This window comes from Triturus cristatus, chromosome 3_1 (genome assembly GCF_964204655.1).
Source record: "Triturus cristatus chromosome 3_1, aTriCri1.1, whole genome shotgun sequence".
Lineage (NCBI taxonomy): Eukaryota > Metazoa > Chordata > Amphibia > Caudata > Salamandridae > Triturus > Triturus cristatus.
Window position 1 is genome coordinate 1,002,135,125 of NC_140583.1, and position 144,179 is coordinate 1,002,279,303.

At 46.6% G+C, this 144,179-nt stretch overlaps 2 protein-coding genes across 2 annotated transcripts; one reads left to right on the forward strand and one right to left on the reverse strand.

Annotated features, from left to right (window-relative positions):
* Positions 1–5,834: 5,834 nt before the first annotated feature.
* TIMM8B (translocase of inner mitochondrial membrane 8 homolog B) lies at positions 5,835–43,574 on the reverse strand. The gene is made up of 2 exons (XM_085645702.1): positions 43,313–43,574; positions 5,835–6,381 (listed from the first exon to the last, which is right to left on the reverse strand). The coding sequence occupies exons 1-2, from the start codon at positions 43,427–43,429 to the stop codon at positions 6,214–6,216; spliced, it is 285 nt and encodes a 94-aa protein (XP_085501828.1). The 5' UTR covers positions 43,430–43,574; the 3' UTR covers positions 5,835–6,213.
* A 47-nt stretch (positions 43,575–43,621) lies between these two features.
* Positions 43,622–117,734, forward strand: SDHD (succinate dehydrogenase complex subunit D). The gene is made up of 4 exons (XM_085645701.1): positions 43,622–43,934; positions 62,208–62,318; positions 86,298–86,442; positions 111,898–117,734. Exons 1-4 carry the CDS (start codon positions 43,892–43,894, stop codon positions 112,061–112,063), a joined length of 465 nt encoding a protein of 154 aa, XP_085501827.1. The 5' UTR covers positions 43,622–43,891; the 3' UTR covers positions 112,064–117,734.
* Positions 117,735–144,179: the final 26,445 nt, after the last annotated feature.

Consider the following 144,179-nt stretch of genomic DNA (forward strand, 5'->3'; position numbering starts at 1 on the left):
TAAATGCACATCCGTTCTGACTACACTGTTTTGGCCATTTGTCTGCGTTTGACCTTGGTATTGTGTGAACAAGACACTTGTCCTAGAATGAAGATGCATCAGGTGTTTTATCATTGTCTGAAGGATTGGACTTTCACACGGAAAGAGAAGAAATGATGACATTTGAGGAAACGATGAGGATTCTGAAGAACTGGAGAAAATGGAGACGGGCCTCATGGACTTTGTGAATACAATCTTGCCAGAGGAAGGGCAGTGGATGCCCAGCTACTACCCTTGCAGAGCCACAAGTGCTACTCACTGTCCACAGCCGCTGCAGCCTTCTGCAACATCCAAGAGTTAAAGCTCCCAGGGACTCTTGCACCACAACTTCTGCAGTAGCGTGTAGGACTGATCACAGGGCTTAAAGGATAATGTTTTTATTTAAAGTTGTGGCCTGTGTCCACCCCCTGCATCTACCTCCCATGGCCTTTGCCTACTCAACCCACACTACCACTGTGACTCCGGTGCTGCAGGGGTACTTGGCCCAGTTGCTCCAGACCCATAGCACTTCAGGCCCTGGTACACCAGTAGTAAAAGGCCTTAAAAGCCTCCTACCCCCCCCCCAATTGGCTGTGCCCAGTAGCTCCTGCTTGCCCATGGCCCTCTGCAAGGGGTTGTGACAATTACCAACAATTCATAACATTTGACCCATACGTCTGTAGCCCTTCATTTTTTCTGTTATATAGCATTATATTGCTGCTCTTCTTCCAATTATCACTTCATGCAGCTCGATCATTCCATGTGATTACGGCCTATTATATCTTCTTTATGAAGGCCTGCCTAATTGTGCGACTAATTGAAACACAGTTGACTGTTCCTAGGATTTAGCGGGGCAGCATGGAAAGGAGTAAAAGAGACCAGGATTGCTGGTCCCACTTTCTAGTTTAATACCCAAAAACATCCACACACACACACACACATTAAAAAAGGTACATTATTGTAATTTTTACATAGTTTAATTTCAAGTGCACGTTCATGCCAATTTATAACAAGCATTGGCATAGCCAATAGGTCTCGCCTTTGGGACCTTAAAAGTGTTTAGTTATCCAGCACAATATCCTTGGTGCAACAACATCAAGTGTTGCATGGCTAAACACATAGAAGGTCCCAAAGGCGACAACTATTGGCTATGCCAATGCTTGCTTTGAGTGAGTGGCTCGTGCAGGTATGCCACTGTGAGGTAGAGATGCTAAGAGTGCTTTTACAGGAGCCCTTGTGACATTGTACCTCTTCAAAATGTATCCTGGGTCTGGTGTAATACTTCAAGCCCTTATTCCTATCTTCTTGCACCCAATGCATCCTTAAATGTCCCATGTACAGCTGGGGTTGACACTCCTATTACCCCTGCCCTCCAGTGACACTTTACCTGTCACGGTTGGTGGTGGTGGAGGTGGATGTGGTGGTGGACGTGGTGGTGGCGGACGTGGTGGCGGACGTGGTGGTGGTGGCAGACGTGGTGGTGGATGTGATGGTGGAGGTGGTGGTGGACGTGGCGGTGGTGGACGTGGCGGTGATGGACGTGGCGGTGGACGATGTGGTGGTGGTGGACAACGTGGTGGTGGTGGACGACGACTATTGGGTAGGAGGGTGCTGGCAGAATACGGATGGAGAAGAGTATCTCGAAGGGGGCACATGGGAGAGCAGAAAGAGGCTGAATATTAGATACAATAAAATTTAAAGCGCAATGCTCATTTAATAAATAAATTAAAAAAAACACGTCGTGCCTGCAGTGAGAGTGGCTCACAAAGAAAAGAAAAGTTTGCCTCCAGTGTTCAGTCCGTTTAAGCTCCTTTTATCTAGACGCCCAGTTTGTTCAGGTGCGTGTGCGCTCTGTGAAATCTTGTGTACTGACTTGTCCTGTGAAACCTGGCTGTATTTCTCAGCTGTGTGCCAGTCAGCAGCCTGAATTAACTTAATTTATACCACATGGAGTCTATGTCAATGTCATCTGTCACAAGACAAGACGTTAAATGCATGCAGTCACAAAACTTGGAATCTAGGAGATTTCATGGAACAGCAGAGTCCCAACAGAATAAAACTGAAGTGTGTTCAAGTTATGAACCATCTGTCAGTAATGAAATAAAAGGTTTGGTGAAACAGCGAAACCTTTGACATGTTTCGGATGTGGAAACATTAATAAACTATACAATGCAAACCAAGGTCGTTTTCAGAGGCAGACATGAGCATTGAAAAAACAGCTCTGTTTTAGAATTGCTTTTGTTCTGCTTATCTACGTGAGAGAGAGGGGGAGCAGGAGGTGAGCCCGGGAGTGGTGCGTGCAGTCTGCTCATTTTCAAGCACTGCACTCGTGGCGCGCCCCTGCTCGCTCCCGCAAGGTAGATGCCGCCACAAGCACGAGTGTGTGCTTGAAAATGAGCAGAGCGACGGCTAAAGGCCCTCCTATGCAATGCATGCGCGCTGCTTAGGCGAGACCTAAAAATACAAAAACAATTCTTCCAGTTTTTCACATTACAGAAAAGCAATAGATCAAAGAATGCAGATGCTGGGGGTTCTGGTCATAAAATTACCTACTTTAGATTCAAGTTACACAATCAATGATCTATTATAAAAACCGTTTTATGTGATCACAATAACGATCAAAGTATGATACCTTTGAGGTCAATTAACACAAACCTTGTGCACCCTCTTATAGTTCTTGATGTGAACACTCAAACTTAATTTCCTTTGCGACTACCTGTAAATAAGTACTATGGGAGAATGCCTTTAACATTTCTTTGATTTTAGCATTTATTAAGGTTTATTTTTGTGCATGTTTTGGCTCCTGCTAATTCAGGATTCCCATGGCATTTGCTGTACCTAGTTGGAAGCTAGAGGATGACTATTTACATCTCGCCACACCTGGGTCTTCCCCATGTCGTTTTTGGTGGTCCTGACTCCCCATCATAAAAGCATTATGAATGTCATTCATGGTGAATGTCAAATAACCAATCCTGGAATACTCAACACCTACTAAATTAGTCTTTCCAGTCAAGGGACGTGAGCCTGGTGATCCATGCAGCCTCCACTCATGTAGCGGGTTCCTTCGAGAGCCACACTCATGTAGCATGATGCCCCTCCCAACACCTCTCCTGCGCGCCACACCTCGCCAGGATATAGGACTTAGTCTGCAGCTCTGGGCAGTCTCTGGAGTCAAAATGTCAATTTCTGAAGGCCCGACTCTTATATTTCTGAGCAACACCTAGCTCGTGCGCTAGATCTCTTAGTGCTCGGCACACATCCACTCTGCATCTGGTCTGCTTTCAAATTCTTGAAAACTCCAGAGGGGATAAATGGGTTCTGAGGGATATCATGGTGCAAAATCAATTTGCTGCGTACATTTGCAATTCAAGGAAGATACTGCTATTCCCTCCAGTACTTCATGGTATTTTGAGGCCCAGCGTGCACCTCTAATAATCTGGAAAGGGAGCTCACAGGAGAGCTTTGTGAAAATGTACCTTACTCAGAGTAGGCTAGTTCCACCACAGCAGTTTGCCCTTTCTATCAAAATTCCTATGCACTACCCTTTGGACCTGTGGGCTTTCTGCATCAATTGATCCTTGAAGGGTGCAGAGAAAAGTCTCATTATTTGGGACTGCCAAAAAATAGGAATAGTGTTGATCCATGAGATGTCCTCTGCTTTATTTAGTGCTACTGGAGTTCGATTCGAACCCAATATCTGCATTGCTTTCTGCATATATTTACTTGTCTGAGTGTTCTGTATTCCGCATCAGTGAAAGGTTTACTGTTCTATGCTCTGCTTCACCAATTCCAACTTTGCGAATCCACTTCGTTGACTAGAAATACATATTTATCTTATTTCCTTGTATATGGCCCTCAAATCAGATTTTTATAGTATCAGAAGTACGATTGGCTCCATGCAAGCACTGAAGTAGAAAGTTTAAAATCCAGGAGTGAATCTTCATTGTCTTGCTCTCCTTCACCATGCCAGCCTGAAGGAGCACATAGCCGCCGAGCATGCAGTTATTTACGGATTACTGCTAGCGAATTGCTCAGTTTTCAGTCGATTACCCAGAGGCCACTACCAGAAATCATGTAAAACGGGGCTCTTTTCAGCACCAAAGGAATCATTATCAGAAAGTACATTGAAGTCAGTATCGAAGTCCGCAAACCTCCCGGTGTTTGCTTGTATCCCCTCAAATGACTAATTTGTTAAAAGAACAAAAAAGTGCTGGTGCCCTAGTCAGTAGGCTATTGCTACTTGCACCACTCGTTGCCCATACCAGCGCAGCCAGTGAAAGTACCATCACAACTACTAACCATCACACACTTACGTGACAATTCTGACTACTTCAAACCCCCAAAACTATTTTAAAAAATAGCTTGGGCGGCATATAAGAGTTGTTTTTCGTGTATGTTGAATTGATAAACAACTGTTATGCTGCGCTCTAAATGCTGCCCTCCAAGTTAGACAAACAGCGCCACCATGTGCAGACTGTCTTAAGTGCCGGTGTTGCCAATTAAGTGCAGTGAGGAGCACCGGAAAGCAAAGGTTCAAATTAAGCACTGATCGCTTCCCAACTACAGAGTCAGGTATGTGTCTTGAATTCACATTACTGGAGCGAGAATGCTTCAGCAATTCCATACGTGTTTAGTTCTCAATAAAAGCTAATGGAGGGATATTTTTGTCTCGTAGTAAGTTTTGTCAATACAATTATCTTGAATCCGTATGCATCACGTCAAAATACTGAGATGGCTGCTCAGAAACACGACGTGATGTCAGAGACTACATTTAATAACTCTGGATTTATCTAAAAGGAAAGCAAAAAACTGTCCTGTTTGAAACTGTGTGTGTGGCTGGCACATCCCCAGTCCTGTTTAAAAAGAAAACGGGAACCTCCTTGATAATTTAACATGCATAAAAAAAAAAAGCAGTAATGCTAGAACATTCTGCTCTAATGCGCCCTTGCTTTGCATCTTTTCTGCATTACGGAGATTGAAAGTGGAAGTAAAGAGGTTTTAAAAAGAGTATGCAGTTTGGCCTCTAGACCTTTTAAGCAATAATTTCCCGATCACATGTACTTTTCATCTAAGGTGTGGGAAATGTATATTTATTGAGAGTTGGACATGGCGGTGGCTAGAGCGGGGGGGGGGGGGGGGGTATCTGAGCGCTTTACAGTACATGGGCACAGAGATCAAAGCATTAAAACACAGATTCAAGGTTAACATAGTACATCCAGAGGGAACAAGCATTGGCTGCGCGCACGAGACGCCATATGTGGTGGGGGAGGGGGAGAAGCGGGAGTTGTGTGCACGCGCGGCCAAAGCTTGGAAAACAAGCATTAGCCACGCGACGCAGGCGGAAAAAGTGAAAGCTCCAGATGGCGCCTCGGGCGCTGAAAGCTGCCAGCTGTGTGCGTGGTACGATCGCGTGAACGCAAGCTCTAGGCCGTGTGGCAGCACTTTCAAAACCCGTACACTAAATGTCTCGGCCAGACCAGGGGGCGCTGGATCAGGCAAGACCTAAAAAAGGTTATGTTCACTAAATATCTTTTTCATGCTTCTCCCCACCCCCCTCTTTATTTGCCCTGGAGCGAAACAGTGATTTTTGGTCAGTATTTCTGCCCTCCTTTTTATATAGCATTTTTCCTCTTATTACAATCATACTTTCTGGAGGGCAATCATTCCAAGTCAAAACTGCCTCCGATGTCTTCTGTCTCAAGGCCACTTTTTACAGGTGAGACCAGCTACCTAGAAACGTGTGGAAAACATTCTGAAGGGTCCACGATTGCCACAATGCAACCTAACATGGGCAAGAAAGAAGGCAGTATTCAGGATGGTGGAGAGCAGGAGGATCTTGCTTTAATAAGTTAACACAAGCTTTAGTTCTTTTCTCATAGACTAACCAAATTGCAACAGCTTGAAACATGAAAACCCTGTTTTACAGAAATATGGAATAACAAGGGTGTTGTAAAAACTTTCGAGAGAGCTTTTCAGGAAATCACGCTGCATGACACACGAGGAGCGGACAGAAACAAAAGGTAGCTTTGCTTGTAGATCAGAGGTTTCATTTGGTGTTTATACTTAATTCTTTTGAATTAACAATAACATTTAATATTTAACACTTTGAAGCGAGTAGTTTTGACAGTACGAAGAAAAATAACATTTCTAAAACGGTCTATATTTGTAGCACCGATCTCTTCAATATGTCACGTGTTAATGAGTCCCTTTCTGTACAATTTGGGCAAAGCGATTTGTAATTGAGAGTGTTGTATCAATGAATCGGTCCACACAGTTGTTCAAGCACGTTTCTGTCCTGGAGTCCAACTTCGAGCCTGGTTTCTCTACGCATTTGTCCCAGCAAACATCCATGAAGTTATGAACCTGTATGTAAAAAATAAAAAAATAAAAAACAAAATTACAGTATAAACAATGTTCTAACAGGTAAAGTAGTAGTAGTAGTACTAGGGGAACACTTTAGGAAGTAAAACAATCAATCAGTTTCATCAGTCATGCTATTAATTACAACCAGTGGGAATTTTCACCATTTAAGTCTCAAAACTTAGGTGCCCTAAAATGCGTCTGCACTACTACTTCTTGATGATTTACAGGCTACAACCAGATCCACATGTAATGCACCTTTCTTTCTGTAAAATATGCAGACTGTAAAAAAAAAAAAGTCTCTTCTTCCAAAACACGACTTCTAATGCATTTGGGTTCGACATTCAGGCCTTACTTAGGGTGCTTTCCATGGCTGGTGTTGCATTAGTGCCACTGACCTCTCGAAGGCACATGGACCAAGCTACTAATTAATTCCCAGCGCTGCCAGCCTTTTGTATGAGATTTTGATTTGCAGCCCTTCCCTAAGAAGATATCCCCCATGTGACAGTCTGCCTTGGCTCAAACAGCCTTTGAGATACTTACATGACTTCCCCCGCCCCAATGGCTTTTCTCTTCAGAGAGCGTCAGTCTAACATAATGGAATTTATTGGCATGAAAAGTATTGCTAACCTAAATAAACAGGGCACAAATAATGTTTTCCTAGCACCTGGTGTTATACTGCAACATAAAGACCGATATAAATACTATACATAACAAATGCTTAAGCTTTCATTACACTTTTCCCATAAAAGGTATCTAGACTGAATGTGTGTCCTTTTTTCTAGGTATGTATCAACGAAGACTTTTTTTTTTTTGTCAAAAGTATGTTTATTGGCATTTCGTAAAAAATAGACAATGTCTGCTATACAACAACAGGAGTATCCGTGCCATAGGATACATTACACACTGTCACAAGGAAAAGCAATGCGGAGTATGCATGCCCGGACATCTCTATGCCACTCTGTGAAAATAAAACAAGCTATAGTGACCAGTACAGTTTCAAACAGTCCATAGGCATAGTATGAGACGTATACCAAAATAAGTTCTCACAGTCTGTTTTATCGTGACAAGTTTACACACCACCCTTCCAACCGGGAAGGGACTCCCAAGGGGAAAATAACAGTCCAAATGATGGAACCAAAATTCACCCAAAGCCCTCCCCCACCCACTAACAGGGAATGTGGTGGTGATACTATGTATGAAAGCCAAGTGAACTACTGGGCATAAATGTAGTGTATTGAGTTTGAAAGAAATGCATGTCCCTGATTGACGGAGGCCTCACCGCCAATGGTAGACCCCTAGTAAGGAAGGCGACTAATGGTCCCCACTTATATTCAAAGCTTTTATAATCGTCGCGGAAACTTTCCGCCATTCTTTCCAGACAGAGGAGTTTCCATAGTCACGCATGCCACACAGAGGGAAGGGGCTGTCCTCTTCTTCCAGGCTGCTGTGATCGTCACTTTTGCCGCACCTATATAAGTCCAGATGATAGTCTTGTCGGCCTTGGTCTGGTGTTCTAAGGAGGGATCCCGAATGCCCAGAAGAAGTCCTTACAGGGTAGTCTGTACGGGATATCCCAACAGTGTTTTGATTTGTGCCAAGATTTCCTCCCAAAATGGACGTATAGTGGGACAAGCCCACCATACATTTTGGAAATCACCCAACAGCCCACAACCCCTCCAGCATCTGTCAGTCGTGTGCGGTAAGAATTGCTTGAGTTTAGCGAGGTGGAGGTACCAGTCCATCAGAGTTTTTAAATTTGCTTTCCTAAGCTCTAGGGAGTGATTGAATGTTGATATATCGGACCAGAGTGCCGTCCATTCCCTTTCATGAATATCTCGCTGCAACACCCTCTCCCACAGGGACGTGTATCTCGGCTGAGCCGAGTGTGTGGTGGAGAGCAGATAATTATAGAGGAAAGAGATCACCCCTATCATGGAGCCCACTGTTCTCACATACTTCTATAGCCCTGTTTTCCCCTCGTGGCATTGTCCCATATGTGGGGAGCGAGTGCCCAAAGTCTAAGTTGAAGGTAATGAAAGTGTTCTTCTGGTGGTGAATGCAATTCCCTTCTACAATTATCAAAAGTGAGGATTTCATAGTTGTGGAATAAGTGATCAAGCATGAGGCAGCCTCCCTGTGGTGTACGTGAGAGTAGAATGTGTAAGCTCTAGTCTGTGGGTACAAGGCACGTCAGGCATCCCGAAGACCTAGGTCGTGGAGTCTCCGTTAGGTGCCAGTTTCCGATCTGTGTGAGTGAGTGCTGTTTAAGTCAGATTGCCAAGTGAGATTAAAAGCCCCCATTAAAATCGTTGGCCCTTCTGCAAAGTGATCTATTTTGTCTAGCAAGGAGTTGAGAAAGCTTGTTTGGCCTATATTAGACGCATACATGGCAATAAAGATGCATAGCGTGCCCCGCAGTGTACCCTTACCCCGAACCATCCTGCCCTCATCTGATTGGACATCCAGAGATTGGAATTGGGTCGCAAATGTGAAAGAGGAGTGCCACTCCCCAGTGCTTAGTATGCACTGACGATCTATAGATAAGTGGATACATTTTGTGTTTAAGCCTTAATTCATCAGCTCTCTGGAGATGTGTCTCTTGGAGTGCCACAATGTCAAAGTGGTGGTCTGTGAGGTACTTCCCCGCCTTTTGCCTCTTCTGCGGGGAGTTTAGGCCCCGAACATTCCACGAGACTATGGCAATTACCATCTTACAGAGTGGGACCCTCTCCCCCAGACCCGTCATAGCGTGCCTGTGCTGCAGAAAGCTCGGAAACCTTATTGTCATGTGCGTACTGTAATGGACCTGCATCTGCCATAGTGCCCATATGTAGGAGAGTAGGGTCTGCTATCCTATGGTCACCCCAAATTTTTTGCTTTTTGCTTCACTGGTTTTTGACATATTGAGGCTGTGGGCCTGCTAATCAGACCCCCAGCCTGCTGTTCTCTCTAACTAAATTGACACTATGCACCCTAGGTGCATAGCCAATTGGAAGTAGATCACCCTGTGAGCCCCTGTACCAGTGTACACTAGGTACCCAGGGCATTGGTGTATCTAAGGCCTGCCAGGGGCTGAAGCATGTATTATGCCACCCCAGGCTTGGCCTAACAAATTTGACACAACTGGCTGATCACTCAGCTGGGGTAAGTTGGTGTAACCACCTCTTACTTAGGTGTAGAATACCTATACCTAACCTTAAATGGGACACATGTTAACCTATAAGTCACTCCTATGGCAGGCCTTGACAATCCTGAAGGCAGAGTGCTTGGTTCCATGTGAGATGGTGCTCTGGCATGAGCTGAGCCTGTCTGCAGTGGTCGGAACAACTTCCTTCTACCGTTTCCAGATATCGTCATACCATATACTCTTAAGTGCATTCTGAACCTCGCGGTTAAAAGCTATCTTTGGTTTGGCTTTATCAAAACATGTTGAGTAAGGTGTCATACGAATTGGAATACTAACCCCTCGCCAATTCTGGCGACAGGGTTAGCATTCCACCCTTCTAGAGGGACACGACATGTACAGTACCTGAAACCCGGGTAAAATCAGACATAGCCTCAGCTCCACAAAATGGATGCTGCCACCACAGACACAAGTCTGCCCTCCTGCTGCTGGGAGTCCTTCCAGCTTGGGAGACGTGGACAAAGGGTTTCCTGCCAGGGGAGGTGCGAGCACCACCCCAGACAGGATTTTGTGTATTGGTCAGGTAGGGCTTGAAAGGAATCAGACATGCCTGAGGCTCACAAGGAGCCTCGGTGCTTATGCCAGTTCAAACCGGTCCTGGGGCACACCAGCCCCGGACCTGGGGCGAGCTGGACAAAGGATTGGGGGTGTAACCACCCCCCTTCCTGGTCCCACCCTTAGGGAGGGACCTAGCAGGTAGTCCGGCCCCTAGAATCCACTTAAAGGTAGGAGCTGTGTCCTAAGACTTCAGACATCCTGGAATCAACTTAACCACAAGAAGAAGACGGGAACTTCGACGCTCTGTTGCACAGAGGACTGAAGGAAATCTCCCCTATGGTCAGGGAGTGACCATCTTGCTAACGCAAGCACCAACCAGCTATTCAACGTCTGCTTTGCCGCAGCCTCCTGCCGGAGCCCGAGCCCAGAGCCCGACAAGACCTGGACCTCCAGACCTCTCACCGCCCGATCCACAGTCCCTGCAAAGAAGGAACCCGTGGAGGCACCGAGACACGTGGAGCCAGCCATCTTGGAAGACCGACGACAAGCTGCAAGCGCAACGACAGAGGCTCCCTCCAAGTTGTGCTTTGGGTCCTGAGAAGCCCAACCACCGAGCAGCATCTGCACCAAAGGTGAGCCCTCCAGCATCTCCACGATCTGCGTGGGGCCCCTATGCACTTTGCATCTCGACGCGCCTGCCCGGTCCCTGGCCCGTTGGCTAGTGGCCATTTTGGCGACCTACTTTGAAATCAACGATGCTGGTCTGGTTGCTCCAGACTGGCCCTAGCTGCTCTCCAAAAGAGCAGCCCCTCTGACCTTGCTGGTCAGAACAATCAGCTTTCTTGCACTTCCACGACTCCTGCCTTTGCCAAGGCTTGTTTGCTTCTTTCGAGTCGCCGACAGCGAGAGCCTGCGTGGGACAGCTCGTGACTCGACTCCTGGACGTAGTCGACCTTCAGGGACCACGTGGCTGCGGAGACAAGCTACACCTAACCACGTGTTTGCACCCGACATCGCCTGGTACCCACCTGGTGCCACGCCGGTCACTGGCTAGTGACTGTGAACACTGTCCCCTCTGCTTTCAGGTCTTCTACAACTCCGATCCACTCTTGGATCCACCGCATCTCTTCTGGACCGACCGCCTGCAGCATCTTTGTCATCAGGCTCCATTGAATCGATAGAAGAAACCAGACGCACTTCGAGACCTATGCACCCGCTTCCTGTGGGTGAGGTAAAGGCGGCACTCCGGTGCCCAAGTGTAGAGAAACATCTCTAGTGTCTGTGTTTTGAATCTTGAGATCGTAGTCCACCCAGAAGATCCTTTCTGCAGTAACTTTTTAACTTTTACGCACCCATTGAAAACCTATGGGAGCCCGCGTGTGACTTTCCTCACTGCATACGCGACCCGTGGACCTCCTGGTCACTAACTGAAGTTAGCTCCTTGTAGGCCCAGCGATTCTAGAGGCCCTAGGACTTTTCCCTTTCCTGTTCGTGGTACTTATACCACTATTTTAGTATATGGTTTGAGTGGCCACCAGGGCCCATCCATATAAAGTGCAACTTCTGTATATTATAACGTTGTCTTGTTTAACGATTTGTGCTCCTGTGCTCATAAAGAGTCTAGGGGATACTTTGAGAAATAAATACAGATATATTTTGAATATATATCTGTGTGGTGTCCTTTCATTGGTATAAAGGGGGGTTACATTTGGTAAAACAGCCTGCTTAACACGCTTTAACGAGTTTAGCCTCAAAGACTGCTTAGCCTACGCTACCACTAGAGCAGCTAGTCCGAAAAGGTTGACTTACAACCACACCATAAGGGTTGCTTGGCATGGTACAAGGTGGTCACTTTAACTAGTGAACATCATATACCAGGCCAACTTCTCACACCATACATCGAGAATGTAAAAAATGCCACCATCAATCCCCCAACCCACCCCCAACCTGAAAGAAAGAAGAAAAAATAACCAACTCCCAACAACATCAACAAAAACAGATGTCGAGAAGATGGTACCCCGACCATACGTGAAATCACCTACTCGGATGGGTTGGTGGATGGAGTGACCAGAGTTCCCATCCACACCCGGTTCGTGGGGGCCTCTCAGTAGCTTAGGTTGCCGACTGCATCAGTCTCAGCTTCTGGGCAGCGGCGGAATTACCCAGTCCTGTAACCTTCCCGGAGAGGTAAATCTGCCTATAACCCACATTGCTTTGATAGGCCTCCCTAGACAGAGGACCAGAGATCACAGCTCGTGCAGGTGTGTGAGAGCAGGAGACTTGATCTAGTCCTCACTTATAGTTTCCTCGTGAGGGAGTGGACCATTTTGCCGAAGAAGAGCAGTTGCGGCTAGTCCCTTGTGAGGTGCCCGCTGCGGCTTTAGGTTCAGAGGCAGGGAGACCTAATAGGTTCAGACCTTTTTTAAGATCGGTTATGTGACGCTGTTTTATTATTGAATTCGAAGCTCAGACCAAAGGGATAAGTCCAACGATACCTAATTTTGTCATCCTGGAGTTTGGACGTGAGGGGCCGGAACTGCTGCCGCATCGCTAACGTTATGGGTGCCACATCTTGATAGATGCTACAGGTGTGCCTATGGAAGGAGATCGAGTTCTTTTTCCTAGCAGCTGATAGGACCGCCTCCTTCACCTTGTAGGAGTGGAATTTCACGAGCACATCTCTCGTGCGTCTATGTTCTCCGGCTGTTGGACCTCCGACCCTGTGCGCCCTCTCAAGCTTAATTTTAAGAACCTGTGGGCTGACTATTTCCGCAAAAAGGCCCTCCAGGAAGGCTTCTAAATCGGGCCCTTCTGCTCCCTTCTCCAGGTCACGGACCCGCAGGTTGTCTCTCCGTGCCCGGTTTTCCAGGTCCTCCGTTTTCAGTTGGGTTTGATGCAGTTGTTCCTCTAGAGCACGCACTGTGTCCTGTATGTTGGAGGTGCATTTGTCTCCCTCCTGGTTCTGTTCTTCCAACCAGTCGAACCCCAACAGAGTCCACATCCCGTTGCGTTCATTGAGGTCGCTTTTCAATAGGTCGATGGAGTCCTTAATATCTTGGCTAAGTTCCTTTTGTAGCTCCGCTTTGAAGTCGCGTAGGGAGAACATAAGGTCCTCTTTGGTGAGGGCCATGGCGTCAGTGCTGTCGTCGCGGCCTGTTGATAGGCATTTCTCCGCTGGGGCAAAGAAACGGGAGACCCCGGACATGGCTTTGGTCACCGTTTTCTTAGGCGGCATAGAGGCATTATGCGAGGCCTACGACAACCACGCGGCCGCCGCGTCAGAGTTCTGCTTCGTGGTCCCCCCTCAGGCGATCTCTATGTGCTTTCCGCGGCTCACCGCTCTTTGCTTCTCCGCTCTTCCGTTGATCTCCAGGGACTCCGAACGCTCCTCCCCCCACCGATGCGGGATCCGGGGATGCTCAGCTCTTCAAAACAGGGACCCAGGCTTCACATCTCCGGGCTGCAGGCACAGCTCCGCGCATCACCAGTCTCCACCACCATCAGACATGGCCATTAAGAGCGTCACCTCCTCCAGGCGGCCACCACCAGCCCAGGCTGCTCCACAGTGCTGTCACTCCCCCTTTCCCTGAAGTCCGTGGCAAGAGTGTGAGCGCTTCAGAGGATTCTTCGCTGGCAACACAGTCTCCACGGGCGAGTGCGACCGCTAAAATCGAGTGGACACGAGCTGGCCTCTCAAGCGCTAGACGGTGAACCAGGGCTCTTACAAGGTCTCCAAAGCCGTGCGTAGGCTCAAGGGTAAGCCTCAGGCGGCTCTCAGTGCAAGCTTTGCATGGACTCGAACACGTCCGTCGTACGCCATTTTAGAATCAGGCAGCAGCCATCACACCCTCACCGAGTGCGCTTGGGTGTCGTGGACTGCATGTACTGTGTAAGCGCAATCTTCCTTGCCCCTTTCAGCCTGTGAGGCAGCGTGCCCGGTGGAGCTGCTGAGTTAAACTCCTCATGCATCCAAGTACCACCCACATTCAGCCTACCTCAGCTGGCGGGCCACACCGGACGGTCAGTCTGAGCACTGCAGGCGTTAATTAGCTGCGCCTCCGTTCTCTTGCCTTGCACGGTGTTGCGTGATGGGGACCCGCTCCCACGCCAACTCCGGTCGTGCTGCAACCACTGAAAAAAAGGGGCGCCGATCCCACCGTGCGCCGCACCAGGTCGTAAGATGGCGGCCGCAGGCGCGAGCGGACCCAAGGGCGAGCCCGCGTCTCATCACAGCTGCCTCATGTCGGAGACTTGTCCTTCGTTCTGGGACTCCGCGGACGCCCTAGATGTGGGACCGTCTCCCTCCTCTCATTGCCGCTGCTCCGCTGCCGTTTTGCGGCTGGAATCTCCCCTAAACACTGGCGCGGACCGGATTACGTCCGATCAGCCATCTTGCCCGGCCACACCCCCCAGCGAAGACCTTTTGATATTACCTAAAATATACATATAATACTCTACATTATACAGCCTCTCTGCCAGCCCTTGCCGTCCATTGGCCTGTTACTGTTGTGTCGGTCAAATTTTTCTGCCGCCTGCTAACACATTTAGTATGGGGCGAATAAAATGATTGCAGTCACTCGCGGTCAAATCAGCCAGTGTCCATTCTACTATATCAGAAAAATAAGTTCCCTTACCTCAAGAGGCTGCTGTGGAAAAGTGTGCCTTTTGAAACCAAATAATGTTTGCTTTTGGCGATTTTTTTTTCATGTTGGGGATGGTCCAAACATCTTCCCAAATAATGAATGATTACAAAAAGCAATGACAAAAAAAAAAAGAACCCAAGCACTGCAAAACCAAAAGGATGGCAGTCAGTGCTTGACATAGTGGCTGTGCCAATACTGGTTTCACACAAAAGGGGGGATAAGAAAGTACCCAAGGTTTGTCAATTCCACTGGAGAGAACTGAGAAAATAGCCCAAATATATCAAAATGGTGCATCTTGTTTTGGAAAAACGTGCTGTGCAATAAAGTAGGTTTTCGTTTCAAGAACAGCATCAACAAAAGGTTTGCTGTGTCAAGATCAACCTCTTTCTAGCTTTTGGAGCGCTGGGAGAGTGGTTAAGAAAACAAATTAACAGTATATTTTTTTCTTTTGTGGTTTTTGCCTACTTGCAGTTTGCGATTGACACAAGTGTGAATCCATTTGCGAACTCAGAAAACTACACATTTCTCAAAAGGATTAAAATAAATCTAAATTCAGAAAAAAGATTTTTGTGTATGTTTCTCATTGTTTTCCCGAATTAAAGTAAGTAGGAAAAATAGAAATACATAACAAGGTTTTCTTCTTTAACATAAATTAATATGCTGTTATGTCGGTCAGACACTTTCAGTCGCAGGTGTACAAAATGTTTGTTGGCTGTCTGAAATCACTCGATAGCCAGAGGCATTAACTGAGCTGCAGCAAATAATTGTTCATTGTCTACAGACTGCGCATCAATTAAAAAAAAAAAAAAAAAATCAAAAGAATGAACAAGCATTTGCACAGCCAATATGTTTTGCATTTTGAACCTATTTGCCTTGCTAATGCAGTTTGCCCATACTCTGCAGCATAGGCAAGGGGGGGGGGGGGGGGGGATTTGAAGCTTAACTATTACATGTACGTCTACAGAATAACAGAGGTGCCATTTTCATATTTATTTTTTTCTATTTGCCTAATCAATTCATGGGTGCCACTTGGATCATGTGCCAGGAACAAAAACACATGCAAATTGTTTTGGTAACAGTGCCGGAAAGTATGAGTAAGGCATTTATTTTCCTCACAAATAGATATAGAAGCAAGAGGAAAAACATTTTTGGAAAGAGGGGGGTTGGCCTGCATCAAACATTTTATTTGAGACAGCAGTATTTGCAAAATGTTCAAGTCAGTGTTGCTTGAAACTCAGAGTATCATGTGTGTGTCTAAACGAGAGGGAGGGGGAACAAGTCAAACCGGAGCAAGCTAACTACAGGGGGAAGCACTGACGACGGGAAGCATAGACAACGGGGTAAGAACAAAACAAAAAATATATACCTTAATAGGAGTGCAAGCAAATGAAAGACGCCAATAAAGATAACAATCTGTACTTAGTACATGCTCCATCGAAGAACTGAGCAAATGAGGAGGAAGTGACACCTGCACGTGCGGGCCAGTGAGTGAGGAGTCAGGAAATAAGTGACTTTGAAGCCAAACAATAGTAGGAAATGGGTGGGGTCCAAGCTCCTTTTTGAAGTTGTAACTTTTTTTGTCTTTTTTTTTTTTTTTTTAAACAGAGAATAGACTTGCAAGGACAGCACATTTGCTGTCCAGGTGAGACCAAGTGAGGAGTGAAATCTGGGGCACATAGACATTTCAAACGGGGGAAGAACAGCTGGTGGCACTAAGGAACAAGCATTTGCAATGCAACAGGTCTCGCATTTACGCGAGATTTTGCTATTAGCATTGTAAATGGCAATGCTTTTTATTTAGGTTTTGGTTTTTTAAAACATAAATAAGAGACATTATCATTTACAAAGCCAATAGCTTAAACTGGCGTAAATGCGAGACCTATTGCTTTGCAAATGCTTGTTTATTATGTAACACCTCGTCTGGGGTAGTAGGCGCTATATAAATGCAGATTTACATCTATCATGTAACAGTAGAGCAGATCCCCCAAAAAACGCAAAGCCTAGGGTAGAGTGTCCCAGCTGTCCTCTGTTTACCATGTCCCAAACATCAGGGCCTGCTGTTCTTTATTCTGCCTGCCCATGAAGCAAGCACACTGGGTCAAGGAGTACATCAAGAATTGAGAGAATGGCAATCCTGAATTTCAGACTGGAAGCACCTACATTCCCTCTAGTGTCTAAAGGCCATCCACAGAACAGCGGTCCCTGTACCAAAATCTCACCTATCCAATCTGGGGATCACCAGCTGGCTGCCTGGCCTGGGGGAGGTCAGGAGGGGAAGGGTTAACGCCCCCCTCCTCCTGCCAGCGAGGGACCCGGAGGGTAGGGTGGGGGATTAGCTGCCCTCTTTGGGTGCACAATAGGGCCTGGAGGAGGTTGCTGGGAGGGGACGGGATCCTCTTTGAGCGCTTCTCGCAGTAGAGAGTGTGGAGCACCCTGAACGAGACCCGACGCCTCAGACAGCACCCACTGCATCCAGGGGGCACCCTGGGTGCGACGAGAGCGGACACCCACGGGAGGGAGATGTCCAGGAGGAAGCAGCGGAAGCCCCAGCAGGTCATCTCTTGACTGCGAGACCTTCACCTGCTCCGAGAATGGTGAGTTGGGGGCAAAGCGCCGTGGGGGCACAGGAGGGGCGCCATGTGGGGAATGGGGGTGGAGAGGATGGGTGAAACAGCAGTGGAGGTACTGCTTACTATGGAAAAAGCCTTTGACACGCACTCCCCATCTGCCTCCCCACCCCACTAAATAAAATAAACAAGGTTGGAGTCCGCATCAGCTAAACATCCTTTGATTATGGGTACATCACTTAATCTCTACATGGCCAAAAAACATAGCAATTCGACCATGTTTATAGAACTGGTACTCACGTAAAGTGCTCCAATGCCTTAGGGTCGCGTTCGCAGTATGTAAAACTGGAGGAAAAAAAGAAATACGATGAGCAACAGGACGCCAAGAAGACCATCTACTCCTTGAAAGGCGAGGAACCAGGCCGTTTAAAAACATTACTCATTCAGGAGCATGTAAATATAAACCCGCCTTCCTGTGCGCTGATAGGTGAGCAGGCTGGCATTGCCTTCTGATACCTGCCAAGAGGGGATTAATCAGGAGTACGTGCGTGTGGGCCTTGCGACACCCTCCGCTCGCTGATGAGGCCGCGCCCGGCACAATGTTGTTTTACTGGGCCGGAGAAGGCAGCGGTCCCTGGCTCAACTGGGCTCACCCCCTGCGCACCGAGGACGGGCTCCTTAGGCCAGACAAGCCTCTGCCTGCAAGGGCCCAGTACTATGCTGTCGTGAAACCGGAGCTTGTGTGCTTAGCGACCGCTGGACAGAGCAAAACCAGGGGGTGCAGGGGGCTTAGACCCACTGCAGGTCCCCAAGACGCCGGGCCCTGGCGCTCCGAGAGGCCCCCTCCAGCCGGCAGCGGAACAACTCGAGGAGCCCCCTCCTGAGCGGCAGAAGGATGCACGGAGGATAAATGGTGGCCCCGGCGGAACCTCGGCACCTTCCTGCTCCTCCTGCTGCTGGCGCTGACCGAGCCGCTGCGACCAGGTGAGGATGGAGGGGCTGCTGAGAAACCCTGAGGTTGGGCTTTGGGGGGCACTGTGTGGAGGGGTGCATTACGACCCCCATTTCATATTGTATCAGAAGGAGCAGATCGGAAGAGAGATGATAGAGTAGGAGCAGGGGCGGGTTTGGACTCCATTGCCTCTGGTTCAAGCGAAAGGCGTCGCTCACCAGGGCTTGAGGACATCCCGAGCGGAGCGCGCGTGCACATTAAGAAAGTGAAAATGCATGAGCCTTGCGACGACGGAAGGGGGACAGGAGATGTGCACATCGCAAGTTAACTAGCACGTGTTCACGGGCGAGTTCACAATTGCAGTCCGTCCTGCGCGTGCACATCTCCTGTCTCCCTTCCGAAGCAAGTCAGTAACAATAGATCTCGCTAGCGACAGCGCTTTCGTGCTGCGTCGCTAGGCGAGACCTAAAAAGGAAAGGAAGAGAAAAGTGAAGGGTGATTGTGGTTTGAGAAGAATGGTAGAGAGGAACGGCTGATGAGAGAGCAGGAGTGATGGAAAAAGTGTAAAGTGAAGAATGAGATAGAAAACTGACTGGTGAGACTGAGGTGCAATGAAGGACTGTGTTTCAGAGGATGAGAGTAGATAAAACAGCTCAAGAGGAGAAACAGGATTAAAAGTGTGCTTAGCGGGGGGGAGGAGCCTAGCGCGCAACCAAGATGGCTGCGTAGGTGCGAGGCTCCCGAGGACCTCCGCAACCTCCTACGTTTATCCTGTCTTCATCCTGAATCGGTTGAGGGGACTGTGTCGGTGAACCTGAGCCGAGGTGGTACCCGTTTTCTGTTTTTGAATCGGACCCCGGGTGCCGTGATGAGCATCGACTGAAGTTTGCGGCCTGCTCCTCTCCTGACCCCGGACTTGAGTTTGGGGGTGATCCAGTGGAGAAGTGAATAACAACGGCGGGACGAGCCTGGCTAGCCGCGTACCCCACACTTTCACTTTCGCTTTTGAGTCCCCTTGCCGTCATCGCGAGTGGGATCACGGCGCTTCTTTGTGTGGTGGTTGCCTCGCTGGGGGATCCTGCCTGCCTGCGGGGACCTGCTCCGCCTTCCTGAGGTGAGCTCCGGGGTCCTCGGCCTCGATTGCTCGTTCTCCGCTGCATGACTCGTGGGAGTGCGAGATACAAGACGATGGCCACGAAGCAGGATGGAGATCGGCTGAAGGCCAAATCGACCCGGCGTGGCGCCGCACTTCAAGTCAACATCATGGATCGCTACACCCTACCAAAAGGTTCTCCCGGCGGGTCGCATAAGTCTTCCGAGTGCCCTCCGGATGCCCCGGATTTGCCGACGGATCTGACTTTGCAGGACGTCATGGGCGCCATAGCTGAGATGAAGACCTCGGTGGGTCAACAATTCGACACCCTGGCGCACAAACTCGACGCGGTCCTCATCGATGTCAACCTTATTAGAGCAGATCTATCCAAGACAAATGACCGGGTTGACTCTTTGGCCCATACCGCGTCGGGCCTCACGACTGAGGTGGCGGCCCTCCAGACGGAGGTGCGCCGGCTCCGGCAGGCCAGTGCGCTCACGGATCGGCGACTGGAGGACTACGAGAGCAGGGCCCGGAGGAATAACGTTCGCATTATCGGAGTGCCTGAGGGACTGGAGGATTCGGCGGCGGATCTCTTTGTGGAGGATCTGATTTCTACTCATCTCCAGCCCCGAGGACTGAGTAAATTCTTTGCGGTGGAAAGGGCCCATAGAGTTCCTGGCGGCAAGCCGAAGGTCGGAGCTCCCCCGCGGCCTCTCATTGCCCGTATCTTCAACTTTCGGGACAGGGATGCGATTCTACAAGCTTCCAGACTGCGGGGGCCGCTTAAGCTGGAGAACATGGAGGTGAACTTTTATCCTGATTTCACGCAGGCGGTCCAGAAGCAGAGACTGAGTTTCATGGGCGTCAAGCGGCGGCTTCGAGATATGAACATAAAATACGCAATGCTTTTCCTGGCCAGGCTGCGTGTGGAGTCTGATGGTCGCACTCACTTTTTTGACCGTCCTGAGACGGCCGGGGACTGGTTGGACACTTTGTCTGGGGGACATGATCGGGATGGGATGGGGGCAGCGGGAGGAGAGTGCCCACCGGACCGGGTATGAGGTATTGACACTGGGGCTCATTCCTGATGATGCCACTTTTCGGCCAAGCTCAGGGTTCCTTGACTGTTGTGTCTCGTTCCCCCTCCATTGGAGGTTGTGCGGTGTCTCGAGGGGGTTCTCTTTCCTCCTCTAGGGGGTCTTTGTAGTTTAGTTCACATAGGGGCGACAGGCACACTGCAAGTTGGGGGGGCTGTCTGGGCTCATGCAGGGGTGCAGGGAGGAGGGAGTTTTGTTTGGGATGTTGGGTTGGGGTTGGGTATTGTTTGTTTGTACCACAAGGCAGAAGTATTGTTGTGCTATATCTAAAGTGCTCTCTGGGGGGAGACTGATCGGTTTTGGCTGTGATGGGGGGTAGGGGACTGAGACTTCTGTCCTGGAATGTTAATGGATTGGGGGACAGGATAAAACGGGGGGTGGTCCTGCAGTTCTTAAAACGGATTTCACCTGATATTGTATTTCTGCAGGAAACACACCTTATTGGCAATTCCTTTCGTGCCATGAACAGGCGGGGCTATCGACTTGTAGCCCATTCGGGCTTCACCTCTGGTTCGAGGGGTGTGGGCATTATGGTTAAAACCTCGCTCCCGTTGGAGGTTGATGAGGTGCTCCATGATGATAGGGGACGGTATACGGCTCTAGTGGGCAGATTGGAGGGTAGTGATTGTTTTGGTTTCTGTTTATGTCCCGCCGGGGTTGCAGACGACTACTTTCGCTGATTTGGGGCGCCTTCTTCTTGGACTGCCGGAGGGGACTCTAGTGGTTGGGGGGGATTTTAACGCTGTAATTTCCGGAACTGAGGATCGTCACCCACCCAGGGATCTCCCCCGCGCCCAAGCTTGGTTGTCTGGCCTCTTGGATACCCTGGGACTGGTGGATTGTTGGCGGCTGAAACACCCTACGCAGGTACAATACACCTTTCATTCCGGGGCTCATGGCAGTCTTTCGAGGCTTGACTATGTTCTGATGCCAGCAGCACAGGCGGGGAGGGTTGGGGAGGTGCGGCATCTAGCTCGGGGTATTTCCGACCACTCCCTGCTCTTGTTGCACTTTGATATTGTCCCGAGTGGGGAAGGGAGGGTGGTCCCGATAAACCCCTGGTACCTGCGTAACCCCACAATCCGCGCAGATTTGGTTAAATCCCTTGAGCAATATTTTGGAGATAATGTGGGATCTGTGTCGTCTGCTGTTTCTCTGTGGGAGGCGTTCAAGACGGTAATCCGGGGGGAGGCCCTATCCCTCATTTCCCATTCCAGGAGGCGCGAGCTGGAGGAGGTGACCCGTATCGAATCTGAGATAACTGAGTTGGAGGGTGATCTGGATTGTGGTGTCACAGACGACAAACTGCATGCTCTCAGACTCAAACAGGCGGACTACAAGGCCCTAGTCACAGAGGCGGCCAGGGGCCTGAGTAGAGAGCAACAGGGGCGACTGTATGATGTGGGTGATAAGGCTGGTAAACTGATTGCGTGGCTGGATAAAAAGGAGAGAGCGAGTCGAGTTGTCCCGTCGGTTGAGAGACTGGATGGTGTGTGTGTCACTGAGCTGGAGGAAATTGTTGATTGCTTCGCTGAGTATTTTCGCGGGGTGTATTCCCCGGTATCTTCCCGCTCGGAAGAGGATTCCCATGCCCTGCTTAAAGATATTGCGCTGCCTTCCCTTTCAGAGGAGAATAAATTGTTGATGGACGCGGCTCCGACATCTGAGGAGATTGCCCTCGCCATACGTTCGGTCGCCTCTGGCAAGGCCATGGGTCCTAATGGCCTTCCCATCGAATTGTACAAATTGCGGCCGGATACACTGGCTCCGCATCTCCGTGATATGTTCCTCGCGGCCCGTTCGGCGGGTACCCTCCCACTGGACCAGCGTCTTGCCACTATTGTGGTTATTCACAAGGAGGGGAGGCCGCGGGATCGGGTCACGTCTTACAGGCCCATTTCGTTGTTGAATGCGGAGCCGAAAATTCTGGCCAAGGTGCTGGCTAATCGGCTGGTCAGCGTGGTGTGCGATCTGATCCATCAGGACCAGTCCAGCTTTATCCCTCATCGCAACACCGCGCTTAACCTGCGGCGTCTGCATGGGGTGCTCGCGAGGGTCCCGTTCATACGTGAGCCAGCCATTTTGGCGTCCTCGGACGCCACTATGGCGTTCGACACGCTCGAGTGGCCGTATATCTGGCCGACGCTGGCGAAGTTTGGGTTTGGCCCGGGATTCATTGGCTGGGTGAAATTGTTGTATTCCGGACCGCTGGCGCGGGTGGTGGTGAATGGTAGAGTATCGGCTCCTTTTGAATTGGGCAGGGGCACGCGGCAGGGCTGCCCGCTGTCGCCGCTCCTCTTTGCGCTCGCCTTGGAGCCCCTGGCGGAGTGGCTGCGGTGGCACCCTTCGATTCGTGGTCTCCGATGGACTCCTGAGTATGAGGATTGCGTCTCCCTTTACGCGGACGATATTCTTTTGTACCTTGCTTCCCCGCGTGAATCGTTGATTGTGTTAGTGGATGTATTGTGTTCATTTGGCCGCAACTCCGGCCTAGTCATCAATTGGGCTAAATCCTGTGTATATGTCCTCTCAGGGGAGGCTCCTCTCCTTCCGCGGGGTTGTCCTATCCAGGTTGCTCCGCAGGGATTTAAGTATCTGGGTATCTTTATTACCCTGGACTCTGCGGCCCGATATAAACAGAACCTACTCCCCCCCCCCTCCAGCGCCTGAAGGAGGATGTGGCGCGTTGGAGGCGCTTGCCGCTCTCGCCGCTCGGCCGTGCGGCGCTGTTTAAGATGAGGTCGTTGCCACGTTTTTATACGCTTTACAAAACACGATGGACGTCGTCCCGGCTCGCTACTTTCGGGAGGTGGAGGGTCTGCAGCGCCAACTGTTTTGGGATGGGAGGCCGCGTATCGCCCTCGCGAAGCTGACGCTCCCGTGGTATGACGGGGGGGGGTCGCCCTCCCAGACATCAAACGGTATTACTGGGCCTCCCAGCTGGCTGCGATAAACCACGGGCTTTATGGGCCCGCCCTTAACCCGGCTTTTGAAATGGACAAATTGTTGTTGCCGGGTGGCGACTACAATCGTGCGCTCTACTCTAGATCGCTCGACGCACGTTGACGGGTCCTACACGGGTCGCGGTACGGGTGTGGCACGCGGCAAACTTGGCGATGGGGTGGAAGGATCGGTTGACCCGGGCGACGCCATTGTATGCATCTGAGCGATTGGGCTGCTTGTGGACCACGAAAGGCTTTGATAAGTGGGACACGATTGGCATCAGCAGGGTGGGCGATCTCTGGACGAGGGGGGGATTTAAAACGTTTGATGTGCTGCAGATGGAATTCCAGTTGCAGGACAGGGAGTACTTCCGGTATATACAGGTTTGTCACGCGCTGTGCTCTGTATTCCCGGATGTGGCGTCCATCCCGGAGTGCTCCCCTCTGGAAGATAGAGTGCTAGACGGGCATGTACCGGATGGCACTATCTCGTTGATTTATAAAAAGCTCATCAACGATCGCTCGGGACTGCTGACTGACCTTCGTGAGGCATGGGTTGCCGATGGATTGGAGCTGGATGGCGAGGACTGGGTATCTGCGGTGGCCTCCCCGAAAGAGGTGGCCATACCGGCCCGCCTTCGTTTCGTCCAGCTCAAAATACTCCACAGGGTATACGTTACGGGGCCGGGTCTGATGCGTATGGGATATGCCGTGGATGGGATGTGTAAGCGTGGGTGTGGTTTGTTAGGGACCTTCTTCCATACTTTGTGGGAATGCCCGGAGGTGGCGCGGTTCTGGCGTGGTGTGCATGCGGTGTTGCAAGCGGTCACGCATGTGACGCTGTTTCCCGAGGCTAGGAGAGGTCTGTTGAATGTGTGGGAACCGACTGATTACACGGTGCCGCAAACGTGGTGGGTGACACTGGGATATATGGTGGCCAAGCGTGACATAGCGCAATTGTGGGGCTTCCAGAGGTCACCAACGGTTTCGGTATGGAAGGACAACATGGATTGGTGTATGTTTCGGGAGAAGGTAGTGTATGTGGCGAGAGGTAAGCCTGGGAAATGGGTGAAGGTGTGGGGCCCCTGGAACTCCTATCGTGGCGGGATTTGTACCCCGCCACTGACGCCTGACTTGGCAGTGGCCCAGTCTCCCTAGTCTGCTTGTTACCTTGATTCTGTGTCATCATGCCCACTTTGTTTCTGTCCCGGCCCGTCCCCCCCCCATTCCTGTGGATCGGTGGGGTCCTCCCGAGGGGAGCACATAATGCTGCTTAGACTTCTGCTGCCTTGTGGGTTTGTTTGTAGTTTTTCATTAAAAAATGGAACCGCCATTTGGGGGGTCTGGACGGTGTGGCCGCGAACGCTTCCTTCGACTTCTGGGACCTTTACCACTTGCCGCTTGTGTTTTATAACTGTGTTTTATGGTCCCACTGCTTGCTAGCGGCCGGCCTGAAGGTTGTAGGCCCATACTTGTATATCTATTGCATTCTGTAATAAAGGTTTCAAAAAAAAAAAAGTGTGCTTAGCGACAGTGACCAATAAACAGCCTGTTCTTGGGGTCCCATGCAAGAATGTGAAGGGAGGTTATGCAGCAACACATTGCAAATTTTTGGGATGAATTGGGTGGGCGTGACAAACTAATGCGAGTACGGCAAAATAAGGTGCTTGGTTGTAGGATGATTGAAGTCTAGTACAGCAATCATTAAGGAGGCAAGAAAATGAACTTTCAAACATCAACAACAAAAATGCCAGACCTAAAGTCTGATTGGAGAAATAGATTTTAAAGAAAAGTCCTGACAGTTCCATGCAATTTCCACATTAAACTGTTGGTTTGGATATGCAATAAGTATTCGTCATAACATAAGGTTCAAATCAATGTGTAATCTAATTTACTGAGTTTGGTGATGCTATTATATTAATTTCATATGTTTTGGGACATCTGAATACATTTATCTGTCTTCACACTTCTTTCTTTGTCATTATTCATGAGGTTGAGTCCTGTAACATAATAAATGGAAATGGTTACGTCATCCCCCCTAACTATGACGACCTGGGTTCAGAGACTTTGCAAGGTCATGAACAATGCTACCAAAAAAGTCATACGAACACTTTGTTGGCTAACTTAGTAGGGCAACTCTAGCAGGACCAAGGGCAATCTCAAACATTTCCTCAGGGGCCAAAATGCAGAGTCTGGGGTATCACCTGGGCCACATAGATCCGTATGGGCAGTGGGAGCAGGGTGATTCGGTGACGGGCATGGTGGGTAGTTTATTGGACAATTTCTACCACGTGGAGTAAAAAACATGCATGTAATTCACAATGTACTTCTTTAAAATAAACTGTTTGAGAATGCAGCATTTTCCCAATCTTTTGAACAAACGCAGATAGGGTTGAAATGCACCATTCTAAAAGAGGTTCAACTAAATTTATAGAAAATGTGCATCTTTTAGTATAAATCACACATTTTGATGTAAGCATGATCAGCTCAGTCAATTGAAAGTATATTCAACTCAATACTTTGTATTCGGATAAAGGAGTAGCATTCAGATTAGGTACATAATGCATTCTGATTATTAGGTATCACTGGTAATGTCGAAAAATGCCAATTAAATTAATATTCAGACAAATATGGAAAGTAGCTTAGGTATAACTAATTCCTTCATATCACACATGAAAAGATTCAGAGAAGAAGACATGCAGAGTGTTCTCCAGTGTTCAAGAGTTACAGTGCAAGTCTTCCAATTCTGATGCTGCACAAGGACGGTTACTCTGTTTAGAAGGCTTTTTAGTGTTTTTAGAACAGTAAGTGCAAAGGCACACGGGAAAATTATTTTACGAGGTACAGTTTGAGCTAATTATAATATTCATGTCTGCAATTAATTTCCTGCACTCTGGAACTTTTTCAAGAAGTGCAAGTCTCAAGTGGTGATCCAGATGAGCATCAGTTTCTTAGTTTATTTTTAAGAACACCTATTGTTGAAAAGGAACACCGAATACAGATGTTGAGCCAAACATATAGTATTTTCTCTGCCAAGGTAAAAAAGAAGATGGAATTGTTCATAGGGCACACTTTGCCAGAGACCTGGTTCCTCTCCCAAGAACGAGGGCTCAAGCACAGAGCTGTATTGCTTGTTAATCATTTACATCTCAGCTTGTGTCCTTTTCAAACCATGAAATTCAACAGCTTCAAGATTCCTAGCACCAACCATCCACAGATATTCTACAAGCCTGAAAACTCAGAGAAATCGCCACAATGTCCCACAAAATAGCTTTCAGAGAAGCACACAGATTGAGACTAAAAATCTGAGGTTTTTCAGCCCTCTGGGCTGAATACAACTTGGAAAAGTGTGTGAGATCACCATATTCCAGCTGCTGTCAGAACAGATCAAGTTTACTTTCGAAAGAATATATGGAACTCATCATGGAAGATTCAAGTTTGTCTACCTTGAAGTGCCAGATCGAGTGTTGAAATGTGAGAAAATGTCACAAAGAAAATGGAACATGATATATGCAAGTCATACAATTCTGGGAAGGACTGTCCTTGACCAATTAGAATTGTTCAATTTCTGGAAGCAAAGTAATAAACCATTCCAGAACTCTACCTTTACTCAACAACCTTACTTTGGTATGTAACAACAGGTCTGCATATTCAGTTTCTACATCCTGCAGCGATAATTTGAAGTGTGTGTGGTTGGGTGCTTTTTCTTGAATAAAATTAACAATACTTACTACTTGCTTCATAACATGTAGTTGTCCTTGTTTTATTTTTGCTCACAATAATTCCTGATGTATTATGCAATGATAATCAATGAAAGAGGGTGATTAAGTTTATTTTTTAACAGAGATACAAAGCCCCTCGCATGTCCAATCATGGAATGTGCTCCTTCTGTAGTTATACTTACAAGATTGTTAAGTGTTGGTGTGAGAAGTTGGCCTGGTATATGCTATCCACTAGTTATAGTGGGCACACTGTACCAGTCCAAACAACCCTTATTGATGATAGGTTTAACCCCTTCGCCGCGGCGGGAATTCCGCCGCGGCGTGGAGGGGTGCGGGGGGGCAGCGCGGTGGCGCTGTGCTCATGACGGAGCCGCTCCGTCATGAGCCACGGTTGAGCTGTGCTCATGACGGAACGGTTCCGTCATGACTCCGCCCAGTTGCGTTGTCCCCCCGCACAGGCGGGGAAACAGCGCCGCGTGGGCGGAGCGGCCGCCAACGGTCGTGGCATGACGGAACCGTTCCGTCATGAGCACACGGCAACCGTGGCTCATGACGGAACGGTTCCGTCATGAGCGGGGAAGGGGTTAAAGACAACCTTTATCCTAGTGATAACTATGGAGAGCAGCCTTCAGGCTAAGTCTTGAAGGAATGTAAAGCAGCTTGGTTTACCAGATTATAACCTCTTGAATTACTAAATGAAAAGGAGAACCACACAAGGTATATATAAAATATATGTATTTATTTCTAAACACTCACTACTAATCTCTTTATGATATTAGAGTCCAAGATACACAATAATACAGTTCTAAAACGACAGTAAATAGCACAATATACAATGGGCTTTAGGGGCAGACCAAACCATATACTAAGAAAGTGGTAGAAGAACCATGACTTGACTAGACAGTAACCTAGGGCACGTAGAATTGCTGGGTCCCCAAGGAACCGCCCAAGGTAGTGACACAGGAGGTCGCTCAGTGTGAGAACACAGGGGCGAGCCCCGTACTATTCTATGGGAAAGTCATGGTTGGAATTTTAGAAGTTAAGGACACTTAGGAGAGAACTTTGCGCAAACCCCTTTAGACTTGGGGGGGTTCTAGGTCCAGCACCCACGGGAGTACCGGAGTACTCCAGTTACCTCACCCAGGGAAGCCGGGTGTCAAATGGTGTCTGGAATCGTCGATTTCAATGGCGATCTGCTGCAAAGGGCTGCTGTCAGGAAGAAGAAAAGTGTTCGGTGTGATCCACGCCTGGATCGAAGATCAGAAGAACCTGAAAGCAGAGGGGACAGAGTCTGGGTCACTTGCCAGTGACACGATAGACGAATGCCCACCGGTGTCGGGTGATTCAGGTGCGAAGAGGTGAAGCTTGACTCTGCAGCCACAAGGACCAGCAGGCGTCGACGGTGACCAGGAGCTGGATTCGAGCTGTCCCACGAAGGATGTCGAGTGCTACGGTCTCGGTGCTCGGATTGGACCCAACAAGCCTTGGCAACAGCAACCCACGCAGGAAGAGAAAAGATGCTTCGGTGCGGACCAGCAAGGTCCTGGACTCCCCAAGCGATGGAGAGTCAGGGCACGTCTGGAGCAACCAGGGAAGCCCAATTAAATTAAAAGTTGCCTTCACAGGGACCCCCCAGTCGACGGACTAGGGATCGTGCAGGGACCTCGAGAGAAAACACAAAGGGCCAGCTCACGGAACACTCGTGGAGTGTAGGCGGGCAATTTTCGGTGCAATTGCTGCTCAGGGTCAGGGCTGCAAGTAACCCAAAGCTCAGCTGCAGAAGTCGTTGGAAAGCTGATGCTTCTGCAAAGTGACGCGGTGTCCAGGGGTTTGGGTTGCACGGTCGCCACGGGCCTCAGACTTCCTGTGGGCACTGATCGACCTCTAAGGCCACGGAAACCCACCACCTGTGTTGCAAAGTTCTTCGGAGTCCTCAGGAGCTTCAGAGATGCAAACCGGTCAGATGCGTCTTTGGTGCCTGCCTTGCAGGGGAGTAACTCCTTTACTCCAAGGGAGATTCTTCAGTCATCTAGTTCAATGTAGATCGTCGAAGTTCCCGGATTCTGTGTCAGAGTTTCGTCCAGGTGTAATCTAAAGTCCTGTAGCCAGGGGTTCCTATCTTATACCCAAGGAAGGGGTGGGACAAACACCTATGGGAGGGTCAGAAAAGAGGGGTGGCTACACCCATTTCCTTTGTCAAGTTTCGTGCCAGAGTGGGGGCTGGTAGCCCCTGCAACCGGTTTGAGCTGTACTATGCACAGAGACAACAAATGTGCCCCCATTGCAGACTTCAAAGCACTCTTGGAGTGCACCCACCCAGCCACAATACACAAAAGCCTGTCTGAGAGGTGGGGACACCTCCCTGTGACTGCAAACCTATTGTCCAGGCCTCCCCTGCCGGAGTTTCTTCCAGCAGCAGGAGGGCAGACTCGGATGCTGCCAGCCACAGACACATTTTGTGATGCAGGGCTCTGTTAGCTGGTACCGGGTATACCGGTGATGTCATGTCTCTCCCTCTAGAAGGGTGGGATTATACTCCCACACCAGTTACTGCTGTGGGGGTATGATTCCAAGGTGTTGAAACCAAACACGACATGTTTCCATTCAGCCATTCCAAAGTAAGCATTTACCGTTTGGTTATAATACACTTAAGAGTATATGGTTTGGCTGCATCACAAACAACCCCGGAATAAAGGTTCCCAAAGCTGCAGAGGATCTCTGCTCATCCATGGGCACCCTCTCACATGAAACCCAGCACCCTGCCTTCAGGATTGTTAAGGCCTGCCATAGGGGTGACTGATAGGTTTACATGTGCAGTGATATGGAGAGAGATATAGTGAACCTATATCTCAGTAAGGGGTGCATGCACTACCTTACCCAGGCTGCAGTGGCAGACCTGTGGTGTCATTTTGGAAGGCTTCCCAGGGGTTACATAATACATGCTGCAGCCCCTGGTAGGCCTCTGGCGTACCTTTGTCCCTGGGTACATAGTATACCATATACTAGGGACTTGTAAGGGTACCCCAGAATCCGATCTGGAGTGTACCTAAAGTACTGGTAATCAATTTAGTTTGGAAGCAGCTAGGCTGGGGTCCTAGTTAGCAGGGCCACAGCTAGACTAAAGTCGAAAAACAGTGAAACATCAGCAAAAAGTAGGGGGTAACCATAAGAAGCAGATCCTACTCTCCTACTGAGTGACTTACAAACAAAAAAAAAAACTCCAGCTAGCAGATAGACTGTTTAAACATCATTACACCTTCGATATAGAAACCCTACTTAAGATGGCCGCCGAATTAGGTTTTGGCATTTCAGTCCCTCTACTATCGCTGATTCGGTCCCCCGGCTATGACGTTTCTGCAAGGGAATGGTAATCTTAAAAAGCGCCGGTTAGGATGCAGAACCTGTTGTACCGCACTCTGCTTCACGTACAGACCGTCCTAGATTCCACGACGTTTATTTACCGCACACAAGGTAAGCGCGATATCGGAGTTATTGTACTCTGTGATGGCATATTGTTAGGGCACTGTTCGTAGCTACAGATGGCCGTTTGGTGACTTAGGCGCATAGATCGTATACTGCTAGCTGGAGTTTTTTTTTATTTTTATTTTAAATCACTCAGTTGTTACTCAATGATAAACGCGCTTGTTATGATTGATGTGTAAGTGTGGCCCTTTGGAGACAATGCTTCTTTTAAATTTGAATCTGCTTACTATACGATATATCTGGCAATGACGACAATATTATTGAAGGCACACTAAGCGGTTAGAGCTTTCAGCTTTTATCCATTTTGATATATTGAGGTTTACACATTGATAGCTCTTGGATCCTTTTTAGCGGGTGTTTCTATATCACGTGTTAGTTATTTAGTAAGCGCGATATCGGGGTAATCGTATTCTGTGATGGCATATTTTTAGGGCACTAGCCGTAGCTACAGACGCCCACTTGGTGACTCAGGCGCATAGATCGAATACTGCTAGCTGGAGTATTTTATCCATCAATCAGTGGTTACTTAATGATAAACGCGCTTGTTATGATTGATGTGTATGTGTGGCCTTTTTAAGACAAAGCTTCTTAATCTGGCAATGATGACAATATTATTGAAGGCACACTAACCGATTAGATCTTTCAGCTTTTATCCGTTTTGATATATTGGAGGTTTACACATGGATAGCTCTTGGATTCTTTTTAGCGGTTGTTTGTACATCATGCGTTAGTTATTTAGTTCTGATATTTTCTCTCCCAGATCCGCTAATTGTCTCATTCTTGCGTATCCGGACCCTATGAACACTATATGGTTAGGATTGGGACGATCTTGAATCCCTCGTTGGACGGAATTAAAACCACGATTTATGTAGGTATCAGACTCCCTTTGTGGGCACAATATGATTTAGATTTTGGCTATTCTTTCCTTATCACTCATTATTGATCCTATGTATATATTCTCTTTACAGAAGCTTTTATCTGAAAAGACAGAGGTATTTAATGATACCACTCTCACTAGCCAATGACAATCTGGGTCACTTAGGGTGCACACGTGCACATTGCTTATGTATGACACTTCTTGAATTAACACCATTGCATGACAGACTCTATAGCAATGGAATTCACACTGATTATTCATTTGCTTTGCAGCCTTTTTAGCCGCTCCTTTCACCTGTTGAACAAGTTACTTACCTTCGGTAACGATGTATCTGTAAGAAACATTAGTTAGTTAGATTCCTCACCTTAGAATATCCCCAGGCGTCAGACTGGATCCGGAAGATTTTTCGTCAGCAATACCCCTTGCGCGTCGCTAGGCGTCGTCTGCGGCTCCGCGTCCGTCGTTGGCGTCGTGCGCCGTAATGACGTCGGAGTACTTAGACGCCGCCCTCGCGCGCTGACGTCAGTTCTTGTACATAGCTTTCCGCGCCAGGAATGCAGAGCCATGCAAGAGACAGACACTGGTGCCAAAAAAGTCTAGGGGCCTGAAAAGGACAACCTTAACCCTAGAAGTCAGTTCGCAGAACGGGGAGGATGGGAGGGTCGGTGAGGAATCTAACTAACTAATGTTTCTTACAGATACATCGTTACCGAAGGTAAATAACTTGTTCATCTGAAAGAAACACGTTCGTTAGATTCCACACCTTAGAATAGATACCCAAGCAATACCAACCCCGGTGGTGGGTCTGCGAACCAAGATCACACCAGAAAGTCCTGTAGGACAGAACGGCCAAAGAAGCCATCCCTCCGGACTTGGCTGTCTAGGCAATAATGCCTGGCAAACGTGTGTAGCGAAGCCCACGTAGCCGCCTGACAGATGTCCTGCAAAGGGACTCCCCGTCCCAAGGCAGTAGTAGCCGCTGTAGCCCGAGTAGAATGGGCGCGCAGCCCAACAGGAGGGTCCTTTTTCGCCAAGGAGTAACAGATTTTGATGCACAAAATGACCCACCGGGAGATGGTCCGTTTGTGCACAGCTTTTCCCTTCTTAGCACCCACGTATCCAACGAAAAGTTGGTCGTCCACCCGGAACTGTTTGGTGCGGTCCAAATAAAAGGAGAGCGCACATTTTGGGTCCAGACGGTGGAGCCTCTCTTCCTCTTTGGAAGGATGCGGAGGCGGAAAGAAGGTGGGCAAGGTGACAGATTGCCCAAGATGAAAGGGAGTCACCACTTTCGGTAGAAAGGAAGGACGAGGTCGAAGGACAACCTTGTCCGGATGAACAGACAGAAAAGGAGGCTTGGACGATAGAGCCTGGAGCTCACTCACCCGTCTAGCCGAGGTGATGGCTACCAGGAAAGCAGTCTTAAGCGTCAGAAGACGAAGGGGACAATTGTGAAGAGGCTCAAAGGGAGCGCACATCAGAAATGTGAGAACAAGATTCAAGTCCCACTGAGGCATTACGAAAGGAACAGGAGGGAACGTAGAAGTAATGCCTTTAAGAAAGCGTTGAACCACAGGGGACTTGAAAAGAGAAGGCTGATCAGGAAGCCATAAGATGGCAGAGAGGGCAGCAAGATAACCTTTCAAGGTGCCCAGGGCAGAGCCCTGCCGGGCCAAAGAAAGAAGAAAGAGGAGAACCTCAGAAAGAGGGGCGGAAAGGGGATCCACAGCCTTTGCTGTGCACCATGCCACAAATTTGTTCCACCGGCAGGCGTATACCGTCTTTGTGGAGGGACGCCTGGCTGTCAGAATGATATCACAGACTTCAGGAGGCAAGTCAAATGGCATCAACTGCCGCCGCTCAATCTCCACGCATGGAGGTGGAGGCTGGACAGGTTCGGGTGGAGGACCGTCCCCTGCTGCTGCGACAGAAGATCCTCCCGAAGTGGCAGACGTATCGGAGGATCGGTCAACATACTGAGTAGCTCGGGATACCAGTACCTTCGTGCCCAATCCGGAGCCACCAAGATGACTTGGGCCCGGTCGCGCCTGATCTTCTTCAGCACTCTGGGCAGAAGTGGTATACGCGGAAAGGCGTACAACAGACCGCAACTCCACACGCGACGAAAAGCGTCGCCGAGCGAGTGCCGCCTTGGAAATTCCAACGCCCAGAACTGCTGACATTGCGCGTTCTCGTAGGTGGCGAATACATCTAACCAAGGCTCTCCCCACTGCTGAAAGAGACCTTGCACCACCTCGGAGTTCAGACGCCATTCGTGATCCATCATGCACCGGCGGCTGAGTTTGTCTGCTCTGGCGTTCAGAGAGCCCGCCAGATTTTGAACCACCAGGGTGATGCCCTGATGTTCCAGCCATGTCCAGAGGCGCAGAGCCTCTTGACAAAGGGTCCACGACCCCACCCCGCCCTGTTTGTTACAATACCACATGGCGGTGGTGTTGTCCGTGAACACCTGCACGACACTTCCCCGGACAGAGGGAAGGAAGGCTTTCAGTGCAAGTCGAATCGCTCTCAGCTCCAACAAGTGGATGTGGAGGCGAGACTCCGCCGGAGACCAGAGGCCTCTGACCTCCGCCTCTCCCATATGGCCACCCCATCCCAGAAGGGACGCATCCGTCACTACGACATGCTCCGGTAGGGGTAGGGAGAGGCTCTTGCCCGTGACCCAATCGCGGTCCGTGAGCCACCACTGCAACTGCTGTGCAGTGCCCTCCGAGATCAAGACATGGTCGGACAGGTTGCCGTGATGCTGGGCCCACTGAAACTTCAGGTCCCACTGCAGAGCCCGCATGCGCCGCCTGGCGTGATGCACTAGTAGGATGCAGGAGGCCATCAGCCCCAGAAGCCGCAACACTAGCCTGACCGAAACCCAGGATAGAGGCTGAAGGATGGGAATCAGGGTCTGTATATCCCGGACCCGCTGTTCCGGTGGATGAACCCGGAACTGCGCCGAATCGAGAACTGCTCCGATGAAAAGGAGCTTCTGAGAGGGGCTCAGGTGTGACTTCGGCACGTTGATGGAAAACCCCAGCAAATGCAGGAGATCCACCTCCAGACTACGGCGGGAGACGACTGCCTGGGGCGAGCCCGCCTTCAACAACCAGTCGTCGAGATAGGGGGAAGACTGGAACCCCTGATCTGCGCAGATGAGCTGCGACCACCGCCATCACTTTCGTGAACACCCGAGGGGCACTGGCAAGACCGAAGGGAAGCACGGTGAACTGAAAGTGCTCCTGACCCACCGTGAACCGCAGGTAACGCCGGTGGGCCGGCAGGACGGGGATGTGGAAATATGCGTCCTGCAAGTCCAACGCTACCATCCAGTCTCCAGGGTCGAGGGCAGCTAGAACCTGAGCCAAAGTCAACATTTTGAACCGTTCCTTCCGGAGGAAGGCATTGACGTTCCTGAGGTCCAAGATAGGGCGTAGGCCCCCTTTGCCATTCTTGGGAACCAGAAAGTAGTGGGAATAACAACCACGACCTACTTCTGGGCTCGGAACGCGCTCGACGGCCTCTTTGGCCAAGAGGGCCGAAACTTCCTCTCGCAGAAGATTCAAATGATCCTCCGAGATACGGTGGTGCTGCGGTGGTGCTGCGGTGGCATGGCTGGAGGGGTCGTCTCGAAGGGGAGGGAGTAGCCCCGTCGGACGATTTGCAGCACCCACCTGTCCGAAGTGATGGTACGCCAGTGGAGCAGGTAATGGCGAACTCTGCCTCCCACTGGCGATGAATGGGCCTGAAAGCTCGGACTAGGAAGGCTTTGAGGCGGATGCTGCCGGGGTGGATGTGGACTGACCGCGTCGTCCTCCAGAACCGCCTCGGCGGAAACCGCGACCGCGTGCAGGTTGGGTCTGCGGCCGGTGGCTCTGCGGACGTGGGGAGGCACCCCTTCCTTGGCCACGAAAGGGGCGAAAAGCGGAAGCTTGCGGCCACGGGGCCCGAAAGGCCCAAGGACGTGGCCGTAGCCCGGGAGTCCTTAAAGCGAGCCAGCGCACTGTCCGCTTTCTCACCAAAAAGGCGAGCGCCATCAAAGGGCATGTCCATGAGAGAGCTCTGGACATCCCCCGAAAAGGACGTGGACCGCAGCCAGGCGTGACGCCGAAGCGCCACCGTGGTGGAAATCGCCCTACCCAGCGAGTCCGTGGTGTCAAGTCCACACCGGATTGCATGGCGTGCTGCATCCCTCCCATCGGCCAGAGCCTGGGAAAGTCGTGTCCGGGCCTCCTCCAGGCACAGGGGCAGCACGTCCTCCACCGTATCCCACAGAGAGTGGGAGAAACGGTCCAAGAGACAGGCGGTGTTTAAAGACCGCAGGCCTAAACTGAGGGAGGAGAACAGCTTCTTGCCAAACTGTTCCAGTCTCTTGGAATCCCGGTCCGGAGGAGCGGACGGGAAGGAGGTTTGGGAGGTAGAGGCCTGGATAACCAGGCTCTCGGGGGTGGGGTGTTGCGACAGAAAACTGGGGTCGCCCGGAGCAGGGCGGTGGCGCCTGGCAACGTTCCTATCCACAGGAGGAACTGTGGAGGGCTTGGACCAGGTGCCCTGTAGAACGTCAGTGAGGGCCTCATTGAATGGCAGCAGAGGCTCAGTGGAGCTTGCTGCAGACTGAAGCACCTCAGTGAGGATGTTAGTCCTCACAGCCACGGCAGGCAGCTCAAGCCCGAGGGCTTCGGCCGCCTTGCGCAGCACCACGGAAAAAGCAGCACCCTCCTCCGAAGCCACAGTCTGAGGAGAGATGAATCCAGCGTCCGGTGAGGTATCCAGACCACTGGCCTCCCCCAGTTCATCTGCCCAGTCCTGTGACAGTTGAGCCTGAACGGCCATAGGGTCATCGGACCCCTCCCAGTCGCCCCCGTCATCCGATTCCTGGTAAACAGGTGGAATGATCGGAGCCGGACGATAGACATAGTGAGTCTCGAGCGGCGTCGGGCGCCGCATCGGCGTCGGGTCCGGAGATGGGCTGAACCGGGGAACGACGTCGACCGGAGTCGACGTCGGGGGTGGAACCGGAGTCGGCGCCGGAGGCGTGACGAGGTCGACCGGCGTCGACGGGGGCCCAGGCATGGGCCCCTCGGGGACCTGCGGCGTCGGGGCCGGAGCCTCCAACGGCGCAGGGGCCGGAGCCGCAGGCGCGCAAGGTCGCCCAGTCGAGTCCGCGGGGCCCGAAGGCGCGTCGGCGGGCGTCGACGGCGGAGGCTGTTTCCTCATGGCCGAGAGGAAGGCACCGATCTCCGCCGGTGTCGCGTCAGTCCCAGGGACCGGCGGGTATGGGGACGTGCGCGGCGCCTGCGGCTCCCGCAGAGCCGCGGGGGTGGAACCACCCTGACCCTCGGCCGAGTCGCGCGACCGGCGAGGGGAGTCCGAGGAGCGGTGTCGCCTCTTGGACTTCTTAGATCGCTTGGACTTACCCGAAGACTTCGAGCCAGACGAGCGATGACGTCTGTCGCGGCTCCGCGACCGATCCTTGGACCTCCTCCTGGACCGGGATCGAGAAGGGCGCGGAGCCGAGTGTCGGAGCTCGAGAAGCTTACGGGACCGCTCCCGCCTAGCTTTCAAGGTCAGGGCCTGGCAGTCGGAGCACGAGTCCGCATCGTGGTCGAGGCCCAAACAGTAGAGGCACCGGCGGTGGTGATGCCTTGAACCCAGGCATCCTACCGGCACCAGATGTCGATTGACAAGATCAAAAGGGATCAAAATATTTAGTCAAAAAAGAAGACTAAAAGGAGTAGCTCTCCCGGATCGGCGCGGAAAAAAGAATAACTGACGTCAGCGCGCGAGGGCGGCGTCTAAGTACTCCGACTACGTCATTACGGCGCACGACGCCAACGACGGACGCGGAGCCGCAGACGACGCCTAGCGATGCGCAAGGGGTATTGCTGACGAAAAATCTTCCGGATCCAGTCTGACGCCTGGGGATATTCTAAGGTGAGGAATCTAACTAACGTGTTTCTTTCAGATTCCCTCTTTCTAATCATAAATAGATTAATTCTGGTCAAATCTCAATTCACAATCCTCACTGGTCACGTGTGGACACATTTCTGTCTGTTTCTATTTTTATTCTCCATCTCTACTCAGAGCTTTTTAGTCCCATTTGAGATAATCTCCTTTTATTTCTCATATTCTCTTCCTGTGCATGCTGACCTCTCAGACGTTATGCCTTTTGACTTATGTTCTCCCGATGTTGTAAGGGGATACATTGGCGTGTTTGTACATTGCAGACTTGAAAAGGTCGCGAGATATTGCCCTTGTGCGACGAAACACGTGTCGCTGCTACTGTCTAAAGAGATCTTTCAGCCTGGAGATACACAGGAAATAAAGAACAAGAAAACTTACATATGTCCAAGATAATTTATGCTTACTTCTTTACTTTGATTTCTGATCCAAAAGTTATTGTTTTGACGTGTGCTGGGGATTTGCTAAAAGTTTTGAATGTATTTGTTGGCCTTGGTCACAAAGATTTTTGAGGAGGTTAGTGGTTCTCCCCACCCTGCGAGCACCGTCACCCAGATATTACTATCCTGAATAATTAACTAGTGGTATTCTCCTTAGTGGCGCCCCAACACCTACAATGACTAAACATTTGTGCCAAAATGGTCCACCTACCAGAGGCGGGTGTAAAGAGGAGAAATATCTTTATTCCTTCTTGTTACTTCCTCTTTGCATGTGCGCTTCACTCTAGAGCACACTTCTAAAAGACATTTCATATTTCTGTTCCCTCCCTTTGACACAATGCAGCAACTACCTTTCCGCAATGTGTCAAAGTTTAGTAAATCTACCCCAATGTTGCACCATGAACCTACTAGTTCTAGGAGTAAACCAACCTGTCCAAGAGAAGTCACAGTTCACTGAAGTGGGAATAGAGGAGAGCACAGCAACAATACCTGACATACACTTACCCAACCAAGAGTTTACATATATTGAGGTTTGACCTTCCCACCCTGGAAGACCCAACAAAGTATTCTTTCCATAAATCCTCCGACACATTATACATATGAACAAAGAAGGCCTGTTTATTTGAACAAGTTGAACTACCTTGTTAAGTGAACGGCCTGCATTTTATAATAACTTGCCTTTTGTAGAGAACTTCATGCTGCACTCCTGACATTGGAATTCTGGTGGGTTTCTTCACAAACTGAGCCCACTCCTCACTTTTACCACTGCCAGATAATTTTATGTTGCTTATTTTGGTGCTAGGTATATCAACACAGGTATGCAGTTCCTTAGAAAAATTTTTTTTAAGGCAAAACGGTGGAGAGGGAATAGTTGGTCAGTAAGTGTCTACGGCATGGGTACTCACAAACTTTCTCTCGGGGGCCAAATTTACAGTGTGGTTTCTGGCTGAGGGCCACACCGGTGGGGGCGGGGCCAGTGGGGGAGGGGGTGGGGCTAGAGCAAAAAAAAACTATGACCATGAGGTTGAACACAGGCCACTGCAGCGGACGCCTTCATCCACTGAGCCACCAGACCCGGTATGCACACCTATCTATCTATCTATCTATCTGTCTCCCGCCCTATCTATCTATCTCTCACTCTGTCTCCCGCCCTATCTATCTATCTGTCTCCCGCCCTCTCTATCTATCTATCACTCTGTCTCCCGCCCTCTCTATCTATCTATCTATCTATCTCTCACTCTGTCTCCCGCCCTCTCTATCTATCTATCCATCTATCTCTCACTCTGTCTCCCGATCTATCTATCTATCTATCTATCTCTCACTCTGTCTCCCGATCTATCTATCTCTCACTCTGTCTCCCGATCTATCTATCTATCTATCTCTCTATCTCTCTCACTCTGTCTCCCGCCCTCTCTATCTATCTATCTATCTCTCACTCTGTCTCCCGCCCTCTCTATCTATCTATCTGTCTCCCGCCCTCTCTATCTATCTATCTATCTATCTCTCACTCTGTCTCCCGCCCTCTCTATCGATCTATCGATCTATCTATCTATCTATCTATCTCACTCTGTCTCCCGCCCTCTCTATCTATCTATCTATCTATCTCTCACTCTGTCTCCCGCCCTCTCTATCTATCTATCTCTCACTCTGTCTCCCGCCCTCTCTATCTATCTATCTCTCACTCTGTCTCCCGCCCTCTCTATCTATCCATCTATCTATCTCTCACTCTGTCTCCCGCCCTCAGTATCTATCTATCTATCTATCTCTCACTCTGTCTCCCGATCTATCTATCTATCTATCTCTCTCACTCTGTCTCCCGCCCTCTCTACCTATCTATCTATCTATCTATCTGTCTCCCGCCCTCTCTATCTATCTATCTATCTATCTATCTCTCACTCTGTCTCCCGCCCTCTCTACCTATCTATCTATCTATCTATCTGTCTCCCGCCCTCTCTATCTATCTATCTATCTATCTATCTCTCACTCTGTCTCCCGCCCTCTCTATCGATCTATCTATCTATCTATCTATCTATCTCTCACTCTGTCTCCCGCCCTCTCTATCTATCTATCTATCTATCTCTCACTCTGTCTCCCGCCCTCTCTATCGATCTATCTATCTATCTCTCACTCTGTCTCCCGCCCTCTCTATCTATCTCTCTCTCCGTCCATCACTCTGTTTGTCTCCCTTTCTCTCTGTCTCTCTCTCCGTCCATCACTCTGTTTGTCTCCCTTTCTCTCGGTCTCTCTCTCCGTCCATCACTCTGTTTGTCTCCCTTTCTCTCTGTCTCTCTCTCCGTCCATCACTCTGTTTGTCTCCCTTTCTCTCTGTCTCCCTCCCTGTTTGTCTCCCTCTCGCTCCCTTTGTCTCACTCACTGTTTGTCTCCCTCTCGCTCCCTCTGTCTCACTCACTGTTTGTCTCCCTTTCACTCTGTCCCCTCCCTCTCTCTCTCTCCCTCTGTCTCTCTCCCTCTCCCTCTCTCCCTCTGTCTCCCTCCCTCCCTATCCCTCCCTCTGTCTCCGTCTCCCTCCCTCTGTCTCCCTCCCTCCCTCCCTCTGTCTGCCTCCCTTCCTCCCTTTGTCCTCCCTTCCTCCCTCTGTCTCCCTGCCTCTCTCTCCCTCTCTCCCTCCCTTCCTCTCCGTCTCCCTCCCTCTCTCTCTCTCCCTCCCTCTGTCTCACTCACTGTTTGTCTCCCTTTCTTTCTGTCCCCCTCCCTCCCTCTCTCTCTCTCTCCCTCTCCCTCCCTCTCTCCATCTCCCTCCCTCTCTCTATTGCTCTCTCTTTCCCTCTGTCTCCCTCACTCTGTCTCCCTCCCTCCTCCGTTCTCCCTCCGTCTCCCTCCCTCTCCCTCCCTCCCCCTCCCTCTGTCTCCCTCTCTCTCTCCCTCCCTCTCTCTCCCTCCCTCTCTCACTCACTGTTTGTCTCCCTTTCTTTCTGTCCCCCTCCCTCCCTCTCTCTCTCCCTCTCCCTCCCTCTCTCCGTCTCCCTCCCTCTCTCTATTGCTCTCTCTTTCCCTCTGTCTCCCTCACTCTGTCTCCCTCCCTCCTCCGTTCTCCCTCCGTCTCCCTCCCTCTCCCTCCCTCCCTCCCCCTCCCTCTGTCTCCCTCTCTCTCTCCCTCTCTCCCTCCCTTCCTCTCCGTCTCCCTCCCTCTCTCTCCCTCCCTCTGTCTCACTCACTGTTTGTCTCCCTTTCTTTCTGTCCCCCTCTCTCTCTCTCCCTCTCCCTCCCTCTCTCCGTCTCCCTCCCTCTCTCTATTGCTCTCTCTTTCCCTCTGTCTCCCTCACTTTGTCTCCCTCCCTCCTCCGTTCTCCCTCCGTCTCCCTCCCCCTCCCTCCCCCTCCCTCTGTCTCCCTCTCTCTCTCCCTGTCTTCCCCCCTCTCCCTGTCTTCCTCCTCTCCCTGTCTTCCTCCTCTCCCTCCCTCTTCCTCCCTCTGTCGCACTCTGTCTTCCTCCCGCTGTCACCTCACCCCCTGCTCTCACTCCCTGCTGCCCTCCATCACCTCACCCTGCTGTCCTCTGTCCCCTCACCCCGCGCTGAGACTGCTTCCAGGGAACACACACGGCCGCCGCACCCAAGTACTTCACAGGTCTTTTAAAGACCATTCACTTGTTAATGAGACTTTGTTGTATTTCACCTCTTCTTAGCGCCCCTGCATCTCCACTCAATCAGAGGGGAGATGCAGGGGCGCTAAGAAGAGGTGAAATACAACAAAGCCTCATTAACAAGTAAATGGCCTTTAAAAGAATCGCCCGGCCTCACAGCTCCGCGCTGCTGTAACCGTGTAACCGGCGGTGTTCGCTGACAAGCACAGGGCACAGGCACTATGTCTGCAAGGTCCGCGGGCCGCCAAGGAAGGCTTGCCGGGCCGCTGACGGCTCGCGGGCCGTACTATGAGTACCCGTGGTCTAAGGAGATGGACAGGGGTCCATTCAATTTGGAACTGGGGCCCTCACACACCCAGATGGATTGTCATGATAGGGCATGAGCCTCGTCGGGCGGCGCTACAACACCCGACGAGCACCCATGAAGGGAATGTTTATCGGAGATCATTTTTTCCAAAGCTATATGTGAAATGGGGGTGTAGGGCCGGCAAGTGTAGAATGGTGTAGTGAAGTGTGTGTGTGTAAAAATGGTGTTGATAAAATAGACTAAGTAGTTATCTAAAACAAGTTTTAATAGGGGAGTCTACTTGACTGATTAAAAAGAGGGTGGCTAGCAGTAGACACAATGATCTCGGCTAGCTAAAAAAAAAGTCAAAAGGTCAACATGTTTCTTGCTGTGTCTCGGCTAGCTAAAAAAAAAGTCAAAAGGTCAACATGTTTCTTGCTGTGTGTCAGAAACAATCAGATGGCAATTCATCAGGACCAAAAAAGAATTATTGTACGCAGTGGCTGGAATCTGGGCTGGTGTCAAGGATAATCCAATCACAAATAAACCTAGTTGTAGTTTGGCTTTTTACAGTGATTCTAAAAAATAGACCCAATTAGGGTGGCTCTTAAGTCTCAAGTGGGGGCAGAGTAAACGTTCGCTTAGCACGAGAGTCATAGTGATGGATGCACGGGACAACCCACCCAATCTCTACCGCCTCGGGAGTTTATTTTAGTGCAGCAAACATCTTCATTAAAATCTTGTTTTACAAAGGGAAATAGGTCACAAGTTAGCCCAAGTAGGGTTGCCAATTTCTCCAGAGGAAAATACCAGGCAATTTTTTTAAGATTCTGAAAAGGCATGATAGTTAAACAGAACTTTATATGATATTTTAACATGGCTTTGTAGGTGATATTACCAATGTTTTTTACAGGAATAAAGAAATTGGAGCTGGATGGTGGTTGATATGGGGCTGTGGCCCAAAGGTCAGCTGTGAGATAAGGTGCACAGGAGAGGGATGGTAGAAATGTGGATAATCAGGCCTGGAAGTACTTGTGTTGTAGCCTGACCTGTTGGAAGTTGAGGGTTTGCACTTAGGTCCAGACATTGCTCTTACTTTCAAATAACTCTCTACATGCTCTGTATACACACAGAATCGATCTGTTGTATCATGGCGACTGTTTGCAAGTATGATGTAATCTAGGGCTTGTAGGCTACTACAAGAAGTGACAATTTGGGCCCACAGTGGCCCACCCAAATGCACCCTTGGCCCACTCAAATAAAAATTCCTGGAGCCGGACCTGCAAAGAACCCTGGCAATCTTACACGAATTATATACACTTACCAGCTTGGATGTTCCAGAATATCAATTTTTTTTAAATAATGGCCAGTATTGCTTTTCTATGAACGGGGGCTCTTTAACCCGTAGCCCGACACATTACCCTGTGCCACAAAACAGAACTCCCACTCTGGTCCATAACTACAAATTACTGTCAGCTGGAGCCAGCACGTTACCCGTAACACCGGCAGCAGCGCTTAGGGCACGCTTACTGTACACTCACACCTACCCACCAGGACCCCCTCGCTCGCACCTGTGCCGTGAATTGCGCCTTCTGCTGCTCAGCAGCCAGCATGGACTGCAACTCCGCGTTGACCTCTTTGGAGCTGCTGCCCGAAGAAAAGTCCATATTCGGGGAGTACTCGGCCATCGTGCCCAGTGACAACAGCTAATTCAGAAATACGACCTTCACCAGTCTCCGCTACAACCACAAAACGCTCAACTGTACACACCCCTGCTTTTTTTTTTAATGCACGTGCACCGCGGCCATTTTGGAACGGTTAGGATTTGCAAAATATCGGGTGGACGCCGTGTATAGTACGTCACGATGCACGCATCCCAACGATCTTCTCATAATTATTTAAATCGTCATCTTGGATTAGGATATATTTTCCAAGTATGCTTATTTCGCTTCGATGCAGCTTTAACCACTGATCACCAATAGAGCAATGCTGCGAATGCTTGTTTTGCGGTCATGCTGTAGAAAGAGGCGGAGTCCAACGGATGTGATTTCAGCCACCATTAAAGCTCCCTGTCAAACTTTAGGGCATGTCCAGGTCGTTTACTTCCGGGTGGAGGAGGTAACCTTGGTTGTCAGTTCTCTTCTCCCATCATGGCGGCGTTACTGAGATTGAGCTGTTCCATGGGTGCGAAAGGTCAGTGGTTTACGTCGCAGCATGTTTGTGGAAATTACTTTGTAAAGGGGCACAGGGTGTATGTATAGTGTCTGTCACAGTCCGTTGATTCTCAACGCAAGTCTATGAACTCGAGGGGAGTTCCTATTAGCACTCCATCTCAAGCGAAGTTAGCAGACAATCCTAAAAATAATTGCATTTTTATACCGCTTGGTACCCCAGACAAGGCTTTGAAGCGCTTTCGGCGAGAAGCGATTAATGACGACATGGACGATAAATCTGCAATACCATTATACAACAAGCATTGGCATAACCAATAGTCTGGCCTTTGAGACCTTATAAGTATTTAACCATGCAGCACATCATCCTGGGTGCTACAACATCTACTGTTCTTTAACATGTAAGCTTTGACACTAATAGGCACATTATAGCACTGCACTAAGATGTACTTAACGTGTTATTTTTGTACAACTGGTAGTCTGAACTCGCATATCTGGAAGTGCTTTCATACGTGATATTGAAGAAAAGACTGAACTATAAAAGACATATGAGGCATATATTATTAGTAAATCTGTACTTTTAGACTAAGGCATTTTATCCAGTAATGCAGCGTGCAATACACATTCGGTCCCCCTAAGAAGCATCGCAGAACTAAAACCTAACGTCACGTTTAGCAGAGGCTCCAGAGTAGGTAAACAATGGTCTATTTATAAGTAACAAAGTAGAGGGAATGAGGTACGAAATTGACAGTTTTTACACATTCATACAGTGTTAAAATGTAACAATTATATTACAACAGTGCTTACAGTTCATTACCTTAGGCAATAATCCACAAGTTACAACATTCAACACAAGTATATTAATGACCGGGATCTAATCTCAAATTATACCCGTCATCAAGAATGGAAACGAGGTACAGACAATATAGGATATGTTCCAGTTGTAAAAAAACATAACAATAACAATGAAAATGGGTAACAGTAAAACAATATGCAGGGTGTACCATGGCACCTGGTGGTGGGTGGGCAACAATAACTCTGTGCTGGCCTGACATAGTCCAATAAATAAGATGGCTTCTTACAGACTCTAGTTGAAGCACGATTCCTAACACCATCAGGAGATGGCTTCTTACAGACTCTAGTTGAAGCACGATTCCTAACACCATCAGGTGAGCTAGGCTTGACATCATCATTGTTGTCCCCACGACATCCATCCACCCTTCCTTTTACCACTACAACCCTATTTAGGTTCCAAATCCTATGATCCTGTGTTTTTACTGCATTTTTAAACACTTTAATGACACACATAGGTTTCATGAATTTAGAAATAGCATTTCCCATCAATCCAGGACGTTTGATCATGACCACATCACCGACCATAACTTTAGTAGACCTCACACTTTTCCTCTTATCATAATAATTCTTTCTCGAATTACATTTTTCTTCCTCCCTCTTCTGTATCATATCTTTATCACATTCCTTTTCCTTACCCTTCTCCAATTCATATTTGTTGACCCATGTTGGTTCCACATTAGTGTTAGGAACTCTCCCACGAAACAACAAAAAAGGTGTTTTCCCAGTAGTTGAGTGTGGAGACAATCTATATTCTTCTATTTTCTTTAACACCTCATCCTTCCAATTTGAGGACAAAGATTTTGATAAAGCAATCGTTTCTTTGATTACCCTGTTAAATCTCTCCACCATCCCGTTTGCTTCAGGATGATAGAGAGAGCACAACTTGTGAGTAATTCCCTTGGAAGTTAGAAAGTTTTGCATTTCAACCGACACAAATTGCACACCATTGTCCGTCAGTATGGAATTGGGTATACCCTCTTTAGAGAACAGATTCCTCAAGCACCTAATAACGTGTACTGAATCTATGATCGACAAAAAGAAGATCTCAGGCCACCGTGAAAACATATCAATGATCACCAACACAAATGACTGTGATCCATTAGAGTGAATGGGACCCAGAATATCCATTGCAACGTCCTGCCACGGACCCAACGGACGTCTCCTTACCACCATGGGCTGAACCCGTGTGCATTTGGTCTTCTCACTTAAAGAGCATGGTATGCAATCTCTAATTGCCCGTTCCACCTCTATATCCATGCCCGGCCACCAATAAGACATCCTCAAGCGTTCTTTGGACTTAGTTATGCCAGCATGAGAAGAGTGCACTAAATCTATGAGTTCTTTCCTGAGACTAGAAGGAGGTATCAGTCTCGTTCCCCGAAACAAAAGGTTGTTCTCAACCGACAATTCATTACGCACTGTCCAATACTTCCTGGAGTCAGAAGAACCTTGTTTATTACAATTCCAACCCTTTTTAACCAAATCTATAATATCATTCAGAACATCATCCATAGTCATTTCATTTCCCCATCTCTCTTCACTAATGATATTCTGCTCCACTACACACACCCATTCTTTTGAATCTTCCCAATCATCCACCTCTGTCGAGTCCTTAGGGGTGAGGCGTGACAGTACATCCGCAACATTATTTTCAACACCTGGTATATACTTTATGTCAAAATTATATTCCTGCAGGCCTATCACCCATCTAGTAATCCTACTAGACACCAAATCCAGACCTTTTTTACTGAATATTTCTACCAGCGGCTTGTGATCAGTCCTCACCTCAAACTTATTACCCCACAAGAACTTCTTCAACTTTCTTACCGCCCAGTACACTGCGAGAGCTTCTCGCTCTACCACCGAATATCTCGTCTCAGGATCTTTAAGGCTACGTGATAAACACATAACCGTATAGATGCCACCCTCTCCTTGTTGTTGCAAGACAGCACCTAGACCCTTCTCGCTTGCATCTGTAATCAGCACTGGTTTAATCTTGGGATTAAAGCTAGCTAGAGAAGGAGCATCCTTAAGTTTATTCTTAATGTCACTAAACTCACGCTCACATTCTTCCGTCCACTGAAAATCTACCCCCTTCCTTAGTAATTGTCTCATCTTCAATGTACAATTAGCAAAGTTCTTCACAAATTTAGAGTAGTATTCAACAACTCCTAGGAATTTCATAAGCTCACTCTTATTAATGGGAGGACTCATGTCTTGAATAGAATTGACCAGATCTTTCTTAGGCTTCACACCCTCACAAGTTATATTGTGACCTAAATAGTCAATGGAGTTGGACCTAAATTTACATTTTTCAGCTTTTATGGTTAAATTATGTTCAGATATCTTCTTTAAAACTGACCTCAAGCGACTATCATGTTGCTTGTTGTCTTGTCCAAACACTAAAATGTCATCTTGGTATACATAAATACCAGGTAAGCCTTTAAGCATGTTCTCCATGACCCTCTGAAATACCGAGGAGGCCGATACTAACCCAAAGGGCATGCGTATAAATCTGAAAGTTCCAAATGGCGTTATGAACGCAGTGTAATCCCTACACGACTCTTCCAATTCTATTTGGTGGTATGCTGAAGTCAGGTCAATGGTACTAAATACTTTAGCTCCACCCAATAGAGTCAGTAACTCATTAATATTCGGCAAAGGATATTTATCAATTATTACACACTTGTTTAGTTGCCTCAAGTCGATGCAGAGTCTCAGATCCCCATTAGGTTTGCGTGCTGCTACAACCGGGGCCAACCACTCAGTCCCTTCAACCTCCTCAATTATACCTCCCTTTTTCAATTTAACAATCTCTTCCTGCATGTCGTCCCTTACTGAAAGAGGTACATTCCTCACCTTGCAACATACGGGACTAGCATCTTTCTTCAGAAGAATTTTATGTTTGTACCCCTTGAGACAACCCAATTCTTTCCTGAACACACTTGGATAATCTCTTTTAAGACAATCGACCAATTTGTCATTATCATTCTCCACCTCCTCAACAGAGTTCACATCACCCTTCAACCGTATAGGAGGATCCGAATTGGGATCTAAGAAGACTCCAAGATCTCCTTGATGCATCCAACTAATAATGCTGTCACCTTTCTTTGACACGTAAATTTTCCCTGAAATTAATCTCCCTTTATATTCAATAAGCCCTACAAAATAACCATGTAATTTAATGGGCTGTCCGCCATAAGCTAGAGGCTTTATATCCGGTTTTAAAAGATTAATCTTACTTTTTAAATTGCTCATGTAGAATTCACTTGCCACAATGGTGATTTTAGCCCCTGAATCAAATAAGACTCTGGTCTTTTTTCCTTCCACTATAATTTCGTCCATAGGTGAGTTCTTCTTCCTTTCCCCAGTTACCACTTGCTCAACTATCTGACCACATTCATATTCTTCACTATTAACCTCATCATAACTATCATCAGATATGTGGATTTTTTTTACATTTGGTACATTCTTACTGTTACACATATAAGCAAAATGACCTTTCTTTTTACATTTCGGACACATAAAGCCAAGAGCTGGACACTTAGGATTATTTGCCAAATGACCTAATTTCCCACATCTAAAACACTTGCTGTTGGTCCACTGCTGTTGGGCACTTGCCGTTGTCTTTCCTTTTGACGATGAAGCTTCCATGTGAGTTTTATCTTTAACTTTATAGTCTATTTTATTCTTGCTCTTCACTTCTTGAACTTTGCACTCATTTGATGAATCTTTTTTCAAAACAGCGACGCATTTAATAGTGTTCTATTCTTTTAGCAAGAGTGTTGGGATCTCTTCCGGTGTTTTCCTGCCGACTACGCCAGTGTGAAATCCTTCATATAGAAAGCAGGAGTCAGAAGAGTAGGTTGAAATGCAGGTTTATTCCTAGAGATCCCATCCATCTAAACTCCACCCAGCAAATCCAGTTTACATCTGAACACCCAGCATCAGCCTAGAACTCAGTGACATCACAGATGACACTGTTGACATTCTATAGTGAACACGCTACAGCTCAGTGAGGCAATTAGGTATGCCATGCTTATGACATACTACACACCGCTGTGAACAAAAGGGCCTTTCAGAAGGGACCTGATGCTTTAGAATATTCCAGTCATGCTGGCCACCGTTTACAGTAACTCTAAGAATGATTTAATGCAGTTCTTGAAACGGGATTGCTTTTTGTGCCACGTAAATCAGCACAGGATTACACTGCAATTCAATTTTTTTCCCCCTAATACAATCCAACAAATATTGGTTTTTATGCCCTTTTCCAGTTTAGAATATTAATAACCAGTCTACGGGGTCAGGCAAAGCCAGCGAGTTAATAACAAAGCAGGGCATATGCTTCTTAGGGTGTCAGTTATACCATGTATTAGCATTTTATATACACAAACACTGAAGTGTGCTGCTCTTTGCCACACTCACTGGCTACGTGCGATGAAAGAACACCAGGATTTATTCTATATTTTAAATGTACAGAATGGAAAGAAAAATGCGCCCCCCTACTCTATCAAAAAGTTAGAATTCTTGGAAATCGGACCTTTTCAAAAGTTTGTTGAGCGCCTAATTTGGTTTCCAGACCAGAAAATGGGGCCTTTTTAAAACGAAGCAAACACAAGGAGATGCTGGACGGAGCACTTTAAAACAAGCAGTGTGAATTCTCTACAGTGGATGGAAGTGTGAAGGCAGCGGGGATCCTTGGACCGGGGAACTTATTGGGACAATAAAGTTCAGTTTGAAAGCCTTTCCAGGACAATATAGACTAAAGGAAAATGCAGAAAAGCTTTCATTTTGCTCCAAATGTGTGTGTTTCTGCTTTTACCCTCTTCTGTCTGGGAGTGCTTGTTCTATCTTTGTGAATGTGTGCGCATCTGTCACTGGTGGTCGGTTGTTTTTTAGGTCTCGCTGAGTCAGCGCACATGCGCTGCTTGGAGAGACTTTAGTAGGTGAGTTTTCAAAGTGCTGCTGGCTGGCGACAAGCTTGCGTTCATGCGCGAACCACCAGCCTTCAGCGCCATCTGTCATTCCTGGCAGAGTTGACGCGGCAATTGGCGACTCAATCGGAAGTGGCCTCCTGACGAGGGATCTGGCACTTTAAAAAACAAAACAAAAAAAAAACACATTGAAAACTGACTTGATACTACAAATCACGTGTAGGGTTAGAGAACATTTGTTGTTAACAATGTCATTGAGCAAATTTGCGTAATTTTAGGTAGGAGATTATTTTACAGTGAACTGCATGGGGTTCCGTTTCCTAGGATTTATGTATGCTCCCTTATCAAGTTTAAATGTTTACATAAACATTTAGAACTTTACTCAAGTGTTTGCCATCTGATGTATTTGCTAAAAGTAATCACCTTGGGGAGAGGATGTGGTCTAACGGTTAGGGCGGTCGACCTAAAATCTGGGGAACCGGTTTTGAGTCTCGGCAATGATGACGCTCAACATCCTGTGATTATGAGCAAATCACTTCATCTCCCTGTGCCTAACAATACCCGATACCTTCGGGTCAAGTTCGCGCTGTATAAAACTCTGGAAAAAAAAAAATAATAACTCCGTTCCAAAATAAAGGCAAAGAAGCAAATAAATTCAACTTTATTCAGAGCCACCCGTCCGCTCACGGAAAGCAGAAGCAGTTGATTTTCCGTGTGCTATTTTAAGGGCATCTCATTTGTTTCAGTGCCACTCGCAGATCTAAGTCCGGTCATTGAATGCCAATAGGAAGATTATCCGGATGAGCACTTTATCCATGAGAGTTTCAGAAAACAAATGCTGCTGAAAAGGGTAATAATGACAGTTGTGTTAGTGGTGCAACTATCACTACTTTTTTATAGATGGTTTTTTTTTTTTGTTTTTTGTTTTTTGTTTTAAAAATAAATATTTATTTTAATATGCACATTTTTGTGCTCTGTAGTTAAGCATACATTTGTAGATTAGGAAAAAAATACAAACCAACTGGGGATTAGTTTTGGGCATCTGTGGACTTCTTCGTCACTTTGAGTTCATGACCATTCTCGGGTCTTAGTTCACTAATTTGGATTTAATTAGAAGCTCCATTTTCTTTTCATGGAACCAGTGCACCACTAATAAAAAGAGTAGATGTCATATTAGTGAGAAAGCTAAATTCTTTTCCTTTTGCACCCATCTTGTCGAACTAACTGCAAAGTAAGTAGTTCAATTTTTCAAAGTTCAAGTTCATGCCCATTCCTCATGGGTATGTGGAAGGTGGGATTCTCAGTCTTTACTGCCAAGGGGTGCATCGTTGCATCACTGCAAAGTGGCGGGAAAGTGAGGGATGGCTCCGTGCAAAACACCAATAGTGAAATTGAACAGGTGTCTCAAATCTCTTTGCGCAGTCTTTTTTTGTGGGTAGTCTTCAACAGCACCCTCCGACTCTCGTGCATATACATTGATATTGCTGTGTGCAGTGCTGCTCCCCACTTATATAGGCAGCCCCTTGCGGGCATCTGTAGAGAAAGGTACATTGAGAAGTCTGAGACAGGAATAGCAGGTTTGTCTGGATAGGATGCTGCTTACTGTTTCTTCCCTGCCGTCTACCTTTTAGTCTGTACTGGAAGTTTAAAATGACTGCAGCACCCAGTGCTTGCCATCAAGACTCCAGCACACTCATAACATAATTCATGCTTTTCATCTCCTGTGATTTTGCTCTGAGATCCCCTTGCGCTGTAAGTATCACTTGTAGGCCCTGCCACACAGGTGTCCAGAGTTGGTGCGTTAAAGCGGGGTCCATGTAGTTTTTTCGGATACCCGCAAGATCTCTTTGCCTCAACTGAATATTACCCCACAGCTCTGTGGTTATCGGGAATGATTCTAGGCCACATAGACAAAAGTCGAACACCTGTCTTTTTGCATTTTTTGCATTTAGGGTGTTCAAAACATGCTGCTGTTTTTTGTACTTCTGATGTATCCTCTGTCTAGTTTCCTATCTACTCTTGATGCAAGAGGAAGACGTTGCACACACAGGTGTTGGAGAGCACAGACACCTTTAATTTATTTTCATACCGTAAAGCAGAGGTTCTTAACTTGTGGTTCGGGAACTCCTGGCGTTCCATAAAGCCTACTCAGGTGGTCCACAACTACTTAGAAAATTAAATATTAATAAACACTCTAATTTCAGTGCACTTTAGAAAAGTTAACTGGTCACCTTTCAGCTGTTGATTATTTAGATGGTGAACTGGTACTAATGCAGTGGCACTATTATTCAGGTGTTAGGCTGCTACCAATGAGATACACTGCTAACCAGACAGTGTTAATGTCCTCTGGTCATGGACTGGGAAGTGCTATTATCTGTATCACTAAAAGGGTGGAAATAATTGTGCCTTTTTTATTGAAAATCTTTTATTTTGTTATTTGTGCTTAAACCAGACACTGTAGAACAGCATTTATTTTAACAACACAGTGAGCCCATAAAAATCTCCAGGCCTGCTACTTTCTTTTATTCTATTTTTTCTTGTGTAAGAAACCCAACAAAAGTATAAATGGAAGTGAGCACACATGAGACAACCTTGAGGAAAAAGTCCCATCTCAACCTCAAAATATCGAATTTTAGAAATTTGGCCCAATCGGTACCATGCTTGGGGAATTAATAATGTGTAGCTCCCAAGCATCCAAGGGAATAAGAACAAGCATTGGCATAGCCAATAGGTCTCGCCTTTGGGACCTTATAAGTGTTTAGTTATCCAGCACAATATTCTTGGTGCAACAACATCAAGTGCCGCATGGCTCAACACTTAATAGGTCCCAAAGGCGAGACCTATTGCCTATACCAATGCTTGTCTTGTCTGTGCGAGCAGGAGCAGCCAGTATGCTGGAGGAGGGGGGGGCGTGTAGGCGAGGGGGTAGGGGCACCAGGGGTCGTGCCAAAGAGGTTCCATCACAACCTCAAAACCAAGTGGCGAATGTGGAGGGGGTTTGGGAAGCAAATGTCCACCTTGTCACATTTCTCTCCTCCCTTCGCTGTGGGCTGCGGAGGGAGCTCTCTGGTGAACCTTGTCTTGTACTAGGTTCGACTCTGCTGAACCGGGTTATGACTTCCTACAAGACAACATGACAAGTGGGGCTGAACCCCCGCCGGCCCCCCTCCCACACTTGTGCTCTGGTTTCACTGTCCTCCCACCTTTAACCGACAGACTGACACCGCCCTTCTACTCACGCACTCTTTGTTTGACGGAGACAGGAAAATGCAAACCAAGGAAACACCCGGGAGAGCTGTAGCTCTCCTTCACGTGATAGTTAGAGATTATTATAATCGGGATCACATTGACACATCAAACACCGGCTTTTAGCAAGAAGTGAGGTAGCTGAGCCGCTGGACGGATGCAGCTCCCGCCCTCAAAGACTGAAGCTTGTCAGACACACCAAAAGCTGCATTTGATTATCCGGCTCTGGGAAAGAGAGGCACGGCGAGAGAGGAGGAGAGTGGTGCAAACTTCCAAGATATAGATGTGGTAAAATAACTCTGGCGGTTAATGCACTTAATGAGGGATCGTGTGCACTGCTTAACATAGGCACAGGAGGTTTAACAGCCCAGAACACCAGGTCACAGATTTGTAACTGATGTAGATAGCTTAGTGGGTTACTGCTTTGGCTGCAGCTATCCTTGTGTTTCCCAGCTCAGGTCTGCCCATCTGTCCCTCGCGCTCACCAGTGCCTGCACACTGCTCTCCCTTTCATCAGTCCATCTCTCCCTCGTTAATATCTGCCCCTCTCGTTAATATCTGCCCGTCTGTCCCTCGCACTCACCAGTGCCTGCACACTGCTCTCCTTTCCATCAGTCCGTCTCTCCCTCGTTAATATCTGCCCGTCTGTCCCTCGCGCTCACCAGTGCCTGCACATTGCTCTCCTTTCTATTGCCCTCCTCTCTTTCTCCTCAGCTGGTCCCCTCTCCCTCATTAGTCCTAGCTCTCTCTTTTTTCACCCATCTGTCTCCTGCTCCTCTCACTGGGTCGGGTTTTGCTTTCAACAGCCTGTCCTCTCTCCACGCACTTGTCCCTTCTCTCTCTCGTTTTCATTCACCTCCTTCCCCCTCATCTTTTCAGCCGTCTCCTCCTCTCCCTTACTGGCCCCTGGCCCCCTTCCACAAACTCAGCGACTCGGTGGGTTAATGTACCTGCTGGAGCGTGCACAAGGGGAGTGCAGCTATATATAGACAAGGACACACACAGTAAGGCCATTGATGCGTTTGGGTGGAAAGGAGGGAGGGGAAGTGTTGGATGTGGATGGGGATGTTGGGGCTGTTTCGAAAAATAGTGTGAAAAATGTTCATGCCTCTACTTCTATATCTAGAACGAAGAATAGAGAATGTTTAAGGTGTGGTAGCCAATACCATTTAGCCGATTATAAGAAATGTTTTGCGCTGGATCAGCTGTGCAAAAAGTGTGGCCGCAAAGGACATTATGCACGCATGTGTAAATCGTCAAACATTAGACAAGTCTAAGTATAAGGTAAATGTAGTTCAACCAGGTGTAGTTGTTCAACAAACTATTAACCGTGTGTTAGTCTTGGAAGAGGGAACCAACAGTTTGGGTGAAGAATCATTTCAAGACATACGCAGAGTAACTAGACCTACTGCAGAGTTTAATGTGTGTGGAGAAAATGTTACCCTTATGGTGGATTCAGGCTCCATGTTCACGATTATTCCTGAATCTCTTTTCCTCATGGTGTGGAAGGGTGTCACCTTGTTGGATAAGGATATCAATCCGGTAAGTTATCAAGGGGAATCGATTGACATTTTGGGTTACATGTCTGGCTCCATCAAATTTGGTACAAGGAGTACTCAGGGGAAAGTATACGTAGCTAAAGACGGTCCACCAATCATTGGTTGGAGGCATCAGTATGACTTGCACATTATCATCAATCCAAGGTCTCCAAATCAAATAATGGTGGTTGATGATGAAGTGCAAATTGATCACATCTTGCAAGGTGCACACAAGGTTTTTGAAGACAGATTGGGCTGTGTAAAAGGGTATCTTCACAAAATCATTCTTAAACCGAATGCTAGTCCAGTGCAACACAAGTTGAGAAAGGTACCCTTAGCCGTGAGACAGGGGTTGAAGGATCTTCTACAAGATCTATTAAAATCAGGAGTTATTGAACCTGTAGAAGCATCCTCATGGATTTCACCTGTGGTCTTGACACTTAAATCTGATGGCCGTCTCAGATTCTGTATTGACTTACGGTCTCTCAATAAAGACATAGTAATGGACACATTTCCTCTACCTAACATCAATGAATTACTACAATCTGTGGGTGGGGGAAAGTATTTTTCAAAAATTGATTTGAGAAGTGCGTATCATCAGATTAAGTTACACCCAGACTCTATGCCACTCACAGCGTTTATCACCACAGAGGGAACGTTTCAATTTACTCGCATGCCATTTGGTTTAGCCTCGGCTGCAAGTGTTTTTCAGAGGATGATGTCCAATATGTTGAAGGGTTTGATGGGAGTAGTATATTTCCAAGACGACATCTTAGTTTCGGGAAAGACTGTAAGAGAACATAATGCTCTTCTGAGACAAGTTCTTTGGAAATTGGAAGATGCAGGTCTTACAGTCAACAGGGACAAGTGTAAGTTTTTGACGGAGCAGGTTGCGTATCTGGGGTATACTATATCTGACAAGGGATTAGCCCCTAAACGTGACTTGCTGGAGGCAATAAAGGATGCGCCTCCTCCCAAAGACGGGGATCAGCTTAGATCATTTTTGGGCCTTTTCGAGTACTATTCCAAGTTTGTCCGGGGTTTTGCTGATATGTCTGAGCCATTAAGATGTCTTCTCCGTAAGGGTGCAAAGTTTATCTGGAATGTCGAGCAGCAGGAAGCTTTAGTAAACATTAAGCATGGAATTTGTAATGCAAGAATATTAGCTCCCTTTATGCCTAAGAGTAAATCTTTTCTCACTTTGGATGCAAGCCTCACAGGGATTGGTGTGGTATTTTCGCAAAACCAATGTGGTGGGGAGAGAACTATAGCATTTGCATCTAGAACCTTAACTCAAGCTGAAAGAAATTATTCGGTAATTGAGCGTGAGGCACTCGCAGCAGCATGGGGAGTTGAGCACTTTAGGGTGTATCTGTGGGGTTCAAAATTTGTCCTCAGGACGTATCATAAGCCGCTGATAAATTCTATCTGCGGGAGGAGCTGGTAAAGGATCTGCTCGCTTAGCGAGATTGGCTGCAAGGTTGCAAGAGTACTCGTATGAAGTTGAATTCATACAGGGATGGAGGAATTTGCAGGCAGATTGTTTATCTCGAATGTCCTTGGATTGGGAGTTGGTGGACAAGGATTTGGTGAAGAAATCCGAGTCTGAAGAAGCAGTAGCTTTTGTATGTGAAGTAGGGGAGTGCAGTCTCGGAACGTTTTCCAAAGCTCAGTGGACGCATGAAATGGAGAATGACAGAACGTTGTTAGAGGTTATGGCTTTAATCAAGAAAGGGGCTCCTCGTGAGAACATGGTTTCGGTTGGGGCTAGACCTTATTGGAAACTTTTAGATGAACTTTCGATGAGTGGTTCTAACGTACTGATGAGAGGGGATAGATTTGTGCCTCCTGATGGACTGCGTTTGCATATTTTTAAACTAGCTCATGAGGGTCATCTTGGTCAAGGGATGAGCATTAGAAGAGTAAAACAAGAATATTGGTGGCCAGGAATGGACGATCAAATTCGTAGCTGGGTAGAAAGTTGCACACTCTGCAAGGAGAGTGAAAAAAGGCTTAAAGTTGGAAACCAGAAAGTCATGGGGCACATTACTGACCCAGGGAAGGCGTGGCATACAATTTGCTTGGACTTCATTGGTCCTATGTCTGAACTATCGTGGGACATGCGTTTTGCTGTGGTTATCATTGACGTTCATTCAAGATGGCTTGTAGTGAAATTTTTGAAGGATATCACTACTCAGTCGACAATTGGTGTTTTGGGAAAATTGTTTGTGGATGAAGGTGTACCCCACATACTGTTGACGGATAATGGAACGCAATTAACTTCTGGTGAAATGCGCTGTTTCTTGGAAAAGAGTGGTGTTAAACATGTGTGCACTTCCTTATACAATCCCATGGGGAATGGAATGGTTGAGCGGGCGAACAGGTTAGTAAAAGGGACCATCCAGCTTGCGTTGGTAAATGGACAGTCTCCTAGACATCTTGTGGAAGAGATGCTTTGGGCATATCGGGTCACCACGCATAGTGTAACTCATGTTTCTCCGTTCCAAAGCATGAGAGGACGTGTACCAGGGTCTCGGTTAGTTCCAGGTTGGCTCAGGGAGTGGATAGTTTCGGGCGGTGAACATCCTGAAGAGTTTGTTGGCTCAATTTAAAGTGGGAGATTGGGTCAAATTGAAGCATGGTAGAGTCAAAGCGGGGTTAAGCAAATTCTCTAGTCCTTGTAAAGTGATTGGCGTGGGGAATCATTTTGTTGTGGTTGAAGGAGGACAAAAGTGGAACTTGCGCAGAGTAGCTCTATATCAGAGGGGTGGTTCTGTTGTGGAACAACCTCGTGCTGATAAGGGGTGCTCTGGTATGATGTTCATCCCTGAGAAGTCGCCTGATCTTGAACAAGAGGGAAGGGAGAGAGGTTCTGTTTCAGGGTTGCATTCAGATACTCATGGGGTTGAGGATGTTGTAGAAGGGTCTCAATTAAGGTGCAGTGTTAGAACACGCAGGCCACCTTCTTATTTGCAGGATTATGTCACTGTTTAACTCACATTTTCTGTGTGTTCTTTTCCTGTAGTACCAATTGTAGTTTTCTTTTTATTATATTATTAAGGAGGAGGATGTGTTGTAATGTAACGTACCTGTGCATTCAGGTTCTTGGTGCTGTCCTACCTGTTCTGGAGTATTCTGCCATGAGCGTTCTTAGATTGTAAGGCTGACGGCACTCGATTGATGTCAGTTGCTGCTGGATCGTCGAGGTGGTCGGATGCCAGGTTGTGTTCTTCAATAAATCATCTGTTTCTTCATGTGTTCGTGGGATTTCGTTCAAGCAAGCAACTCAACAGGAAGCTTATCGCGGGTTTGGCAAGTACATAGATGGTCTCCGACAAAATACAGTTCAGGAACTGTTTGTATTTCAACAACAAAAAATGCAGATATTTTAAAACTAGTGGAGTGTTGCAAGGTCCCTTAAATCGTGGGGGAAAAAATAAAAATTGGGACAGTGCATTTCGAGACCAACTTGCGCCCGACCAGCTAAAAGAGAGCGACAACTCGGTGGGTTCATGCGCTGCCACGTCAAACCGTATGGTCATGGAATTAATTGATTCATAAACCACTAGCCTTGGGCCGCCTCAAGGCGTTTTCTGCATACGAGGGGGAAGTCGTGGGTAGTGAAAGAGGCAATGGTGCCTTCTGCTCTAGTGGTACTCGGCGTTGTCTTCCAAGCCTCCTAAAATCAGACCGCCACGGGAAATGGTTAATCTCTCAGGCGCCCTTTGCTGTTGGAAATGAGAGAATGTGGTATAACGACCAGAGCTGCCACTTTGGACCTGTGGAACTGAGTTCGAGTCTCTGCATCGGATTAACATCCTGTGATCCTGGGCAAATCACTTAATCGTCCCATTCCTATATATGTGTGTCTTTCTGTAACGTAACTGTGCTCATGTAGAAATTCCAGTTACATATGGTCTCCATTGGACACAGTTGCTTCCTGGCTTTAGGGTGCTTGGGGCAAGCGCTCGACTACTGTGGATGAGTCCCAGTTGTACCTTGGAATTTGTTTGTGGCACATGGTGGTGTCTGTCGGGTTTTAATTCGAAGAGCACAGGCATATGGTCACATGTACATATAAATGCTGCAGCTGAAACCAGTTGTAAATTGTCCGGCCGATTTTTCCTCCAGGGATGCCCCATATTAGACAAACGGAACACAAGCGCCGCCACAGTGGCTTGTGATCTTTTGAGAACACCGTATTGACCGACTAGAGAAATGAGGCAGCACGGTGGGTTGACGTGGCGAGTGGCATGTCACAGATACTAGCAATGGTGAGTTTAGCTCAACCTTTCATCCTCATCAGGGATAGGCTCAGTGATTTGGGCAGCAGTAATAACTGTTGCTCATAGTGCCACAGAGCCATAAGCATGTCTCCTGCCTCCACTGCACTTAAACCAGACCAGGCTCCCAGGGAACGCAGACACGTGCCGCACACGCGGGGGACAAAGCAAGACAGGGCGGAAAACAGCCCCGGATCAGAACTTCTGCTTGGTTTCATTAAAGCTAAAAGGGTATGAGCGTTAAATAGGAGTAGAGAGGGGTAGTTGTTGCTAGTGCTACCCCTAACTTCCTCTTTGGTAGTCCTGGTACTTCTCTACCTACCCCTGCTCCCAGAAATCCCGAAGGCAGCGTCGGGGACAGAAAGTAAACAAACTTCTAGGAATTCTGTTTAAGTTCTCCAAACTCCACACATTTCCCCCTCTAGCCTTTTAGTTTAGGGGGAGTCGGTGGTTGTCAAAGTAGACTTGAAGTCACTTGCGCTAATTTGCTAGAGTAAATTTGCATACCTAGCGCTTTTTTCTGTTTCCTAATTTTGGAATTACAGCCTCGAATAAAGGGCTACTCTGGGGGTCTGGACAGTGCCTAGATGACCACATTTTTTGTTTTCCACTGTAATGGATGTTAAACAATTGTTTCCTTGGTATAGTATCATTACTGGTGCAATTTTAATGTATACTCTCGCCATTCCACTTTTGATGTTATCTACCGTTTAAAGATATATTTCATTTTTTCATTGCCAAGGGGCGCTTGAGTCTCTCATTTTTCTTTCAGAACAATTTTTCTCGGGTGAGTGACCCTCCTGGATGGTGGATGTGTCACGGGTGGATTCAGAGATGTGTGGCTAGAGAGTAAGATGGATGGATGGGGGGACGCATGAAGAAATAGAAGTACTGGGAGAAGGATAGATGTAGAGACCGATGCAAAGAAGAGTGGATGATAGAGAATGATTAATAGAATGGTGGATGGAAGGAAGGATGTATGGATACGTGGTAAGAAGGATGAGTGGCTAGATTAAACAAGCATTGAAAATGCAATAGGTCTCGCCCTGATTAAGTTAAAGCCAATTGCTTTGCTAATGGTATTGTATGGCAAAGCAAATGGCTTTAACTTAATTAAAGGCGAGACCTATTGCATTTTTAATGTTTGTTTTAAGTTGGGAGAACTTCAGCATAATCCTCCATAGCATTTTCTTTACACGAGGTAATTGGGCCAATTTGAGCCTTTTTTTAAAACTAAGTAGTGGAAAAAAGGCCAAATTCAGCAAAGGGGTTATTTTATGTAGATTGCTTATGGTTTTCCCAAATAAGCAAATTATTGAAATTAAAAAAGTGGGTAGGAAATAATAGATAGCAGTTGGTGACGCAGCTTTCATCTGTTAGTTTTAAAAATTGCCCATTGAAGAAGAAAAAAAAATAACATACCATTACATCGGTCATACACTTCTGGTTGCAGCAATATATAACGTATAACATTGATGATTGTTCAAAAACATGGGATAAGCAGTGCCAACAAATGATCTCTAGCTTATGTGTTTTTCCTTGCACATTGCCTTACATTTATTTGAAAGCCAGAAATGGAGACAGATTCGGTAGAAAAAAAAACAAGTGTTCATCAATTCTGTGTTCCCATAGGTCTCCAGATAAAAGCGGTATCCCACTATTGTAGATAAGCTGATCGCCCGGTATAGGAAAGGCAACGTAACATTTTTGCCATGAAAAATGACCCCTTTCGGCGATGTGGGAAGCTGCTAAATTTTACCTTGGCTCAGTTGGCACCTATGGAAACCTACCATATCCAGACATTTCTGAAAACCAGACAACCAGGGGAATCCAGTGTGGTTTAGCTTGCGTGGATTAAGCTACATTTTGTTACCCAGAATCCCCTGAAAACCTCAAGCTTTTTTCTCATATTTGTGTCTCCCCACATTCCTGCGCTTTAAAACGGTACCTCAATTGTGTGGGTGGGCCTGTCACCCACGACCGGAACAGAACAAAAATATTGGTGATGTTTGCATGGTCCCTGGTTTGGTCAATCCTGTTGTGGGCAATAGGCCGACCTACACAAGTAGAGTACAGTTTTTATCGGGAGGTGCACAGGAATGCTGGATGGTAGGAATGTTGTCAATCCTTGCCAATTCTGAAAATTTTCCTCAGAAATATGAGGAACATACATTATTTTTTGCCAAACTTGGACATGGCAAGTGATATGAAATTAGGATTTACTACTTCTCTAGCAGCTGATATGTCTAAACCACGTCCAAAAGAAGCCAAACTTCTTTTCGCTATCTATGACGATAAGGATTCTCTAGGCCCCAGGAAGGCAGAAAGACTTTAGACCTTCAAGGTCTTTAGACCTTGAAGATTGGCCCGATGCCTGGATGGGCCTACCTCACTGGAAAGACTGTGAGGCCTGTTCTGGGATTACAGGACTAGCCTTCCCCATATTTTCTTTTTTCTTTCTGTGCTGTGTAGTGTGGTGTCTGCTGCCTGTGAGGGTGGGGGTGCACATAAGATTGCAGGGCTGTTTCTGAGGTTGTGGCAGGGCACAATGCCTGGAGCTTGTGTGTTTCCTTTTTATATTTTTTTTATTTTACCATTTTTCCTGGCATCTTCCTCATTAAGCCCCCCACCCCTTCCCTGTCAAGAAAAAATCCTTGTCCTGGGGTTGGGCAGGGGCAGTATGGGAGAGCTCCTAGGGCCCTTGTGGGCTGGAATCACGGCCCGATTGCAGAGTGAGCCGCTATTGGTCCTGCTTCCTCCCAGGGAGTGTGGGTGGTAGATTGGAGGTAAACTTTCACATAGTATTTTCAAATCTGGAACTTTGGGTAGTTGTATTTTCAATTACCTGGTATCTATTTTTTTCACAAGGACAATTCATTACAGATGTAAACAGACTGCAATTTTCCAATTTATTTGTGTATTTGCTGTGTGGGTGTGTGAGAGCAGACACTTGCATGCTTACAGTTAGTTACTGTTGCTCCTTATCAGTTTATATTGCATACCACTTGAACCAGTTAGCAACGCTAGCTTTCTTAAATGCAATAAGCATTTGTTGTCCATCTCTTGGACTAAAAATGGTCATCTGAAAACGTTGAACACGCTCTGTTTAAGCACAGCATATTCTCCTAAAACATCCAGAGATCATGAGCTACGTTGGGAATGTTGCACTGCCTAGGTGTTTACCACCCCTAAATGTTTTATATTTACATTTAAATTAGGTTTCCAGAGAAAGTATCTCTTCAAAGTTGCATAGCATATTGAGATGCATTGAATTACATTAAAATCCACCAGGTCTTGACTTCAGGTTTGTGATGCTTTATGACTGAACCACACTGCCAGATGTTAGTTTTCAGTAAAGGCCCGTATAGTCATGTATAGTGAACAGTTTTCCACATTTATAGTGTTTGAATTTTTAAAGTATGTTGTGTCATTTATACAGCTCACCTCTTCAACAAAGCTTTGCTGAGTAGACCTGTCATTGTCTGTGCGGCTCTTCAAGGGCACCCCGCTGTGCTGGCGTCTCAGATCCACGTGTCTCCAGTTCATCACAGTAAGTACAGAGTACAATAGATTTTTTTTTCTTTTTTCAGATCCTTCTTTGTAAACTAAATTTATTTACGAAGTAAATCTACCTAACTTAATTGTGGCAAAGAAAGAACCCATGCATATCTCTGGAAAGCGCACACCCTTGCCTGGAAGTCCCCTTAGCAAGGTGCAGATTTTTCTGAACCCCCCCCCAACTTAGTACACGTTACGATCCTGTGTATGCCCTGATCTTTTTTTGTAAAGTGAATGGCAGACCTTATCTCTGTTGCCTGCTTTGGGAGAGAAGCCTACTGCAGTCTCTTGCATTTAAAATACTTATGCAAGTCCATCTGAGTTGTTTGCCCATCTACAAGAGCAATGCATGATGCAGGTGTGTAGATGTATGTGCGCACACCTACTATGTTATAAAATGCATGTGTAGCTACATCCACAGTAGACTCCATTTGTATCAGGCATACTCTGTATAGAATGCAAGATGAAGGTTTGGAGGGAGAGCCCAGAGGAATATGTATATTGCAAAACTTCCCCCACACCAAGGGATCTCTTTCAGTAGGCTATTTGCTGAAATCAAGAAAGGAGACAGAATATTCATTTGAAGCTAGGGAGTTCCACATGCCCCTTCCGGAACTATTGTTTTCCTCGGAGAGGCTGACCTCCTCAGCTTAACAGGCAAAGTTAAGTGGGGGCAGCCCCCCTTTCCTTAGTGCTCTTGATTTGGGTTGCTTCTGCCAGGAGACTCTCAGCTCCCCCGTCCTTTCTGCTCACAGTAGCCATAAAGCCAGCTGAAACTTTCTGAAACCAGTCACAAATCTTCAATATACAATGACTGTCTGTAACTTGGGTATAAAGTTGATGCAGAAACCTCTGCCAAGATTTCTGGCCAGCATCCTGGGGTCAGAAACCAGCAGCGTCCAGGAGATTCTGGGGTTTAAGTTGTGACTCAATCGGAGCTCAGTAACTCATGACTACAGAGGGACGCCTAAAAAACAATATTCCTTTAATTTTCAGTACAGTAATAGGCAAAAATGTTCATATTTTATTACATGGTTGCCTCAAGGTAGTCAAGTTTAGAATTTCAAGACTTACTCTGGGAATGGTGTGAAGAGAATGAGGCCTCAAAGTGCAAGTCAGTAATTCGGTGTTCAGCCAATGCATTTTCTTTGGATAAGAATAAGTATATTTCTCAAACACTCACTTTAATACAGCACATCAAGTTTCAACTGTAACAAATTTTACTGGCTTTTACTACTATATCTCTGAGGTTGATCGAAGCACATTTGTTGTTCCCGGAGGGGGAGTGTGGAGTGTAGCCTCTTAGAGTTTCCAAGTTTTTCTCTGCTCTTCTATGTTTACCCATTACCTTATTCATTGTCGCACTTTGGGCCAGCTATACAAAGGTTTTTGGTTCACAAACTGCAAATTCGCAGAATCAGGACATTTGGGAGCAAAAATGCCTTTTTCAATGTACAAAGGCCCAATTTGTGATTCGATAAGCAATTACCAAATCGCTAATTGGGTTTGTAATTCGGTATTAGAAAGGGACGTGTTTAGGACGTCCCATCCATCCAAAACCCAGTGGTATGTCTGAATGTTTTGTGACCGAAATGCGGTCGCAAAACATTCGCATTTTATCACCTACTTTAAGTAGGTGGTAACCCATTTGCAAATGTGAAAGGGTCCCCAAGGGACCCCTTCCCTTTTGTGAATGTTTGGAGAACCATTTTTTAAGAGCAGGCCATGTCTCACTGGTCCGTTTTCTTTTGGAAACGCATAACATTTTCCTTTCAGGAATACAGGCTGCAAAATACAATATGTATATTGCTTTATTAAAAAAGCAATCACAGACATCCATGGTGGTCGGCTTACCCCAGCAGGCCACTATCTCTGTGATTTTGGCGATTCCCAATGGGTTGCAAAAAAGAGCTACCTCAAGAATATTAAAGAGGTAGGTCTATTTGCGACCCACTGGTAATTGTAAACTGTGTTAAACACACATTCGTACATGGCTGTTTACGATTTACCAAATACCGAATCGTAAAAATTTGCTAATCGCAAACCATACCCTACATACATCTGGCCCTTAGTTCTTTACTGGTGCAGGCACCACTTGCAGTAGTTGGTAGGGCCATTCAGTTTGATGTGGTGTGCCCGGGCCCTGTTGCCTGATGTGTGGGGGAAACGTGTTGGGCGCCGGAATGAGTTAAGTGGAGCCAGCACCAGTCCATGAGGCTGGTGTAGAGTTGCATTACCTGTGACTCAATGAATCTTGAAATTTAGAGTCTTCCCGTCTATGACACACAACCCTCCACCCTAACAAGCTAGATATCTGCTCCTCATGGTCTTAGTGATTATTTAGTACTGGATGCAAGCCTTTCAGCCATTCTGGTTCTCCTCTGGTACTTTGGTTCTTCTTTGTGGTAAGTGCACATTGTGGTCCGATCTTCTTTAACACCACTTGAGTTTTTGATGCTGTAAATCTGCAGTATAACTTTTGGGACCCTCTTTTCATTTAGGCATACAATTTTACTCCCATTCTGGGGGTACTTTGGGATTCCTGAGCCTCGCCCTCGCAGAGTAGTGCACGTTTCGCCAGTGTAGCAACAGACGTTTCAGCTTCTCGAGCCTTGACTCTTTCACGCCCCCTTTTTCTGAGTAGCACATTCCTTGGACAAGGACACCTCCAGTGCTCCTCTGGAGCAGTTGGTCATCTCTTTCCTTTGCAAGGAGGGGCTGCACAAATCTTGCTTTTAGTCTTAGCTGATGTACCCAATTTTCTGGTCCTGATCCTGGCAATGGATGTTGGCTGTGGATATCCTAACCTTGGAGCAAAGTGATTTTTCTCAATTGCCACCAGTATGGAAACCCTGGATTCGTTGCAGAGAAATTTGGGCACACTGACTGCAAGTCTTTGCTTCATCCTTGTACTATAGTAGAAAATAAGAGTTGAGTACTCCAATAGTTCAGTTTTACCCTTTTGCTTATTCCACTTACACTAGCCCAGTCTAAGTCTTTCCTGCAAGATGTGAGGCAGGAAGGTGAATTGGAGTGGGGAGTCTCCAGGCAGGAAACACCCAAGACAAGAGCACAAGGACCAAGAGAAGAGCCTTTCCAAACACCAGTTGGTCAGTAAAGGCCCCTATGTCTCCTCTCCCTAAAACTCCTCCTGACCCATTAAAATGTTGTCTGGAATTTGCCTGGGGTTGAACCTGCATTTCATATCCTCTGTCTGAGCTTTTTCCCCAAACCTCCATCTTGGGTACCACTTGAATGCAATACATGAAAAAAAAATCCCAGTGTGGCTGGGGTCATACACGTTCCATGTACACATCATTTACACATGTTAAATGGTGCAAATATGCATATGTCCATATGGATGGGTCAAGAATCCATTTTTGCAGGGAACTGACAGACTTCAAACGTTTGACAAAACACATACACCTAAAAATGCAGATGTTTCAGGTATGTATTTGAGGCATTGAATTAGAGACTGATTGTCATGCTGTTGTTCTCCAAGTGACGGTGCAGTAAAAAGTGAAAATTGGTGAGCTTTAACACATAATGGAAAAAGTACAAGGATCGATGAGTATTTACAATATGTGCAAACGGCCAAAACCATTGGAATATAAGATTGAAACAATTATAAACACAATGATTTGAGCATTTAAGTTAGAATATTCAACAATTACTGATGTGGGTAGGCCCATGAAATGTAGACGTTTAGCCCACTACAACAAATCATCTGGGGTCTTCATCCAGGCAAACATTTGGTAGCGCAGGGGGAGAAGCACGAGTGAGACTGCAACAATTGGCAGGGGAAAAGCTATGGAGGCAAATACAGAACGCAGGCGAGGAAGCTCATGGGCGAGAGCAAGCACCCAGAGCACAGAGGAGTATTTTGGGAGCGGTGAGAGAAATACAAGAGGGAGAGAACTGCACACACCTGCTCTCTGAAAAGTACTTAACCAAAAATAAAAATAGTTCATTTAAAGAAGGCAGTTCAAAGACACAAGTCAGTAACGAGCATTTGCAATGCAATCGGTCTCGCATTTGCAAGAGTTTGGCCTATGGCATTGCAAATGACGACGCCTTTTATTTGTGTTTTGAAAACCTGCAAGGGGACCGTAAACACACACTTTGCACTTAATAGTCATTGCTTACGAGAAGCAAGGCTGGCAGTAACTGTGCCTTTTTTATTGCCATCCTTGCTTCATGTAAGCCAGGACTATAAGTACAAAGTCCGTGTTTATGGTCCGCTTGCAGGTTTTCAAAACACATAAATTAAAGGCAGTGTTGTTTACTATACCAACAGCTCAAACTCTCTCTAATGCGAGACCTATTGCATTGAAAATGCTTGTTCCCACGATGGATGGCCGCTGATCACAGAAGGTGAGCGTCACAGAGCTACAGATGGTAAATACCACACCCCATAGATGTCGGCATGACTGAAAAAACATTTGGATGAAAACTATTACTATTAACAGACCCAATAGACCGCTCCCCTAGCCTTGGATTTTGGTTCCCCTTCACTTTGGAATTCGCTTCTGCTCGAGTAAAGCATGACAAACGTAAAATGTAAGGACATAAAGCATTGTAGTATGACTAAACTGCGATCTGTGGCGTAGCTAGATTGCAACAGGCCCTAATACAAACAAAGGAAAATAGGCCGCTATCCCCTTAGTGGGTTGTAAAAGGGCGCAATATTTGATCTTCAGTGGGCATTCCACAGTCTGGGGTCCTGGCCCCACTGCACCTGCTGCATCATTTCTAACCGCCTCCTTCCCCACCCCGCCGCCTCCTCACCCCCTTATTGTGATGTAATTATAAATGGTTCTGGATATTGTTTCACTTTCCTATTTGTTGACAGGATAGATAGCATTGTCTCTCTGATCAGCTATCCTGTCCTGACTTGTGTTTGCAGCCACCCTTTGTCTTGCTCGGTTCCTGCTGTCTCTCGCTCTGCTTTGTAGCCTGGTGCGGAGTACACAGAAGTGTTTACTCCAGTGATTGTTCGTCTGTATTGGCAAACAGGTGGACAGATTGCACAAGAATGAGGGTGTTACCCGCAGACCTCATTCTACGCCGTCTCATTTTAAGCGTCAGTCAGCGGGGCGCCCGCAAATCAAATCCCCACAGGATGGCGGATGAATGACCGAGAGCGTTTCACAAAGGGACGCGCACTAACACCTTCCTTGTAGCTCTTGCTACAGCAGGCTGTTAGTGTGCTAAAGGGCTGTGGGAAGAGTGTGCTAAAGGGCTGTGGGAAGAATATATTACACCTGACCTCCAGTCACAAGATCGTGTTTCCATGTGTATACAGAGTATAGGAAATCTGATATCAAATAACAGTCAGATGTGAATGCGCCGCTCATCAGCAGTGTTTGAAGTCGCGGTTTCTGCATCCCTCATTTCATTTGCTTCTTTTCTGACATGTGAGGACGTGTTCGCTGAACTTCTCTTGCACAAAGAAAGTGATCTGAATGTAAAAATTAACAACTGAAAAGCAATTCTTATCAATAAAACACACCTCTAAAGGCACAAAACGCGCATTATTTTATAAAAAGGATAAAATAAAAGAAATGCTAGTACATAAAATGAAATGGAAGGGGCAGGCAACGTTATATATTACTATTTTTTACATGGCTATTTTGCTTGACTCTCATTTTTCTGATGCATTTAGTGTGACTTTGTATGTGTGAACATATATATATACATGACGTACTTTGTGTGCAAAATATGGAAAACCATGAGTTGTTCTACTAAAACGTTTAATCGAGGCATGTAATAAACATCATCATTTTATTTAGTCCTTCTTTGTGGCAGACACGCTGGTGAAAATGGCAGCAAAATGGCCACATTCAACAAGCCATCGCGCGAATGTAAAAAAATAAGTGCTCACCCACTAATAAAAGGAGACAGTCTCAAGCCGCAAGCAAACGATCCAGTCCGGGTGGGCGGGGCCTAAAGGAGAAAGGGCGGTCACCAAAAATCCTCACTTTCAATCAGAGGCCAGCGTTTACCATAGAGGACAACGCGCGCCAATCGAAAGCATGGGTGGAGCTTCCACTCCACTTCCGAAATCGACTCGGCGACAATAGATCTCGCAGAGCGTGCAGCGCATGTGCTGCGATCTAGGCGAGACCTAAAAAAGAATGACCAAGACTATGCTGAAGAGGAGGGACAAACACAAGTTGGACAAGGATAACCATCAAACAAGAAGCAACTAAATCCAAGTAACAAAGCCTACCAGTGGGCAGGCTCTAAACTCCTCTAAGTTCCTGGTAATCTCACAATGTGTTTCACAAACCAGACCGCACTGTCTGGTAGGCTCCACCTAAAAACTGAGTTTGTGTAGTAGATTTATCTTCATATAATTTTTTTATGTTATTCAAGTCCTTCTGTCCTCTAATAAAACACTGCTTTATTGTGGTTTCACTTATTTATTTGCTCATTACATTTCTTTTTTTCAAAGGTAAAAAATTCATGCAGGCTTTTCCGTTTGCGGAGTGTTTTTCCGATTGTTTATTATTGCAATGTCATGTTTATAGTGATGTGACAATTGTTGGCAAATAGCTGTTCTGTTATTTAACGACCATTATTGGATGCCTGCTAGTGGAGTGCTTTTAAATGGGCAGGTACTGAGTTATATGTACACTTAAAGTTGAAAAGTAGAGTACATGCACTTCTCTGCAGTGGTGCATTACTTTGAACGGTAGAATACCGACAGTTCTCGGTAAGAAGCAGGTATTCTAATGGTGAGTACTAGCAGTTCTATATTTCCATTTCAAGCACTGTGCTAGCACAGTTGCCACCTGTATGGTTCAGAACCAATATTAATATTAGTCTGCCACAATACATTATATTTACTGCAAAAATAGTTATTTTCTTATTACAATTTTTATATAACATGACCTCACCCAAGTGCAATGGAATGCTGAACATGGAACCAAAATCCGGTCTGTTAGCAAAATCTTCATGATATGGCAAGCAAATGAAAGTCTACTCACCTCGTTCCTTCATTGGCTCAATAACAACTGTGGTGGCCTTAAATTTACATTGAGTCACCAAAGGGAATCCATCCCTTTTCTTGACCTCACGATTAAGCATATCGATGGAGTTCTTGTCACAGGTCTTTTCCGCAAACCCACGGAAAGGAACACCCTGTTAAGCTATAAGAGTAGTCACCCCCGTGCCTTAAAAGACTCTCTCCCCTTCTCGCAGTTTTTGAGAATTCGTAGAAATTGTTCTTTAAAAGAGGACTACTTCTATGAAGCCAAAATACTCTCTGCCAAACTATCCACAAGAGGCTACCCCAAAAGACTAATACGGAACTCCATGAAACGTGCTTGGTACTGCCCGCGCGAAACTCTCCTTGAACCCAAACCCAAGTCCGAAACAAACAGACTGGTGTGCGTCACCACCTTCTCCACAGTGTCTAACTCGATCCGTAAAAGTATCCTGAATAACTGGTCAGTTTTGAATGCTGGCAACCTCCACCTGGAACGCCCGCTATTCGCATTCAAGAACAATAAGAATATTAAGGACCACCTTGTTCGTGCAGCCTTACCCATTACTACCAACAAAAAAAGTGCCACCACTCTCAATGATATCTGGTCCCTCCCACCATTGAAAGGGCATGCCAAATGTGGCAATTGTGTGGTCTGTGCATTGACCATTGAGTGTAAAGTCTTTGTTTTTGGCAACATCAGAAATGAACTAAAAACATTCACCAACTGTAATTCCACAAATGTTGTTTATGCAATCTTCTGTCCCTGTAATAAGATTTACATTGGCCAGACTACACAAAAGATTCGTCTACGCATCTCCCAGCATCGCAGTAGAATTAGATGCAAAATCCTCACAGCGCCATTGGTTGAGCATTTTCTAGAAAAGAAACACTCTGAAGATGAAATTCGATGGACAGTCATTGTTGCTGTAAATCTGCCCCCAAGAGGAGGCGATATGATAAAGACACTAAACAGAGAAGAATTAAAATGGATTCTGAAGACTGACAGTTTCAATTCCGGATTAAACAGACACGAGGATTGGTCCACCAGTATTTGATTTGCATATCAGTTTTCTTCGAGTGCCTTGAAAACTTCTGTATAACTCTTCCCAATTCCATGCTTCTTGCTCTATGCTGGGTTACCTTTTTGTCTTACTATTCTCTATTTTTTACTTCTAAATATCACCTAGTACTTTCGCACACAAGAAGTCCTACAGTGTGCAAAAAGACTATTATTTCACTACCTTAAATCACCTCTTTCCCAACCCTTTTCCCATGTCACCATACCTAATATGCCGCACTTCCAATTGTCCTTCCAGTCCCTTCTCTATTCTCATTATTCTGCCAGGGTTATCCCTACCCAATATGGCGTCCTTCCTTCTGTCCTTGTGGTCCTATCTCTATTTTCAATCTTCTGCCAGAGTTATCCAATCAGCGCTTCACTCTTCGCCCTTATCACATGCACCCATCTGCACCAACGGCAGCAGCCGTATCACCGGACCTTGCTCCCGCACTGCCGGATTCCGGAAATCACCCCGCGAACGGTGAGTCCTACCGCACACTCCCAAGCCCTTGACTCTCTCACTCCCGCACCTCCCTTCCTTAACCTCTCCGTTCCCTCCTGCAGCGCATTGCCGCGGATCGGGATAATCCCCTTGAAGCTGTCTCCACCAGTCGCGGACCTTGCCGACTGCTGGCAATTGTTTGTATCCGTCGCGTACTAATTCTGGATTCCCTTATTTCCTGTTCACGGTGAGTGCGATCGCCCCACACATCCTCACGCTTCCCTTCCCCTCCTTTCCTCCTTCTAACCCATGCCTTCCCTCCTGTAGTGTGTTAACGCGGCCTGCAGCGAGCCCCTTCCACACGACCTCCCAAGTCTTGTGGTTGCCTCCTTCTCCATCGTACTTCTAATTCCATCCATCCCTCCTTCATGACCCGGATCGCGGTTTATGCTTTCTCCCGTATGATCCCGGTAAGTTTCGGTTCTCACCCCAGCTTGGTTGTTCCGTGCACGCCGGTACATTAACGGTTTTTAGCACGCACTTGTTGCCAATTCTTCCGTTTTCACTCCTTTATTGATCTTGCATTCGCCGTCTCACTTCGTCACCCTCCCCTTCGTTCACCAGTCTGATATTCATCCAGCTATTCGTATTACTTCACCTTCAGTCCATAGTCTATTGCACTCTCCTACTCGGCATGTTCTATTACGCCTTCTTCCACCCCCCTTTTTTAAGGCAGGTTACCGACCCTTATCACCTTGACAGAATTACGAATTTTCCACCGGTACTGTCCTTCTCATAATTTCTTTTTGTCTATTCTCACTCACCTATTCCCTTGACCTTCGACAGTGATAATTCTGTCCTCTGACAAAAGAAGACTTACAGTGTGCCTAGTCAGAATTTTCCTTGTAATAATTGGTTACTGATTTTAATCATGTGTATTTATTGTTTTTTCTCCTTTTCTCCCTTTTCCCTTCTTCAATTATGTTACTCAGGTTAAATTGTACAGGCCTTATTAATGTTGTCCTGATGATGATCCTAATATTGCGTGTGTAGGATCGAAACGCCGTCGACACTTGTACACACCCTATATGTACCTAACTATACTATGCCTTATACATAAGGGTGCTCTATGTAATGTTTGTTAAGTTTACTTTCCATCCCCTTACAATTGTAACAAACATTTTTTTGCCTGAACCCTGTTTGTTGTTTATGTTTTCTCCATTATTTGTACGGAACGCAGGCTTGTGTCCAACTTTGCGAATTCTCTTTGTAACTGTTGCATAATTACTATATCAGTAAAATTTATGACCACTGTCCGGCTGGACAAGTCTTTAAAAATAAGCACTGATTGGGTCCTTATTGATTCCCTTCTCTATTTTTACTCGCTCCTAGGGACCTTTTGTTGTCTATAGTAACTAGATCTCAAGGCATCGAAAGGGGAGCACGAGTTGTTCAAGTTAAGCCATGTCATCCGGCGCAAACAGAACCGCACAGCGGTTTGTTTTGAAGAGTTATTTTGCCCAATAAGGTTGCCTTTGTGCTGATAGCTCACTGCTTTGCTATCTACATCACCCGCACAAGACCATTTGTTGTCTGAAGAGAGCCCATTGCAGATGCTCCTCACCTTTTAAGGGACTCAGAAGGGGACTGCCTCCCCAACTAGCCTTATCCCAGATATTGATTAATTGTTCTCAATTGTTCACACTACGTTTAGTGGCCCTACCCTCACAGACTGGGCCTCCAATACCTCAGCCAACCCCAGGCAATTTCAGTCCTGGTGAGACCCTTTTATTCTGCCAAGGGTCGAAACATCGTCGACATATGTACAAAGACAGACTGTCTCTAGGAACTGTGATACAATGATTGATTCCCTGTGTCTCTAATTCTACTGAATATAAAAATGCTGTCTTTTGTTATAAAGCAACCAATACAACCAATTGTGAATATGTACACATTGCACTTGACTTTCTAGTCTTTAAATTCGGTTTTGGTTTGTCTTTTTATTTGAGGTATACTTACTCCTCTTTTTTCCTTTGAGAAACACTCACATCTGTTTGTCTAACAAAAATCCTTGTTTAATAAACTCTGTTCAGCTGAACCGTAGTTGTTTATCATTACTGGCTGCTCTGGAATCTTCTTTTCCCTACTCGAGAGTATCATTAATGTAATTACACATATTGTTTAACTGATTCATTCTATACAGAAAGATCTGTGAACAAAAAACTTTTCTAAAAGTGAGTTCCATGTGAATACTTGTCGAGGTTGAGTTGGTTCAAGTTATTCAGCAGCATTTAATTAAAAAATGGTGGCGAGTTATTTACGGAACTAGAAAATTGAGTAAGACCATGAGATGCCTATGATTCTTGTCGGCATATCTAGAGAAAAAAAATAGGATATTTCCATTTAATATTTTAACTCATTTGTACTGTTCCTACTATTCTTTCCCTAAATTCTTCAGCCCTAGGTTGTATAAATGTTCCGAAATATATTATTCTTTTGGGCTGTCCCTCTGAGGCAGCTCAAATGTTTAAAAACGATCCCACATCAATCCAATGCTGCAGATGCACAGTGTGTGAGAGTTTGTTCATTCAAATGGCGGTAACGCACTTCTCTTACCTGTAACTAATCGTACTAACACATCATCCTGAGCTATAATGTGACGTGTGTTGAGCATTTCAACACGGTAATACTGAAGAGGTTTAATTAATTCTTAACCCGTATACTGCGGCGGAAAATCTGCCGCGGTGCGGGCGTTTCCGTGCGCAGGCGGGGCCGCGTCGGCCAACGGACGTTCGCAGCACTACAGAGGTAGTGTTGCGACGGCCGTTGGCCGACGCACGCATGGAAAGGGTTAATTGTCAAAGTCGGGAATGGCAAATGGTACTTGTTGGACTTGGCCCTTTTCGGCTAAAGTTCACTAAACGTTTTGCTTTCCCCCCCCCCTAGACCTTTTTTCTGACATGGTGTTGCCAACATAGATGCTTTGTGCACTTTGCCACTGCTGATCAGTGTCAAAGTGCAAGTGCTCCCTGTGTAAAGTGTAATGGTAATTGGTTGTCCATGATTGGTATGTTTGCCTTACTTGTAAAGTCCCTAGTAAAGTGCACTATGTATGCCAGGGCTAGTAATGCAAATGCTACTAGTGGGCCTGCAGCACGAATTGTGCCACCCACACAAGTAGCCTTAAAGAGAGAACTCAGGCCTGCCACTGCAGTGCCTGCGCACAGGTTGTTAAACTGCCATGTTGTCCTGACAAGTGCACCCAATTGCCAGGCCTTACCCTTCCCTTTCTATGCACATCAGACACCCCATGGTAGGTCTAAGGTACCCCCTGGGCAGGGTGCAGTGTACGTGAAAGGTAGGACATGTACTTAGGTGTGTACCATGTCCTAATAGTGGAATACTCCCCATTTCGTTTTTCACTGTTAAAAGGCCATCTTGCACATAGGACAGAATGGGGAGGCTGTGTAAAATGTTTCCAGCCTATCTTCGCAAAGGCTTAAGATGGAGAGGTGAAGTTTAGTGTGCCTGAACTCGCAATTTAATAATACATCTTTTTGTGAAGTTGGTTTCTGCATTGTGTTTAGAAACCACTCTTTTAGAATTGACTGGGTTTTTGTGCTCTAACGTGTGTGTGTGTGTGTGTGTGTGTGTGTGTGTGTGTCTCTGCCTGGTTGTGGATTCACTGTCTGGATTTGAATGTGATAGGCTCTGGGGATTGTCTTGACCCAAGGAAGGAGGTGAGACAGCAACAGGCTGACCTGCATCTGGAGTGTAGGGGGGAGGAGTAGCCCCTGGAGATGTAGAGACCTGGGCTGCCGTCATAAAACAATGGCTCCATCTCCTGCTGAGTGATCAAGGATCCAGACCCCCACTATCAAAGGAAGAAGGTTTCACTGGCAGGGAGAAACCCAGAACTGGTTTGGAGAGGGGCCATTCCCCCCCCCCCCCCCCCCCCCCCCCCCCCGAACACAAAGACTTCAAAGACATTTAGGGGTATAACTATGAGAGCTGAAACCCCTGGACTTTGGAATGGAACTGAGCAAGACTGAACAGGAATGGAATTGAGCAAGACTCAACAGGAATGGAACTGTTCAAGACTGTAAAGGACTTAAACTACTTCGTGGTCAAGAGGAACCTCTGCCAAGGAAGAAACAGCTGAGGAGACTGAAGGAAAGGACTGCCCCTTGCTGTGTGTTATGGGGCTGGCCTGCAGTTTGCTGATTTAACCAAGGAGAGGCTAAAGGGACTTTGCTGTGTGCTGTGTCCCCCTTCTTGAAAGGACTTTGCTATGTGCTGTGTCCTGAAGTAACTTATCCCCAAGAGCCCGAGGAGAGCTGGCTCCCTGTTATGGAAACTCAGGAACACAAAAGTTTCCACGTGTGTCTCAGCGACGCTGTGTGCGTGTGCTCTTTGCAGCCTGAGACCCTCGTAAGAATTGCCCTGTGATCGTGGGCACCTGGAGTCCAAGCAAGTCTCAGCGACGCTGTGTGCGTGTGCTTTGTGCAGCCTGAGACCTTCTTGAGAATTGCCCTGTGATCGTGGGCACCTCGAGTCCATGCAAGTCTCAGCGACACTGTGCGTGTGCCTCATGCAGCCTGAGACCTTCGTGAGGATTGCCCTGTGATTGTGCACACCCGAAGCTTAAGTGAGTCTGTTATGCCCTGCATAGTATTTTCATATCTTGCAGTTTCCCAGTTCTCCTGCTGTTCAGCCACAGCGTGTGTTTGGAGTAGAATGTTGAGAATGCTGTGATGCATAGAACGTTGGGAGTCTGACTGGGTGAGAGATGACAGTTACAGATGGGCTGAGCAGCAGGCAGGCTGCTCCTGGTGGGGTTTGATACCACAAAGGTGTTTGCTGTGACATGTTACCAAGGACTGACTACTGGGCTAACCTACATTACCTTATCCTGTTACCTGTACTACCTGTTTGATGTACCTGTGAACCATCTTGCTGTACAACTGGAATAAAGGTACTAAAAGATCTTACACGGCTAACAGCGTCTACTTCATGTAAGAGTACAACATATTTTTGGCGACGAGCGAGAGTTGGAGACTTACTCACTGCCCTACATGGCCTTGGAGATGATCTAGGAACAAGAAGAAGAAATTTCTAACAACGCAACAAAAGAAGTAACTCAAGATGACACAAGCAACAAAAGAAAGTGGCACAGCACTCTTCGCAACCCCACCAGTGTCCTGCACTTCGGACAGCCCCAGCAACAGAGTGCTGTACAGTGTGGTTGTGCGTACACCCACAAGATCTGCGCCTAAAAGGAAAGTTAATGTCTTGGAACTATTTGTCTACAAGTACTTAGGCGCAGCAAAGATCAAGACAAACTTGGACTGTTGTTTAGCACCATATTTTGATGATGCCTGGTGTTGGCGCTACTTTGGAGGTGCTTAAAGACTGACTTTCAATTTACAGTTTACTTTGGATACAGCGCAAGTCAAGTCTACATGGGAGGCGGTTTAGATGTGCCTGAAATTACGTTTTGTACATGCCTCATTGATCTACAATCGTGGAGTATTCACACGAAGGAGAGTAAGTGATGTGCACTATCACTTACAAGTTATGGACAAGTACGAGTTTCTCATTGGGAGTAGCTAAGAGCATGGAGCGGCTGGTGAGACTTAGTTTTTTTTCTTTTTATGGTCTTTGGAAGCCGTCCAGAGGCCTTAAGGTCGCGGTGAGTCTCAACCGTTTTTTGCGATTTTCAAAAAAAAATTAAACGTAGCACGAGTTCTGCTTGGCGCGTGAAAGCCTACCTTCACGAAGATGATCGCGGCTTCTTGCGTCTTCTATGACGTCTTCCTGGTCTTGCACTCCTTGTTGTGGACGTTTGGCACACAGAGCGTGCCGTGAGCCACTCGACTCGGCGTGGAAAACGTGCCGCCATTTTGTGACATGAACATTTTCTATTTGACATCCACATATTGCGCCAACCACGTCTAAAGCCAACCACGTCCCTGTCTTTTGGGGCATTAGTCATTAAAGTTTTTTTTGAATGCGTCATTCTGTCTGGACTTCCGTTGCGGGACTAAGCTATTAACGCTGGTGTTAACGTGCGATGTCGCCTCCTGGAATCTTTGGATAACGGGTTTTTTTTTCGTCGTTTGGACATGGATGGCACGAAGTTTTGTTTTCACGTAATTATATTTATGGCAGTCAGAATCTTTAGTAATAGTGTTCTGTCAACTAGATGTTTGGTGCTTATGGTTCTTGTTCAATTACATGCACCTATATCGTATTCAAGCTGCCTTATGTTCTTTTGTGCAAGGTGTTGTGGCAAAGTCAAAATTTGTGCAAGGTGTTGGGGCAATGTCAAAATTGTGTTGTGGAGCTAAGTCAAAATTTTCAACATGTCTTGTTTTTGAACAGTGTTTGGTCCATCAAATTGTTTTCACAATGGATGTATTCCATCTAGTGTACTTGCAAGTTTTATGGAATGTTATTTAGTGTAGTGATATGCCACAGTTTTCGTTTCCCTACATATGGGTTGGACATCTTTTGTCGGGGTGGTTATCACAGGTTTTTCCCTAGTTACAGGGATCGAGTTTGGTGTGTGCTCATCACACAGTATAGTGCCCTTAGGCAAGGGATGCCCTATTAGTGTTATTGGGCAGAGGCTACACGTATGCCTGATTTTGTTAGTGAGTGTAAAGTTGAGGTGTCTAGTCCTCAGTGGTTCAAATTCCACAGGTTGCCCTCTTAGTGTCTTTAATGGGCTGTGTTTACACGTTCCCTTATTTTAGGTATGGGTTTGGTTCTAGTTCCTTCCCATTTAGAGTTATTGGAACCCCTGCTCTGGGGTGGGTATGTGGTCTTGTTACACATTAAGCGGTTCACGCAGCCTTTTTATTGAGGCGAGTTGGTGAGTGAGATTTCTACTCACAGTTCCCATTTTATAGGGATGGTCATGGTCTGGGTACGAGCCCCTTTCCATAGTGCGTTACACGCAGCCTTTACTAAGGTGAGTTTATGGGTATTGTTCCCATTCAAGGTTTACAGATTAGTTTCTTATGGTAACCCGGACGCGGGTCATGTTTTCTTGGTTTCCACCAGTTAACGTTACATTTTACCCTCTCTGGGTTGGTTTAGATTTATGGGTACGGTTCCCCTACACAGGGTGTATCTTTTAGTTATGTGGTCCCATATTCATTGTTATAGTCTTAGACCCTTTCATTAGGGTGGTTTTTAGGGTCATAATCCCGAGTTTTTGTACCTCACAAGAGGAGTGAAGGTTTGCTTTTTGTCATCTTCACAATGTAGGTGAGTTTCCTATGCTAGGAACTTTGCTTTTCATTTGTTCCCTTTCTTTAGGGATTGTACTATAGAGTTGGTATGTGTCGGATGGGTCCCATGCTTTTCAAGGTCATTCCTACTCAGGATGTGCATGCATGGGAGTTAGACTCAAATACAGTGGCAAGGTGGTTACCTTTTGTCTAACGCAATGACACTTTCTCATTTTTGTTTTTGGGAGAGGATGGGTTGTTGTACTCAATTTTTACAATTGTTGTATATTATCCGTTCTCTACTTTGAATGGTTCATTATCTCTCGTGATGTTCTTATTTGCACATCACTGGTTTTGATTCATTCTTTTCTTGGGTAATTTTGCTATGTTTGAGACTTGGCAATATGTGCTTTGTGCGGGTTTGTTCCCCTTTTGCTATACGCTACTTATTGTCTCAATCTATTGTATTCATTTTATTACAAGTGTATTTTCTTTTGTGTATGGCTTGCTCATATTGCATTGTTGCATTTCCATGGTACAAATGTCACTTTTGTTTTTCATTTTAAAAGAAGGGGGATATGTTATGCCCTGCATAGTATTTTCATATCTTGCAGTTTCCCAGTTCTCCTGCTGTTCAGCCACAGCGTGTGTTTGGAGTAGAATGTTGAGAATGCTGTGATGCATAGAACGTTGGGAGTCTGACTGGGTGAGAGATGACAGTTACAGATGGGCTGAGCAGCAGGCAGGCTGCTCCTGGTGGGGTTTGATACCACAAAGGTGTTTGCTGTGACATGTTACCAAGGACTGACTACTGGGCTAACCTACATTACCTTATCCTGTTACCTGTACTACCTGTTTGATGTACCTGTGAGCCATCTTGCTGTACAACTGGAATAAAGGTACTAAAAGATCTTACACGGCTAACAGCGTCTACTTCATGTAAGAGTACAACAGAGTCTCAGCGACGCTGGGTGCGTGTGCCCTGTTGCAGTGTGATCTTCGTTATCGCCATCGGCCCGGACCGGCATCCCCAGAGGAGCTGTGCCGCCGGCCCGAGCCCGCTGTTGCCAGAAGCGGGACCACGAAACAACTCCGTCGGGGGAGGACCCGAGTTCCACTGCCTGGAATCAACCAAGTCCCATCGGAGGCCCAAGTCGCGATAGGAGGAGAGGAGAGCGAGGTCGCAACCCCCCCAAGTAACGTGTGTCGCCGCCTGGGGCGGGGTCCGGGCTCAGAGAGAGACTCTCTTGGTCTCTCCCATTCTTGCAGCGCGAGCCTCTGCCCAAGCTCGTATTGCGGCCCGTACTTGCCGAGGAGTGGCAGTACTGGGGCCGGAGTGTGGAGCTGCACTTTGGTTGACACCATACCCCTGTTGGGGGCATATGTTGGTGGAAGCTGACCGCGAGCCAGTACGAGTGGCAGAGAGACCGTCTAAAGCACCGTGATCGGTGCTGGAGTGCATTACGTATTGCATAGTTTTTTGGGATTACGAACTGCCTGATTGTTGTTTTACGCATTGCATTATTTTGGCATTACGAACTGCTTGATCGTTGCATAACAAACTGCATTATGTTTACATTGCGGCCTGATTCTTACTTTTCGAACTGCATAGCATTGCATTAGGTCTGCATTGGATCATCTAGAATTGCTCATTAATTCCGCCAGAACCTACAAGGGCTGGCTGGCTTAATAACCGGCCAGGAGAGGAGGAGCCTAGCGCGCAACCAAGATGGCCGCGTAGGTGCGAGGCTCCCGAGGACCTCCGCAACCTCCTACGATTATCCTGAAATTATCCTGCCCTGGATGAGGGGACTATGTTGGTGAACCTGAGCTGAGGTGGCACCCGTTTCCCGCTTCCGAATCGGACCTCGGACACCGGAGTGAGCACCGATTGAGGTTTGCGGCCTTCCCCTCGCCGGACCCCGGATTTGCGCTGTGGGGTGATCCAGTGACAAAGTGAACAACAGCGGCAGGCAGGGCCTGGCGACTCGCGTACCCCGCACTTTCGCTTTCACACCCCCTTGTCGTCTCTGCGAGGTTGGGTCGCGGAGCCCTTGGTGTTGGTGTGGCCTTGCTGGGAGACCCTGCCTGCCTGCAGGCTGTGATCCACCCCGCTGCTCTGAGGGGGCCCCCCCCGGAGCTCGTGGCCCTGCTTTCCTGCCCTACACGACGTGTCTGGTGCGACTGGGAGACTGGTGGCCATGGCCACGAAACAAGATGGAGACCGGGCAAAGACCAAATCGACCCGGCGTGGCGCCGTCCATCAGGCCAACAGTATGGACCGCTATACCCTCCAGAAGGGATCTTCCGATGGACCGCGCAAGTCCCCTGAGAGCCCTCCTGATGCCCCAGACCTGCCCGCAGATCTGACTCTGCGAGATGTCATGGGCGCCATTGCCGAGATGAAGGCCTCGGTGGGCCAGCGGTTTGATACACTGGCGCAGAAGATCGACTCGGTCCTCGTGGATGTTGGCCTGGTGAGGGCCGATCTTTCCAAAACCAACGACCGAGTAGATTCTTTGGCCCACACCGCATCGGGCCTAACGACAGATGTGGCGGCCTTGCAAACAGAGGTGCGCCGGCTTAGTCAGGCGAGTGCGCTTATGGATCGACGCCTGGAGGACTCCGAGAGTCGGGCACGGAGGAACAACATCCGCATTATCGGGGTGCCCGAGGGACGCGAGGAGGCGGCGGCGGATCTCTTTGTGGAGGACCTGATTGCTACCCATCTCCAGCCACGGGGGCTGAGCAAACTCTTCGCTGTGGAGAGGGCCCACAGGGTTCCCGGGGGAAGGCCGAAGGTCGGAGCCCCTCCGAGACCTCTCATCGCCCGGATTTTCAATTTTCGGGACAGAGACGCTATCCTGCAAACCTCCAGACTGCATGGACCGGTCAAGCTTGACAATATGGAGGTTAATTTTTATCCTGATTTCACCCCAGCGGTCCAGAAGCAGAGACTGAGCTTCCTAGGCGTCAAACGCCGTCTTCGGGACCTAAACCTCAAATACGCCATGCTCTTCCCAGCCAAGCTGCGAGTGGAGGTGGATGGTCGCACGCACTTCTTTGATCGTCCCGAAGCGGCCGGGGACTGGCTGGATACTCTGCCCGGGGATCGTGATCGGGGGGTGGTGGGGGGGCGGCGGGGGGAGACGGCACGCTGGATCGGGACTGAGGGTCTAATATTGGGCCTCACTCTGGACGAAAATGATGCCACTTTCGATTCTGCGTCAGTTTTTGTAAGTTCCCCTCCTATGGAGGTTGTGTTGGGTCTATTGGGGGTTCTCCCTCCTCCTCTAGGGGGTCTAGTTAGTCTAACTACATATGGGGCGACAGGCACACTGCACGTTGGGGGGGCTGTTCGGGCTCATGCAGGGGTGCAGGGAGGGGGGAGTTCTGTTGGGGTGGGTGGGTAGGGATGGGGTGTTGTTCGTTTTTATCACAAGGCAAACGTATTTTTGTGTTAGTTCTAAAGTGCTCTCCGGGGGACGAATGATGGCTTCTGTATATGATGGGGGGTAGGGAATTAACTTTGTTGTCTTGGAATGTGAATGGACTGGGGGACAGGATCAAACGAGGTGTGGTCCTGCAGTTTTTGAAGCGAATCTCGCCCGATGTAGTCTTTCTGCAGGAGACACACCTCATTGGCAACTCCTTCTGCGCCCTCCTTCTGCGCCATGAATCGGCGTGGCTATCGCCTAGTGGCTCACTCGGGCTTCACGTCTGGCTCAAGGGGTGTGGGCATCATGGTGAAGAACTCGCTCCCGTTGGAGATTGATGAGGTGCTCCACGATGACCGGGGACGTTACACGGTCTTGGTGGGAAGACTGGAGGGCAAAGTGGTTGTCTTTGTGTCAGTATACATCCCACCGGGGCTGCAGTCGACCATCTTTGCGGACCTTGGGCGCCTTCTCCTTGGCCTTCCGGGGGGGCTTTTAGTTGTGGGGGGGTTTTTAATGCGGTGGTATCTGGGACTGTGGATCGTCACCCCCCTAGGGACCTCCCCCGGGCACAGGCGTGGCTACCCGGCCTCTTGGATACATTTGGATTAGTGGACTGCTGGCGTTTAAAACACCCCACGCAGCTGCAGTACACTTTCCACTCGGGAGCCCATGGTAGTCTCTCACGACTAGACTATGTCCTTGTCCCGGCGGCCTATGTTGGGAGGGTGGGAGAGGTGTGCCATTTGCCACGGGGTATTTCGGACCACTCCCCGCTCCTACTGCACTTTGATGTCTTTCCGAGGGGTGAGGGTAGGGTGGTCCCAATCAATCCTTGGTACCTGCGCGACCCCACCATTCGCGCTGAATTGATTAAATCCCTTCAGCGCTATTTTGATGAGAATGTGGGGTCCGTGCCTTCGGCTGTACCGCTATGGGAGGCCTTCAAGACAGTACTCCGAGGGGAGGCCCTATCCCTTATTTCCCACGCCCGGAGGCGCGAGCGGGAGGAGGTGACCCGGATGGAGGCTGAAATAGCCGAGTTGGAGGGTAATTTAGAAGGTGGGGTGACGGATGCCGCATTACATGTCCTCCAACTCAAGCAAGCGGCCTATAGGGCCCTCGTCACGGAGGCGGCCAGGGGCCTCAGTAGAGAGCAACAGGGGCGACTGTATGATGTGGGTGATAAGGCTGGTAAACTTATAGCGTGGTTGGACAAAAAAGAGAGAGCGAATCGTGTGGTCCCGCTGATTGAGAAAACGGATGGTGTGTGTGTAACTGAGCCAGAAGAAATCGTCTCCTGTTTCGCGGATTATTTCCGTGGGGTGTATTCCCCGGTGTCTCCCTGCTCGGAAGAGGATTCCCGTGCCCTGCTCAGTGATATCGCGCTGCCGTCCCTTTCCGGGGATGACAGGGTGTCGTTGGACGCCGCTCCCACCTCCGACGAGATCGCCCTCGCCATACGCTCGGTCGCTTCCGGCAAGGCCATGGGTCCGAATGGTCTCCCTATCGAGTTGTACAAGTTGCGACCGGATACGCTGGCACCCCACCTCCGGGCTATGTTCCTGGCGGCACACTCGGTGGGCTCCCTCCCGCTGGACCAGCGTCTGGCTACAATCGTGGTCATCCACAAGGAGGGGAGACCTCGGGACCGGGTTACATCCTATCGGCCCATTTCGCTACTGAATGCGGAGCCCAAGATTCTCGCCAAGGTACTGGCCAATCGGCTGGTCGGCGTGGTGGGCGATTTGGTTCATCAGGACCAGTCTGGCTTTATTCCCCATCGCAACACAGCCCTTAATCTGCGGCGTTTGCACGGTGTGCTCGCACGTGCCCCGTTCATACGGGAGCCGGCCATTTTGGCGTCTTTAGACGCCACCATGGCGTTTGACACGCTTGAATGGCCATATATCTGGGCGATGCTTGCGAAGTTTGGATTTGGCCCAGGGTTCATCAGTTGGGTCAAATTGCTGTATTCGGGCCCATTGGCGCAGGTGGTGGTGAACGGAAGAGTATCGGCTCCGTTCGAGCTGGGCCGGGGCACACGGCAGGGCTGCCCCTTATCGCCGCTCCTCTTTGCACTTGCCTTGGAGCCCCTGGCGGAGTGGCTGCGGTGGGAGCCTTCCATCCGTGGTCTCCGCTGGACCCCTGAGTATGAGGACCGCGTATCCCTATACGCTGATGACATCCTCTTGTACCTAGCTTCCCCACGTAAATCACTCATAGTACTGGTTGATGTTTTGCATTCATTCGGTCGTAACTCCGGTCTGGTCATCAACTGGGCTAAATCGTGTGTGTATGTTCTCTCCGGGGAGGCTCCTATCCTCCCGCGGGGCTGTCCGATCCAGGTCGCCCCGCAGGGATTTAGGTACCTGGGTGTCTTCATTACTCTGGACCCGGAGGCTCGGTATGATCGGAACTTGCTTTCCCCCCCCCCCCTCCAGCGTTTGAAAGAGGATGTCGCGCGCTGGCGGCGTTTGCCGCTTTCGCCGCTCGGCCGGGCGGCATTGTTTAAAATTATGTCGCTGCCGCGTTTCCTGTACGCGTTGTAGAACACTATGGACCTCGTCCCAGCGAGCTACTTCCGCGAAGTGGAGAGTTTGCAGCGCCGCCTGTTCTGGGACGGGAGGCCACGTATTGCCCTGGCTAAGCTGACGCTCCCATGGTATGACGGGGGGATTGCCCTCCCGGATATTAAACGGTACTATTGGGCCTCCCAGCTAGCTGCGATTAATCAGGGCCTATATGGGCCCGCCTTAAACCCGGCGTTTGAAATGGATAGGATGCTACTTCCAGGTGGTGACCATAATCGAGCGCTCTACTCTAGCGCGCCCGACGCTCGCCTAACGGGCCCCACGCGTGTCATGGTGCGAGTGTGGCACGCGGCCAATGCAGCTATGGGGTGGAAGGACCGTTTGACCCGGGCGTCACCACTATACGCGTCTGAGCGGTTGGGCTCCTTGTGGACCTCGAAGGGCTTTGAGAAGTGGGACTTAATAGGCATTAGCAAAGTGGGGGATTTCTGGACGAGGGGAGGATTTAAAACGTTCGAGATGCTGCAGACGGAATTTCAGTTGCAGGGCAGCGAGTACTTTCGGTATTTGCAGGTCCGGCATGCGCTGGGCTCCGTCTTTCCGGACGTTGCCTCCATCCCGGAGTGTTCCCCCCTGGAGGATAGAGTGCTGGATGGACACGTCCCTGACAGCACGATCTCACTGATCTACAAAAAACTGATCAACGACCGCTCAGACTTGTTGACTGCCCTTCGTGAGGCTTGGGTAGCCGATGGGCTGGAGCTGGACGACGAGGACTGGATCTCCGCGGTGGCCTCCCCGAAAGAGGTGGCCATACCGGCCCGCCTTCGTTTCGTCCAGCTCAAGATACTCCACAGGGTCTACATGACGGGGCCAAAGCTCCTGCGTATGGGCTATGCTGAGGACGGTTTGTGTAAGCGTGGGTGTGGTGCGCTGGGGACTTTTCTGCATATCTTGTGGGAGTGCCCGGAGGTGGAGGGGTTCTGGCGTGGTGTGCATGAGGTGCTGCGAGTGGTCACGCATGTGGCGCTGTTGCCCGAAGCGAGGAGATGCCTGTTGAATGTGTGGGAGCCTACCGATTACTCGGTGCCGCAGACGTGGTGGGTGACTCTGGGGTATATGGTTGCCAAGCGTGATGTTGCCCAACTGTGGGGATCCCAGAGGCCCCCGACTGTCTCGGCCTGGAAGGAACATATGGATTGGTGCATGTTTCGGGAAAAGGTGGTGTATGTGGCGAGAGGTAAGCCTGCGACATGGGTGAAAGTATGGGGCCCCTGGGACGCCTACCGCGGGGGAATCTGTGCTCCACCGTTATTGCCTGATCCGTCGCCGGCCCCGTCCCCTTAGCCAACTCATCCCCCCGGTACCTGGGCATTAGGTGTACCCAGCCCTAGTTCTGATCTCTCCCCCCTCTTGAGATTCCTATGGATGGCTAGGATCCCCCCTCTAGGGGAGCACGTGTTGCTATTTCCGATTGAGGATTGCCTTGTGGGTTTGTTTGTATTTGTTGTTCTTTAAGTTTAAAATGGAACCGTATAGTGGGGTCTGGATAGTGTGGCTCGCAACGATGTTACCTCCTGTGCATGCTCAGCCGCAGCACCATGTGTTTTATAAATGTATATCGTATGCTCCTTTCATTGCTAGCGGCCGGCCGGAAGGTTGTACGCCCATATTTGTATATTTTTGAGTCTTGTAATAAACGGTTTCAAAAAAAAAAAAAAAATAACCGGCCAGGAGGAATATTACAAATACGCATATGTTGGATTTGTCGGGCAGTCTCTTTTTAAATAAAAACTACTTGTTTTTTTAATGAAATTCTTGTGGAGTCCATTTGTGGTGTCGTCATTGGGTTGCTGTGAGCATGGTTGCAAATACTTTATGCACTTGCCTTGAAGATAAGCCTGGCTGCTCGTGCCAAGCTACCGAGGGGGTGAGCAGGGGCTATCTTAAAAGGTGTCCTTCCTTTCCCTGACTTAGAAGCAAGGGTCCCTATTTAGCCGAAGGTACCTACCTCAGCCAACTAGAAAATCCCAGTTCTAACAGTACTCTATTTCCTAACACATTTTTTCAGCTAACTAATTCTTTTTACTGGATGGAGCTGTTTTCGTCACAATTTGTGCTCATATTTGCATAGTTAGCCTTAGCAATGGTGGTCGGTCGCAGATGTAGCGCGTACCTATGCTGAAGATTGAGGGATGAAATGAAGCATGTATTAAAAAAAATATTATTTTAATGTGACCCTGTCCCTTTTTTCCCCGTTATCCAGGTGGCTCCAAGTCCGCGTCCCTGCACTGGACAGCCGAGAGGGCAGTTAGTGTTATCTTGCTGGGCCTGCTCCCTGCAGCCTACCTGTACCCTGGTGCAGCTGTTGATTATTCTTTGGCGGCAGCACTCACTCTCCATGGCCACTGGTAAGTCCGGAGGAACTGACTGTTTCGCTTCTGTGAGCTTTCTTTGGGTCTGTAGATGGTTTGGAGCTCGTGTAGCAGGGTTTTGTTCATTCCGGCGTAGAGGGCGTTGCCGTAGTCCAGTCTGCTGGCTATGAGTGGGTGGGTGACGGTCTTTCTGCATTCGGGGGGGGGGGGGGGGGGGGGGGAATCCACTTGAAGGTTTTGTGGGGGATGCGGAGGGAGTTGAAGCAGGTGGAGGGGACGGTGTTGATCTGGCGGGTCAAAGTGAGAGAGGAGTCTAGAATGATGCCGAGGTTCCGGGTGTAGTCCGTCGGCGTGGGTGGGTTTCCGAGGGCATGGGGCCACTAGGAGCCATCCCACACAGTGAGGTAGGGGCCGAGGACGAGGACCTCTGTCTCCGAGTTAAGTTTAAGGCACCTGTCGCTCATCCAGGCTGCAACGTCTTTCATTCCTTCTTGGAAGCGGAGTCTGGTGTCTTTGGGGTTCTTCGTGAGAGAGAGGATGAGCTGGGTGTCGTCGGTGTAAGATACTGTGCTGAGCCCATGCTGTCTGACGAAGGCGGCGAGGGGGGCCATGTAGATGTTGAGGAGCGTGGGGCTGAGCGAGGATCCTTGGCATACTCCACAGTTGATCTCTGTAAGTTCAGAGAGGAAGATGGGGGTCTGATCCTTTGGGTTCTGCCGGAGATAAAGGAGCGGATCCAGTCAAGTGCGGTTCCTCGAATACCGGCGATGTGGAGTCTAGCTGCAAGAGTGCGGTGTGAGGCGGTGTCGAAGGCTGCAGAGAGGGCTAGAAGGATGAGGGCCGCAGTGTGGCCCTGGTCGAGTAGCATGCAGATGTCATCGGTGGCGGCGAGGAGGGCGGTATTGGTGCTGTGCTTGCGACGAAATACAGACTGGGAGGAGTCGAGGATGGCATTCTCTTCAATGAAGGTGGTCAGCTGGGCGTTGATGAATCTCTCGGTGATTTTGGCTGCAGAGGGAAGGAGAGAGATAGGCAGGTAGTTTTTCAGGTCCGTCTGGTCGGCCAAGGGTTTCTTGAGGAGGGGCTTGATCTCTGCCTGGTTCCAGTCATCTGGGAAGAGGCCAGATTCGAGGGAGGCGTTGATGGTCCGGCCTAGTTCGGGTGCTATGGCGGCGGTGGCTCTGTGGTAGATGTGCAGAGGGCAGGGGTCAGTGGGGGCTCCTGAGAGGGTGTTCTTCATGGTTGTGGCGGTGTCTTCAGTGGTGGCAGGTTTCCAAGTAGTGATGGTCGGCTGGTTGTCTGTGGTGGAGAGGGGGGTGGTGTCCGGAGTCTGTCCGCTGAAGTTGACATAGAGGGCCTTGATTTTCAGGTGGAAGTACGAGCTGAGCTTGTTGCAGAGGTCCTGAGAAGGTGAAACGTCTGTGGCTTCGCTGGGGGTTTGATGAACTGCTGTATGACGTTGAAGAGTTATTTTGCGTTACTTGCTTTGGTTTGGATTTTGTTCTTGTAAAGGTCCGCTTGGTGGTGTAGGAAGGTGGAATCTGACTGCATGGTTACCCCCACTTTTTTCCTGGTGTTTTGCTGGTTTTTGACCAGTCTGACTGGGATCCTGCTAATCAGTTTATCTGCTTCTCCATAAATTGGTTGTGCATGTACTTTAGGTACACTCCAGATTGGATTCTGGGGTACCCTTATCAGTCTCTAGTATATGGTATACTATGTACCCAGGGCATAGGTACCCCAGAGGTCTACCAGGGGCTGCAGCATGTATTATGCCACCCCTGAGAGACCATTCAAACGGACACCACAGGTCTGCTACTGCAGCCTGTGTAAGGTGGTGCATGCACCCCTTACCTAGATATAAGTTCACTATATCTATTCTAAATCACTGCACATATAAACCTATCAGTCACCCCTATGGCAGGCCTTATCAATCCTGAAGGCAGGGTGCTGGGTTTTATGTGAGAAGGTGCCCATGCATGAGCAGAGCCCCTCTGCAGCCTTCTAAACCTATTTTCCAGGGTTGTTTGTGATGTAGCCAACCATATATATTTAAGTGCATTATAACCTCGCTGTAAATGCTAACTTTAAAATGGCTGCATGAAAAATATCGTGTTTGGTGTCAAACACCTTGGAATCGTACCTTCCCGCCAGTAACTGGCGGGGAAGGTATGATTCCACCCTTCTAGAGGGACTTGTGTGAAACACTGGTACACCCGGTACCAGCTTTCTCGACCTGGGTATCACAAAATGGATGCTGCCAGCCACAGACACGAGTCTGCCCTCCTGCTGCTGAGCCAAGCTCGAGGAGGGGGGAAAGCTTCACAATAGGTTTCCTGTCACAGGAAGGTGTGACCACCTCCCAGACAGGATTTAGTGTATTGGGGCTCGGTGGGTGCATTCTGAGAGTGCTTTGAAGTCTGCACTGGGGGCACATTTGGTGTCCCTGTGCATAGTCCAGTTCAAACCGGTTGCAGGAGCCATTTGGTCCTGCTGTGGCGCGAAACTGGACAAAGGACATGGATGTAGCCACCCCTCTGTCCTGACCCTCCCATAGGTGGGTCCCCAGAGTTTGTCCCACCCCTTCCTTGGGTATAAAGTAGGAACCCCGGACTACAGGACTTTAGATTTTACCTGGATTAAACTCTGCTACAGAAACCAAGTACTTCGACGATCTACACTATGCTGGATGACTGAAGAATCTCCCTTGGAGTAAAGGAGTTACTCCCCTGCAAGGCAGGCACCTTTAATGCATCTGACTGGTTTGCATCTCATGAGCTCCTAAGGACTCTGAAGATTTCTGCAACACAGGAGGTGGGTTCCCGAGCGTCCCTGAGGTCGATCAGTTCTCTCAGCAATCGTGAGACCCGTATCCCTCGTGGGGACCGTGCAACCCGAACCCCAGTGCACCGTGTACTTTTGCAGCAGCATATGCGTTTCAGCGATCCCTGAGGCTGTGCTTTGGGCTACTTGTAGTCCTGACCCCAAGCAGTATTTCCACCGAAGATTTCCAGCCTACACTCCACGGGTGTTCCGTGGGCTGCTATTTTGTGAATCAGCCCGAGGTCCCTTCGTGATCCCTGGTCCGTTGGCCTGTGGGTCCTTGTGAAGGTAACTGACTTTCAGTGGGCTTTCATGGTTGCTCCAGACGTTCCCTGACTCTCCGTTGCTTGGAGAGTCCCCAGGACCTTGCTGGTCTTCACCAAAGCTTATTTACTCTGCCCGATTGGGTTGCAGTTGCCAAGGCTTGTTGGTGTTCAATCCGGACACTAACCCCCCAGCACTCGACATCCTTCATGGGACAGCTCACCTCTGGACTTTGGTCGTCGTCGACATCTCCTGGTCCCCGTGGCTGCAGAGTCTAGCATCGCATCATCCCACCTGAAGCACCCGACATCGGTGGGCATTCATCTATCGTGCCTCAGGTCACCCTGAAGTGACCCAGAGTCTGTCCCCTCTGCTTTCAGGTTCTCCTCCCCTCGGATCCAGGCTTGGATCCCACAGGACACTTCATCTTCCAGGCAGCAGCACTTTTTCGCATCACACCATTGAAAACGACGAAGGTTTCCGACACCACTTGACCCCTATGCAACCGGCTCCTCTGGGATAGGTAACACGGGTATCTCGGTACTCTCAAGGGTGCTTGCCTTAGAACCTTCTATGTTCCAAGGGGTTTGCTTAAAGTCCTCTCCGAAGTGTCCTTAATCTTTAAAATTCCAACTGCGACTTTCCCATAGGATTGTACAGAGCTCCCGCCTGTGTGCACACACTGCACCCGTCCTCCGTGGGTCCCCTGTGTCACTACTTTGGGTGGTTCCTTGGGGTCCCAGCGATTCTAAGTGCTCTAGGCACTGTGTCTAGTTAAGTCGTGGTTGTTATACCACTTTCTTAGTATATGGTTCCGTCTCCCCCCTGGAGCCCGCTGTGTATTGTGCTATTTACTGTCGTTCTAGTGATTTTATATTGTGTGCTTTTTGCTCCAATCTCGTAAAGAGGTTAGTAGAGAGTGTTAGTAATAGATACATATATTTTATATATCTCTTGTTTGGTTCTCCCTTCATTTGGTCATTCAGGAGGTTCTGATCTGGTAAAACAAGCTGCTTTAAAATCCTCCGAGACTTAGCCTGAAGGCTGCTCTCCATAGCTACCACTAGGATAGCTTTCAATAAAGGTTGTCTTTAACCTAATCATCAATAAGGGTTGTTTGGACTGGTACAAGGTGCCCACTTTAATTAGTGGACAGCATATACCAGGCCAACTTCTCACAGGTGGCTCTTATGCGCTGGTGGTATTCATTTATGGCATTCCTGCAGTTGTTCTGGTCTTCGGTGGTTTTCCTGTTCCGCCAAAGTTTCTTGTGGCGTCTGCAGGAGCGCCTGGCTTCTTGGAGGTCAGTGGGGAACCAGGCGGCCTTCAGGGGGCGTTGCTTGACAGGGTGGAGGAGGGGTGCGAGCTTGTCTGCGCAGTTAGTGATCCAGCGGTGTAGTTATTTGGCTGCGGAATTGGCGTTGGTGGTGGCGGAGGGGGTCGTGGAGGAGAGTGGTGTTGAGGTGTTCCTCTGTGATCTTGCTCCAGTTCCTCTGTCAACAGGGTGTGGGGTGGGTTTGGGTGCAGTGGTGGAGTTAAAGGTGAAGTGTACGCAGTGGTGGTCTGTCCAGAGGGGCTGCGTGGTGTGGCTAAAGTGGATGTTTGTCCCTCCTGCGAAGATGGGGTCGAGGGTGTGTCCGGCTCTGTGGGTGGGAGTGGTGACAAGCTGCTTCAGTCGGAGGTTGTCAAGGAGGGTGGTGGAGTCGGGGTCGCTGCGGTTGTCGAGGTGGAACTTCAGGTCTCGGATGAGAGTGTAGTCTGTGGAGGCGATGGCGTGGGGTGCGACGAGGTCGGCAATGGTGGTGGCGGAGGAGGCGCGAGGGCTGGGGGATCTGTAGACTAGGGTCCCGCTGGTTCTGGGGTTGGTTCGGATCTGCAAGTGGAGGTGGTCTGTGTTGGAGAGGGGGTCGTTCGTGCTGGAGGTGGAGAATCGGAGGGAGCTCTTGTGTGTGATGGCGAGTCCTCCTCCTGGGCGGTGGGGGTGGGCATTTCTTTGGATCTTGTATCCATCGGGGATGTCGGGGGACGAGGTGGCTTTGGTCCATGTTTTCATGAAGAAGGCAACATCTGGCGAGAGGGTGTTGAGCAGGTCCCAGATCTCCGTGGAGGGAGCGCACGTTGAGGAGGATGCACGTCAGGGCTTTGGTGGTGCGGGAGTCCGGCCTCGGTTCAGCAGTCGTGGGGTGGTTGATGCTGAAGGATTGTCGGCAGTGTCGTCAGGAGAACTGGCCGTGGTTGGTGGTAGGCGTCGATCTATGGCAGTTGTTGTCTTCCGGGGTTGAGAGCGAGGAGGGCAGCTGAGTCATACCTGTGGATTGCAGGAGGACCAGGGTCCCTGGCGCTGGCTGCGGTCGGGTCGCTGAGGGGCGCAGATGGACTTGCCACTGGTGCACCAGCGGCGTGCCCGATGCGCAGTGGCTGCCATTAAGTAGGTGGGGAGGGAAGCGCAGCTGGGAAGCGTGAACCGGCAGGGGGGGAGGGGCCGCTGGGAGCAGCGGCAGGAGGAAGAGCAGAGAGGAGGCAGAAAACAGGCACGAGGGGTACAGAAAAAGTAGGCAGAAAAAGGCACAGAGACAGATATGGACACAGAAGAGACAGAACAAAGAAGAGGCACAGGGACCGAACCAGACTACAGCGGCCAGCAGCCCTGGCGGTGGCACTCAGGAGCGAAGCTGCGGGGGGAGAGCAGGTCCCTGGCCAGGCGGTCAGAGGTCTTGCTCACACTCACTCGCAGCGGCCACCATTAAGTAGGGGAGGGGGAGGGAAGCGCAGCTGGGAGGTGGGTACCGGCAAGGAGGAGGGGCGCAGGTGCAGCAGCGGTGGGAAGGAGAGCAGAGAGGAGGCAGAAACCAGGCACGAGGGGGACAGAAAAAGTAGGCAGAATAAGGCACAGACCAATACAGGCATAAAAGAGACAGAACAACAAAGAGGCACAGAGACAGATCCGGGCACATAAGAGACAGAACAACGAAGAGGCACGGGGACCAAACCAGACTACAGAGGCCAGCAGACCTGAGAGGTGGCACTTGGGATCAGAGCTGCCGGGGGAGAGCACGTCTCTGACCAGGCGGTCTACTTGCCTCTACTTTGGTGTAGGAGAAATATTCTTGACGTTCCATGTTTTTTGCAACATTTATTTGTTGAAAACTTAACAGTACAGTGTCAACCAAAGAGTTAGGAGTACATCGAGGAGTATGTGTTGAAGAAAGCACATTAAGATACAGTGACGTTAAACAAGGTGCAGCACTGGGGTCGCAGTGGAGTACACAGACTGCTAGCATCAACTGCACAAAATATCAGAGACCAGACTGCGGTGGGCAGATGTTGATGACACCCGCATTGTGTAGAGGACGCCTCTTCAACAGTTTGTTGCACTCTCTCGGCAGGCAAAAGAAGCGCTTCGGGGAGATTGGGGAGTGAGGGTAGGGAGGCAAAGTGGGAGGGTGAGTGCATGCAGGAGACATCAGTGGTGTGCATGCCTCCAAAAAGTCGACCAGCCTCCCCTGGTCCACGTGGCCCGTACCCTGCTCCCCCGCGTGGCGCACCTGAACCCCCGTCCCCACTGGGCAGGAAGTCAAGTGATGCCGCAGCACTCGTACTGAAAGGGCTCCATGTGCTTTAAAGATGTGCGACTGGTCATTCAGCCTATAAGTGGGTTTCTCCTGGCCCACCACTCAAAATATAGTTCAGGTAGCCGTATCCGTAAGTGAGGGGAGGTTGGGTTGTCGCCAGGGACGAAGTATACATCTATTCTTCATATTTCAGTCTACCGTAGGCAAAAGCAGATGACTGGATCAACTGAATTCTCTTTTTGTGATTTCCATTCATTAGGTGTTAATTTTAATTTAAGAGCCATTTGTATAGGGAAGCCATGTGCACTGATGCATTTTTTCGCTGGTGCATGATGCGCAGATGTAAAATTATCCATCAGAAGTGACATGGACAATGTAATTTTGTGAAGTTGTTAATTGCTGAGTGAAAGACAATATTTTGAACTTTTTGGCTTTGTTGTTGATGTGAACTGAGCCAGTGGGCCTGTCTATGGTAAAAGTGAATGTGTCAGCAGTATACCTCGCCTTCTATTGGGGTGTGTGAATGGGCTTTAGTGTATGTGGTTTGATGGGTTTTTAGCAGTTAGCAGATTAGGGGGCTGAGTGTGTGCTAGGCGCCTCTCGGTCTCTCTCATGGCTAAAAGCCTGTGTTCCTAACTTTCGAATGAGTGTGAATTTTGCGGGTAGAGTGATGTTTCACAGGGAAATTTCGGCTGCTGAATAGCAATAGCTCGATTTTTAGTTATTTAATTTAATTTTAAAGAAGTTATGTCAAAGTCAATAGGAGCCCTGGACCAGCTCCACCTCAGGACCGTACATCGCCATCCCCATCCCCCAAGGATACAAGATCTCCAGGAAGGACAGCCCAGGAGAAGGAATCGCCATTGTCCACAAATCCAGCCTCTGCCTGAGCACAATTCCCGACGAGCCCACAGAACTGATGGAACACCTTCACTTCAAGAAACTGACCAGCCCCACCGCCACCCACCGAGGAGCCCTCCCTACCAACCCCGCGGACCCTTCGCCAACTTCATCACGAACATCATCTCCCCGCAGGCCATCGCATCTACCAACTACACCCTGCTGGGAGACCTCAACTTCCACCTCGACAACCAACTGGACTCCAACACCACATCCCTCCTGGACAACCTCCACAACATTGGACTCCGCCAGATCGTGACCGAGCCCAAGCACTCAGCAGGACACACCCCCTGCACTACAGGAAACTCCATCACCTTCAGCCATACCACCGAACTCCCATGGACTGACCATCGTTGCGTCCACTTCACCTTCAGAACACCCACCATCCACAGACACCAGCACCTGCTCCCACGAAGAAACTGGACCAAAATCACGACGAACAGCTCACCTCCTCACTCAACAATTCCACCCCAACCATTGTGGAAAACGACGACCCCAACACCGCAGCCCGAACCCTGCATAGATGGATCTCGGACAGCACCAACACCATAGCCCCCCTCAAGAAAAACAACAATACCCACGTGTTGGACTTGGCCCTTCTGGCAGGTTCACCCCTGAACTTTTTGCTTTTTATTGGTGACTTGGTGTGGTGATTTTTGGTTTCTGCGCACTTTCCCTGTGTCCCAGGGTAAAGTGCGTGCACACTCTGAGTGCATGTGGTGAGATAGGCCTGCCCTCCCATAGGAATGCATGGGGAATGTATGTGTCCCTAGTAGTTCCTGATGCGTGGGGTGTGCAGGCCCGAGTTTGGTATGTGCGGACTCGTGGGAGTGAATGCTGCGCGATGATGTGTGCGGCGTGCATGTACCTAGTGTGGAAGTGCCACTTCTAGAAGTGGGCACTTCTGTGTGCAGTGTGTCTGTCGCGTGATTGGCTGGTCGTGTCATGTGACGGGCTAGGGATTCCCCAGAGTCAGGATGAGTCACCCAGTGGTGAATGGGGAGATCAACAGCTAGATGGGTGGGAGGAGTACACCTGGGTCCTGAATAGGACAGGGTTTTCCACACACAATGCTGGCCCCGTCCCCTGCGGTGCGACTGACGACCCTAGCCCTGCCAATGAATAGAGTGAGGGGCTGAGCACATCAAGGGTGCTCCCCAACCAGCTGCGACTGGTTTTCCCCCTCACCCTGAACCCAGAACAAAGGGATTTGGTGTATAAAAAGGGGCTGTGTCTACTTACAAAATGTTCTTGTTCTAACTCGAATCTACCAGGGGCGTGCTGCTGCTGGGGCCCAGGGGAAGGCTTGCCTCCCTGGGCCCTGCCCAGCCCCTGGATGCCCTGGACGCTGAAGGACTTCTGGGACTATTCTTTTTGCCATTGCCCCTTACTTTCTAAAGGCCTCTTTGCTGGGAGATTTTTGCTCCCTTTCTTTATGCCTCCAGGACTTGTGACCTAGCGCCTGAAAAGCGCTATCTTTTCCCCCAGGAAGGAGGAACATGTGGGCCTTGGCAGTGCTGGGCAGCGATCGCCGCCGAGGGAATCCCGACGTAGGGATTCCCCCGTAATGCTGGTCTCGCGGGTGCCCACCCCGCTGCCTTTGCGTTAATTCTATGCAGGTGCCCACCCTGCGTCTTCGTGCTTCAGGAGGGATACGGGTGCCTACCCCGCTTATGGAGTTATGTAAAAATGACGGGTGCCCACCCCGCACTTTGCCCGCCAAAGAGATCACCGCCGCGGCCCGAGCTGCATGTAAAAACGGCCGCCGAGTCCGCGGCCCGCCTGGTTGTGGGCGGGGCCGCGGGACGGAAGCGGAAGTGCCTTCATTGTCCCCGGAGCCTCGCAGGCTCCACCAGAGAAGTCCCGGTCCCGAGATGGGGGACCGGGCGAAGACCGGCGCCTCCAGGGACGGAGCTCTCATGTGGTGAGAGAGCCCCCGCCATGACCGCCAGTGCCGGAAGTCCCGGCCCCAGAAGCGGGACCGGGCAGAGAGAGAGAGAGAGAGAGCCGGTGAGTGAGGCTGCCTAGGGGGAGGGGGCGAGGTGAAGGCACTAGTGCCGGTGCTGAGCGGCCCCGCTTGACAGTGGGCCGCTCCAACATGCCCTCCCCTGTTTGTGTGTGCCAGATGAGGCACATAGTCTGAGCGGCCCCGTCTGCAGTGGGCCGCTCCAACGATTGATGTTTTGAGCCCCAAGGCTCCAACGAGGCGGGCAGGGTCCGTATTGTATTTCTAGAGCCCCGGGTGGCCCTAGCGATGTGGGGACAGAATTGCCTTGAGCCAGAGAGGCTCCAACCCAGCATGGTTTGCCCAGAGCGCACCAGTGCGCCCCACAGTACTTTGGGGCAAGCCCCTTTTTCTATATTGGACCACCATTATTTTAGGAGCCCGTGCGCTCCATGGGGGACATGTCATTTTCGAGCCTAGGTGGCTCCAACGTTGGATATTGTCTCAGGGGCTAGTGAGAGCCCCTGCTTACTCTGTGCCTTCCCCAGCTGCGCAGCACTTAGTGCCAGCTGCAGCGTTTAGGCCCTGCTTTGTCCCCAGCTGCCCAGCAAGTAGTGGGCATCTGCGACGTTTAGGTTCTGGCGCAACCTGGACTCTAATATGCTTTTGGGTGCTAGGAAATGTACGGTGTAGTATGTTTGGCGCACCCTGTGTTCATGCTTTTGGTGCTAGGAAAAGTACTGTATATAGCATGTTTTGCGCACCCTGTGTCTTATACCTCTAAATGTGGTTATTTCTGCCTAGAAGGTTGTTTTACCTGCTTAGGTTGATGGTAGGGAGAATGTACTTCCCTGTGCGATGTGCGCCCCTAGTATAGTTATACCTAGGTGGTTAGGTCTAATGAGTTAGACCAATGAGAATTGCATAATGTGATTTATGCCCCTGTGATAGATGCAGGATAGGTTTTATACCTGATGCTAGTGTGATGACGCTGAGGTCATTATTGCGCCAGTAGAGACTGGTTGTGCTCTACAGTTACTTTGTGTTATGTTCTACATTTACTATTGGTGATTTGTGCTAAGTTCTAAAAGTGCTAATTCCTGACAGTGGTCCATGTGGCCCTGTCCCCTGTATATATAATCCCTTGTAAATTCTGCCCGTGCCTGTTGGCACATTGTAAAGTGTGTGTTTTTATCTAATGTGTTTTGTATAATACAAAGGCTACTTTTATAGAATACCTTGTGTGGAGTTTCCTTTGTGGTGGGCCTTGGGTGTTGTTGCTGGGTGCGCGCGCAAACGCTTTACACATCGCCTCAGAGATAAGCCTGACTGCTCGTGCCAAGCTACCAAGGGGGTGAGCAGGGGTTATCTTTGGCGTGTAACTTCCTTGCCCTGACTAGAGTGGTGGTTTCTGCCTGGCTTTGGCGCAAGCCCTAGCCAACCAGAAATCTCATTTCTAACACCGCGCCAAGTAAGCCAGATGGTTTAACACCGAACTTCGAGAGTCCAGATACACTTGCCGCCACCTCAAAAAGGCCTGGAGGAACACCAAATCCACAGATGCCCACAACAACTTAAGTCGCCACCAACGCTCCCCATCAACTCATCAGAAAAACGAGGAAAAAAGCGCTTAAAGACAGGATCTCCACCCACGTGCACAACAGCAAGAAACTCTTCAGCATCATCAAGGAGTTTGGCCAACCCACCAGCGAGTCTACCGACATCCCTCCCTCAAAAGACCTCTGCGACAAAATCAGCACCCTTTTCCACCACAAAATCAAGAGCATCTACAACAACTTCAACGAAGACGACCAACACATTGAACCCTCACCAACCACCCCGACACCCAGAAACCAGCGATTGACAACTGGACAGCCCTCACCACCGAAGACACACTGAAGGCAATGAAGTCAATCCACTCAGGGTCCCCCACGGACCCCTGCCCCCACCACATCTTGAACAGAGCCACCAACACCATCGCACCCAGGCTCCGCCACACCATCAACTGCTCCCTGGCGACAGCCCCGTTCCCCCGATGACTGGAAACACGCCAAGGTCAACCCCCTCCTAAAGAAACCCTCAGCGGACCCCACCGACCTCAAACTACAGACCCATCTCCCTGCTCCCGTTCCCAGCGAAGTCATCGAGAAAGCCATCAACAGTCAACTCGCCACATTCATTGAAGAACACAACATCCTTGACTCCTCCCAATCCAGCTTCAGAAAAAACCACAGTACCGAAACTGCCCTCCTCGCCGCAACAGACGACATCCGCACCCTACTGGACAAAGGAGAAACAGTAGCCCTCATCCTCCTCCACCTCTCAGCGGCGTTCGACACAGTCCCTCATCGCACCCTAATACGCAGACTCCACGACGCAGGAATCCTGGACAAGGCCCTTGACTGGATCCGCTCCTCCCTCTTCTCCCCCCCCCCCCCACCCCCCTCCTTTCCTCTTAGACCCTACACCTACCACCTGCAGAGTCCCCTAGGGCTCCTCCCTCAGCCTGACGCTCTTCAACGTCTACATGGCTCCACTCGCCCCCATCGTCAGAACCTACGGACTCAACATTGTGTCATATGCAGACTACACCCAACTCTTCCTGTTCCTATCCAACGAGCCCAACACCGCCAGACACAACTTTCGAGAAGGCATGGAAACCGTCACCAAATGGATGAAAAACAGCCTCCTACAACTAAATGCCAACAAAACAGAAACGCTCATCATGGGCCCAAACCCCATCGCCTGGAGTGACACCTGGTGGCCCCTCCGCCCTCGGAAACCCGCCAACCCCCACGAATCATCCTGGACTCCGAGCTCGAAATTAATCACCAGATCAACTCAGTCTGGTCTTCCTGCTTCCACACCCTCCGCCTCCTTCGTAAGACCTTCAAATGGATCCCCCGCGAACACCGAAAGACTGTAACTCATGCCCTGGTCACCAGCAGACTCGACTACGGCAACTCACTCTAGCCGGAATAAACAAAAACCTCACCCGCAAGCTACAGAACATCCAGAACGCCGCCGCTAGACTGGTCCTCAACTTGCCAATACACTGCCACATCTCCCAGTACCTGCGCACACTCCACTGGCTCCCCGTCGAGGTGAGAATCCCCTTCAAGATACTCACCCACACACACAAGGCCCTCCACGGCACCGGACCAGCATACCTAAACAGCTGACTAAAATTCCACGCACCCCAAAGGACCCTACGATCATCCCAGCTCTCCTATGCCGTGGTCCCCGGAACCAGGAAAAACCAGATCGGGAGGACGCTCCTTCTCCTTCTTCACGGCCAAAGCATGGAACGCCCTTCCGCTCCACCTCAGACAGACCACATCGCTCCCCATCTTTGCAAGAAACCTCAAAACCTGGCTCTTCGACAGACCTCTTCCATGATGGAATGGATCCTGCAGTCCCCCGCCACCCCTAGCGCCTTGAGACCCTTACAGGTGAGTAGTCACGCTTTAACAAACCTCTGATTGATTGAGCCCAGCATGCTTCTATTTGACCCCCTAACGTCTTGCACCTAGTAATATATTTGTACCTGTATAGCAATAACCTTAGCATGGGATTCTTAATTTAACATTACACTGCCAAATTAAAGAAAGAAGCAATTATGATAACTTTTAGACACCTGTACAAGCATTAAAAATATATTTTTTTTAAAAGCTGCATCAGCGTTGTTCCAAAAATCAATAAGCACTGGCAAAGCCAATAAGTCTTGCCTATGCAATAGCTATTGGCTTTGTCAATGCCTTTTAGCCATGTTGTACAACCGCATGGCTGGGAGGGAAAAAATCAATGACTCAGCCAGCATTGACCACGAGGAACAGTGATTGGTTTTCTTAGTACTAATTACCATGCAGGTACTTGTACCTTTACCATACAGGTTAGTATTTTTTTTTTAAATAGTTTTTTTATGGTAAGAAAAATAAAGTGATTTTAGTATATAAGGATGAGGTAGGGTGATTTATAGTGTCTAGGGAGGTAAAGGGGATTTTAAGGGTCTGGGGTGGGTACAGGTAAACGAGGGGAAGGGTGAAAACTAATACTGTAAAGTGAGAATGTTTACAGCTTAATCATCAAAAAAGCTACAAGCGGCCAAAATGTATGTTTTGCAAATTGGTCACATGGGACAGAGTTTTGTTATTGTTAGTTGTTTGCATTCAGCTCTTGGAAATATCGGGACACGCGACCTTCAATCCTGATGGATTCAAGATGTCTTGCAAGTCAAAGCAACAACAAAAAAAGCGCTTGCAATGCTGTCTGGCATTTTGAAAGTCGGAGCTATTGGTGTTGTAAATGACAGTTTTTCTGTGATATTTTTTGGTTTCCAAGCATTTAACACTGGTGCTCTGTAACATGAAGCACTGGCAAAGCAAGTAGGTCTGGCCTATCCCTTACGGTGCCTTGATGTTTCCATCCATGCTCCCACTCATTCATCTGTACATTGAATTCTCACTTATCATCCATGCAGGTCAGTCAAATCTAAATTTAACCTCCTTACCAAAGAGCATGAATACTGACTTTTTGAAAAGAGAATAATTCTACAGTCTGTTTTGAGCTATTTATACACTCTGTAATGCAGTCAAGCATTCGTAATCCGGAGTAAAAATATACCGGATATTGGAGTCTTTTTAGTAACAAAGAATGCTCTAATTATTTGGCTCAGATAAATTGTGAGGTCACCCTGGTAACGTGTGTAACTCTTGCATGGATAGGAGACACTGCCCGGACATGGATCGACATCCGCAGCACTGAACAAAAAAATGTGCAGAGCTTGAAATAAGCCTAACAGAAACATGCAATGCACTTTGTGCTTGTAGTCTTAGTAGCACAACTCCAGACTGAAAATCCCAGAATGCAATGCAATTCATTTTAAGTTGTGCCTTCTGCAACTTCACCTCTACTGTAAAAAATACAGCCCTGTAAAGCTGCCAGCATCCCATCATCCAATTATGTCTGTATGTGATTGCACTGGACAAGCACATAATAAAAAAGGTAAACACAACTACAAATCCCACAATGCAGTGTTCCTGGCAAAAAAAACTGAACTGTGTAAATGTAAAACTGTTTAATTTGTTTTCCACTTAGCACATTTTCCTTACAAGGAAACTACATAATAAGATTAGCAAGAGAGTTCTGAGCCGCCTGCAGCTGGAGAAACCACTCTTTACCTTGATATATGGATTCTCTAGTTTACCTTCCGGCCATTGCTGCATTATGTTTTCAAAAACAGAAACCTCCAAAAGCAACTGACTGACGTAGGAAGGAAAATATATGCCCTTGTGCAGCTATTTGTGTGTGAGGCTGCAGTATCTGGTAAATGGGAGTATTGTTTTTTTACACCTATCGGTGTCAGGAATGGAGTAGCTCAGAAAACTCCCTTGGTTACGCGGATACCTCACAAGGAAAGAAACGTGCTGCATTTTGTTTTTGCTGTACAAAGAATAAAAGTTGTGCATTACTGTTATCGGAAGAATAGTTAAACACGTGTTAGAAATTAAAAGCAACTCAACCGCAACTGTAAACCAACAACCGACCTCTGAAGATATTTTAATATAGCCTTATAGCCCGCTGGCTATACCGGCTATTAAAGGCCCGCTCCAGTGTTAAAGGCCCGAGCCGAAGGCTAGGGAATTTAACAAGGGAGCAGGACTTTAATTGCCGGTATAACCCAGCTTCAAAGGGCTATAAGGCTATTAGAACATTCTGCCACTAGAGGGCAGAATGGTCCAACAAATAAAACAAAGGCCTCTCTGAGGTCGAGGGGTTTAAATTCCCCTCTAGGAATGTTGCTTTGCGGGCCTTTATCGGCCGGTAAAAGCATGGAGCACTCCGTTGTCTTCAGTGGAGCTCCCAACATTCCAATGTTCTATAAAGTTTGTATGCAGGCAACTAAGAGCGCAATACATGCAACAGTAATGTAAAGCTCCCAATGGACCATAATCTTAGCGCTTTTAAAACTTAAAAGGCTGGCACTAAATCAGTTCCTTATATATTATTTAAGCGCATGTAAATTAGAAAGCAAAAAAAAACTTTGAAAAAGCAATCGATATTGGGAGAGATTTCACAACCTGCAGAAACCACACGGGTAAAAGATTGCAATGTAGATCGAGGACAAATGCCCACAGGCGAGAAAGCAAACTAGAGCACTAAAGAAGACGAAGCAGTGTTGGGGGCGGGCATGCACTGTTTGGGAGGGGTAAAGTGGTGTGGGGAAGGGCATGGCAGGGGGAGATTAAGAGCGGCACTGAAGTGGACAGCTTTCAGTGCATAAGAGGATTGCTACATAAAAGCAGCACACAGGGTACATACTGACTGCTGGTATCAGCACAGGGCCCTACATGATAAACCGCTAAATTTGAGTAAAAAAACCCATATTCTCACTGCACCTCCCCGCTGTCACTTACTTAGCCTGTTTTCTGTGCTAGCCTAGATCTTCACAAATTCAATCCCCTTTTGTGAGTATTTAAAACCGAAACTTAGGTTTGAGAGTTAAGAATAGCTGTGGTGCTGAAGAAAAAATCACAGCCGCGTGGAAGGGCTGATGTGGTGTGGGGAACAGCACCGGGAGATTAGGAGCAGAACAGCCGACTGTTGGGAACGTGTTTACCTGTCACGAGTTGTCACGAGCGGAGCTTTGTGTTCCAGCTCGTGACTGACTCGTGTTGTGGGGAGGAATGTTGATCTTTAAAACAGGGTGGAAGGTTGGGCATGAGTCTGGCGGGTGAAACGGCATTGTAATCTTGAGCTGGTGATATGCAGACGCGTTGAATAAACCTCCGCGTATTTTCACAATTCTTTGTTCGTGTTTCCTTCATTATGGATTTCCCACTTCCTACACTGACGACGAGCGGGATGCTTAACCACAATTAAGTCCGATCCGGAATATATTTAAATTGGAAGTTACGATTTCATCGGATTTTTTTTTTTTCTTTCTTCAACGAGGAACTTGGGAACTGTGAAAGGAAAACGGAACTCTACTTTTACCTGTATTTGTCAAGGATTCGACCGGCAAGCCTGTCACGGATGAGAATTCGCCATCATTTTCTAGCGTATGAAGGACGCGCGCTGACGTAAGCACAGTGCGTCAATATACGTTGGTGAGATTTGGTTTGTTGGTTTGTTTCCTGGCAACTACCGGAGTCATACATTCAAGGACGGAAGTTAAAGCGAGCGCAGCGCGTCAATATACGTGCATGAGAGTAGCTTCGTTTCTTAGCAACTATTGAGACACACCTTTCTTCAACGAGCCAACGTCATTTTCGGCAAGCACCACGTCATATTAGACGTTTCACCTCCTCGTTTCCTAGCAACTGCAAAAAAGACTCACACTGTGGTTCGCTTATACGGAAAGCAGATTCGAGGGTAATACTTACTACTTCGGTGACACGCACACCGTGTGTCATTCATATTGTTGTAATTCCTGGAACAAAAAATTGTTATTACATGATTTGGTTGTTTATTTTGTGTTGTCCTAACTAATACAGGCACACAACAAGCACAAATATTAATTTATATAGTTGTTTTAACTGTTTTTTCTGTTTTTTTATGTTTTGTTTTATTTTATTATTATATTCGCAATGTCTGGCATTGTTCCTCCTCCATCATTCCTATCTTCTCCAGGTGATCCTCCGATGTCTTGGGAAATATGGGAACCTGTCTTCTTAGCTTATGTTGAAGTGTTAGAGGGTGAGGAATGTGAACCAGAGAGAAAACGTTCGCTTTTGAAACACTGTTTAGGAGGGATTGCTTTGAAAGAATTTAAAAGTCTACCTGCACTGATTAATCCTGGCAACATTAATGTGTATGACTATGCATCTTCACAATTGAATTTACGATATGGAAAAAAAAAAACACATTGTTATGGAAAGATTTATATTTTATTCACGGAAGCAAAAAGATGATGAATCCATTGAAGATTTCGTATCAGCTCTAAGATCTTTAGCCATCACTTGTGATTTTGAGCATATTTGCTATGAACAAGTGTTACGAGATCAAATTTTAATGAGAACTAACAATAAAGTGCAAGAGCGTCTATGGACCACATCAGACATGTCATTAAACAATGCTATTGATATTGCAAAATCAATTGAACATTCAGAAAAATTTGTAAAAGAAATTAGAGGAACTGACAAAAATGATGTATTTAATGTTTCTAAAGACTCCGATAAACAAAGGAAACATTTTCCACAAAAGGCTGACAAGCTGATAAAAGTTGATGGCAAAGCCAAGAGTAAGAAATACGAAAAAAATACTTATCCATTACTTTTGTTACAGATGTGGGAGTGACAGCCATTTAGCTGATTTTAAGAATTGCCATGCCATAGGAAGAGTTTGTACAAAATGTAATAAGAAGGGTCATTTTGGGAAATTTTGCAAAACAATTTCTAGAAAAGTCAATTGCATGTATGATGATTACGAGGATCCAAGAGATGACGATGACCAGGTTGTCAACACTGTCATTAACATGTGTGATGGGGGTGAGAGTACCAAGTTTCCGTCATGTTTCATTACTGTAGGTGACGTTGATTTAGAATTTTTTGTAGATTCGTGTGCTTGGTACACTATTATTTCGCTAAATATTTTTCGAAAAAATTGGCCAACGAAGAGCTTATCTCCACCTGATGTATCTCCGGGTGGATATACCGGACACAAAATTGATCTGGTTGGGTTTTTTTGCACAAATTTAACATTTTCAGGTCGTCACACTTTTGGAAAGATTTATGTAGCAAGATCAGGTTTGTCACTTTTAGGATGGCCTCACCAACACCAATTAGGACTTAAAATTGATCCCAGGGCTAACCCTCCTGTTTATGTAGTAGACTCCTGCAATTTTACTCACAATCAAGATCCTCAGTTAATCAATAAGTTGAAAGGATCTTTTCCCGATGTTTTTAGTGGAGAGTTAGGAAGATACAAAGGGTTTGAACATGTCATCAAGTTGCAAGACAATGTAGTTCCTGTACGACACAGAGTGAGAAATGTTCCTCTCACTTACAGGGGCAAATTGAAGGACATGCTCAAGGAGCAATGTAGTAAGAACATTATTGAGCCTATTGAGTCTTCACCTTGGGTTTCACCCATTGTGATTTCGGTTAAGTCTTCAGGTGAGCTTAGGTTATGTGTGGACCTTCGCAGTGTAAATAATGCAATTTGGGTGGATGCTCATCCTTTACCTAATCTCCATGAGATGGTTTCTACCTTAGCAGGGGCACAAGTGTTTTCTTGCATTGATTTAGCTAGTGCTTATCACCAAGTGGTCCTCTCTGAAGAATCTAAGAATATCACTGCTTTCATTACACCTGAAGGGTTTTTTAGATATTGCCGCATGCCTTTCGGCCTTGCTAGCGCTGCTTCAGTTTTTCAAAGACTTATGAGGGATACTTTGGAGGGATTAGAAGGAGCTATAGCATTTCAAGATGACATTCTTGTATATGGTAAAAACAATGAGGAACATGACTTAAATTTAATAAATGTAATTGCTGCTTTAGCCCAAAAAGGTCTAACTCTCCGTCTTGATAAGTGTAAAATCAAACAAAAAGAAGTAGAATATTTAGGACATACAATTAGTGGAAACGGAATCAAACCTAAACGGAATCATATTGAAAGCATTATAAATGCTCCCACACCTATGTCCAAAGAACAACTTGTAGCTTTTTTGGGTCTCATAGAGTTTTACGCCAAATTCATACCAAATTTCGCCTCTAAAGTAGACCCATTTAGATGTTTATTAAAGAAAAATGCTAAATTTATTTGGACCCCAGATATGTCTAAAGCGTTTCAAGATTTAAAGGAATTCATAGTGAAAGCCCCGTGCCTTAAACCTTTTATCTGTGGTAAGCAATGTATTATCATGGTGGATGCCAGCAGTACCGGGTTAGGTGGCGTTCTTCTACAAAGAGACAATGGTAAAGAGTGGGTTGTAGCTTATGCTTCAAGAGCTTTGAGAGATGCAGAAAAACATTACTCAGTCATAGAGAAAGAACTCTTAGCTTGTGTTTGGGGAGCTGAACATTTTAGAACTTTTTTGTGGGGCACTAAATTCACCATTAAAAGCGATCATAAGCCGCTTATTTACTTAATGGCACCAGGTGGTGGACGTTCTATGTCTGCACGTCTTGCAAGACTTGCTTCAAGATTACAGTCTTTCCAATTTCAAATTGAATATGTTCAGGGTAAAGCCAATGTACATGCTGATTGCATGTCTAGATTAATCTCGCCAACGGCATTCCCAGACGAAATTAAAAATGATGATTGTGAAGTAGCTTTTACCATGGGTGATATGAATTTGGTATTTGGCAAACAAGTCGGTTTGCAAGAAAACATTTGGTCAGAAGAGATGGGAAAAGATTCTGAGTTAATGAATGTCAAGAAATATGTGTTTCAAGGTTGGCCTGAACAGAGGACGTTATCTGGAGATATGATGGCTTTCTCAAAGGTTCAAGAAGAACTAGCAGTTGAAAATGGTTTGGTGTTGAGGGGTGACAAAATTATTCCACCTTTTTCTCTTAGGAATACAATTCTTGGAATTGCTCATGAAGGGCATTTAGGGATTTCATTTACCAGGAGACGTGTCAAGGAATCCTTTTGGTGGCCAAGTATTGATGCATCAGTTGATCATTTTGTACGTTCATGTGTTCATTGCTCCAACAGTGACAAGTCAGCAGTGGCTTTACGTCCAGAACCGCATCCTGTAGAATTTCCGTTTGGCCCTTGGTGTAAACTTGGGTTAGATATCATTGGTCCTTTTAATATTTTACCTAAGCACGAAGCATTTGGAATAGTTCTTATTGACTACTATTCCAAATGGCCGGAAGTTAAGATGGTAAAGGATGTTACCTCCCAGAGTGTCATTGAATTTTTGGATGAAGTCTTTTGTAGGGAAGGCATTCCTCAAGAAATTGTAACTGACAATGGACCACAATTTATTAGCAAGGAAATGGAGGAAGATTTTCTTGTTAAGTGTGGAATTACTCACAATAGAATTTCTGTTTTCCATCCTGAAGCAAATGGTCAAGTGGAGAGATTTAATCTTGTGGTTAAAGAGGCTATTCAATTGTCTGTTAAGGGTAGGTTGAATTGGCGAAATGCTTTGCAATCTATGTTATTAGCATACAGGACTTCTCCAAATTCTGTTACCTTAGTCAGTCCTTTTGAACTTTTAAGAGGGCGTAAACCTAGCACTAATTTAGTTCCTTGGTGGATGAAGAAAAACAGGAATGAGCTTAATGATTTTTTTTAAAGTGGATTATGAAGCGGTGCAACGAAGAGTAGAATCATACAAAGCTAAAATGAAAGATGCGATGGAAAAGAAATTGGGCTCATTAACTAAACAGGTGATTAAGGTAGGGGATTTGGTTCGCATAAAAAAAAAAAAGGGTGTATGCAAAGGTTTGTCTATTTGGTCACATCCAAGGAAAGTAATTGAAACATTTAAGAATGCAGTCAGAATTGACGGTGGTTCTGTCTGGAATCTAAACAGAGTTTCTTTAAGTACAAGTGCGTTATTACTCATCAAGATGACCACACCAGTAATGTATTTCTGGATTTGGAGTATGACAATAACCATGAGGATTTATCTCCTAATAGTTCTGTTTCTGATAATTCAAGGATTGTGCGCACTCGTCGCCTTCCTGCTAAGTACAAAGATTTTGTCATGAATTAGTTTGTAAGTTATTTTAAAGTGTTTTTTTTACTGCTGTTATATTGTTTGTTTTTTGTTTGTTTTCTTTTCTCAAGGGGGGGAAGGTGTGTTGGGAACGTGTTTACCTGTCACGAGTTGTCACGAGCGGAGCTTTGTGTTCCAGCTCGTGACTGATTCGTGTTGTGGGGAGGAATGTTGATCTTTAAAACAGGGTGGAAGGTTGGGCATGAGTCTGGCGGGTGAAACGGCATTGTAATCTTGAGCTGGTGACATGCAGACGCGTTGAATAAACCTCCGCGTATTTTCACAATTCTTTGTTCGTGTTTCCTTCATTATGGATTTCCCACTTCCTACACGGACAGCGGGTGCTAAAGCTTAAAAGCGTTGCCATTTTTCTGAATAAAAAACCGCGACCTTGGAGGGGTGTTGGGGACTGGCATGCACTAGTGTGTGGGAGGGGTGAGGTGGTGTGGGGAACGGCACTTGGAGGTTAAGTGAGGGGCCGAGCTGAAAAATGAAGCGCCATGAAGGTTTCATGGCAGGAACATAAGCAGAGGCAGGGCAGCCAAAAAAGGAGTGCTGTTGAAGTTTGGGAAATAACATGAAGCGTGTGAGCACATGTAAGAGGGCCAGTCCTCATGGGAGGATACAAAAGCCCTTAAGGAGGAACTAGTAAACCTATCCACCAATCAAAAGCAGGCGTTTACAAAGGACAGTTAGTGAAGCCAGTTGGAGAAGCCAGTTGAAAACCTGGGCGGTGCTTAAAGCCCATATTCTAAGAACTACATGCCTCCCATAGCAGTGCATACACTGCCCAGGCTCGGCCTAATAAGTAGCACAATCTAAGAGCAGGTATTGAGTAAGAACATGAATCAAGAAATCAATCCATACTTGATCCATGCTCTGGGGAAGAAAACAAACCCACTGAGGCAAAAGTGAAACTGATACCCCTGCACCAGTGAAAAGGAAGAAAATAAGTGTGAAAATGAAGTCCGCCAAAGGTAGGTAATGTGTGTGCTAAAAGTCCCTGTTTTTTAGAGGTTTAAAAAAAAAAAAATTATGAACAAAAGAATGTTGTAATCGACAGCGCGTGCGCTGTTTCAGGTAGACCTCAAATTAACTGAATTCATTTGGTGCACAAATTCCCGTAGTGATACATTGACTGCTTGCAGATTTTTGCACACTTCCTCACCACATGTGCAAAACGTTGTCAAATTACAAACCGTAACCTAAACTAGCCATTCTGGAGGCTGCCCAGTGAATACTATAAATAAATGAAAAGCACAGTGTTAATAACATAATTTGTGTATGTGTGCATTCTTGTGGACTTCTGTGAAAAGAGTGCATATTTTTGGGCAAAAGGGTCAGCCAGAAGGTGATTCAGATCTGAAAGGCCTCAGAAGACATATGTATATTTTCAGGTGGTCTGGTCAGACTGAATTCTTAACTTTCTCTGAACATCAGTGAGTCAGCGATACACAACTAAATAGCAATGAATTAATAGGAATATTTAACTGAAATGTACATGTATAGCTTTTCAAGGAGTGTTGTCCTTTTGTTAAGTGATTAATTTTTGTATCCACCGTGTTGGAGCCCCCTGATGGAGTTGGGATCCTTCAAGGGTAGAGCATGTGTACTACAGCAATAATTTTAATTACCAAAACCTTAGCCAATAAATCTGTAAATTTACAGACCGTGCGTGAATCTGTTGGCTTTACAGATGGAATTTATTGGCTCCACATTTACCTGAGGTATATATGTTAACACTGGAAATGTGAAAGTTACCCCCTGCTACCTATGGTTCTTCTGAAATTCAATAAAGATGATAGGCTTTTTAAGGCCTGAGGCACGTTTTCTATTTTAAATCTCAACATAAAATTCTGCCCTCAGTTATTGCTAAAAGATGTAAGTCCTTGATGGACAAATTGATCCTCCCAACCCAGGCTGAATTTGATAGGAGCAGAGCTAAATAGCATAATTTGCATGCACACTGTATTCATGCTTCTACATCCGAAGTAGGAATCTTGGTGTACTTGAACGCCAAGCAGACTTTGACTCAAAGGAGTGGTCTTTCTTGATGGCTGTGTTACTCAAGAGGAAATAAGGTGACTTTTGATAGATCTTATTAAACTATTATACTAAACCTGTTGACAGGGTGCATAATAAGCGTTTGTCTGAAACTTTCATTACAGGTAGGGATGATTGACAGATACTCGTTTTCAACCCTGCTTGTAGCTATTGCTGTTGGCTTGTTGGCTGAGAAATTGTTGTGCCCTCCTTTATGCTGACGATCTTCCATTTGCGAAGTACCCTGCTGCTAGCCTTGAACTGGTATCTGAAAAGTATTAGAATTGGTAACTGTTGGTATAAAAGTTACCTGTGGAAAACGGTAGGTATACCCACTCACTCAGGCCTCAGCACAGGTAAATTAGTGAATACCCTTACTGCTGGGGCACTTAGTGGGATATCTGGGTATTTCTATACAAGCCGATGTTGTGATATGGATAATTGTGGACAGTGAGTGCTGGATGGTCTAGCCAGGTACGTGCGCTTTCATAGCCTGTGGAGTATTCTATCTGTGTTGATCTGGACTTAGACACAAAATTTGTTGCAATGAGTTCTATTCACCTTACCCTAGGATAAAAGGGATTTTCAGGTCTGCGCCGCCCTTTAATTGGTTTCTATCACCTTTCTACTTGCCGCACACCTTCTGTAGAAATGGATCACATTGAAATGAGAACACTACAAAGTGTGTTGAATTAACCTAAACCGATCGCTGTTGTACAAACAGTCAATGCACCGGTTGGTTATGGCAGGAGATGGGAAAATTAGCAGGACATGTTATGCTATATTCACCTGCTTTTTGCCACCCAAATAATCCCTTGCCTGCCTCGTAATTCCCCGACAATGGACAAATGAGTAATGACTTATCAGAGGTGTGGGCCAAATTGGGTATTTATACAACCAGGGGGTTGTTTTCCTGACTTTAGATCAGCTTGGATCGAGTCCGGACACAAAATCACTAGAAGTATTTACATTCTTTAGACTGAGGCTATGCTGGCTAATTTTGAATTTTACAATTGCTGGGGTGCTTTCAGTACACCCTGCACACAGATTATGGGAGCATGCCCCATGCATACCTGTAGATGCAAATCACTGGCTATTGTATTTTGTACAGACTACAAGGATTTCTATGCACTATAGACACATGCTCAAATGTACTGTACTCCGGTACACCTACATAGGTTTGCTCTAACGGTAAGCCCTTCTTGTGCACATCTACACAGAGGTACTCAGGCATTCAAGATTATTGGATAATGACAGTTGATGTTACATCACAGACTAACATTGATCCTTGTGTTGAAAAACAAGGAGGCGTGAGAAGCTTAATTGTGGCAACCCTCACCCTCCCTTAAACAATGTAATCAGTACACAAAAGAGGGAAAGCCTTGCAACTGATGAACTCCAAATGTTTTGAGAGGTCAAATTAACTGGTCTCAATATATATCAAAGAGATCTGCACCCAGGTGAATCGGCGCAACCCTTGCATTACAAGGATATATTAGTAGGATTCTCACCCACTAGCACCACCAGTGGCATGCTTCATCATCTGATCCTCACCCACTGCACCTAGTGTGAGCGGGTGGGTTCAACGCGGTTTGTAAGCCGATCTCTTACTAAAACCTAAGTTCAAGTTAAAGCCTTCAGGATCCTACCCACTCACACTAGTTGCAGTGGGTGAGGATCCGATGATGAAGCATGCCACTGGTGGTGCTAGGGGGTGAGGATCCTACTAATATATCCATGTGATGCAAGGGTCTCACCGATTCACTTGGGTGCAGAACCCTTTCCACTTATATATATTGAGAGCAGATAATTTAACATTGATTCTTAGTCATACGTGTTACTTCTGAAGTTATGTGGCTGTCATTTCAAGATCCATCAGACTTGTGTTGGCTTCATTTTCTGTTGGCTAAATGCCAAATGACCATGGCTTGATTGAAAGGACTCTCTCCCATATATGCACCATTAGGCTTTCTGTGATGAGAACTGTTGAAATATACTTAAGTATGGGACCTGTATTGCCGCACCGGTGAGATATATGGTCTATATTCATACTGTACCTTTTCTTTTCAGAGTATATTGTGTAGCTTTGAATAACTAAGGACCTGTTGAGCTTCATGCACATTACTATTCCTACTTTGTTAAATTGTTATTACCGGCAAATCTAAAAACTAATAATATAGAATATGTAAAATCTGGATGTTTAGACTTAAATTAGTTGTCAGAATAGATGTTTTCCCCTTAATGAGTGTTCTTATGTTTTTTTCCAGGGGTCTTGGACAGTCAGTGACAGACTATGTGAAAGGAGACACCTTGGTCAAAGTGGCCAATACAGGCCTTTTCGCTCTGTCGGCCTTGACGTTCGCTGGTCTTTGCTACTTCAACTATCATGACGTGGGCATCTCCAAGGCTGTGGCCATGCTCTGGAGCCTCTGATGCAGAGTTGAACTGATTGGGAAAGGGTTCTGCTTTAATTCTGTCTCGTGAGAGTGATAGATGCACAGTGGAACAAAATGGGACTTGGCCACAGAAATTCATGCGTTTCGTCATGATTCCATACGAGAAACTGTGTGAAGGAAACTGCTCTTTGTTCTGCAGCAATCATATTGTTAATATATACTGCTTGTCACAGAGAAGATCTGGAACATCTCCAAGATAGTTCTTGCATTTTCGGTCCACGGGGGGATTTAGTAAGTAAGGAATTGGTTGCGTAAACATGGAAGAGGGACATCCAAGATCACATTTCAGAGAAGTATAGAGAATATTTCAGTTGTTCGGAAAGCTTAATTTGCAGTGCTGCACTCTAAACATTGTCACCTTTCGAATTATCTACTGCTGTGGATTTCTGTATTTCTTGGGGAGGGAGTGGTGATGCATGAGCATTACTTAAGGTCCAAAAAGAGGGTTAAAATTCCAACCCGATTTGCTAAATAAGGTTTCCCGCGCACTTGGCCACTAATATTTGGGATTTCTTTTTGTTGCTCAAACCTTCGCCAAAAAAGGGAAGACATTTTTGTTCACCTACAAAAATAAAGGCTTTATACAAGTTCAATTTGTGTTTTTGTAAAACCAGCAAACTTAATGTAGAATAAAGTGTGAATCATGGTTTGAGTGTAATTTTATTGCTGGTTCATTTTGACCCCAGTTCAGAATCTTAGTCTTTGTAGCATCATTTTTCTTTTTTTCGTACAGGGCTTGTGTCCCCCACAGGGTTTGTGTGTGTGACTTTCTGTATGTCATCCATATATATTATGAAAGTAAAGCCAAATGATTGATTTGGGATAAAAGAGCTACGTAGGTGTTAAAGTAGGGTTTTACGAAGAGCCCAGAGGCACACCCTTTTCCCCTGGTTTAAAAGTAGAGAACATGGAAGACCCTTTTACTGCCTGTTTCCTATCGTGTAGCCAGCAGAGAAGCCAAGTCTTTATTCTGAGTACCAATTTCAAGTCTAAGGATGTTTTGTCAGATGGTATAGAAGGAGGTAGAGATGCCGAGTAGCTCTTCTCTTCTTCCTTCATCAAGCATCTAGTGATGTTCATCCAGAATTCAGACAAAAGCCCTCTCTGTTTCATGAAATGGTCTAAAGGCTATTTGTGTTGGATCGAAGACTGTTTTTTTTTTTGGGACCTAGGAATAGAGATGTAGTCTGTATATATAATTTTCCCAGGCTATTGATCTATCTAGGAAGTTGGTGCTGGCTTCAAACCAGACTGAAAAGCCCACTGGAGAGTCTTCCTTGGCCTATCGATCCGAATTAGCACCAGCTATAATTATCGTCTTGCAGAGGCTAGACATAGTCGTGGGCTCCCAGAGATGGAACGCAAATGGGATCATTTTCCGTATTCAGGAAAATGTGCCTAACTTTTTGGCCTGATGAACATTAATTGAAAGAAAATGCAAGATCACACAGTGAGGTGGTGCAGAGGTGACCATCTCCAAATGTAATGTAATGCATTTGAGATTTACTCAGATGAAAGTGAAGTAACCAAGCCAAGGTGAGGTACAAATACAAACCCTCCCTACTTTCCAATTGTTTTTCATCACACATCTGTTAGAAATTGGGGACTCTAGTTGACAGTGGTTTGCACCCTGTCCAAGTAGGAACACTTAGTCTAGCCAAGGTAAGGGGATCACACAGGTAAGATGAGCCCTGCTCACCTGCTTGGTATCTTGGCATGAGCAATCAGGCTTATCTCGGAGGCAATGTGTAAAGCATTTGCACATACAAACAGAGTAACATAGTGAAAACCCCACAAAAAGATAACACTAGGTGAGAAGAATTACCAACATTTTTCTGAATAAAACAAGACCAAAATGACAAACATCCAACATACACAAGCAAAGATATCACTTTTAAAAGGTTCAAAATAGTTCAGTCCTTAATGCGTCACTTTTATCACAAAGTACCTAGGATGCATCAAAATCAAAGATGAAAAGAGGCGCAGGGGAGATGAGGTGCCCGAAAAGCAAAGCGATGCATCTATTCCTTACTCACAGGGGAGGTGATGCATGGATTCCTTGCTGCCAGGGGAGGTGATACATCGATTCCTTACTGCAGCACAGGGGAGGTGATGCTTCGATTCCTGACTGTGAGGGAGGTGATGCGTCAATCTCCGGACACGCTGCCATAGTGCCTTACAGCAACGCTGATGGAGAACTTGGCGCACAAGGGCGATGCGTAGAAAATTCAGGCGCTCTGCGTCGATGTGGCGGAACAGGTACTACGTCCATTCTCTAGCTGCGAAGCAGATGATGCATCAAATTCTTCAATCGCACAGCAGGGCTTGCGTCTGAGAGGGTGCTCGGGCCTCAGGCTGCAGCAATTTTTCAGCTGTACAGCAGGCGCTGCGTCGATTTTTCGGATGCACAGCGGCAATGCGTTGGTATTTCACCTGCACAGCGATGCTGCGTCAGGAGCAAAAAAAAGTGCTGCGAATCGATGCATGGATTTTCTTGAGTTCTTTGCAACAAAGTCACCTCCAAGGGCCCAGAACTGGAATTGGCAACACTTGGCAGGTCAGAACACCCAGCAGAGGAGTTCAGGGGCTGCAGGTGAAGTCTTTGATGGCCCTGAGACTGCTTAACAGGAGGCGAGCACACACAAGCCCTTATAGAACCTTGGCAAGCAGGTTGTAGAGAGCAAAGTACAGTCCTTTCACTGCCCAAGACAGAAGCAGCCAGCATCAGGCCAACACCGCAAAGTGGTAGCCCCTCCTGACAGCTTCTCCAGGTCTTATTTGCAGAATGTCCTCCTATTCCAGAAGTGTTCTGAAGTTATGGTGTCAAAGCTCCAGTACTTATTCCAGTTTCTGTCTTTGAAGTAGGCAAACTTAAAAGGAAAGTCTTTGTAGTGCACAAGACCCTGCATTTTCCTGACCTGGCTCCAGATACACTACAGTGGAGTGGAGACAGCTTTGTGTGAGGACAGGCACAGCCCTATTCAGGTGTCAGTGACCACGCTTCCTACCACTCTAGCTCATGAAGGGCCATCAGCCTGGTGATGGGCCATCAGGATATGCAGGGCACATCTCTGCTCCCTTTGTGACTGTCTAGAGTGAATGTACAGGCAGCCCAACTGTCACTCTCCCGCATACATGGATTACACAGGCAGGCAGAGGCACAGAATGGTAAAGCAAGAAAATGCTCCCGTTTTAACGTTTTATCTAGCTGTCACGTTTAATGCTGTTTTCTACTTGAACAGACTCAATCACTGATTACATTGGTCTTTAGTGTTTATTTAACGATCGTTCTGTACTTTATTAGACCATTTAATTTTTGTCTCTTCTACCGGAAACATGGAAAACACTATTTGTTTTTACAATAAACATACAATCAACTTTAAGAAACTTCACAGACAATACACAAATACAAAATGAATTGGTAAAAAATGGATTACAATATTGACCTCTGGCCCATGGAATCAATATTATTAATGTATTAGCCTGGAATATAGCGGGCTTAGGTTTAAGAGGGAAAAGGAAGACTGGTCTAGGATTAATTGTTATGACCTAATGTGCCTTCAAGAAACATGGGAAGTTGGTGAGGTGTATATTGATGGGTTCCGTGCAATTCATACCCCTGCTATTCCTTCCTGGTCAGGCAGAGCTTGAGAAGGCTTACTAACTTTGAAAAGAAACATCTTGTGTTTAAGGATACTCTAGTTAAATGTCCAGTCCTCTTATTACCATCTCAGTGTGTACTGGTGTTGGTGTAAAGGATATGCTTTTAATCAACGATTACAATAACTATTTTGAAGGCAACAGGACAGAGTTAATCCACTCACTTGAAAGTGCAATTTAAAAAGTAATAACCACCTATCGTAAACCCTTCCATATAGTGTGGGTAGGTGATTTTAACTCTCATAGTTGCACTAAAACAACACCGCTATGTGGGTTGGTAGATGAAGAAGGGGTTGTACCTTATCATTTCCTACATACGCAGTACGGGGACGAATTGAACAGACTTTTGGTTCAGAGAAACCTGGTAATTCTTAATCCTGTGGACGAGCAAACAGGCACTTTGGCATAAACTTTTGGGGACACAATACATGGTTCCACGCTAGATTACCTAGTGATGGCGATCCCATCTAAGAGGTTTTTTAACCAGATAGACACCTTTACTTCAATTTTTAGTGACCATGTTGCATTGACCTTTCAAATCCAATGGAAGGGTTGTTTTAATAGCACCCAGAAATAAATATCAACGTGTCTTGACTTGCATAGTGACCCACAAAGTATAGTCTGGGCCTTTATTTCACTGCTGAGTGTGGTGGAAAGCAATTTAAAATCTAAGAATAAGCGTCTATTAAAGACCCCGCCCTGGTTTAATATATATTGCACAAAAACCCTCAGTAGCTTACACACAAAGCGCTAAAGGAAAGGCCAAGGAATATTGCCTGTGGTCAGCGCTCTCTGGGCTCAATACAAAAAATTTAGGCGGGAGACACTTATGGCTCTAAAAGAGGATGCCTGTGACAAATTACAGCTTGCTTCACTATTAAAAAGCTCTAATGATTTCTGGGACATAGTCAATTCACCATTCTTGAGTCAAGACACAGACCCAGCTTTAAATATAAATGTGGGGGAGGATGCATGGGTGGCTCACTATACAGCTATATTCGGGTTAGCCGTAGATAGGGTAAACCTAACTGATGACTACCCAAACTGTGATGTGGGTACTCCCATTATCTTCTCAACGATAGAGGTGGAAAATGGCATTATCCTGTTGTGTTTCGATTTAGATACCCGTATATAGATTTCCCTGAATCATGTCCTTATATAGGCACACTTCGCATTGCCCTTATTTAGGCATAGAATCCTAGTCCTTATTTAGGCATTAGCCATGCTAACCAAATACAGGCATGGTCACTTACATCCGTCCATCCCACGTCACAACGAGTTCTTAGAAACCAGAACCTTAAGCCGAATGGGACTTTCACTAGCTAGGATTATTGATTTCTCCAAGAACTCCTCTATTATGCATGAAATACTATTCCTTAGGGGTTCATCCATGACGACTTTACGTCAATGCTGGCATTCTTAAGCACCTTTCAGGTATAAATATGCCTTCCCTTACCCTGGCAAACCACAGCACGACTTGACTGCACGGTTCGCCACGGCAAGTTCAGAAGAGACCATATCCCGGCCTGACGCACTGACCAGACGCTGTCCTCTCTGCTCGCAGAGAATCCAGCTTCCTGTGTTCTTACTCCCTTTGCGGGGTGTTAGAGTTTGAGACCTGGATAGAGATTCCCACCTCTCTTTCTAAAGTTATGGAGTCGACTAGAACCTAGAGGGACTCTTGACATACTAAACTTAGTATATACCCTACTATAGAAAACGGCACCTACTTTTACCTCGCACTACACTTAGGTACAACGGGGTAGGACTATTTTAGAAGCATCAGACAAGTATTCACTTCTTGGCCTGTGTTATGTATGTATGTATATATGATTATATGTCATAGCTAAAAGACAATGCTATTGCAGTATTATTTCTACTTCCTGCTTACGCTGTGCGTATTATATCTTGCTTACTGTCTAATGATTGTAACAACTACTATCTCTTACACGAGAAACAAGATTGTTCAATAAACCCTTTTATTGAAACGCCCGTCTTTCAATTTCTGTGTAACTCTGGAAAAACTAAGCATGCACGATTGACTGAGTGAAACTGTTATCTATTGTTTCCACGATTCTGAGACTCGTTCCGATTCTAAGGGAAACAAAGTTGTCATGTTTATGCGGTTGTCAGAAACTAATCCCTTCTTGTTCATTCGAGAAGTTTCTAGTGACCTCTGAGTTAGCTGGCACACACAAGTAATTAAGTTTAATGACCTCTATAGGAGCATACTGACCTTAGTCCCACGCAAAAACTATAGTGAATATTATTCCAATGCACAGAGCCTATAAGGGAAATAGGAACTACACTACATGGCGCCCAACGGTTTGATTAGGCACTAATTTAACGCTAGATACTGAAGTAACTCAGTCGTGCCTTTCTCAGAGACCCCTACTCATAATACTCCATAAGACGTCTGGAGTGGGTAGGGATAATATTTGCCATAGCGGAGTAGGACGAAAATCCTATGTATTAGCTGTTTGGTTTATTCAACGTTGAAGGATACAGTGTTCCAAAATATTGTGCACCTTATCTTTGTTTCCTCGAAACTTGTTCTACATTTTTCATTAAACAAAATGTCTGATACAGAGGCTATGGCTGATCCAGTCGTAACAGGTTTAATTACTACAGGTTTAAATATAACTGATGAGGGTGTTCTAAATATCCATCCAAATTTAAGGAGAGTCATCACTCTAAAACTTATAACACATGGCCTAACACCAAGAGGTGGCAGAGCAGTTTTTGTGATAGAGGCACATGAATCTTTTCAGACAGAGGTATTCCATTCATGGATAGTATTCCCAGAATCAAATTCAGTATCAAAAATGTTTCACTTCTTCAAAGAAGATGAACCACCTGAGGAATACATTCCCTTCGAGGATGTTGAAATTCCACTCACATACCAGGAGCATCAGCTCTTGTTTAAAGGCACCCTAAAACATTACAATCACATTACCAGGCTTGGTCCACTAGGTAGACCAGGAGCAACATGGCCGATTTTAGCCAGCTACATACCTCATCCTGACATTGAGGCAATGTCAGATAAGGAATTACTTAATCAAATACAAGAATTAATAGAATCACACAGTTAAACCACAACTGTCTAAGGGTCCTGAAAAAGACTCAATTGAACACAATCCTACATCTTCTAAAAAGAAGTGAGAAAACAAAAAACAACATTAAAAAGAGAAACGTTCTAAATACCGAGGTAGGTCTCCTCAAAAGGAGCACTCTGACAAGAGGTATAACCTCAGGAATAGGGATAATTTGAAAAAACCCGTCAGGTATCAAGATACTGATACACGTTCCTCTCGTACCTTTCAGACATCTTCACAGACATCCGAAAGAGGAGGACGGTTAGATCACAAAGAAGAACGCATGAAGTCCAGAGACGATCAACACGTTCAGAAAAACAAACCAAAACCTCAATGCACCAAGAAAAAGGTAGCAGGTCTGAAGATCGGACATGCCTAAAATCCTGAGGACACAACTCAAGAACGGAGAATGGGCTTAGACAATGCTGGACAGTGCAGCAGAAGTAACAATAGCTCGCCGGAACCTGAAGGAACTTCTGGAGACAGTGGACTTGAATGAATACATAACAGTTGAAACTGTAGACACCAGGGTTAGTTCTCCACAAATGTTATATGAAATAACACTCCGGATTGAGGGAGACATACCAAGAAAAGTGAAAGCACTCTTTTGGGAGAAGCTTTCAAGGGGTTATGATAGCAGAAAAAGACTGGCCACCAGAATTTGTCAGGGAGTGCCCACATGGTGAAGACATCATTATGCCAGCCTTCTCCAAGCATGTTCCTATACATTTAAAATATACGTATGCCAGGAAAGGGGCATTAGCCCAGGCCCCAGCATTATACATACATCATGTAGGATGGAATGAGGACTCGCCTCACCACAAAATCCAATTAAAATGTCAACCTACTGCACAAAGGCAGTACCCAATTAAGCAGGAAGCTAAAAAAAACAGGTCAGGGAGATCTTGGATCAACTTGAATACCAAGGGGTGATTGAAACATGCACCTCATCAATGAACAATCCTTTGTTTCCTGTTTCCAAACCAGACAACACATATCGTCTAGTTTTGGATTACAGACACCTGAACACCTGTTCTAAAACATTTGCCGTGCAAAATGCACACAGTACAGCATTAATGAATAACATTGTGCGTAAAAAATATAAAACCACATTGGATATTTCAACTGGTTTCTTTTGTCAAAACATAGCACCTGAAAGTAGGTATTTGAAAGCTTTCTTAATAATGGGGACACAGCGTCACTTCTGTCGACTCCCGCAAGGGTTCAAGTACATCTGGGGGTTATTCTCAGCAAGAGTAACAGTTACTACAAATTTATGATGACGCGTCACTTTCATATGTCGATGATATCTATCTGACAGACGATGACCTGGATAGGCACTTGAACAGGATGAACACCATTATACTGGGCTTCGCCTCTGAGGGCTATAAATTCAACTTTAAAAAATCTAGAATTGCCCATCTTAATGTCCTTTTCCTAGGATATGAACTTTTAAGTGAAGGCAAAAGCCTGGCAGCGAACTTTTTAGAAAAGTGTGCTTTGCTCCAACCTCCAAAAACACTGAAACACTTAGTCGATTCTAGGTTTCCTGAATTTTGGAAGAACTTACATTCTAAATTATGCAGAAAGGGTTAAACCTCTCTACGAACTAATCAAACATGATTTCAAAATCAAAGATTGGACACAGGAACACACAGAAATCCTGCGTTCACTACAAGCTGACTTGTTAGCAACAAATCACTTACAAATACGCGTAAATACACGCAATTTAGAGATCCGAATAATTTCGGGTCAATGCGGATTCACCTACTTAACTTTTAATGAAGGTTGAAAAAGTACCAATTGCATACAAATCACATTTGTACACACAAGCAGAAATGTGATTCACTTTGACAGTAAAAATTCTGACAGCAGTTCAAAACGCTGTAGCAAAAGAAAGAGCTCTAGCTCAGGGGAAACTCATTATTGTCGTGACTCCAGTACCAGCCTTAGAGGTGGTAACAAAAGCAAGCATTCCGAATGCAAAAGCTTTACATCCGAGATGGGTACAATAGATTAATTCTCTTGCTGCAACAGATGTTAAATATGTTTTTGATCCTTATCTAAAAACACAAGCATTCCTGCAATATGAACACGAATGTCCTCTGCCTCTTGAGATTCTCTCTAGACCAGTATGAATTTATAATTTATACTGACGGATCAGCACAACCCACTACGAGAAGTAAGCAAGCTTACAGTGCAGCCTGCGCGATCGTTAAAGGTCGTATGCGCAATGGTAAATTCTGACCGATGGTCACTAAAACACAATCTCTAGGAGATTGTACAGCTCAGCGAGCTGAACTATAAGCATTCAAATTGGCACTTGAAAATACGGATCGCGAATTCCCCACCCTTATAGTGTGCGATTCTCTTTACTGTGTACAATCATACGAATTGGCTTTGAAATGGTTTCAAAGATGCAAACGGTGGCACAATCAAGCATAAAATGCTTTGGAAACAAGTAGTTCAGTTGCGAGACGGACTACAAAACACTTAGGTGATAAACACGCTGAGTCATCAACGTGATGGCGTTCACGTTGCAGGGAATTCATTGGCTGACGAAGCCGCAAAGAGGGCTGTGCAAACTGCTTCCGCAGCTGCAATCACTCGTTCAAAAACGAAAATAGACAGTGAGATATTGTTGGTTGTCAATGCTTCAAGCAAAAGCAGTGGTGCAGCGTTACCTAAAAAGTTTCCACTCAAATACTCGTATACAATTGATGCGAACAACGTTCCGTTTGAGCGAATCCCTGGAGTGGGGGATGGGGTAATTCCAAACATGGAATGTAGATTAGGACTAATCCTAGCAGCACATGAAGGGATAGCCTCTGCCCATGCAGGTGTTTCCGCCACAGTATCGTTATTAAAACAGAGATATTGGTGGCCTGGCATTAGGAAACCGACCAAAAACTATGTTTTGGAATGTGAAATATGCCAAAAGATGAAAGTCTCTACAGTGAAACATCCTGCGCAGACGCCCCTGTTAATTTCAGATAAACCATTAGCTTGTGTTTACCTGGATCACTGCGGTCCCTTGCAAAGGGATGGTAACTATAAATATATCATGGTCGCAGTAGATTCGTGCTCAAGGTTCCTATGGATGTGGCCTCAGCGCTCGGCTGACGCTTGAACTGTTATAAAAGATTTGCGAGTCTTTATCGGCACATACACAATAGGCACACTACACTCTGACCAGGGCCCTTTGTTTAGCTCTCGGGCTTACAAAGAAGCCATGGTCAGTTTGGGCATTGCATTGCGGTACTCCACTCCATTCCATCCTGAGGGAAATTCGGTTGTGGAAAGGAAAAACCGTGACATAAAGCGGTCTATAACCGCTATGGTGTTAGGTTCGGGTGATGGGTGGGTTAAACGTCTTTATGGGGGTCTAACGCTCATTAAACAATTGGCCAAGAAGTTCTCTAGGAGGGGTCACTCCATATGAGGTCCTATTTGGGACAAGAATGTGGGTTTCTGATCGCGAATGTAAAGGCACAGTGGTGGAAAATAAACCATTTGATATCAAAGATCGTTTGACTGTTTTACAGGACTTAAATGAACTAAGATCGAAACCAAGCAATGTGTTCCTGAAGCCAACCACCACTGGGGATAATCCAGCCGTCCCAGCAAGGCCTGTCTGTATCCCAAAGCTTGGGGATCTAGTCCGAGAGAAGATCGCGGACAAGAAGGAATTTGGACCTTCTTACAGACAACCAGTACCTGTCCTAGCAATCCACGGATCAAGAACAGTATTTCTGCCGCCCCTTGCTGGTAGAAAGGAGAAAAGATTTGTGTCCATTGACCTCATCAAACCACACTATGTGGCCGATACTAAGCAGTAGGCCATGTGGACTCCGACCAAGTAGCAGACGCACTCCTCTAGCTACTATCCAAGAGGTTCAAACTGAAAGACTCCTCACCATTGAGAATCCAACAGTAAGAAATGAAGGACTAAGCAACAATGCTATGGAACTCATTCCTCTTGAAACCCAAATAACAGTTCGTCCTGATACACCGGTCTACACCAACGTAGCAAGTGATCCACTGGTTCCAGCGATTTCAACGAATCCTGATGCAATTTCAACCATTGACAGAACTGCTTCTGGCTATTTCATTAACTTTGATACGTTTTCTGAGGATCCCAAAGAGCCTGAAACGACGCCAGCCAAAAGAACTTTCAAAGAACAAGCAAAAGACTTTTTTCAACACGTGGAAAAGACTTATCTGGTTTCACCATTGATTGAACTATGGATTATTTCTGAAATATTTTTCTTTCTGCTTTGGCTAGCTTTAGGAATGACTCTGAGCATGCTGCTAAATGGAAGATACATTCATCCGGACACAGAAAGTAAAAATGTGAACTTAATTTTGAAACCACACAAATCATCCCATCGTGAAGCAAGAGACTTGTCAGCAGTGAACATCACAGCCGTTCCTATACAAGATGGTATAGTGTGGGACAAAACGGATTATGATATATTCAGTCCGCCGGAACTTTTGAAGATTCCACACTTATTCAGATATCATTAAATGACTTTATTACCTCCAGTACCTATTCTGATGATTAGGACTTTGAGACTGTTAATAACATGATGTCTGATCTAGAAAGATCTGCTGCATTTTCTAACCATGACTACTTAGAGGGTTCAACAGACTATGAACAGCTTTTTTGTTACAACCACTATGGTCCTCATTTCTTGCATAAATCTGCAACACCTAGAAATGTATTTATGTATAACCAATGGGAACATTGTCCTACACCACCAAGGGGTAGCTCAAAAATGTTGGAAATGAAGTTTACATATTTTTCAGGGTACAATATATCCAATCCAGAAACGTTTTACTTTAAAAATGTGAACAAAACAGGAACAAAAAATATGTAAACAAATACCAAACAGATTTATTCTGCAGCCTTTATTGCCCTACTGTCTAGACAAGATTTCAACCTTTGGAAAAAGATTGACATGAAATCTGTCTGGGGGTACAAAAGATTGGCAAGTACAGGGGATAGAAGCTTTGTTTAGAGCCAGCATCGTCCCACAGCAGATAATATTTTTGAATGACACTGTCCAACAAACGTCTTGCCTTGGGTTAGCCAAGATCAAAGACATGAGCAAACCGTCCATACCTACAGCTGCAAGTAATAGCACTACACAGGGGGTGGTCGACGTACATACTATCTTACAATACAACAGATCAGATTCTGAATGGAAAAAATGGTTGCTCTGGCCCACAGACACAAACATCTGTCAAGAAAGATTCCTGAGCAAAACACAAGGTTTAACAATCAATAGGCCAGACCCACGCTATGTTCAAAGACAGCATCCAGGGGTAGTAACAACATACAGTGTAGGAAAATTATGCCTTGATTGGCTACAGACATCTACACTAGAGGATGTGAAACAACACTTATCTTTACTTAAAGAAGACGCAGACCTTAGGGAATTCTTGCCAGGTCCAGAAAATCGCATCAAAAACACCTTTTCACGCAGTCCTCGGAATTATTCCAAACTTCATGCTCTCGGTGTTTGGTGGTCTGCCGCTACTTCAAGCACTCATTGCAGGAATGTTCTTTTTATTCCTTCTGCTATGCTATGGCAAGCTAATCCACCAGCGTCACTCCCAGCACCTTGGAGAATGCTCTCCTGGAAAGGAAGTGTCGTGAGCACATAGTGCAACTATTGGGTTTACCTCGTCTATGAGAACTAAATACCACATGGTTTCTGTCGTTCAGACCAATCTGGCAAGATTGCATCTTACCTGTTCTACGCTGCCTGCTTTGCGGTGAAGAATGTGTGCTAGACATCTGTCTAACACTCCCATCAGTCATGCCAACGGATATCGAAACTCTGCTGGACCCGATAACGGCCCATGCTCTGTGTTGTCCCCAGCGGCTACCGATCCTGATGACGGCATTCATTGAGATCTCAGACGCAACATGCTACTGCTGAGGTACGAGATGGATCAACAGGCACACAGGTATCAACGAACACTGCTACTGACGATGCATCACATCTATGAGCAGTTAGTCTTTTAAACGAGGTAATCGACCTATCACCGTCAACAACAGATGACTTTTTGTCTACAGGATTAGAGGATTTAATGTTTTCCCCAGCATCTTCAAATAACTTTTGATTTGGCTCACAATTTTACCATGTAATCCATGAATTCGGCCTTCATTTTTTCAAAACAAAATGACTAAATTTGGAATTTTCCTAAGATCGCACTTTTTGAATATTGACTTTTTCTTTTATGGTTAAAGGCTTTGCTTACAGTACAACTATTCATAGAGAACAGACTTCTTTGAAACACTTCCAAGGACACATTGTCACCTTTTTACAAATTTATATAATGATGACATGAAATGGCTCTGAAACTTTTTCCTTTCTGTAAACATGGACCATTTCATTACATATGTGTATATATATTTCTGTTCATTTTCTGAGCATTCACTGTAAATATATGCTTAGAATGCAACATTGCGGTAATATGTACAACACCTTTGCATTTCATGTGTAGCAAACTTTTAACAAAGACTCCTTTTAGTATGCTTTTACAAATGTTTTTAGTGAACATGTGATACTCAGTTTTATGTGTTTAGCATGTTTAGCATTTAGTACTATCAATCATTTGTCAATGGAGAGGGTGTTGTGTTTCAATTTAGATACCCGTATATAGGTTTCCCTGAATCATGTCCTTATATAGGCACAATTCACATTGCCCTTATTTAGGCATAGAATCCCAGTCCTTATTTAGGCATTAGCCATGCTAACCAAATACAGGCATGGTCACCCACATCTGTCCATCCCACGTCACAACGAGTTCTTAGAAACCAGACCCTTAAGCCGAACGGGGCTTTCCCTAGCTAGGATTATTGATTTCTCCAAGAACTCCTCTATTATGCAAGAACTACTATTCCTTAGGGGTTCATCCATGACGTCTTCCTCTGCCCTACTTTACATCAATGCTAGCATTCCTAAGCACCCTCCAGGTATAAATATGCCTTCCCTTACCCTGGCAAACCACAGCACGTCTTGACTGCACGGTTCGCCACGGCAAGTTCAGAAGAGACCATATCCCGGCCTGACGCACTGACCAGACGCTGTCATCCCTGCTCACAGAGAATCCAGTGTTCTGACTCCCTTCATGAGGTGCTAGAGTTTGAGACCCGGATAGAGATTCCCACCTCTCTCATTTTAAAGGTATGGAGCCGACTCTTGGCATACTGAACTTAGTATATACCATACTATGGAAAACAGCACGTACTTTTACCTCGCACTACACCTAGGTTAGGTACACCGGGGTAGGACTATTTTAGAAGCATCAGACGAGTATTCACTTCTTAGCCTGTGTTATTTATGTATGTATATATGATTATATGTCATAGCTAAAATACAATACTATTGCAGTATTATTTCTTCATACTGCTTATGCTGTGCGTATTATATCTTGCTTACTGTCTAATGATTGTAACAGCTCATATCTCTTACACGAGAAGCAAGACTGTTCAATAAACCCTTTTATTGAAACGCCCGTCTTTCCATTTCTGTGTAACTCTGGAGAAACTAAGCATGCACGATTGACTGAGTGAAACTTATCTATTGGTTCCACGATTCTGAGACTCGTTCCGATTCCAAGGGAAACTAAGTTGTCATGTTTATGCGGTGTCAGAAGCTAATACCTTCTTGTTCATTCGAGAAGTTTCTAGCGACCTCTGAGTTAGCTGGCACACACAAGTAATTAAGTTTAATGTACTCGATAGGAGCATACTGACCTTAGTCCTATGCAAAAACTATAGTGTATATTATTCCAATGCGCAGAGTCTATAAGGGAAATAGGAACTACACTACAATCCAATGCAGTAGTGCGAAGGCTCCGGGTCCCGATGGTGCCCCTTTTGATTTTTACTTTGATTACCCGGAACTCTGGATTCCATTCCTGACCAATGTTTTTAAAGCTATTGCTAAAGGGGTCCTCAATGCTTCAGGGAAAACTGAGATCGTGCCAATATTCAAACAAGGGGACAAAGCGTTGCCCAAGAACTATAGGCCAATCTCGCTTATAGATTGAACATGTAAACTAATGTGCCGCTTGTTGTTAAATAGACTTGAGGAATGGGCTGCTGACAAAAACATTTTAATTCCAGTCCATAATGGCTTTAAAAAAGAGATGAGGACACTGGATCAGTGCCTAAACTTAAATCGAGTTGCTTCAAAGTATACATATGTTAAAGGAGGAAATGGTTTTGTGGCGTTTATAGATCTTTCCGCTGCGTTTGATTCTGTTTCGCGTAACAAATTATGGATTATTTTGAAAGACATGGGAGTGGATGCTAACATTATACTTTTCATCAGACAATTGTACTCCCAGTCTACTGCACCGGTTTGGTACGGCGGCCAGGACGAATGCACAAGATCTTTCCCAATCCTCCGGTGGGTTAGGCAAGGCTGTGTCTTTTTTATTCTCAATGCATACCAACGGTGTGGAATCAGCAGTGAGTCTTGAGGTGTCTGACGTACCCATGGTAAACAAGAAACCGCTTCCTATACTGTTACACGCTGACTACGCTGCATTGGTTGCCAGTACAGGTGTAGCCCGGCAAAAATAAATAAATAATTACGTGTCACATATGGCGGCACTAGATCTACAAGTTAATGAATCAAAAACATTCGTCTGTATAGCAGGGAAACAGCCAAAAAAATTACCATCGTTTTTTATTGCTACACGGAAAATTGAAATAACGTCTTTTTTATATTTGGGGGTACTCTTTAACAGTGAAGGGACTTGGACAAATATGATTGAGAACAGATGTAAAGCACTAGAAAAGAACACCATGGCCATTTGTTCATTCATAAAAAAACAGGGTACAAAGCCTCTGGAACCAATCAAAAAAATGTATGATGGAAAAGCTATCACTTCAGCCACATATGGAGCAGGGATTTCAGGCATGTCCAAAACTGAGCTATTGCAACAGAAAGAAAATAGATTCTTTAAAAAGCTATTTTCTCTCCCGAAAGGTTGCTCATACTACATCATGCACCAAGAGCTGAATGTCCCATTTAGATCTGATTTAATATTTATAGCTCCGGTCCTACTCTGGCACTCGGTATGGACCAGTGGAACTCACCAAAATATTATTAGAGATTGTTTATCTCTTGACAAGGCGCTCCAGGTTCCCTGGCTGCGATATGTAAAGGCTACACTGTTAAAGTTGGGCTGAGACCCTATTTACAGATCGTCTTATCTGCACGGGTACATCAAAAGTGGAAATTAAATCTTTTTCTAAAGAGTATAGGGAGAATGCAAGGTATGCTTCAAATTGCAACAAAACCGTGGTGGCATTATATTTGGGCCGCCCGTCTGCCCTTGGAGAATCAAATTCATACCTGACATCCGTGACAAATGCTCAACATCGATTTGTAGTCCTGAAATTTAGATTCAATCTTATTCCGTTTATGCTGGCCTTTCCATCAGGGACATACTTAATTAACGCACTTCCAGTTTGCCCCTGTGATGGCACATCTATTCAATCTAACCTTCATTTTATATTTTTCTGTAAATTTTATTCCTGTGCATGGAAAAAGTATATTTGCCTATTGTTCTTCAAATATAAGTTTGCACAATGTCGCCCAGCCTTGTTTTTTCTCCATATGCTCCCCGACCCTTATGTAAACTTTAGTGTTGCATCATACCTATGCATGGCTTTATCAAAAAGAAGATTACTTTGTCGATGGCTTGTACTTTAACGGTATGTGGCACTGTTTAGCACTTTACATTCTTTTACAAGATGAGGCCACGCCTAAGGGATCCCCCCCACCTTTTTTTTTTAGCTGACACAATCTTCTCTTACCTGGAGGCAGAAGAAGGCAGAAAAAGCGGCCCGCTGTTAGCAAAAAACCTTGTCTCTGTATCGCACTAATCACTTTACGAGTTATTGAATGAACTTCCTATGTTTTAATCAATGTTTTGGCTAATGTTTTAACATGGTTCCTATCTGCTTTTTATTTTGTGTTTTTATTGAAATCTGATGGTGATGTGCTATAATTTTAATATGTGAACAATGTATTTTTGCAGTTTTATGATCTTAATGTTTAAGATCGAATAAAGTTATATTGATTGATTGGATTACAATATTGGACCAGTCATTTAATTTCTCAAATGCAGCAACAGTAATCATGATTTGTTTTTCAATTAATAATTCCCTCTAAATGTTGCTGCCCACTGGGAACAAATATTCAGACTGATAAGGTTTAGGAATTTTCAAACCGTTCCCTTAGAGCGGATCCTAATTCCATACATATGTTTCCCAAATGGTAAGTGATGCTGACGAGTTTAAATCCTCAATATTATTCTTGGGGTTCTCCTCAGAGCTAAGACTGGGTGTAATCTATGAGTCAAAAATAAAAATAAAATTAATTTCTGCCCTTTCTATATTTCTTTTAACATGTCCTTTACATCTTGTGTCTGTTGAATTATTCATGGTCACATTCCAAATTGGAGCTCTAGAGGGAAGAGATGCCAAGCTGCCCTCCACTCAAAGTCTCATAACAACAAAAATAGCTTGGCATCAAGAGGATTCAAAATAATCGTTCAAAGGCCAACCACTGGTGGCAGGAGCAACTGTGTTCCAACCACTGGCAATATGTCAATAAATTTTTGACTGGCCCTACACCTCTTTAATTGTTAATCTAAGATCTTATGTGAATTATTCATGGTACCTGCTAAGTCTTTTGTCTTTATGCCTTTGTCTTTACTTGGTAAAAGCGCTATGCTCATGTATTTCTTCTCAATATTACACGTGTCTCTTCGACCATCCAGTCATTTGGGAAACATATGTATGGAATTAGGATCTGCTCTAAGGGAACGGTTTGAAAATTCCTAAACTTTATGAGCCTGAATATTTTTTCCCAGTTGGCAACAACATTTAGAGGGATTTATTAATTGAAAAACAAATCATGATTACTAGTTCGGAGGAGGGTTTAGATTAAAGACAGGAAGAAAATGGCGCTCAAGCAGGTGCGCAATTGATTTTACACATGTGACAAATGCATACGGTGCTGACAGGTCGGGGAAAACAAACCCAAAACAACCCCTGCAAGTGTGTAGGTGAGGACCCATACTGTAGCGATAAGAACAAAGTCCTGTGCACACGTTTCAAGGTTTCGTGGTTCCAGTGTAGGAACCGTTACTTGTGTGTTCTTTGTGTAACAAAAATTGTGAGAGTTGACATCAAGCGAATCTTTCTGAGGATATTTATGTATCAAACCAAATCAAATACAGAAATGAAAACCAGCCGACACGTGTTTCGTCACAACGTGATACAATTGTGACTCTTCAGGGCTGTACAAGGGAATCTTGAAGCAAGAGTCGCAATCCCGGTGAAAATAACTCGACCAGGTGCGGACAAGGGTACATCAGAAAGTATGGATCAGAAAGGAAGGGAAGGGTCGTCCTTCCTACGTGTTCCAGAGGTAGTCTGGAAACACCAAAAAATGGACGTGCAAGTTTGTGCGAGCAGGAGACCTCTGCTCCTGCATGATCGCCAATAGTCGTTGCGTCACAGCAAGAAAGGCAGTGGTGGCAAGTACAGTAGCACATCAATCCTATCAATAGACAAGTAAGATCCTGTTAATAAACAAATCAAACTCTTGGTGCCTCTCGAGAACACAAAGACATTCCACTACCCAAAGATGTCGCTGCACGGATATTCCTAAGAGCTTCCGTGTTACTAGAACAAAAAACACTGTGTCTCGGCACTCTAAATGTCCATAATCTAGTCTTTGATAGTCAACAAAACAGTTTTAGCACTATTTTTGAGACTGCCCACAGCCAGGTAAAGCTTTCAATAAATAATTTCTTAAATCGTTTGCAAAAAAGTTAAAATTTTAATTATCTGATGACGGTACTTCACATGACAGTCAAAGATCATGTTTCATAAAGCATAGTAACAAAAATACTGTCTGAGTCAATAATAGACGTAATCCCGATGTTTTGAGAGATGTTGGCAACTGACACGTGTTTCGTTACACACTGTAACTTTTTCAAGGCTTAAGACACTGGGTCCTTCCACGAGTAAAGAGTCGCATCAGTTAGAAGTACGTCAAAATATGCAAAAATCCTTAAAACACTAAGTCCTTCCGCTACTCTAAGTAGAAAGTATTGGCCATTAAAATATTAACGGGGGCCCCCGCATCCCCGGGGACTGTCACCCCTGTGGCTTGTTTAATTTGTGGGGGGCCTCCAAGGGGGGGGCAGACGGACCCCTCCTGGAGCCCTCGATGGCCCCGGGGACCGCCACCCCCAGGTCCGGCTCCTGCAGTGTCCCGGGGTGCCCACCCCCGGGACACTGCTGTTTGCAATGACAGGGCGGGAGCCATGTGGCTCCTGCCCTGTCATTGCAAACTCTGGTTTGGATTTTGTCATTTGAGATGCCATCAGTGATGTCATCAGTGATGTCACTGACCATGTCATGAATATGTGACGTCATGAGCAGTGCATTGTGGGTGCGCGAGTTATAGTTAGCTGAACTAACTATAACGGTGGAATTTCTATGGTTTTGTAAGAGTGAAATGTCCAGCTAACTATAACGTCCCTGAAACCTATGGCTTTTTCAGTGAATATATATATAATGTGTGTGTGCGTAAATGTGTGTACATATAGCCAAACACAGACACTTTCCTTTTTCAACTTTCTGTTACTGCATACAGGGCTGTATGTATTCAATAAATAGTGCATTGTAGGTGAGTTATTTAACATTCACAAATCTCCTCTTACCTATATAATTATGCAAGGAAACCCGGTTCCCTTGGCACAACAACCCTATGGTGTATGAAATCTTATGCGTCCTGCTTTCTGCCCCCCATGGCTCCTCCTGTGCCCCTGTATTTCTTGTGCCCCACCTGGCACACATAATGTCTAGGGATGGTGATGACGTTAACATTTTGCCCCCCTCCCCCCAGAAATATTTCTGCGGATGCCTATGCTCCCAACTGGAGCTGAAAACCGCAATTTCATACAGGTAGACAGCATTAAAGTCCTCAAGCCCAACCAGGACCTGATTGATCAACGTCTGAAAGGTGGCAGGGGAGTTCTTCAACCCAAAAGGCATGACCTGGAACTGGTAGTGCCCTGCTGGTGTTGAGAATGCTGACCCCTCCTGGGCCTCCTCTGTCAAGGCAATCTGCCATTACACAGAAGTAAGATCAAATGAGAAACTTGGCACCTCCCTGGCGATCAATAAGCTCATCAACTTGGGGGATGGGGTGGGCATCAGTCTAAGTGACAGCATTGAGACCACGGTAGCCCACGCAGAACAGCAGTTCTGGGGTGGCACCGAGCGCACGAGCTTTGGGGACCAAGACCACTGGAGGGCTGAATCACCCCTAAAGTGAACATCTTGGACACCTCCTCCTTGATGCTAGCCTTCACTCTGTCAGCCTGTAAATCTTGTGCCTCACAGGTGGTCTTTCCCCAGTGTCTATATCGTGAGTGCACCAATGGGTAACTCCGGGGGTGAGTGAGAGCAGAGTGGCAAGCTGCCCCAACAACTGACAACAGTCACTCTGCTGCTCTATGGTCAGTGTAGGGGAGAGGACCACACCTTCCACAGATCCATCCTACTCCTTGGCAGACAGGAGGTCAGGGAGAGGTTCATTCTCCTCTTCCACCCCATAATCAGTAGCCAAGAGAATGGTCAACTCAGACCTCTCAAATTCGAGCTTGAGGCAGTTCATGTGTAGAACTCTTAAGGGGTTCCTAGGAGTCTGCAAGTCCACCAGGTTGGTGACATCACTATTCTGCTCCTTTACTCCATGTGGTCCACACCATATGTCATGTAGAGCACTGTGCTGTACTGGCTCCATCAATCACACCTTCTGACCAGGCTGAAACTAAACCAGAGTGGTATTCCGGTTGTACCAACGTTTCATGTCCTCATGGCTTGCTTCTAGGTTCACCTGAGCGAGTTTCCTGAAGCAGGTAGTTTGGATCTGGAAGGCTAGCATGTAGCTGAATACATCCTGGGGGGCTTCCTAGGACCTTGCTCCCAGTCGTCCACCAAACTGAAAGGTCCTCCCACAGGGTGTTCATACAGCAGCTCAAAGGGACTAAAGCCAATCCCTTTCTGCTGTACATCCTTGTAAGCAAAGAGAAGGCATGGCAAGAGGATATCCCACTTATGCCTCATGGGTTCAGACGAATCCCCAATCATGCCTTCCACGGTACGGTTGAATCTCTCAACCAACCCATTACTCTGAGGGTGGTAAGGAGTGATGAATTTGTAGTTTACCCCACACTCCTGCCTCATGGCCTTCATGTACAGCGACATGAAGTTTGTACCCCGGTCAGATACCATCTCCTGGGGACACCTACATGGGTAAATATCCCCATCAGTGCCCAGCCCACGATGGGCCCCTGTCACTGTCCTCAGAGGGATAGCTTCCTGGTACCGGGTGGCATGGTCCACCAAGGCAAACCTGTTGCCCATGGCTGTCTTGGTATTCAGAGGCCCCACAATGTCAATGGCCATACGCTCGAAAGGGATGCTCACAACAGGTAATGGTTGGAGGTGAGCCTTACATCCCCCCACCCACTCATGCCACTTGCCTGGCAAGTCTGGCAAGACCTACAAAAACCATCTGATTGCCTTCACATTTTGGGCCAGTAAAAGTGGGTAACAAGCCTGTTAAAGGTCTTGCCCTGCCCCAAATGTCCTGCCAAAGGCACATCATTAGCCAAGCCCAATAGGAAGGTTCCGAAGTGCTGGGGTATCATCAGCACATGGGTTGCCCCAGGCTCAGCAACCTTAGGCTCAATATTGAGGAGACCATTCTCCCAGTAGATCAAATGTGATTTTAACTCCTTGCCAGCTGCCTGGTCCTCTGTCTGCTGCCTTAGAACCACAAGAGTAGGGCACTACTTCTGCGCAGCGCAGAACTACTCCCTGGTAGGACCCCCTTTCTGCTGCCAAGGAACCAGCTCAGGCATGTTCACCAGTTCGGCAACTTCTACCCCTCTAGGTTCCGGGGCATCCCCCTCAGGGTCAGCCTCCTTCTAGGCCATGGGAAATTCAGAAGCGGGTTTCCAATGCTCCTTGCCCTCCCTCTTCTTGGAAGACACCAGAGCCACTCTTCTAGGCTCCAGTTCCTTCTAAGTACCCTGGGCTGCCAAGGATCGTGTGATCAGGCACGCCCACTCAGGCATCCCAAGTGGGACCTGTATTCCACCTCCCTCCAGGCAGTGTGTTCCAGGTCGTTCCCCAGCAGACAATCCACAGGCATGGATGGGCTCACAGCTACTCTCAAGGAACATGAGCCCCCCGCCTACCCCCCCCCCCTATTTAAGGGGAACCTGAGCCACTTTACAAAATCGCTCACTATTGTCTACTGCCACAACTTGGGGAAGTACATTAGAGACTACTTGCTTTTCAGATACCAGGTGACACGTGCCAGTAGTCACTCTGGCTCCTTTGTCTCTCAGAGCCTCTACCCTTGGTATATTGATGGTCACCCACTGCCTGTACTTCTTAGTGTTATCAGGCATTAGGCTTGTCTGGACCTTCTTACTGTCCCCTAGTGAGACAAGGGTCATCTCAGCTGGGCCAAGCGCTACACTAGCCATCACCCATGATTGCCCACTGGTAGGGGGGAGGCTGTGCCTGCTTGGGACACTTGGGGTACCCTTTCATGTGTCCCTCCTGATCACAAGCAAAACATTTCCTCTGACCCCTCTCTGCAGGATTTCCTGAAGAGATCTATGGTTTCTTATAACCTGGGGAATGGGAATCTTAACCCTGGGAACAAATTTGGGGCCCTTTAGAAAACTCATGTTTGCCCTTGTCCCCCCTCACCATCTTTCTTCTGCTGGGGACCCTCCTTGGCAGAGTCTCCCATATACAACTTCTTTGGGACCCTGATGCTGAGCCTGTGGTCCTCCTCTTTAGCAAGCTTCATGGGGTCTTTAAGCTTGCAGTCAATCAAGTGCTGGCACAGCTCTGGAAAACGACAACTACAAGTGCTCCTGTGCATTCAAGTTGTACAGCCCCTGATAGTCTGTTACCTCGCTGCCCTCACCCAACCATCGAGTGCTCTGCAGTAGAAATCAACATACTCAACCCAGGTTTGTGAACCAAGTTTGGTAGTCTCCCTAAACTTTTCCCTGTAGTACCTGCAACTTTCTGGGGTGAGACAATACTACCTGATCAGGGCTTCCTTCATGGCAGGGTATCTCATCTGATTCTCTTTTGCTAAGGCCAACAAAGTGTCCCTATCCTTCACGGTGAAACAATACCACAGACCTACTCCCTAATCATTCTCAGGGATCCTGTGTGCCCTTAAAGCTTAACTCATAGCACCTAAACTACTGGTCAAAATCAACCCCCACAACATAATCCTTCACAATATCCTTGGGTATATGAGCCTTTCCCTCGGAGTGCACTGAGGAAATGCTGCCACCATCTATGCTGGATTTGGCCCTCAGGTCCAGCTCCTTCAAGCCCAAATCCTGAGCTAAAAGCATTCTTTCTTTCCTCTATAGCCCATTTATCTTTCTCCTCCTCTCTTCTGAGTTTGGCTAGCTCCATCATGCTGCATCTTGAGCTCTTCTCGCGTCATCTCATGCCTCCTGGCTTCACATCTGTCCTCAAGTTCCTCTAGGGACAGACCTTTTATAGAAACACTGCTACCTGCCCTGTAGAGCACCTTCCCCCCCTTCCCCAGGCAGAGCATGAGCCATCAGTACATCCTCACACAAATGTTGCTCCTTAACTGGATCCTCAGAATGCCCACTCCGGTGGCTAACCAGGCTCTCAGCGCCTTTTGTACCTCCTCTTTTCTGGTGTAGACTTCATACTGGACTTTGCAGTCTCTGCAGAATTGCTTAAGTTGCTGCACATTGTAGGACTCCAACCTGTCCTCAAACATCAAATTTGAATGTGCAACTGATGATTCTCTACTTGCTTGTAGAAGAAAGCTAAAAAATTATCCAAACTCAAGAAGGTAAAGAGAAAAACACTATGTGGTTGCGTAATGGTCTGCAATCTGGTAGTAGTGTACACCAATCACTGTATGTAAAGTAACAACACAAGTCCTATCCTCACTGCTGACACCAATATTAGAAATTGGGGTATCTAGGTGGCAGTGGCTTGCACCCTGTCCAAGTAGGGACCCTTAATCTAGTCAGGATAAGGGGATCACACAGCCAAGATAACCCCTGCTCGGCCTCTTGGTAGCTTGGCACGAGCAGTCAGGTTCATCTCAGAGGCAATGAGTATGGCATTTATATATACGCACATAGCAACAACACTTCAAAAGGACACCACACCAGTTTGGAAAAATAACCAATATTTATCTAAATAAAACAAGACTAAGACGACAAAAATCCAACATACATAAGCAAAGATATCACTTTTAAAACTTCAAAATAGTTTAGTCCATAGGAAGCTATGGAAGCGTCACTTTTAACGCAAAGGGTTGCGTCAAAGACGAAAATAGGCGCAGGGGAGATGAGGTGCTGGAAAAGCAAAGCGATGATGTGTCAATCCCTTACTCTCAGGGTAGATGATGTGTCGATTCATTGCTGCCGGAGGAGGTGATGCATCAATTCCTTACTGCAGTGCAGGGGAGGTGATGTATCAGCTCCTTACTGTCAGAGGAGGTGATGCTTCAATCTCCAAACACGCGGCCTCGGTTCCTTAATGCTGGGCAATCTCGATGAAGAAGTTGGTGCACAGAGCCGATGCATTGAAAATCCAGACGCGCTGGGTCAATGCGGCAGTACATGCGCTTCGTCGATTTTCCAGCTGCAAAGCAGGTGAGGCATCGATTTCTTCAGCGGCAAAGCATGGCTTGCATTAAAGTCTGAGCAGTAGCCACGGATGTTGGTGACACGGTGCTCGGGATTCTGGCTGCAGCGATCTTTCAGCCACACAGCAGGCACTGCGTCGATTCTTCGGCCGCACCGCAGCAATGCATTGGTTTTTCAACCACACGGTGATGCTGCATCAGGAAAAAACAGGCGTGGAGGGTCGATGTGTAGATTTTCTCAGGTTCCTTGCAGCAAAGCCACCTCCATAGACCCAGAACTGAAATTGACACTACTTGGCAGGTCAGAACTTCCAGAAGATGATTTCAGGGGCTGCAAGTAAAGTCTTTGATGGCCCTGATATTTCTTAACAGGAGGCCAGCAAACACAAGCCCTTGGAGAACCTTGGCAAGCAAGATGTAGAAAGCAAAGTCCAGTCCTTTCATTACCCAAGACAGAAGGCCAACACAACAAAGCACCCAGCAAGTGCTAGTCCCTCCTGACAGCTTCTCCAGCTCTTGTTCTTGGCAGAATGTCCTCTTAGTCCAGAAGTGCTCTGAAGTTCCAGTACTTATACCAGTTTCTGCCTTAAAAGTAGGCAAACTCCAAAGGAAAGTCTTTGTAAAGCACAAGACCCTTACTTTCCGTGATCTGTCTCAAGGGCCGGACTGGTGATTCCGGGCACCGGGCAATCCCCCGATAGGCCGGATGGGGTGGGGGCCGTTTTTTTCTGAGCGGGCCGGTTTTGCTGGGGCCGATTTTTGGTCCGTGAGTCAGAGTTGGACTGCACTGTAGCCTGTCTGTCTGACCTACGCTTTGTTGCTTTACAGATCTCGGTCATTTGTTATCGCCTGAAAATGGTAACCCTGTGTGTTGATGCAAAAGATGTGTTAGCAGCAATCCTTGACGGCAATGGAGTATCTGCTTTCTTCATTAACATCAATATTTTTTGTTCTCCTGATTTTCTGTTTTTTCGGTCTGCCAGCAGCAGACATCGAGTGGCAATAATTGTTTTTAAACTCAAGGGGTACAGTGCACTAGAAAGGCATATGCCCTTAAGCCTGCAAACATCTGTGTTTATAACTCCACTCTTATCTTGCCTCCTCGGCTTCATTCCCCCGGTGGCAGTACCTAAAACAAAGTAATCGAGATCCTAGCTTTATATTCCATAACTATCTTTGCAAGAATTTCAGTCATACTGCCATCTTCTTTGACATCCATGCCCTTGAGGCACTCAAATGGGGCAAGAGGAGTCCCAGTCACTGTACTTTTTCATTTTTGAATGATAAAAAGCACATGCATAGCCCTTTACTACCACATTTATGTTGCCTTTCGATTGCCTGTACACCTCTCTCTTGTGTTTCTCTATTTTGTCTATTTATAGAGCAATTTAACCTGAAACGAGGCTGTTGTTGGCTTCGGTGCTCCTTTGCTCCTGGCCTCAGATTTTCTTTTAGTTGTAAGCCGCACCAATTGTACTTTGATTTTTTTTCTCACTTTTTTATTCTATTCCCAGTTTGTTGATAGTTAATAATTTAACCTTCACTTCCTTGGGCTTACACCAACTTTTACACTTGTGAATTTTACCATTTGGTCACGTCTTTCAAGACTCCCATTTCCAGCGTATGCTGGATTTGCCGGTGGAATCCGCTTGCTGCAGCTCAGGCACACTTTAGGAGACCTGCAAATGGAAATAGGCACCTAATCCGGGTGCAGAACCATGGCTGCTAACAGGTGGTTGGCCGGTGGAGACACTAACAACCCCACAAATGCTAAAGTGCTGCCATGTAGAGCTAAAAGAGTACCCGTTTAATATCAAACAGTTTGTGGCTTTGAAAGTGAATCAGAGTTGGACCCTGGGGCATATTGTGGGCGGTGGGGCGCTGGCAATCATCTCACCACCACCGCAGACATGTTAAGGCAAAGGGGCAGTGGAGACACCAGCAATAATGGCAGGGAGGGAGGAAAAGATGGAAGGGATGAAGAGATGAAGGTGGGAGGATGGGATAAGTAAAGAAGCAGGGAGAGAGAAAGCAAGGAAATACTGCGGGAAGAGAAAGATAAATGAAGCATGAGAGTGAAGGGCAAGGGGTTGTCCAGTCGGATGACAGGAGTAGGGGATAGGAGAGAAGAAAGGAAGAATAGGCGCAGAGAGAGAAGAGCTAGAAAACTGCTGAGGACAGACAGAAGGAAGGGAGTTTGCAAGGGAATGAAGATAAGTGAAGGAAACCAGTGAGAAAGGGAGGGAAAACGACCGAAGAGAAGAAAAAGGGAAAGATGGCAGTAAGAGAATGAATGATTGAGGAAGGAGAAGCCACAAGCCACAATGTGTCTCGGCTAGAAAAGCCCACAAGGCTTATATCTGAGCTACGAATCTTGGCAAATCCAATTCAGCCATTCAGCCATCTGAGGTCTATACATTGATTCCCTTTAAATTAGTTCATAGCAGCACGTTATTTAAAATTCTTAGAAAAGGCAAAACCTACTGCATTACGAGCTATGTCGCCAGGCCAGCTTGTGAGTGAGAGCGGGGTGGCCTGATGGGGGGCCCCTCCATGTGCTTTGTAATGAAAAATGTGCTGTAAAATGCACCTTTTTGGTCTGTTTTTTCCCAAAATTTTCTTGGGGGGGTGAACCCCCCAAACCCTCCTCGTGGTGGTCGGCCTCGCTCGCTCGCTATGTGCCGGACAGGGGCTGGTCTGGCAAAACTTGCCAGGGCTGCTTTCAGTTTCCAGTCCGGCCCTGTCTGTCTCCAGACACACTACAGGGGGTGGGGACAGCTTTGTGTGAGAGCAGGCGCAGCCTTATTTAGGTGTCATTGACAACTCCTCCCATTACTCTAGCTCAGGAAGGCTCATCAGCCTGGTGATGGGCTATCAGGATATGCAGGGTACACCTCAGCTCCCATTGTGTGGCTGTCTAGAGTGAGTGCACAAACAGCCCAACTGTCACCCTCCCTCAGACATGGATTCCACAGCCAGGCATGCAGAGGCACTGAATGGTAATGCAAAAAAATGCCCACTTTCTAAAATTCTGTTAAGCAATCTATCGAAAATCATATAAAAAAACAGCACCAAATGCACCACTCAGCCTATATAATTTAAATAAGTCCAAATCATTAGGGTAGTTCTTTTTCCAAAAGCTTCTTCTTTATTATGCAGTTTATCATGCAATCTTTAAAACTTCCGACAACAGCAAAAGCAGCCGACGCGTTTCGTCCAACTTTGGACTTCTTCAGGGCTGCAACAAATTTATACACAAAAGGCAATATAAATGACACACATAAGGACCAAAACACGAGCAAAAATTTCAACACAATTGAGGGTATTAAAAACATTGTAAATACAAAATTATTGTTACTGGTCTGTCTAAAATGTCGTCAGGGCAATCCATAGTACATACAGTAAAAATTAGGATTTAACGACATCGTATCAGTGACATATTGAACACATGGAATTGCAAGATGAGTGCATTTGGAAAACATATGAGCACTCCTTACAATATGTCACATTTCTAGAGGCCCATGACAACCATTATATTAAAAGAATAAAATAGGCCGGTAGGGACACAAGAAAGGAGAGGGAACCTCTTCACCCAGAACTTAATGTGAGGAGCGTGCGGCAAGCGATAAAATTGAAAAACCCGCAGGATAAAGCGGTAAGTTAGGTGATGGCGGCATAGAAATGGAAACCCAACTGGTGGTCCCACCTAAACCCGAAGGAGATAAAGAAAGGAAAAAAAGGACTGCAGAGGAAAAGATCGATAAGTATGTACCCACCAAAAATAGTAGGTTGAATGTCAAACACGTGGGGTTCTTTTTAACTCTATTCAAGAATCTTGCTCCATTCAGTTCGTAGTATATCCCAAATAAGTGATCCTAGTCCCTGGGAGGAAGAGAAGATCACATAAGGGGCACTGTAGAGAAACAAGGTCATCCTATATATCCGCGGACATATATCGGTCATAATGAAGTCCTACTTACTATTTAAAAACAGAAGTTTATGGTACGAGTTAGAAGGTTTCAAAATCCTTTGCCATCAGTTTCAAGAAATAGTATGATAGTAGATCTATATGAAAACTCCTCCAATGATAAGGGCGAGTGTATCCTATAGTGAGATACCTATGAAAAAAAGGGGACATACATGATGCATGCTTCATCAGAAAGATGGGCGTTATAGTTCCAGTAAAGGAGTACCTCACTGCTTTTAAGAAGGAAAGCACGGACATAATTGGAAATATGTACTAAATCACTCAACATGTCAACATTTGACTAAAGCCAATAGTTTACTAAGCAGAGAAAAGTTTGATGAACTATAACTATCTGAGCGTCAAATCAATTGCGATAAGCATCCAGAATGATAAGGGCAGTTAGGGAATGAGAAATACCCTCTGTTACTTGCCACAAGGAGCTACCAACTGTATGCAATACTATCCTCCGTAAAGCACGGCGAGAAACACCTTACCCGATTCAGTATCCAGATGCGAGTAAAGGGAGGCACCAACCCCGTCCGATAACAGCAGCATCCACGAATGAGGATACCTGTTTATATAGCGTCTATAACAGGCGAGAGTGAAAACACCTGATCCTAATCCCCGAATGCGGGAATTCCGAGTCACAAGTCGAACGCTTCCAGAAGGGAAAAAGGTCTAGTAAGTCGGCCGCCATATTTGAAAGGCGAAAGAAAACTACATATCGATGAACCGAATCGTAACATAGTCGGGATATTACTATTCCCATATGTCCGTGATTTCCATAAAACGAACCTATAATACTGCCCTGGACGTGCGGGACCAACAGTTAGCCGTCCAATCTATAACGGAACAAGGGAAAAAACAGCGTGAATGGTAGCTTTATCACCTCAATGGATGTGTGTCCAGGAATTAGTTAAAAAATAATCACAAACTCAAAGCCAGGGGATAACACTAACCACTCAAACGGGCGAGTTAAATAACAGCAACTGTACGAGCAAAGTCTCAATAAAGAAATGGTCGCCATCTTAAAGAGGTGATAAGCGCCCATGGTCGTATAGTTGATTTTAGGTCTCAGCCAAGGCATATCAAAAAATCACACAGTCCGCTGCCATCTTTGAAGGGTATCACCTCAATGGATGTGTGTCCAGGAATTAGTTAAAAAATAATCACAAACTCAAAGCCAGGGGATAACACTAATCACTCAAACGGGCGAGTTAAATAACAGCAACTGTACGAGCAAAGTCTCAATAAAGAAATGGTCGCCATCTTAAAGAGGTGATAAGCGCCCATGGTCGTATAGTTGATTTTAGGTCTCAACCAAGGCATATCAAAAAATCACACAGTCCGCCGCCATCTTTGAAGGGTAAAGGTATATGTGGCGGTTTGTGGGAAACAAAGGTGTAAGAGGTAGCTATATCTCCTAATTGGAGGAGTGTCCAGGAAATGGTGAAAGTAATAAAAATACAAACCCAAGAGGTAAAGAAACACACCCGAACGTAAGTCTATAAATAACAGCAACTTTTCAACTGATGCCTAAATATCGAGATGGGCGCCATCTTGAAGAGGTGATGAGCGCCCATGAGTTGGCCAACGTCAACACTAGAAGAGATGAGGGAAAGGATATGTCAATGTCGGTAGCAAGGATTTGACTGGACACATATTTGCGACCAGTAGATGCAACAAAAAGCGCCATGCTAAGCACCTCAGTCAGTGCCAGAAAAAACGAATGTTAATACCAAAAGAGTGAAAAAGGCGTATTAACAATGAGCGCCTGCAAAGGAAACGACGGGAACACCAAAAAAGGAAAAGAATGTCCATTAATGGGCTGCCTCCACAAGATATTGATACAAAAGGCCAAAGTCATGTGTCATGTGGCAAGGAGTACTCAGAGGCAGAATAAAAGGAAGAAAGTAAACTGTGGGGCCAAAACGGGGTTCACCACCAAAGCATAACCATAAAATGTGCTGAGCATAGTGTCTCAAACAATCAGTGATGATGTCATTAAAATAAACATACAGCTTGAATGCAGATCGGAAAGGTGGAGGTCACCTGCAAAGGGAACAGTAGGGTAATCAGGTGGTTTTCAGAGGAAATAATGCATCTCGGATTCACTGTTATGACCCATCTCCACGCACCGAAGTCTACATATCCAACTGGCTTCATTTCTCCTCAGGTCCTGTTCCCTATTTCCACCCCTTGGTGAAATCAGTATGTGATCTATCCCGAAAAACCATAACTCATCCAGCTTGTGCTGTTGTTCCTGGCAGTGCAATGTTAAGGGGTATCTCAGATCCCCATTCTTTACTGCCCTTAGGTGTTCTTGTATCCTGACTTTTAATTCTCTTTTGGTACTGCCAACATATATCTTATTACATGGGCATCCCAGTATGTATGTCACAGACTTGGTTTTACATGTAATAATATGTTTAATCATATGCACTCTGCCAGTGTTAAATTGGAAGTTACGGGTTCTGTTTTTTCCTATTTTGCAGACGGAACACTGGGTGCATGTGAAAAACCCACCTTGGCCATCCCTCATCCAGTTAGGGGCTTTGGGTGATAAGACCAGGCTGGGACAAAGCATGTTTCTCAAATTTTTGCCGCGTCTGTAGGTAACTTTCGGGTTTTTAGTTATCTCGTTCTTGAGGCCAGGAACTTCCTCAAGTAATCTCCAGTGTTTACGCAAGATGTTATAAATTCTGCTACTGTCTCTATTGTAACCCGTTACCAAGGCAGTGGGCGAGCATTTCCCTGTTATACTTGGTGTTTTCATTACAAGTGTACTTTCTCGCTTGATATTCAATGCCCTCTTCTCAGTTTTGTTCATCAGGGTGGCGGGGTAACCTCTTTCCAAGAATCTTTTTTTCGTTTCTGTTATGTTTTGAACAAATGTATCCTGGGTACTGCAGATCATTCTCATTCTTACCATTTCACCGAATGGGATATTGTTTACCACATGTCGGGGATGGGCACTGTCATAGTGTAAAACACTGTTACAGGCAGTGTTTTTACGATGGACTGTGCTTTGTATTGCATTATTGTGGATAAAGAATTGGATATCGAGGAAGTCAATCCTCTCTCTATTCCAGTTCAGGGTGAATTGTATGTTGTACGGGTTATCATTGAGGTAATTATAGTACTCCATGAGTTCAGGGACAGGTCCATTCCAGATGATAATCACATCGTCGATGTACCTGCCCCAAAACAGTACATATTCCGTCCATGTAGAAGAGTGTCTGCCCCAGGCATGCACCCGCTCATACCAGCCCATAAAAAGGCCAGCATAAGCGGGCGCAAACCTGGAGCCCATGGCAGTGCCCTGTATCTGTTGATACCACCCATTGTCATGAAGGAAGTAATTTTTCGATAGGATTATATCTGTCATTTCCATCAACATTTCATTGTGGGCCAAATGGTCGGCCGTTCTTTGTCCCAGAAAGAACTCCATGGCCCTGACACCAAACTCCTTTTTAATACTGGTGTAGAGACTGGTTACATCTAAGGTCACGAAAATCATGGAATCCAACCACTCCAAACCCTCAAATTTAGATAAAATATCCTTGCTATCTT

Excerpts from the sequence above, each read along its gene's own strand:
- TIMM8B (XM_085645702.1), bottom strand. The coding sequence starts at position 43,429 with ATGGCCGAGTACTCCCCGAATATGGACTTTTCTTCGGGCAGCAGCTCC. Across the intron at positions 6,382-43,312 it reads AGGCGCAATTCACGGCACAG|GTTCATAACTTCATGGATGT; the intron begins GTGCGAGCGAGG and ends TTTTACATACAG.
- SDHD (XM_085645701.1), top strand. The coding sequence starts at position 43,892 with ATGGCGGCGTTACTGAGATTGAGCTGTTCCATGGGTGCGAAAG. Across the intron at positions 43,935-62,207 it reads CTGTTCCATGGGTGCGAAAG|CTCACCTCTTCAACAAAGCT; the intron begins GTCAGTGGTTTA and ends TCATTTATACAG. Across the intron at positions 62,319-86,297 it reads CGTGTCTCCAGTTCATCACA|GTGGCTCCAAGTCCGCGTCC; the intron begins GTAAGTACAGAG and ends CCCGTTATCCAG.